The sequence below is a fragment of the Bos mutus genome, chromosome 2 (assembly GCF_027580195.1).
Source record: "Bos mutus isolate GX-2022 chromosome 2, NWIPB_WYAK_1.1, whole genome shotgun sequence".
Classification (NCBI taxonomy): domain Eukaryota; kingdom Metazoa; phylum Chordata; class Mammalia; order Artiodactyla; family Bovidae; genus Bos; species Bos mutus.
This window is the reverse complement of record NC_091618.1, coordinates 52648692-52792870: the sequence shown is the minus strand read 5'-3', so window position 1 is coordinate 52792870 and position 144179 is coordinate 52648692.

Below are 144179 nucleotides of genomic sequence, written 5' to 3'. Positions count from 1 at the left end.
CCATTAGGGTACTAGGATACAAATTATGGTTCTTTATGTTGCATTTATTAGAGCTTTGTGTTGAGTGGATTTTCTAGTGGATCATTCTAGTACATTTAACTGCAAAAAATCCAGACTTTCAATGAGACCATGTCAGAACAGATAAGAATGATAAAGCATATGAGACAAGAAGTTAGGATCCCTCAAAAGGGCTCAGGTTTATCAAATGTCCTATACGTTGGCAAACAAAAGAAACAAGAAATAGTTGTAAATAAGATAAAATAAGGTAAAACAGAGATAAGGAAATGGAACGGAGGAAGCCGAGTCATAAGAAAGCAACATAAGCTAAATCCCTGGATCCTTCATAAGCAGATAAAATTTTTTTAATTTCTTTTTTCTTATTTCATGTTATCCTTAGTGTCCAGGCAAGATTTTTTTCCTAATGCTCCTAAAACAAAAGAAACACACAGGATCCCTGTTGCATTAAGTGGTTAAGTAGAAAAAATTAATTAGGATTTATGTTCTAACAAATTAGTAGTCATTTGAAAAAAAAATTGTGCACAGAATATAAAACAAAATTATGTCATTATAAAATAATCACAGGTCTTCCCAGGTGGTGCTAGAGGTAAAGAATCCACCTGCCAATGCAGGAGACAAAAGTGATGCAGGTTTGATCCCTGGGTTGGAAAGATCCCATGGAGTAGGAAATGGCAAGCCACACCAGTATTCTTGCCTGGAGAATCCCATGGACAAAAGAGCCTGGTGGGCTACTGTCCTTAAGGTCCCAAAAAGTTGACACAACTGAAGTGACAGCACAGCAGAGCAAGTAATCACAATTTAAATTTACTAATAAAATGCATTTTAGAAACTGCTTCAAACCTTTCCCATTTATCTGCACACAGAACCCTGAATACCATGCTGTTTTTAATTCTTCCTTTCTTTTGCTCTATTCACTCACTATTCCTTTCTAAAAGTTCCATCCAGAGACAACACTGTCAGCTTGATAACGTCCATGATAGTGTTGTATAATGTCAGTTCTGATTACACTTTTGCCCAAGTCTAAGGAAGAGCCTTAATAGAATTCTCATGCAAATCTCTGAAAATCCTTACACAGGCATGTAAATAGTAGACCACAATAAAAAAAAAAAAAAAAAGATTAATTCTAAAGGGGAAACCATTGGAACCTACATTGATACATAACAGAAGCTCACAACTCAGATTTTTTGTCATGAATCTACAGATTCCCAGAGATAGTGTCACATAATTTGATACCTAAATGAGTTGAGAATATAGGAGACAAAAGAGCAAGATAAAGAAATATAATGTGACTATAGCATAAGCAGTGAAGTTTGATATGCAATCTGTGTCCTATTACCAAGTGTTTACAAATAACATGCATGATGAGATTGGTGTTATTAAAAGATGGTGGCTCTGAGTGCAGTATGGATTATGGTGTTCCAGCTGGATCTTATTTGCAAAAGTTAGAAAGTCAAATAGACTGACTCAGGAAAAGAAGGAAGTTATTTTTGTATCTGCAAAGCAGTAAACGGACAAAAAGTCTTATGGGTAGCCCTGAATTCTGACAAGAGTAATGAAAGGAGGTCATATGGAGATTGTGTGCATGCGTGTGTGTGTTCAGTTGCATCCAACTCTTTTGTGACCTTACGGACTGTAGTCTGCCAGGCTCCTTTGTCCACAGGATTTTCCCATCAGGTTGCCATTCTTGCTTCCAGGGAATCTTCCCAACCGAGGGATTGAACCAGTGTCTCTGGCGTCTCCTGTACAGCCAGGCATATTCTTTACAAATGAGCCACCTGAAGAGCCCTTAGGAAGACTGCCCTTCAGGGGATCTTCCCAACCCAGCGATCAAACCCAGGTCTGCTGTATTGCAGGCAGATTTTTTACTGTCTGAGCCATCATGGAAACCCATGAATACTGGATTGAGTAGCCTATCCCTTCTCCAGGGGATCTTCCCAACCTAGGAATTAAACTAGGGTCTCCTGCATTCCTTGCAGATTCTTTACCATCTGAGATACCAGGAAAGCACAGATTTTTCTCTAGCATAGTGATTTTCTTCACCCTCATATTTTTTCTTTTAATTTGCTGGATGATTGTTTTTATGCTGTGCCTTTCCTATACTGTCATTTCTTTTTGCATATAGCATTTGATTTTGTTTCATTGCTGTTGTTTTGCCACTAAGTTGTGTCCAACTCTTTTGCAACCCCATGGACTATAGCCCAACAGGCCCCTCTGTCAATGGGATTATACAGGCAAGAATATTGGAGTAGGTTGCCATTTCTATCTCCAGGGTTTCTTCCCAAACCAGGGATCGAATCTGCATCTCCTACCTGGCAGGCAGATCATTTACCACTGAGCCACCTGGTAAGCCATAAGAGCTTATTATTGTTGTTTAGTTTCTCAGTCATGTCTGACTCTTTGCAACTCTGTGAACTGCAGCATGCCAGGCTTCCCTGTACTTCACCACCTCCCAGAGCTTGCTCAAACTCATGTCCACTGAGTCTGTGATGCCATCAAACCATCTCATCCTCTGTTGTCCCCTCCTCCTCCTATCTTCAATCTTTCTGAGCATCAGGGTCTTTTCCAATGAGTCATTTCTTTGCATTAGATGGCCAAAGTAGTGGAGCTTCAGCTTCAGTATCAGTCCTCCCAATGAATATTCAGGGTTGATTTCCTTTAGGAATGATGGTTTGATCTCCTTACAGTCCTAGAGACTCTCAAGAGTTTTCTCCAGTGCCACAATTTGAAAATATCAATTTCTAAGCACCCAGACTTCCTTACGGTTCAACTCTCACATCCATACATGACTGCTAGAAAAACCATAGTTTTGACTATATGGATATTTTTTGGCAAAGTGATATTTCTGCTTTTTAATATGCTGTCTAGGATTGTCATAGCTTTCCTTCTGAGGAGAAAGCATCTTTTAAATTCATGGTTGCAGTCACTGTAGTGGTTTTGAAATCTAAAAAACTAAAATCTATCACTTCTTCCACTTTTCCTCCTTCTATTTGCCATGAAATGATGGGACCGGATGCAAGGATCATTGTTTTTGTTTTTTTAATGTTAAGATTTAAGCCAGCTTTTTTTCACTCCTCTTTCAGGTTCATCAAGGCGTTCTTTAGTTCCTTTTCATTTTCTGCTATTAGAGTAGTATCATCTGCATATCTGAGGTTTTTTATATTTCTCTTGGTAATCTTGATTCCAGCTTATGACTCATACAGTCTAGCATTTCACATGATATAATTTGCATAGAAGTTAAATAAGAAGGGTGACAATATACAGCCTTTACGTACTCCTTTCCCAATTTTGAGCCATTCATTTCTTCCATGTCTGGTTCTAACTGTTGCTTCTTGACTTGTATACAAGCTTCCCAGGAGGCTGATAAGATGGTCTGGTATACCCATCTTCTCAAGAATTTTCCACAGTTCATTGTGATTCACACAGTAAATGCTTTAGCACAGTCCACGAAGCAAAGTAGATGTTTTTCTGGAATTTCTTTGCTTTCTCTATGATCTAGGAAATGTCAGCAGTTTGATCTCTGGTTCCTCTGCCTTTTCTAAACCCAGCTGTTACATCTGAAAGTTCTTGGTTCACATACTGCTGAAGCCTAGCTAGGATTTTGAGCATACCCTTAACAGCATGTGAAATGAGCAGACCTGTATGGTAGTCTGAACATTTTTGCATTGCAGTTCTTTGTGATTGGGATGAAAACTGACCTCTTCCAGTCCTGTGGCCACTGCTGAGTTTTCCAGATTTGCTGGCGTATTGAGTGAAGCACTTTAACAGTATCATCATTTAGGATTTTAAATAGATTTAAATTCCATCAGCTCCACTAGCTTTGTAATAATGTTACCCAAGGCCCACTTAACTTCACACTCCAAGATGTCTGGGTGTAGGTGAGTAACCACACCATCGTGGTCATCCAGGTCATTAAGACCTTTTTTTGAATAGTTCTGTGTATTCTTGCCATCTCTTCTTAATCTCTTCTGTTTCTGTTTGGTCCTTACCATTTCTGTCCTTTATCATGCCAAACATTGTGTGAAATGTTTCCTTAGATATATCCATTATGTTTCCAATTTATATCTTAATATGGGAAACCTAAGTTTTCCTGAGTCTTTTTCTGAGTAGTGACAAATTTATTTTTCATGTGTTGATGTTTAGTCACTAAGTCATATCTGACTATTTTGTGACTTAGTCTGACAGGCTCCTCTGTCTGTGAGATTTCCCACTCAAGAATACTGGAGTGAGTTGCCATTTACTTTTCCAAGGGATCTTCCCAACTCATATGGAACACTTGCCTCCTGCATTGCAGGCAGGTTCTTTACCCCTGAGCCACTGGGCACCCCATTAAATATCAATATTTAGATGTTAATTTCTTAATATATTTCTTAAATATGTTTTGAAAATAGGTCATAGTAATACTGTCCAGCAATAAAATATCTCTTTAATCTTATAATAAAGTATTTTGACTTTTGACATGATATTTTAAAAACAGTCAATTATAGAAGCTAAAGAGAAAGAAATAGCTAACACTCAAGAAGACAGTCTTAAAAAAGAGAAAAGTTTCCAAACACCAGGAAACAATGCTCACTGCCGAGTCTGTGGCAAGCCTTGGAACCACAGAGAGCAACATAACCAGGAGGAAAAATAAATAAATAATTAAAACCCACAGATTACATGCCCAACGGTAACTCCCCCAGTGGAGAAGCAGCACAGACGCCTGCATCCGCCACTAGCAAAAGGGGGCTGGGCAGGGAGGTGCCACCTGCATTGCTTAGAGGGCAATCTGAGGGAACTAATGGGATAGCAAACCAGATTGTGGGATAGCTACCAAGCGAAAAGCCCTAACCTAAGACATCAGCAGGCCTACACACAGGACAAAGAGCTGAGCAGAGCTATCCAGCTGCAGGCCAGCCCACCATCCTCCGGTGACAGGCAGGTGAGGGTAGTCAGAGCCTGAAAGGGGCAATCACAGCCCCAGAGAGGCATTATCTACCAAACTGAAAGCAGGCTTCATGGCTAACCAAGACTTCTTGGGATTCTGGACAGTCAGCATCCACCTGAGAAGGTGCGCCGGTTGTACACCCAGAAAACCGAGCAGCAGGGATGGGGGAGGTGACTGCGCTTGCCAAACACCTGGTCACCTGAGCTGCTCAGACCTGGGAAAGGCACAAAACGCAGGTCCAACCGAGTCTGCACCTCTGAGGACTACCTGAGTACCTGAACCTGAGCAGCTTAGACCTGAGAAGTGCATACAACCCAGGGCTGGCCTCAGACAGTTCTCGGCAGAGCAACCTAGAGCCTAAGCACTGTAGACAGGGAAAGCACACACGCTGTGAGCAGAGGCAAACCCAGTGTGGCTGAAACACTGCGAGCACACACCAGTATTATTTGTTTGCAGCGTCCCTCCCTCCCAACAGCATGACTGAACAAGTGAGCCTAAAATAGTGTCCACCACCGACCCCTTGTGTCAGGGTAGAAATTAGACACTGAAGAGACCAGCAAACAGAAGAAGCTAAACCAGGGGGAACCTCCTTGGAAGTGACAGGAACAATAGATTAAAACCCTGTAGTTAGTACTGACTACATAGGAAGGGGCCTATAGATCTTGAGAAATATAAGCCAGATCAAGGAACTATCTGAAAATGAATGGACCCCACACTGCCCACAACATCACCAGAGAAAGTCCTAGATATATTTTTACTATTTTTACTATCATTCTTTAATTTCTTTCTAATTTTTTTTCTATTTTAAGTCCTCTATTACTCCTTTAATTTTGATTTTTATAACCTACTATTAATTTGCAAAAAAAAAAAAAAAGAGAGAGAGAGACCCCATTTTTTAAAGGAAACTTCATACACATATATTTTATAATTTTTGTGACAATTTTTTTGTTTCTTTCTTTAATATGGTATTTTTGAACATCCAACCTCTACTCTAGATTTTTAGTCTTTGCTTTTTGGTATTTGTTATCACTTTTGTACCTTTAAGAATCCAATCTTCAGTACCCATTTTTCCTTGGGAGCAAGATTACTGGCTTGACTGCTCTCTCCTGCTTTGGACTCTCCTTTTTTCTCCATCAGGTTGCCTCTGTCTCCTCCCTCCCCCTTCTCTTCTCTACCCAACTCTGTGAATCTCTTTGTGTGTTCCAGATGCTGGAGAACACTTAGGGAACTGATAACTGGCTGGATCTGTCTCTCTCCTTTTGACTCCCCCCTTTATCCTCCTGGCCACCTCTGTCTCCTTCCTCCCTCTTCTCTTCTCTGTGTAACTCTGTGAACATCTCTGAACAGTCCAGACTGTGGAGCACACATAAGGAAGCGATTACTGGCTAGCTTGCTCTCTCCTCTCTTTTTTCCCCCTCATCTCATCCTGGTCACCTGTATCTCCCTCCTGCCTCTTCTCCTCTCCATGTAACTCTGTGAACCTCTCCGGGTGTTCCTCACTGTGAAGAAACTTTTCATCTTTAACCTAGATGTTTTATCAACAATGCTGTATAGATGGAGAAGTCTTGAGGCTACTGTAAAAATAAGACTGAAAACCAGAAGCAGGAGGATTAAGTCAAAATCCTGAGAACACCGGAGAACTCCTGACTCCAGGGAACATTAATCGACAGGAGCTTATCAAATGCCTCCATACCTACACTGAAACCAAGCACCACCCAAGGGTAACAAGTTCCAGAGCAAGACATACCATGCAAATTCTCCATCAACACAGAAACATAGCCCTGAGCTTCAATATACAGGCTGCCCAAAGTCACTCCAAAACCATGGACATCTCATAACTCATTACTGAACACTTCATTGTACTCCAGAGAGAAAAAATCCAGCTCCACCCACCAGAACATTGACACAAGCTTCCCTAACCAGGAAACCTTGACAAGCCACGGGTAAAACCCCACCCACAGTGAGGAAACTCCACAATAAAGAGAACTCCACAAACTGCCAAAATACAGAAAGGCCACCCCAAACTCAGCAATATAAACAAGATGAAGAGACAGAGAAATACCCAGCAGGTAAAGGAACAGAATAAATGCCCACCAAATCAAACAAAAGAGGAAGAGATAGGGAATTTACTTGATTCCCTATTCCCTATTCCCTGATAGGGAATCTACCTCTAAAAAAGTCTGAATAATGATAGTGAAAATGATCCAAAATCTTGAAAATAAAATGGAATATCAGATAAATAACCTGGAGACAAGGATTGAGAAGATGCAAGAAAGGTTTAACAAGGACCTAGAAGAAATAAAAAAGAGTCAATATAGAATGATTAATGCAATAAATGAGATCAAAAACACTCTGGAGGGAACAAATAGTAGAATAATGGAGGCAGAAGATAGCATTAGTGAATTGGAAGATAGAATGGTAGAAATAAATGAATCAGAGAGGAAAAAAGAAAAACGAATTAAGAGATTAGGACAATCTCAGAGACCTCTGGGACAATGTTAAACGCCCAAACATTTGAATCATAGGGGTCCCAGAAGAAGAAGACAAAAAGAAAGACCATGAGAAAATACTTGAGGAGATAATAGTTGAAAACTTCCCTAAAATGCGGAAGGAAATAATCACCCAAGTCCAAGAAACCCAGAGAGTCCTAAACAGGATAAACTCAAGGTGAAACACCCCAAGACAAATATTAATCAAATTAACAAAGATCAAACACAAAGAACAAATATTAAAAGCAGCAAGGGAAAAACAACAAATAACACACAAGGGGATTCCCATAAGGATAACAGCTGATCTTTCAATAGAAACTCTTCAAGCCAGGAGGGAATGGCAGGATATACTTAAAGTGATGAAAGAAAAATAATCTACAGCCCAGATTACTGTACCCAGCAAGGATCTCATTCAAATATGAAGGAGAAATCAAAAGCTTTACAGACAAACAAAAGCTGAGAGAATTCAGCACCACCAAACTAACTCTCCAACAAATACTAAAGGATCTTCTCTAGACAGGAAACACAAAAAGGGTGTATAAACTCAAACCAAAAACAATATAGTAAATGGCAATATGATCATACTTAGCAAATGGGTTGAATGCCCCAACCAAAAGACAAAGATCGGCTGAATGGATTAAAAAAAAAAAAAAAACAAGATCCCTATATATGTTGTCTACAAGAGACCCACCTTGAAACAAGGGACACATACAGACTGAAAGTGAAGGGCTGAAAAAAGATATTCCACGCTAATAGATACCAAAAGAAACTAGGAATAGCAATACTCATATCAGATAAAATAGACTTTAAAACAAAGGCTGTGAAAAGAGACAAAGAAAGACACTGCATAATTATCAAAGGATCAGTCCAATAAAAAGATATAACAATTATAAATATATATGTACCCAACATACGAGAACTTCAGTATGTAAGACAAATGCTAACAAGTATGAAAGAGGAAATTAACAATAACACAATAATAGTGGGAGACTTTAATACCCCACTCACACCTATGGATAGATCAACTAAACAGAAAATTAACAAGGAAACACATGCTTTAAATGATGCAACAGACCAGTTAGACCTAATTGATATCTATAGGACATTTCACCCCAAAACAATGAATTTCACCTTTTTCTCAAGCACACAGGGAACCTTCTCCAGGATAGATCACATCCTGGACCATAAATCTAGCCTTGGTAAATTCAAAAAAATTGAAATCATTCCAACTATCTTTTCTGACTGCAATGCAGTAAGATTAGATCTCAATTACAGGAGAAAAACTATTAAAAATGCCAACATATGGAGGCTGAACAACATGCTGCTGAATAATCAACAAATCACAGAAGAAATCAAAAAAGAAATCAAAATATACATAAAAACTAATGAAAATGAAAACACAACAACCCAAAACCTGTGGGACACTGTAAAAGCAGTGCTAAGGGGGAGGTTCATAGCAATACAGGCATACCTCAAGAAACAAGAAAAAAGTCAAATAAATAACCTAACTCTACACCTAAAGCAACTAGAAAAGGAAGAAATGAAGAACCCTAGGGTTAGTAGAAGGAAAGAAATCTTTAAAATTAGGGCAGAAATAAATGCAAAAGAAACAAAAGAGACCATAGCAAAAATCAACAAAGCCAAAAGCTGGTTCTTTGAAAGGATAAATAAAATTGACAAACCATTAGCCAGACTCATCAAGAAACAAAGGGAGAAAAATCAAATCAATAAAATTAGAAATGAAAATGGAGAGATCACAACAGACAACCCAGAAATACAAAGGACCATAAGAGACTACTTTCAGTGATTATATGCCAATAAAATGAACAACATGGAAGAAATGGACAAATTCTTAGAAAAGTATAACTTTCCAAAACTGAACCAGGAAAAAATAGAAAATCTTAACAGACCCATCACAAGCATGGAAATTGAAACTATAATCAGACATATTCCAGCAAACAAAAGCCCAGATCCAGACGGCTTCACAGTTGAATTCTACCAAAAATTTAGAGAAGAGCTAACACCTATCCTACTCAAACTCTTCCAGAAAATTGCAGAGGAAGGCAAACTTCCAAACTCATTATATGAGGCCACCATCACCATAATACCAAAACCTGACAAAGATGCCACAATAAAAGAAAACTACAGGCCCATATCACTGATGAACATAGATGCAAAAATCCTTAACAAAATTCTAGCAGTCAGAATGCAACAACACATTAAAAAGATCATACACCATGACCAAGTGGGCTTTATCTCAGGGATGCAAGGATTCTTCAATATCTGCAAATCAATGAATGTAATACACCACATTAACAAATTGAAAAATAAAAGCCATATGATTATCTCAGTAGATGCAGAGAAAGCCTTTGACAAAATTCAACATCTATTTATGATAAAAACTCTCAGAAAGCAGGAAGAGAAGGAACATGCTGCTGCCAAGTCACTTCAGTCGTGTCCGACTGTGTGTGACCCCATAGACATCAGCCCACCAGGCTCTCCTGCCCCTAGGATTCTCCAGGCAAGAACACTGGAGTGGGTTGCCATTTCCTTCTCCAATGCATGAAAGAGAAAAAGTGAAAGTGAAGTTGCTCAGTCGTGTCCGACTCTTAGCGACCCCGTGGACTGCAGCCTACCAGGCTCCTCCATCCATGGGATTTTCCAGGCAAGAGTACTGGAGTGGGGTGCCATTGCCTTCTCCGAGAAGGAACATACCTCAATATAATATAAGCTATATGTGACAAACCCACAGCAAACATTATCCTCAATGGTGAAAAATTGAAAGCATTTCCCCTAAAGGCAGGAAAAAGACAAGGGTGCCCACTTTCACCACTACTATTCAACACAGTTTTGGAAGTTCTGGCCACAGCAAACAGAGCAGAAAAAGAAATAAAAGGAATCCAAATTGGAAAAGAAGAAATAAAACTCTCACTGTTTGCAGATGACATGATCCTCCACATAGAAAACCCTAAAGACTCCACTAGAAAATTACTAGAGCTAATCAATGAATATAATAAAGTTGCAGGATATAAAATCAACACACAGAAATCCCTTGCATTCCTATACACTAATAATGAGAAAATAGAAACAGAATTTAAGGAAACAATTCCATTCACCATTGCAACGAAAAGAATAAAATACTTAGGAATATATCTACCTAAAGAAACTGAAGACCCATAGTTAGAAAACTATAAAACACTGGTGAAAGAAATCAAAGAGGACACTAATAAATGGAGAAATATACCATGTTCATGGATTGGAAGAATCAATATGCTGAAAATGAGTATACTCCCAAAGCAATCTATAGATTCAATGCAATCCCTATCAAGCTACCAATGGTATTTTTCACAGAGCTAGAACAAATAATTTCACAATTTGTATGGAAATCCAAAAAAAACTCGAATAGCCAAAGCAATCTCGAGAAAGAAGAATGGAACTGGAGGAATCAACCTGCCTGACTTCAGGCTCTACTACAAAGCCACAGTCATCAAGACAGTATGATACTGGCACAAAGACAGAAATATAGATCAATGGAAAAAAATAGAAAGCCCAGAGATAAATCCACACACCTATGGACATCTTATTTTTGACAAAGGAGGCAAGAATATACAATGGAGAAAAGACAATCTCTTCAACAAGTGGTGCTGGGAAAACTGGTCAACCACTCATAAAAGAATGAAACTAGAACAGCACCCCACTTCAGTACTCTTGCCTGGAAAATCCCATGGGCGGAGGAGCCTGGTAGGCTGCAGTCCATGGGGCCGCGAAGAGTCGGACACGCCTGAGCAACTTCCCTTTCACTTTCACTTTCATGCATTGGAGAAGGAAATGGCAACCCACTCCAGTGTTCTTTCCTGGAGAATTCCAGGAATGACAGCGCCTGGTGGGCTGCCATCTATGGGGTCTCCCAGAATCGGACACAAGTGAAGTGACTTAGCAGAACACTTTCTAACACCATACACAAAAATAAACTCAAAATGGATTAAAGATCTAAATATAAGATCAGAAGCTATAAAACTCCTAGAGGAGAACATAGGCAAAACACTCCCCGACATACATCACAGCAGGATCCTCTATGATCCACCTCCCAGAATATTGGAAATAAAAGCAAAAAAAGCCAAATGGGACCTAATTAATATTAAAAGCTTCTGCACAACAAAGGAAACTATAAGCAAAGTGAAAAGACAGACTTCAGAATGGGAGAAAATAATAGCAAATGAAGCAACTGATAAACAACTAATCTCAAAAATATACAAGCAACTCCTGCAGCTCAATTCCAGAAAAATAAACGACCCAATCAAAAAATGGGCCAAGAACTAAACAACATTTCTCCAAAGAAGACAGAAATGGCTAACAAACATCTGAAAAGATGCTCACCATCACTCATTATCAGTACAGTTCAGTCGCTCAGTCGTGTCCGACTCTTTGCGACCCCATGAATCGCAGCACGCCAGGCCTCCCTGTCCAACACCAACTCCCAGAGTTCACTCAGACTCACGTCCATTGAGTCAGTGATGCCATCCAGCCATCTCATCCTCTGTCGTCCCCTTCTCCTCCAGCCACCAATCCCTCCCAGCATCAGAGTCTTTTCCAATGAGTCAATTCTTCCCATGAGGTGTCCAAACTACTGGAGTTTCAGCTTCAGCATCAATCCCTCCAAAGAAATCCCAGGGCTGATCTCCTTCAGAATGGCCTGGTTGGATCTCCTTGCAGTCCAGGGGACTCTCAAGAGTCTTCTCCAACACAACAGTTCAAAGACATCAATTCTTCAGCGCTCAGCTTTCTTCACAGTCCAACTCTCACATCCATACATGACCCCTGGAAAAATCATAGCCTTGACTAGACAGACCTTTGTTGGCAAAGTAATGTCTCTGCTTTTCAATATGCTATCTAGTTTGGTCATAACTTTTCTTCCAAGGAGTAAGCGTCTTTTAATTTCATGGCTGCAGTCACCATTTGCAGTGATTTTGGAGCCCAGAAAAATAAAGTCTGACACAGTTTCCAATGTTTATCCATCTATTTCCCATGAACTGATGGGACCAGATGCCATGATCTTCGTTTTCAGAATGTTGAGCTTTAAGCCAACTTTTTCACTCTCCTCTTTCACTTTCATCAAGAGGCTCTTTCGTTCCTCTTCACTTTCTGCCATAAGGGTGGTGTCGTCTGCATATCTGAGGTTATTGAGATTTCTCCCAGCAATCTTGATTCCAGCTTGTACTTCTTCCAGCCCAGCGTTTCTCATGATGTACTCTGCATAGAAATTAAATAAGCAGGGTGACAACGTACAGCCTTGACGTACTCCTTTTCCTATCTGGAACCAGTCTGTTGTCCCATGTCCAGTTCTAACTGTTGCTTCCTGACCTGCATACAGATTTCTTAAGAGGCAGGTCAGGTGGTCTGGTATTCCCATCTCTTTCAGAATTTTTCACAGTTTATTGTGATCCACACAGTCAAAGGCTTTGGCATAGTCAATAAAGCAGAAATAGATGTTTTTCTGGAACTCTTTTGCTTTTTCCATGATCCAGTGGATGTTGGCAATTTGATCTCTGGTTCGTCTTCTTTTTCCAAAACCAGCTTGAACATCTGGAAGTTCAGAATTCATGTATTGCTGAAGCCTGGCTTGGAGAATTTTGACCATTACTTTACTAGCTTGTGAGATAAGTGCAATTGTGCCATAGTTTGAGCATTTTTTGGCATTGCCTTTCACTGGGATTGCAATGAAAACTGACCTTTTCCAGTCCTATGGCCACTGCTGAGTTTTCCAAATTTGCTGGCATATTGAGTGCAGCACTTTCACAGCATCATCTTTTAGGATTTGAAATACCTCAACTGGAATTTCTTCACCTCCACTAACTTTGTTTATAGTGATGCTTTGTAAGGCCCATTTGACTTCACATTCCAGGATGTCTGGCTCTATGTGAGTGATCAAACCATCATGATTATCTTGGTCATGAAGATCTTTTTTGTACAGTTCTTCTGTGTATTCTTGCCACCTCTTCTTAATATCTTCTGCTTCTGTTAGGTCTATACCATTTCTGTCCTTTATCCAGCCCATCTTTGCATGAAATGTTCCCTTGGTATCTCTAATTTTTTTGAAGAGATCTCTAGTTTTTCACATTCTGCTGTTTTCCTCTATTTCTTTGCATTGATCGCTGAAGAAGGCTTTCTTATCTCTTCTTGCTATTCTTTGGAACTCTGAATTCAGATGCTTATATCTTTCCTTTGCTCCTTTGCTTTTCGCTTCTCTTCTTTTCACAGCTATTTTTAAGGCCTCCTCAGACAGCCATTTTGCTTTTTTGCATTTCTTTTCCATGGGGATGGTCTTGATCCTTGTCTCCTGTACAATGTCACGAACCTCCATCCATAGTTCATCAGGCACTCTATCTATCAGATCTAAGCCCTTAAATCTATTTCTCACTTCCACTGTATAATCATAAGGGATTTGATTTAGGTCATACCTGAATGGTCTAGTGGTTTTCCCTACTTTCTTCAACTCATTATCAGAGAAATGCAAATCAAAACCACAATGAGGTACCATTTCAAGCCAGTCAGAATGGCTGCTATCAAAAGTCTACAAGCAATAAATGCTGGAGAGGGTGTGGAGAAAAGGGAACCCTCTTACACTGCTGGTGGGAATGCAAACTAGTAAGCCACTATGGAGAACAGAGTGGAGATTCCTTAAAAAACTTGAAGTAGAATTGCCATACGACCCAGCAATCTCACTGCTGGGCATACACATTGAGGAAACCAGAATTGAAAGAGATATACGTATCCCAATGTTAATCACAGCACTGTTTATAATAGCCAGGACATGGAAGCAACCTAGATGTCCATCAGCAGACGAATGGATAAGAATGGTGTGATACATATACACAATGGAGTATTACTCAGCCATTAAAAAGAATACATTTGAATCAGTTCTAATGAGGTGGATGACACTGGAGCCTATTATACAGAGTGAAGTAAGCCAGAAAGAAAAACACTAATACAGTATGCTGCTAAGTCACTTCAGTCGTGTCCAACTCTGTGTGACCCCATAGATGGCAGCCCACCAGGCTCCCCCGTCCCTGGGATTCTCCAGGCAAGAACACTGGAGTGGGTTGCCATTTCCTTCTCCAATGCATGAAAGTGTAAAGGGAAAGTGAAGTCACTCAGTCGTATCTGACTCTTCACGACCCCATGGACTGCAGCTAACGCACATATATGGAATTTAGAATGATGGTAACAATAACCCTGTATGCAAGACAGCAAAAGAGACACAGATGTATAGAACCGTCTTTTGGATTCTGTGGGAGAGGGCGAGGGTGGGATGATTTGGGAGAATGTCATTGAAACATGTATAATATCATATGTGAAACAAATCACCAGTCCAGGTTCAATGCATGATACAGGATGCACGGGCTGGTGCACTGGGGTGACCCAGAGGGATGATATGGGGAGGGAGGTGGGAGGAAGGTTCAGGATGGGGAACACGTGTACACCTGTGGTGGATTCATGTTGATGTATAGCAAAACCAGTAAAATATTGTAAAGTAATTAGCCTCCAATTAAAATAAATAAATTTGTATTAAAAAAACTAATTTTAAAAAGTGGACCAATTATATGATAAGTAATTTATAAAAATAAACATAACATAGTCAATAATTAAAAAAAAGAGAGAGAGAGAGAAAGAAATACCAAGTCAGGAAGAAATTTATAATGTAATGGGATTTTACGTTATTGAATTCCAAAATTCTTAATGGTTGTTACATAAAGGACCTTTCTTGAATTACTATTTTGGATGTCTTTTCCCAACTTTTGTTTCTCCCACTTTTCATTACCAATGTTGATTAGAAAAATAAGAACTCTAATATATACTCACTCTTGAAAATAGAAAGGAGAAAGCATTATATCTACTGTTTTGCAAATAAAATATTCTTAATAGACAGCTGAATGTGTCAATGAACCATTGTCGTTCAAACTATCTTTTAAGCCAATACACTTAAAGCAAATGATATAGTTGATAGATAATAAGTGTTTATATTTCAAAACATCTTACTAGGTTAGCTCATATAATCTGTGTAGCTACAAGTTTAATTTAACAATAACATTCTTGTTTTATAAATAACATAAACAGAGGCTTATAGAGAAAAATAACTGTTAAGAAGGATGAACAAGAATTACTCAAGAGAGTACTTCATCAATTATTAAAACTTTTATTTTTGTTCTTTGACATCATACTACTCTTGATCACTGTTTTCCCTCTTTTGGATCAGTTCTCTAATTAGTTTTCCATTTCTGTCTTTTCTTCTATACGATTCACTCTTCCTCCAATAATAAAATGAGAATTTATGATTACCTTGCTTAAAACCTAGTAGTGACTTTCCAGATGGCTCAGTGGTAAAGAATCCTCCTGCCAATGCAAGAGATGAAGGAAATGAGGGTCCGATTCCTGGATCGGGAAGATCCCTTGGAGGAGGAAATGGCAACCGACTCCAGTATTCTTGTCTGGGAAATGCCATGGACAGAGGAAACTGGCAGGCTACAGTCCACGGGGTCGCAAAGAGTAGGACACAACTGAGCCACCTGCACACTGACTTTCCACTGCCTGAGGATGAATTCCAAATCCTTAGTAACACTGACAAGTCTGTGCATCATCTGTATCATGCTGAAATCTACACAGTGGCATTATGTGTTTGCATAGAATCAGATCAGATCAGATCAGTCGCTCAGTCGTGTCCGACTCTTTGCAACCCCATGAATCGCAGCACGCCAGGCCTCCCTGTCCAACACCAACTCCCAGAGTTCACTCAGACTCATGCCCATCGAGTCAGTGATGCCATCCAGCCATCTCATCCTCTGTCATCCCCTTCTCCTCTTGCCCCCAATCCCTCCCAGCATCAGAGTCTTTTCCAATGAGTCAACTCTTCGCATGAAGTGGCCAAAGTACTGGAGTTTCAGCTTTAGCATCATTCCTTCCAAAGAAATCCCAGGGCTGATCTCCTTCAGAATGGACTGGTTAGATTTCCTTGTAGTCCAAGGGACTCTCAAGAGTCTTCTCCAACATCACAGTTCAAAAGTATCAATTCTTCAGCGTTCAGCCTTCTTCACAGTCCAACTCTCACATCCATACATGACCACAGGAAAAACCATAGCCTTGACTAGACGAACTTTTGTTGGCAAAGTAATGTCTCTGCTTTTGAATATACTATCTAGGTTGGTCATAACTTTCCTTCCAAGGAGTAAGCGTCTTTTAATTTCATGGCTGCAGTCACCATTTGCAGTGATTTTGGAGCCCAGAAAAGTAAAGTCTGACACTGTTTCCACTGTTTCCCCATCTACAGATGCTTTTAAAAACTACTGATGTCAGGACCACACCCCAGATCACTTAAATAGAATTTCAGCACAGAGTCCATCCAGGCAATCACTCTGTACAGTCAGTATGAGGACTCTGTCTTTATTGACTTCTTATGAAACACTCTTTACTCTATAAGTTCTATGAGCTCTTCTGTTGAATTAGTTGATTAATATTAATCTCTTTTGTGCATTTACAATTCAATCTACACTAATATCTAATCAATATATCTTACCAACATCCCATCTGATGTAATTTTAGAAGTCATGATACATAACTGGTTTTGTTGTAAGATAACCCAATATGTAGTCTCGTGAAGATAATTTAGAAAGAAAGAAAGAAAGTGAAGTCACTCAGTCGTGTCCGATTCTTGTGACCCCATGGACTGTAGCCTACCAGGCTCCTCCCTCCATGGGATTCTCCAGGCAAGAGTACTGGAGTAGGTTGTAATTTCCTTCTCCACGGGATCTTCCCGACCCAGGGATCGAACGCAGGTGTCCTGCATTCCAGGCAGATGCTTTAACCTCTGAGCCACCAGGGAAGCCCCACTAACCCATCACGAGGGGCTTTCCAGGTGGCACTAGTGGTAAAGAACCCACCTGTCAATGCAGGAGACGTAAGAAATGCGGGTTTGATCCCTGGGTGGGGAAGATCCCCTGGAGGAGAGCTTGGCAACCCACTCCAGTATTCTTGCTTGGAGAATCCAAAGGGCAGAGGGGCCTGGTAGTCTACAGTCCACAGGGTCACAAAGAATCAGACAGGAATGAAGTGACTTAGCAAGCATGCACCTACTATGAAGTTTCTGTCATAAAATTACAAATCATCAGTTTAACTGCAAAACAAAAAGAAAAACAAAAGTATTTTATCAGATTATCTTGTAAATACAGACCATTTTTATTGAAATTAAATATTTTGCATTATTCATATTTATTTAAATGTCCACACATAATATATATCCCTGTTTCATGATTATGAGAATCCATAATTATATTTGTATTATTGACCATATATCAGGGCTCTAAACCAAGAGTTTGGGGGATGTGTAGAGTTCAATCAGATATGAATCTAGGAAGAGGATTATGATTTATTAAAGAAGATAAGCTAGGTATGAACCTAAATGACTATATTCTACAATAGGAAATGATGCAGTATGATTGGTAGAGATAAAATGGTTGTAGGATGAGGAAATACGAGCACATCTCTAAGGTATAAAATGCAAACTGTCTTAAGTCCCCTAAATATTTCAAAATAGTTGTAACAGTATTTCCCCTTTGAGACAATAAAAAGTGCTTCAAGTGCTTCATGTGCTTCTATATTATATGCACATAGGAAACCTTTTACTATTTCCTAGATGATATTTGTGTTATAATCTAGTTTACAATTCTTTTGATATGTTTGGAAATAACTGGGAAAGATAATTGGCAAAATATATTTCTCTCTATAACAGTGGCATAAAATATGTATGCTAATCACCAACAGATTTAAGAAACTACTCCAGAAAAGAATTTGAAACACAAATCTCTCATGCAGCTGGCTGTTATATTGTGTCATCTCCCTATTGAAGAACCATCATAGGTAAATGAAGAAAAATTTTTTTATATTTTAGATTAGCCACAAGAGGGAACTCACAGAGACCTGTTAATGCTAGTGAAATATATTAACAATGATAAAAAAAAAAAATGTTAGTCTGCAGAGTTCAAACAAAGTTCATTCTCTCTTACTAGGTTTTAGTGCTGTGATACTTGAAGATTTGATGAAAACAATTATTTTCCTATAGTTCCTGAACTTGTTTCACAAATTTAAAAGGGTTTTTTATTGCCCTATTATAAGATTTAATTATTTGATTAATTATCTCTTTTTAAGGGAGCCTCAGACGGTAAAGAATCTCCCTACAGTGCAAGAGACACAGGAGCCATGGGTTCAATCCCTTGGTCAGGAAGCTGTCCTGGAGAAGGGAAAAGCAACTAAATTCAGTATTCTTACCTGGAGAATTCCATGGACAGGGAGATCTGACAGGCTTACAGTCCATGGGGTTGCAAAGAGTAGGATATGACTGAGTGACTAACATGAGGCAAGTATTAGAGATCCTTAATAAACATAGTTTTGAACTGACTAAGCTGCTTTCACTGCAGTTTCACTTTAGGATCTTGGAAATCATTTAGTCTTTTTTCACATTATTCTATCTATTTCTTAAATAACGACACAAATTCATTAATATTCACACCTTTGTTTCAAAAAGTGCTTCAATGTCGGTGATATAAATCCAGAAGTAAATAGTAGTAATTGTACTATAGTATTGGCATTTTTAAGTTTCAACCATATTTGGCCCTAAGAAGATCTTAAATCTTATTCTCTCTCTAAAAAAAAAAAAGAAGAAGAAATCCAGAGTAGAAATAAGTTAAACTACAAAACTAGCACATTTTTTGTAGCATTAACCTAATCAGATAATAACCTATTTAAATATTTACCAGAAGCTATAGAAACAAGAAATATCAATAACCTCATATATGCAGATGACACCACCCTTATGGCAGAAAGCGAAGAGGATCTAAAAAGCCTCTTGATGAAAGTGAAAGTGGAGAGTGAAAAAGTTGGCTTAAAGCTCAACATTCTGAAAACTAAGATCATGGCATCTGGTCCCATCACTTCATGGGAAATAGATGAGGAAACAGTGGAAACAGTATCAGTCTTTATTTTGGGGGGCTCCAAAATCACTGCAGATGGTGACTGCAGCCATGAAATTAAGACTCTTACTCCTTGGAAGGAAAGTTATGACCAACCTAGATAGCATATTCAAAAGCAGAGACATTACTTTGCCAACAAAGGTCCATCTAGTCAAGGCTATGGTTTTTCCAGTGGTCATGTATGGATGTGAGAGTTGGACTGTGAAGAAAGATGAGTGCTGAAGAATTGATGCTTTTGAACTGTGGTGTTGGAGAAGACTCTTGAGAGTCCCTTGGACTGCAAGGAGATCCAACCAGTCCATTCTAAAGGAGATCAGTCCTGGATGTTCATTGGAAGGACTGATGTTGAAGCTGAAACTCCGATAATTTGGCCACCTCATGCGAAGAATTGACTCACTGGAAAAGACTCTGATGCTGGGAGGGATTGGGGGCAGGAGAAGAAGGGGACGACAGAGGATGAGATGTATAGATGGCATCACCGACTCTATGGACATGAGTTTGGGTTAACTCTGGAAGTTGGTGATGGACAGGGAGGCCTGGTGTGCTGCGGTTCATGGGGTCACAAAGAGTTGGACACGACTGAGCTACTGAACTGAACTGAACTGAATTGAGGATATAAAAACCATTTTTTACATCTTATATATTTGGTCTAGCCTTTAATAACAGAAAATACCAGTTGGTGATACTGTGACAAGTTTTAAGCAAGTATAAGGACATTGAATTAAAAATAAGCAAGTGAACATACTTTACTTTATTACTCATTTAATGCAAAAAAGATTTCAAGTAATGCATTTCAGTGTATGGTCCTGAAATTGAACACCTTTAGATCTAAGATACTGACATCATAACTAAGTTGATTTAGTGTTAACAGTTGAGAAAGGGGGATATTTAAAGCATAGTTAAATATCTTTATGAAAAAAGTCAAAAAATTAATAAGGATATGAAGTAGTGCCTAGGTTACAAAAATTAGACTAAAACCAATCTCAGCATCTTTGTGGACATGTTTTAAGACCATATTAAATACCAACGCAATTTGTCTTTGAAAAAAAAAAAAAAAGGCCATGCTGTTGAATTTTTAACTCCTGTTACTTTAAAGGTAGGAAAATGTAATAACAAAAATTTAGCATCCTTAAGTAAACAAAATGCTTCTAATATTGTTGTCTCATCATATTTTCAAAGATTCTCCACATCCCAGAAAGTAAAATTTATACAACTTTTAAAGGCAGAAAACAACCTGAATCCTAGGTATCGTGATTAATTCTTGGATTATCTTTGTACTTTTCTTGCAACTATTAAAAGTTCTGTGGGAGGATACATTACAGAATATCTCAGAACAATTGAGACCTTGTTAGCTTTTTTTTTTTTTATTGCAATCTTGGCTGAAATTTTATTATTTGTTGTTTAATCCCTCAGTAGTGTCCACCTCCTTGCAACTCCTTGGACTGCAGCACGCCAGGTTTCCCTGTCCTTCACCTTTTCCTGGAGGTCGTTCTAACTCATATCAATTGAGTCTGTGATACCATCCAACCATCTCATCCTCTGTTGTCCCTGTCTCCTGCATTCAATCTTTCCCAGCATCAGGGTCTTTTACAGCGAGTTGGCACTTCGCATCAGGTGGCCAAAGTATTGAAGCTTCAGCTTCAACATCAGTCCTTCCAATGAATATTCAGGACTGATTTCCTTTAGGATGAACTGGTTGGATCTCCTTGCAGTCCAAGGGACTGACTCTCAAGAGTCTTCTCCAACATCACAGTTCAAAAGCATTAGTTTTTCAGCACTCAGCCTTCTTTATGGTCCAACTCTCACATATATACATGACTGCTGTAAAAAAACCATAGCTTTTAATATATGAACCTTTGTCAACAAAGTAATGTCTCTGCTTTTTAATATGCTGTCTAGGTTGATCATAGCTTTTCTTCCAAGGAGCAAGGATCTTTTAATATCTTGGTTACAGTAACTATCTGCAGTGAGTTTGGAGTCCAAGAAAATAGTCTTTCTCTGTTTCCATTGTTTCCCCATCTATTTGCCATGATGGGATTCTATGCCATGATCTAATTTTTTTAATGTTGAGCTTTAAGTCAGCTTTATCACTCTCCTCTTTCACCTTCATCAAGAGGCTCTTTAATTTCTCTTCACTTTCTACCATAATAGTTGTGTCATCTGCATATATGAGGTTGTTGATATGTCTCTCAGCAATCTTGATTCCAGCTTGTGCTTCATCCAGCCTGGCATTTTACATGATGTGTTCTGCATAAAAGTTAAATAGGCAGGGTGACAACATACAGCCTTGACATACTCCTTTTCCAATTTGGAACCAGTCTTCAATGTCTTCAAATGTCCAATTTGGAACCAATGTTCAATGTCCACTTCTAACTGTTGCTTCTTGACCTGAATACAAGTTTCACAGGAGGAAGATAAAGTGAAAGCTGCTCAGTTTTGTCCTACTCTTTGTGACCCCATGGACTATACAGTCCATGGAATTCTACAGGCCAAAATACTGGAGTGGGTAGCCTTTCACTTCTTCAGGGAATCTTCCCAACCCAGGGATATTCCCAACCCAGAGATCCCAGGTCTCCTACATTTCAGGCTATTTTTTTTTACCAGCTGAGCCATTAGGAAGCCCAAGAAAACTGGCGTGGATAGCCTATCCCTTCTGCACTGGATCTTCCCAACTCAGGAATTGAACCAGGGTCTCCTGCATTGCAGGTGAATTCTTTACCAACTGAGCTGTCAGGGAATCCCAGTTGTTCTGGTATTTCCATCTCTTTAAAAATATTCCACAGTTTGTTGTGATCCACACAGTCAAAGGCTTTAGCCTAGTCAATGAAACAGAAGTAGGTGTTTTCCTGGAATTCTCTTGCTTTTTCTATGATCCAACAGATGTTGGCAATTTGATCTCTGTTTCCTCTCTCTTTTCTAAATCCACTTTGTACATCTTGAGGTTCTCAGTTCACATACTATCAAAGTCTATCTTGGAAGATTTTGAGAAATTACTTTGCTAGCCTGTGAAATGAGTGCAATTGTGAGGTAGTTTGAAACTTCTTTGGCATTGCCCTTCTTTGTATTGGACGAAAACTGACTTTTTCCAGTCCTGTGGCCACTGAGTTTTCCAAATTTGTTGGCATACTGAGTGCAGCAATTTTCTTAGTTCTTCAGACACTCTGTCAACCAGATCTAATCCCTTGAATCTATTTGTCACTTCCACTATATAATTGTAAGGGATCTGATGTAAATTATACCTGAGTGGTTTTCCCTATTTTCTTCAATTTAAGTCTGAATTTTGCAATAAGGAGTTCATGATGGGAGCCACAGTCAGCTTGGTCTTGTTTTTGCTGAATGTATAGAGCTTCTCCATCTTTAGCTGCAAAGAATATAATCAGTCTGATTTCCATATTGACCATATGGTGATGTCCATGTGTAGAGTCATCTCATGTTGCTAGAAGAAGGTGTTAGGTATGGCCAGTGTGTTCGCTTGGTAAATCTCTTTTAGCCTTTGCCCTTCTTCATTTTGTACTCCAAGACCAAACTTGGAGTCTGTTACTCCAGGTATCTCTTGACTTCCCACTTTGCATTCCAACACCCTATGATGAAAAGGACATCTTTTTTGGTGTTAGTTCTAGAAGATCTTGTAGGTCTTCATAGCACCATTTAACTTCAGTTTATTTGGCATTCATAGTCGGGGCATAGACTTGGATTACTATGTTTAATGGTTTGGCTTGGAAATGAACTGAAATCATTCTGTTGTTTTTGAGATTGCACCCAAGTACTGCCTTTTGGATTCTTGTTAATTATGAGTTTTACTCCATTTCTTCTAAGGTATTCTTGCCCAAAGTAATAGATATAATGGTCATCTGAATTAAATTCACCCATCCTGGTCCATTTTAATTCACTGATTCCTAAAACGTCGATGTTCAATCTTGTCATCCCCTATTTGACCACTTCCAATTTACCTTGATTCATCAACCTAACATTCCGACTCCTCTGCAATATTGTTCTTACAGCAGCGAACTTTACTTTCACAACTAGACACATCCACAACTGGGCATTGTTTCTGCTTTGGCTCAGCCTCTTTATTTCTACTGGAAGTATTTTTCTGCTTTTTTCCATTTCCCAAACCACTGAGTCCATCTTTCAGTGTCATATCTATTTGCCTTTTCATACTGTTCATGGGGTTCCCAAGGCAAGAACTTAAGGGACTGTCTGTGGGAAAAACTGGGTTTTGCTCTGGTGGGCAAGTAAATACTTAATCCATGCTCAGTAAATCTTTAATCCAATTTTCTACTGATGGTTGGGGCTGTCTTTCCCTGTAGTTTGACCTGAAGCCTTCAAAAGAACAAAAGGACTTATGCCAGCACATGGTGCCTCCCAGGATTGCTGTGATCAGTGCCCCTGACCCTGCCGCAGGCCGCTGTTGACCTACACCTTGGCCAGAGACTCCTGGACACTCACAGGCAAGTCTGGCTCTGTCTCTTTTGAGGTGACTGCTCTTTTCTCCTGGGTCCTGGTGTGCACAGGTTTTGTTTATGTCCTTCAAGAGGGTACACATAATATTTTTATTAAATACAAATTTATTTGTCCTGCCGTATCATTAAATAATGGGGATGTGTGTTGGTATTTTAAAAATCTATGTCTGATACCATTTTAAAGAAATGTCATGAGATATTTAGTAAGTGGATTTATTAGCCTCTGTAGTTACTATACATTCATCTGTAATGTCTATCTTAGTCTTGATGTGGTAGGCAGAATAATAGCCTTTCATAGATGTCCATGTCCTAATTCCAGAAACCTGCACATTTGTTAGATCATGCAGCAAAGGGGAATTAAGGTTGCAAACAAAATTGTTGTCATTTAGTCACTAAGTCATGTCCAATTCTTTTGTGACCCCATGGAGTCCACCAGTCTCCACCCAGGGATCAAACCGTATCTCCTGCATTGGCCAGTGGGTTTTTTACCATTAAGCCATCTGGGAAGCGCTGCACACAAAATTATGTTTATTTATTTTTTTTTTGAAAGTAACATGACAATTTAATAGCTGAAAACACAATGCAAAATACAAAAATCTCTAGTGTCAGAAAGCAGATCAGTGGTTGCCTCAGAATGTGGCAGAAGGGTTAGGAGGCAGATTAACTCTCCTTAAAATAGGGACATTATATTGGATTACTTAAGTGAATCCAATGCATTTTAATAATCACAAGAGTCCTTAAAAGCGTCTCTGTGAGGCAGAAGAAAAGGATCAGAGGAAGCTGTGCTGATACAAGAATGATCAGAGAAATGCAACATTACTCGCTTTGAAGATGGAGGAAGGGGGTCATGATCCAGTAAATGGAAGTGGATTGCAGAAGCTGGAAGACAAGGAAATGGATTCACTTCCTTTCACTACCCAGAGCCTTCAAAAGGCAATGAAGCCCTGTAAATGCTCTGGATTTAAGCCAGTGAGAACCAAATCAGACTTCTAACCTACAGAAATGCAAGATGATACATCTGTGTTGGTTTAAGCTACTAAGTATTTAGTAAACTGTTACAAGTCTATATAAAAGTATTATAGATTTTGGTACCCAAAAGTGGAGTGCTACTGTGACAAATACCTAAAAATGTGGAAGTGTCTTTGGAAGTAGGAAGAAGCTTAAAGAATTTCAAAGGTCTTGATAAAAAACATCTAGATTTACTTGAACACATGTATACCTGTGGTGGATTCATTTTGATATTTGGCAAAACTAATACAATTATGTAAAGTTTAAAAATAAAATAAAATTAGAAAAAAAAGGTTAAATAAATAAATAAAACATCTAGGTTTGCTTGAATAAACTGGTAGTATTAATATGGGTTTAACAGCTATGCTAGGGAGGAGGCAAAGTTGAAAGTATGATAGAGAAAACATATACTGCCTTAGAGATTACCTAAACCATCTGAATACACTATAGAAATATGAGCACTAAAAGCACTGCTTGTGAAAGTTCAGAAGGAAATGGAAATTGGAAATTTGGGAAAGAGGATTCTTGCTACATGAAAGAAATATTAGCAGGATGATGTCCCATTATTATATGAAAAGCAGAACTTGTAAATGAAGAAAATGGATTTTTATCTGAAAGAATTTCAAGCAAAATGTTAACGGTATGACCAGGTTTCTTCTTACATTCAAAGTAGAATGAGAGAGGAAAGAGCTGGATTAATGGAAGAATTGTTAAACTAAAAAGAAAGTATGAAAATTTCTTCATGACTCAGAAATTTTTTAGCCTTCACTGATAGCAAAGGACTCTACAAAGAGAAAATCCTATGGACAGAGGAGCCTGGTGGGCTACAGTCCGTGGGGTCACAAAGAGTTGGACACATCTGAGTGACTAACACTTTCAATTTCACACTACAATTAAGAGATCCATTCTTCATAGAGAAAATGCTGGGGAATCATATTTGAAGTGGTCAATTAGAAAAACAAGCTAAACTGAAAGTACCAAGCAAGATTTTACTTACTACAAGACTTTGGATGGGTACCAAATTTGATGTTCTGGGAACAGATTTTTCTCATGAAACCTGCCCTGTAATTGTCTATAGTTGGCCCCAGATGATCCCAATAGGATTTTGGCCCAGAGACAAAAATCCTCACAATCATTTTCAAATACAGTGCTTCAGAAAGATCAAAAGGTCAGAATATTTAGTTGAATAAAAAGCAATTGGAAGAGATTAAGGATGAATCGATCCCCTGAGCCATCTCAACAGAAGACAAAAATAGATATGAGGTTATTTAAGAAAAATCTGTGGAGGGATCTCTTGCCTAATGGAGTAATGTCTCTGACATACACTGGAGATCCACAGAATTTTTGAGAATTTTAAGCTAGCAGAAATATTGTATTTTGAACCTGAAAGAACATAGACATAGAGAGTATATGAAATGAAAAAAGGCTATTGAATTCTCAAGTATCTAAAGGTGAGAAAGTCTGATAAAACTACTGAGCTGCAAACATGTGGTCTGTCATGAAAAGAAAAGAATGACTCAAAGAGTGTAGTCATGGGCCTGGAATGCACCACCTATTCACAGACCTTAAAACCTAATGGAATTTACCCAACTTCATTTTGATAATGCTTGCGCTAGTGATTCCTTTTTCCCTTCCATTTTCTCCTTTTTTTGAATAGAAATATATACTACTATTCCTATTTCTTTCTTACAACTGTGTTCTAGGAATAGATAACTTGATTTCTTGTTTCCCAGACCCACAGATGGAAAAGAATTTTGCTCCAGAATTAATTATACACAAAGCCTCACACAAATCTAATTCAGATGATGAAATTTGAGACTTTTTAACTGTGGAGATTTGAGATTTTGCATTTTTTAGTTGATGATATAATGGGTTGAGAGTTTTTGGAGATCTTGATAAGAGGTGAATATTTTTCATATGTGGTGGACATGAACTTTTGTAGCCTACAGGGCATACCATGATAGGTACAATAATATCCCCCCCCCACACACAAAATGTTTGCATACTAATCCATCTAACATATGAACATGTTTCAGTTCAGTCGCTCAGTCATGTCCGACTCTTTGTGACCCCATGGACTACACTACTCCATGCTTCTCTGTCCATCACCAATCCCTAGAGCTTACTCAAACTCAGGTCCACTGAGTCAGTGATGCCATCCAACCATCTCATCCTCTGTCGTCCCAATTTCCTCCTCCCTTCAATCTTTCCCAGCATCAGGGTTTTTCCCAAGGAATCAGTTCTTCGCATCAGGTGGCCAAAGTATTGGATTTTCAGCTCCAGCATCAGTCTTTCCAATGAATAATCAGGAATTTAGGATGGACTGGTTGGATCTCCTTGCAGTCCAAGGGACACTCAAGAGTCTTCTCCAACACCACAGTTCAAAAGCATCAATTCTTCAGCACTCAGCTTTCTTTATACTCCAACTCTCACATCCTTACATGACTACTGGAAAAACCAAAACTTCGACTAGATGGAACTTTGATGACAAAGTAATGTCTCTTCTTTGTAATATACTGTCTACGTTGGTCATAACTTTTCTTCCAAGGAACAAGCGTCTTTTAATTGCATGGCTGCAGTCCGTGCAATTTTAAGTCTCAAAAAATAAAGTCTGTCATTGTTTCCCCATCTATTTGCCATGAAGTGATGGGACCAGATGCCATGATCTTAGTTTTCTGAATGCTGAGTTTTAAGCCAAATTTTTCAGTCTCCTCTTTTACTTTCATCAAGAGGCTCTTTAGTTCTTCTTCACTTTCTGCCATAGGGTGGTGGTGTCTTCTGCATATCTGAGGTTATTGAATAAGATTGAAGATGGATTTAAGGTTGCTAATTGAAAGTGATAGTGTTAGTCATTCAGTCCTATCTGACTCTTTGTGACCCCATGGACTGCAGCCCACCAGGCTCCTCTGTCCATGGAATTCTCCAGGCAAGAAAACTGGAGTAGGTTGCCATTTCCTTCCCCAGGGGAACTTCCCGTCCCAGGGATTGAACTCAGGTCTCCCACACTGCAGGCAGACTCTATCAGGGAAGACTAAGCCACTTATAATTTGAAGGGAAGGCCTTCAAATTGCAGACATTTTCTTGGATTATCTAGAAAGGTCCAATGTAATCAGAGAATGCTTTAAAATTGTAAGATAGAAGCAAAAGTCAGAGGGAATATGACTATAGAAGAACAATCAGAGAGGTGAAAAGTTGCTGGCTTTGAAGATGGTGGCAATGGGGGTCAACTAATTGGGACAATCTCTAGACGATGGAAAATGCAAGGAAATGGATTTATTCCTAGAGTCTCCAGAAAAGAATGCAACTCCACCAGTATTTCTATTTTAGCCCACTGAAATCTGTGTGCAACATCTAACCTTCAGAATTGTAAGACAGTAAATTTCTGTTATTTTCAACTATTGTTTGTAGTGACTTGTTATCGCAGCCTTGGGGGTGGTGGTGGAATTAACACACCTAAGATGGTGAAATCCTTGATTTGTTATTCTTAATTAAATAGTTTGCATTTAGTCAAAAGTGCTGCAACCTAGCATTAACACAAATTTTAATGTGACTTTTTTTTTTAAATCTCAGGAATATATATTCTTAAACATAAAAATCAGCTAATACCTATTTTTTGAATAAAAGTCTAAAATAAATTGAAATAATCATTTGCATTTTTACATTACCAAATAATTTTAAGGATTCTATGTATATATCATTTTTTGTTCTACTTAGTGCCTACAAAACAGCACAGAAAAAAAAATAATACAGATAATGAAATTCAAGATTGAATAAGCCTTTAAAGGTCAAGGATTCTAACAATTCCTTTAATGCTTTTATTCCTTTCTCAGCATCCCTTTCAATTTGATTCTAGACTTTCTTTTGTAATGCACTTTACTTTCTGAAGCATCCTAAGCCATCCCCATATTCATCAAATCAATGCAATTTTTGTTATTTTGTTATCCATACTTTCCATAATGTTGAAGGTGTGGTTAACTGGTAAATCCCAAATGCATTACACCTAAACTGAAGTAGCAGTTTTTTATTTTAATATCAAAGTAGATGAATTTTGGAACATTTTCATTCTCTTGGCCTTCTAAGCAAGGCTTTTGTACGTGATTCTGACACACTGAAAGTTGGCATTTACTACTTTTGTCCATCTGTCAAAATGGAATTTTGCCTATTTTAAAATGTGATGAGGCAACTATACATGAACATGAGACCCAGCAAAATATACACATAATTTTTAATTCTGCATAGCATTTCTAGCATTATCCTTTGGGTGTTATGATATCTGTGGCAGATTTGACTTTCAATGGAAAAAAAGAAAAAAAGATATGTTTTAAACTCCATATCCTGCTGGATTACATCTGATCTTCATGTCAAGTTTTATTTTTATCTCATGCCATGTTCAGCCATAGAAAAAAAAAAAAGAATCACTGTTGTCTTTGTTAAAAAGCTATACTCCATTTAAAGATACTCAAATCAAATATGAGGATAATGTGTGAAAGTGTAAAATACTGCACAGGTATGAAGTGTTATTTTATAACTAAAAGTAGTATTGAGCTTCAATTAACACTATACTAAAATAGTTTCCTTGTATCATGATTTTGAAATAATTGTTTTTTAGTTACTTGGCATAGAAAAAGAGAAATCTTTTGCAGAATAGAACACATTATTTAACACACAAAGATGAAGCTCAGTCTTTGGCACTTCACTTTTCATAAGCAATGTGATTACTACATGGATAAGCCATTTTTTAACAGGTATAGAGCACTGGGTGTTTGCTTCTGAATAAGTCAAAACATGCTTAAAATTTGTTTTTCCCAGTTCTCTAAACTATTAGAAAAATGTCAAATGCTGAGTAAATATTTGTGCTAATGATAAAATTAGATAAAAAATAGGTTAAACATAAGACTCATTAAACATAACTAAGCATGTAGTTCCTATAATATTTTATATGATAAGCACATTTTATATAATATTAATACTTTTCCTTAGTATTTCTGTGCTTTTGAGGCAGTCTGCTACTGCTACTGCTAAGTCTAACATATATTAAAAGGTGAAAATAGATAATTTTCAGTTGAGTATGGTTTTTACTAACAGTCTTAATACTTTAATGTTAAACCAACATAAAGGGGCTTCCCAGGTGGCACTAGTGGTAAAGAATCTGAATGCCAATGCAGGAGATGTAAGAGATACATATTCAATCCCTGGGTTGGGGCAGACCCCATTGAGGAGGGCATGACAATCCACTCCAGTATTCTAGAAAATCCCATGGGCAGAGCCTAGTGGGCTACAGTCCATAGGGTCACAAAAAGTCAGCCATGATTGAAGAAACTTAGCACATATGCACACAAACTAACTTAAAAGGTACTAAATAAAGGATATGAAAAAATATATATAATCTAAAATTATTAACTTTACTCAGTGCTTAAATATTTAAAAAATAATATCTTAGCTGTTAAGATTTTTTAACTATGTGTACATTTTCCTATACCTGTGGCCTCTCTAAAGAATCAGGAAGGATGAAGAAGGAACATTTTACTTGGCTTTCAACATCATTTATTTGTCTTTTGTATTGGCTATATGTCTTTATACGGTCATTGTTCATAATCAAAAGAGTATACAAAATTATGCAATTTTTTTCTCATTCTTGGAAAATTAATTCAGTTTTTTGCTTCAAAAGCAACCAGCAACATCAATTTCTCATGTATTATTCCAAAGTTAATTTTGTCATACTGGAGAACAGTATGCTGCTGCTAAGTCACTTCAGTCGTGTCTGACTCTGTGCAACCCCATGGACTGCAGCCTACAAGGCTCCTCCATCCATGGGATTTTCCAGGCAAGAGTACTGGAGTGGGGTGCCATTGCCTTCTCCTGGAGAACAGTATGGAGGTTCTTTAAAAAAATAAGACTTACCATAGGATCCAGGGACCCACATTTGAGCATATAGCTGGAGAAAACTTATATTCAAAAAGATACACGTACCTCAATGTTCAGAAGAGCACTATTTACACTTGCCAGACTTGGAAGGAAAGTTATGACCAACCTAGATAGCATATTGAAAAGCAGAGACATTACTTTGCCAACAAAGGTCCATCTAGTCAAGGTTATGGTTTTTCCTGTGGTCATGTATGGATGTGAGAGTTGGACTGTGAAGAAAGCTGAGCGCCAAAGAATTGATGCTTTTGAACTGTGGTGTTGGAGAACACTCTTGAGAGTCCCTTGGACTGCAAGGAGATCCAACCAGTCCATTTTGAAGGAGATCAGCCCTGGGATTTCTTTGGAAGGAATGATGCTAAAGCTGAAACTCCAGTACTTTGGCCACCTGATGGGAACAGTTGATTCATTGGAAAAGACTCTAATGCTGGGAGGGGTTGGGGGCAGAAGAAGAAGGGGATGACAGAGGATGAGATGGCTGGATGGCCTCACTGACTCAATGGACGTGAGTCTGAGTGAACTCCAGGAGTTGGTGATGGACAAGGAGGCCTGGCGTGCTGCGATTCATGGGGTTGCAAAGAGTCGGACACGACTGAGCGACTGAACTGAACTGAACTCAACTGAGATATGGCATTTCCAGTAATCATGTATGGATGTGATAAGAGTTGGACTATAAAGGAAGCTGAGCGCTGAAGAACTGATGCTTTTGAACTGCGGGGTTGGAGACTCCTGAGAGTCCCTTGGACTGCAAGGAGATCCAACCACCCATCCTAAAGGAAATCAGTCCTGAATATTCATTGGAAGGACTGAAGCTAAAACTCCAATTTTTTGACTACTTAATGCAAAGAACTGACTCATTTGCAAAGACCCTGATGCTGAGAAAGACTGAAGGTGGGAGAAGAGGGGGATGACAGAGGATGAGTTGGTTGGATAGCATCACTGACTCGATGGACACGAGTTTGAACAAGTTCCAGGAGTTGGTGAAGGACAGGGAAGCCTGGCGTGCTGCAATCCATGGGGTCCCAAAGAGTCAGACACGACTGAGTGACTGAACTGAACTGAACTGAGCTAAAGACATGGAAAATGTCCATGTCCATCAACAGATAAATAGATAAAGAAGATGTGGCATATATACACAATGTAAGATTACTCAGCCATAAAAAGAAAGAAATAGTGCCATGTGAAGCAACATGGATGGACCTCAGTTCAGTTCAGTTGGTCAAACATGTCCGACTCTTTGTGACCCCATGGACAGCAGCATGCCAGGCCTCCATGCCCATCACCAGCTCCTGGAGTTTACCCAAACTCATGTCTATTGAGTCGGTAATGCCATTCAACCATCTCATCCTCTATTGTCCCCTTCTCCTCCCACCTTCAATCTTTCTCAGCTTCAGGTCTTTGCAAATGAGTCCGCTCTTCATATCAGGTGGCCAAAGTATTGGAGTTTCAGTTTCAACATCAGTCCTTTCAATGAAAATTCAGGGCTCATTTCCTTTAGGATGAATTGGTTGGATCTCCTCTCAAGAGTCTTCTCCAAAACCACACTTCAAAAGCATCAGTTCTTCAGTGCTCAGATTTCTTTATAGTCCAATTCTCACATCCACACCTGACTACTGGAAAAAACATAGCCTTGACTAGACGGACCTTTGTTAACAGAGTAATACCTCTGCTTTTTAATATGCTGTCTAGGTTGGTCATAATTTAATGGCTCCAGTCACCATCTGCAGTGATTTTTGAGCCCCCCAAAATAAAGTCTGTCATTGTTTCCCCATCTATTTGCCATGAAGTGATGGGACCAGATGCCATGATCTTCGTTTTCTGAATGTTGAGCTTTAAGCCAACTTTTTCACTCTCTTTTTTCACTTTTGTTAAGAAGCTCTTTAGTTCTTCCTCACTTTCTGCCATAAGGCTGGTGTCATCTGCATATCTGAGGTTATTGATATTTCTCCCAGCAATCTTGATTCCAGCTTGTGCTTACTCCAGCCCAGCGTTTCTCATGATGTACTCTGCATATAAGTTAAATAAGCAGGGTGACAATATACAGACTTGACGTACTCCTTTTTCTATTTGGAACCAGTCTGTTGTCCCGTGTCCAGTTCTAACTTTTGCTTCCTGTCCTGCATACAAATTTCTCAAGTAGGTTAAGTGGTCTGGTATTCACATCGCTTTCAGTTTATTGTGATCCACAAAGTCAAAAGTTTTGGTATAGTCATTAAAGCAGAAATAGATCTTTTTCTGGAACCCTCTCACTTTTTCAACAGTGGAAGTGAGAAATAGATTTAAGGAACTAGATCTGATAGATAGAGTACCTGATGGACTATGGACTAAGGTTCATGACATTGTACAGGAGACAGGGATCAAGACCATCCCCATGGAAAAGAAATTAAAAAAAAAAAAAATGGCTGTCTGGGGAGACCTTACAAATAGCTGTGAAAAGAAGAGAAGCAAAAAGCAAAGGAAAAAAGGAAAGATATAAGCATTTGAATGCAGAGTTCCAAAGAATAGCAAAAGAGATAAGAAAGCCTTCCCCAACGATCAATGCAAAAAAATAGAGGAAATCACAGAATGGGAAAGACTAGAGATCTCTTCAAGAAAATTAGAGATAACAAGGGAACATTTCATGCAAAATGGGCTCGATAAAGAACAGAAATGGTATAGACCTAAGAGAAACAGAAGATATTAAGAAGACGTGGCAAGAATACACAGAAGAACTGTACAAAAAAGATCTTCATGACCCAGATCATCATGACGGTGTGATCACTCACCTAGAGTCAGACATCCTGGAATGTGAAGTCAAGTGGGCTTTAGAAAGCATCACTATGAACAAAGCTAGTGGAGGTGATGGAATTCCAGTTGAGCTATTTCAAATCCTGACAGATGATCGTGTGAAAGTGCTGCACTCAATATGCCAGCAAATTTGGAAAACTCAGCAGTGGCCACAGGACTGGAAAAGGTCAGTTTTCATTCCCATCCCAGGAAAGGCAATGCCAAAGAATGCTCAAATATCACACAATTGCACTCATCTCACACACTGGTAAAGTAATTCTCAAAATTCTCCAAGCCAGGCTTCAGCAATACATGAACCGTGAACTTCCAGATGTTCAAGCTGGATTTAGAAAAGGCAGAGGAACCAGAGATCAAATTGCCAACATCTACGGGATCATCAAAAAAGCAAGAGAGTTCCAGAAAAACATATGTTTCTGCTTTATTGACTATGCCAAAGTCTTTGACTGTGTGGATCACAATAAACTATGGAAAATTCTGAAAGACATGGGAATACCAGACCACCTGACCTGCCTCTTGAGAAACCTATTTGCAGGTCAGGAAGCAACAGTCAGAACTGGACATGGAACAACAGACTGGTTCCAAATAGGAAAAGGAGTACGTCAAGGCTGTATATTGTCACCTTGCCTATTTAACTTCTATGCAGAGTACATCATGAAAAATGCTGGGCTGGAGTGGAGAAAGCACAAGCTGGAATCAAGATTGCTGGGAGAAATATCAATAACCTCAGATATGCAGATGACACCACCCTTATGGCAGAAAGTGAAGAGGAACTCAAAAGCCTCTTGATGAAAGTGAAAGAGGAGAGTGAAAAAGTTGTCTTAAATCTCAAGATTCAGAAAACTAATCTCATGGCATCTGGTCCCATCACTTCATGGGAAATAGATAGGGAAACAGTGGTCATTGCAGCCACAAAATTAAAAGACGCTTACTCCTTGGAAGGAAAATTATGACCAACCTAAACAGTATATTAAAAAGCAGAGACATTACTTTGTCAACAAAGGTCCATCTAGTCAAGGTTATGGTTTTTCCAGTGGTCATGTTTGGTTGTGTGAGTTGGACTGTGAAGAAAGCTGAGTGCCAAGGAATTGATGCTTTTGAAGTGTGGTGTTGGAGAAGACTCTTGAGAAACACTTGGACTCCGAGGAGATCCAACCAGTTCATTCTAAAGGAAATTAGTCCTGGGTGTTCATTGGAAGGACTGATGCTAAAGCTGAAACTTTATTTCTTTGGCCACCTCGTGCGAGTTGACTCATTGGTAAAGACTCTGATGCTGGGAAGGATTGGGGGCAGGAGGTGAAGGGGACAACAGAGGATGAGATGGATGGATGGCATCACTGACTCGATGGACATGAGTTTGAGTGAACTCCAGGAGTTGGTGATGACAGGGAGGCCTGGCATGCTGTGATTCATGGAGTCGCAGACTCGGACACCACTGAGCGACTGAACTGAGCAGATGTTGGCAATTTGATCTCTGGTTCCTCTGCCTTTTCTAAATCCAGCTTCAACTTCTGGTAGTTCATGGTTCATGTATTGTTTAAGCCTGGCTTGGGGAATTTTGAGCACTACTTTACTAGCGTGTGAGATGAGTGCAATTGTGCGGTAGTTTTAGCATTCTTTAGCATTGCCTTTCTTTGGAAAGGGAATGAAAACTGTCCTTTTCCAGTCCTGTTGCCACTGCTGAGTTTTCCAAATTTCCTGGCATATTGAGTGCAGCACTTTCACAGCATCATCTTTCAAGATTTGAAATAGCTCAACTGGAATTCCATCGCATCCACTAACTTTGTTCATTGTGATGCTTCCTAAGGCCTACTTGACTTCACATTCCAGGATGTCTGGCTCTATGTAAGTGATCACTCCATCATGATTATCTGGGTTGTGAGATCATTTTTGTTCAGTTCTGTGTGTTTTTGCCACCTCTTCTTAATATCTTCTGCTTCTGTTGGGTGGATGTACTTAGAGATTATCATACTAAGTGAAGTAAGTCAGACAGAGAAAAACAAATATCACATGGTAAGGCTTATAGGTAGAATTTTTAAAAAATTAAAAATTGAACTTACTTAAAAACAGAAATAGATTCACAGACATAGAAATCAAACTCATATTACCAAATGTGATGGGAGGCAGAAAATTAAGAATTTGCTATTAAACTATATACACTATATATAAAACAGATAACAACAAGAACCTGCTGTATAGCACAGGCCATATACTCAATATCCTGTAGTAATTTATAATGGAAAAAGTCTAAAACAGAAGAAAATATATATGTGTATATATATACATATATATATATGCATAATGAAATTACTCTGCTGTATATTTGAAACTATATAATTTACAACATAGTAAAATCAACTATTTATTCAACAAAAAACTTAAATTTAAGAGAAGTGAGAGCATCAACCTTAGGGCAATCTGGAGAAAGAGTGCTCAAATCTGGAGGAAGAGTATGTTCAAAGTATGCTTGGGGCTAGTGCACTGGGATGACCCAGAGGGATGGTACGGGGAGGAAGGAGGGAGGAGGGTTCAGGATGGGGAACACATGTATACCTGTGGCAGATTAATTTTGATATTTGGCAAAACTAATACAATTATGTAAAGTTTAAAAATAAAATAAAATTTAAAAAAATAAAATATCAAAAAAAAAAGCAATTCAATAACAACAACAACAAAAAAGATCCCCTGAAACACTATAGTTTGGTACTTACTAGCAGATAAGCCAGAATACCTGAAGTATTGATAATAAATTTATGCAAATTACTTTATTTTTGGTGGTTTAGCTTTTTGATTTAAAAATAAAAACTCTAAGTGAATTTCTTCATATGCTTATGTTAAATAATGTATTAAAATCACATAGCATATTGTTTCACATAAAACATTTTCTTTTCTTTGTTCATTATGTTCTCATTTGAACTCTAAATTTGGGGGAAGCTACTAGACTATCATTATTATGGATTTTAGAACATCTTTGATGAGACTGTTCAAAACAATGGAAAGACAAAAGCAATATATAATTATTTTGAAGTTGTTTGAAACAGTTCTTACTCTTTTTTGCACACAATATGGAAATTTAAATAAATGAATAGATGAATAAATGAAACAAGTACACATCAACTACCTCAAATATTCCTGTTAGTAGGAAGTCAAAAAGCAATACACTTTTTAAAATATAAATTTACTTATTTTAATTGGAGGCTAATTATTTACAAAATTGTATTGGTTTTGCCATACATCAACAAGAATCCACCACGAGTATACACGTGTTCCAATCCTATGTTCTCCTCTAGAAGTTTTATAGTTTCTGGTCTTACATTTAGATCTTTAATCTATTTTGAGTTTATTTTTGTGTATGGTGTTAGAAAGTGTTCTAGTTTCATTCTTTATGAGTGGTTGACCAGTTTTCCCAGCATGACTTGTTAAAGAGATTGTCTTTAATCCATTGTATATTCTTGCCTCCTTTGTCAAAAATAAGGTGTCCATAGGCAAGTGGATTTATCTCTGGGCTTTCTATTTAGTTCCATTGATCTATATTTCTGTCTTTGTGCTGGTACCATACTGTCTTGATGACTGTGGCTTTGTAGTAGAGCCTGAAGTCAGGCAGGTTGATTCCTCCAGTTCCATTCTTCTTTCTCAAGATTGCTTTGGCTATTAGAGTTTTTTTTTTTTTTTTTTTGTATTTCCATACAAATTGTGAAATTATTTGTTCTAGCTCTGTGAAAAATACCATTGGTAGCTTGATAGGGATTGCATTGAATCTATAGCTTGCTTTGGGTAGCATAAAATTTTCACTATATTGATTCTTCTGATCCATGAACATGGTATATTTCTCCATCTATTAGTGTCCTCTTTGATTTCTTTCACCAGTGTTTTATAGTTTTCTATATATAGGTCTTTAGTTTATTTAGGTAGATATATTCCTAAGTATTTTATTCTTTTCATTGCAATGGTAAATGGAATTGTTTCCTTAAATTCTCTTTCTGTTTTCTCATTATTAGTGTATAGGAATGCAAGGGATTTCTGTGTGTTGATTTTATATCCTGCAACTGTACTATATTCATTGATTAGCTCTAGTAATTTTCTGGTGGAGTCTTTAGAATTTTCTATGTAGAGGATCATGTCATCTGCAAACAGAGAGTTTTTTTCTTCTTTTCCAATTTGGATTCCTTTTATTTCTTTTTCTGCTTTGATTGCTGTGGCCAAAACTTCCAAAACTATGTTGAATAGTAGTGGTGAAAGTGGGCACCCTTGTCTTGTTCTGACTTTAGGGACAATGTTTTCAATTTTTCACCATTGAGGATAATGTTTGCTATGGGTTTGTCATATATAGCTTTTATTATGTTGAGGTATGTTCCTTCTCTTCCTGCTTTCTGGAGAGTTTTTATCATAAATGGATGTTGAATTTTGTCAAAGGCTTTCTCTGCATCTACTGAGAGAATCATATGGCTTTTATTTTTCAATTTGCTAATGTGGTGTATTACATTGATTGATTTGCAGATATTGAAGAATCCTTGCATCCCTGAGATAAAGCCCACTTGGTCATGGTGTATGATCTTTTTAATGTGTTGTTACATTCTGACTGCTAGAATTTTGTTAAGGATTTTTGCATCTATGTTCATCAGTGATATGGGCCTGTAGTTTTCTTTTATTGTGGCATCTTTGTCAGGTTTTGGTATTATGGTGATGGTGGCCTCATATAATGAGTTTGGAAGTTTACCTTCCTCTGCAATTTTCTGGAAGAGTTTGAGCAGGATAGGTGTTAGCTCTTCCCTAAATTTTTGGTAGAATTCAGCTGTGAAGCTGTCTGGACCTGGGCCTTTGTTTGCTGGAAGATTTCTGATTACAGTTTCAATTTCCATGCTTGTGATGGGTCTGTTAAGATTTTCTATTTCTTCCTGGTTCAGTTTTGGAAAGTTATACTTTTCTAAGAATTTGTCCATTTCTTCCACATTGTCCATTTTATTGGCATATAGTTGCTGATAGTAGTCTCTTATAGTCCTTTGTATTTCTGGGTTGTTTGTTGTGATCTCTCCATTTTCATTTCTAATTTTATTGATTTGATTTTTCTCCCTTTGTTTCTTGATGAGTCTAGCTAATGGTTTGTCAATTTTATTTATCCTTTCAAAGAACCAGCTTTTGACTTTGTTGATTTTTGCTATGGTCTCTTTTGTTTCTTTTGCACTTATTTCTGCCCTAATTTTTAAGATTTCTTTCCTTCTACTAACCCTGGGGTTCTTCATTTCTTCCTTTTCTAGTTGCTTTAGGTGTAGAGTTAGGTTATTTATTTGACTTTTTTCTTGTTTCTTGAGGTATGCCTGTATTGCTATGAACTTTCTCCTTAGCACTGCTTTTACAGTGTTCCACAGGTTTTTGGGTTGTTGTATTTTCTTTTTCATTTGTTTCTATGCATATTTTGATTTGTTTTTTGATTTCTTCTATGATTTGTTGGTTATTCAGCAGTGTGTTGTTCAGCCTCCATATGTTGGCATTTTTAATAGTTTTTCTTCTGTAATTGAGATCTAATCTTACTGCATTGCAGTCATAAAAGATGCTTGGAATGATTTCAATTTTTTTGAATTTACCAAGGCCAGATTTATGGTCCAGGATGTGATCTATCCTGGAGAAGGTTCCGTGTGTGCTTGAGAAAAAGGTGAAATTCATTGTTTTGGGGTGAAATGTCCTATAGACATCAATTAGGTCTAACTGGTCTATTGTATTGTTTAAAGTTTGTGTTTCCTTGTTAATTTTCTGTTTAGTTGATCTAGCCATAGGTGTGAGTAGGGTATTAAAGTTTCCCACTATTATTGTGTTATTGTTATTTTCCCATTTCATACTTATCAGCATTTGTCTTACATATTGTGGTGCTCCTATGTTGGGTGCATATATATTTATAAGTGTTATCTCTTCTTCTTGGATTGATCCTTTGATCATTATGTAGTGTCCTTCTTTGTCTCTTTTCATAGCCTTTGTTTTAAAGTCTATTTTATCTGATATGAGTATTGCTACTTCTGATTTCTTTTGGTCTCTATTTGCTTGGAATATCTTTTTCTGGCTCTTCACTTTCAGTCAGTATGTGTCCCCTGTTTTGAAGTGGGTCCCTTGTAGACAACATATATGGGGTCTTGTTTTTGTATCCATTCAGCCAGTCTTTGTCTTTTGGTTGGGGCATTCTACACATTTAGGTTTAAGGTAATTATTGATAAGTATGATCCCATTGCCATTTGCTTTATTGTTTTTGGTTTGAGTTTATACACCGTTTTTGTGTTTCCTGTCTAGAAAATATCCTTTAGTATTTGTTGGAGAGCTGGTTTGGTGGTGCTGAATTCTCTCAGCTTTTGCCTGTCTGTAAAGCTTTTGATTTCTCCTTCATATTTGAATGAGATCCTTGCTGGGTACAATAATCTGGGCTATAGGTTATTTTCTTTCATCACTTTAAGTGTGTCTTGCCATTCCTTCCTGGCTGGAAGAGTTTCTATTGAAAGATCACCTGTTATCCTTATGGAAATCCCCTTGTGTTTTATTTGTTGTTTTTCCCTTGTTGCTTTTAATATTTGTTCTTTGTGTTTGATCTTTGTTAATTTGATTAATATGTGTCTTGGGGTGTTTCATCTTGGGTTTATCCTGTTTGGGACTCTCTGGGTTTCTTGGACTTGGGTGATTATTTCCTTCCCCATTTTAGAGAAGGTTTAAACTATTATCTCCTCAAGTATTTTCTCATGGTCTTTCTTTTTGTCTTCTTCTTCTGGGACTCATATGATTTGAATGTTGGGGCATTTAACACTGTCCTGGAGGTCTCTGAGATTGTCCAAATTTCTTTTAATTTGTTTTTCTTTTATCCTCTCTGATTCATTTATTTCTACCATTCTATCTTCTACTTCACTAATCCTATCTTCTGCCTCCATTATTCAACTATTTGTTGCATCCAGAGTGTTTTTGATCTCATTTATTGCATTAATCATTCTATATTGACTCTTTTTTATTTCTTCTAGGTCCTTGTTAAACCTTTCTTGCATCTTCTCAATCCTTGTCTCCAGGCTATTTATCTGTGATTCCATTTTGATTTCAAGATTTTGGATCATTTTCACTATCATTATTCAGAATTTTTTATCAGGTAGATTCCCTATCTCTTCCTCTTTTGTTTGATTTGGTGGGCATTTATCCTGGTCCTTTACCTGCTGGGTATTTCTCTGTCTCTTCATGTTGTTTATATTGCTGAGTTTGGGGTGGTCTTTCTGTATTCTGGCAGTTTGTGGAGTTCTCTTTATTGCGGAGTTTCCTCACTGTGCATGGGTTTGTACGGGTGGCTTGTCAAGGTTTCTTGGTTAGGGAAGCTTGTGTCGGTGTTCTGGTGGGTGGAGCTGGATTTCTTCTCTCTGGAGTCCAATGACGTGTCCAGTAATGAGCTATGAGATGTCAGTGGTTTTGGAGTGACTTTGGGCAGCCTGTATATTGGAGCTCAGGGCTGTGTTCCTGTGTTGCTGGAGAATTTGAGGGTATGTCTTGCTCTGGAACTTGTTGGCCCTTGGATGGTGCTTGGTTTCAGTGTAGGTATGGAGGCATTTGATGAGCTCTTGTCGATTAATGTTCCCTGGAGTCAGGAGTTCTCTGGTGTTCTCAGGATTTTGACTTAATCCTCCTGCTTCTGGTTTTCAGTCTTATTTTCACAGTAGTCTCAAGACTTCTCCTTCTATACAGCACCGTTGATAATACATCTCCTTTCGAAGACAATGGACTGCTTTTCTGGGTGCCTGATATCCTCTGCCAGCACTCAGAAGTTGTTTTGTGGAATTTACTCAGCGTTTAAATATTCTTTTGATGAATTTGTGGGGGAGAAAGTGGTCTCCCCATCCTATTCCTCCGCCATCTTAGGACCGCCCTCAAAAAGCAATGCACTTTTTAAAAGCCAGATTTATAAAGATACAAAATGGCAAAGTGAAAGCTTTGTTCACTAAATTCTAATACATTATATGTAGAATTGAGTTCAAATGTTTAAACAGGCTTACATTGCAAAGGGGAATTATTTATAAATCTTATTCTTTTTGCCATCAGGTGATATCATGTAATTATTTATATGATGGTATGTTAAAGGAAAGTAATTCTTCAGTATGATGTTTAGGCTTCATTACTACATTTGAGAGATTTTGTGAATAAATGTGGGTTATTTATTTGAAAATGGATTTATCTTATATTTTATTCCTCACTGATACAGCTAAAAACAAGAGAAGAATGTGTTTTTACGTACTTCTATTTTCCTGTCTTGTATAGCTTGATTGGAAAATGAATTACTTTATACCTGAATGAAGATCAATGCTGTGCCTTCTCTCCATGGTTTCACTGTAATTGTGGAATATTAAAATAATCAGAAATAGAACATGTTCATTTACATGAGGTTGAAGTCAAGCTATTTTCAGTGATGGTTTATAAGTCTCTCTGAACACAACTGGATTCTGTACCTCAGTTCAGGGCTCCCTTTCTCAAAAGATGATGCATTTTCTGAATTCCAGCTTGACATCTAGCAAGAATATAGTGGTTGCATTTCCTGATCACTAAAGGTCCTGTCAAGAATAATTTAGTTTGAAGTTCTTTTAGCCTTTTATAACACAAGAAAGTAGTGGAAACCTTAAAACAAATGAAAAAATACTAAAACATGAGAGCAGTAATATGACATACAGTATTCTCCCAAGCACAATGACATGTGATATCCAGTTCTGTATTCTTTGGAATATAATTTTAACAAAAACTGAAGGCAGTGTTAGGTCCACATGTCTCCATGTGTTCTGTGTGTGTGTGTGTGTGTGTGTGTGTGTGTGTGTGCATGTGTGTGACAAATGTTAGTTAGAAATGGTAATGAGCACTATTTTAATCCAGTTCTTCAGTTGTTGAAATATGAATGATTTTCTCAATTTTGCTCCACTGCTTCAATTAAATGCTGCTTCCCTTTGCTGTGAAAAATCATTCCAAATTTTTATAAGTGCTTTGCAATTATAGAATTTTTTTATACTTTAGAGGCCAGAGCCAACTACAATTGACAAATAGCTTTATAAAGAAGACACTTTTTAAAAAGAGGATAAGTAATATGCCATGCCAATTCAGAACACATCTCAGATGTTATAATTCTCTGCAAATCTATCTCATAATGATAGATTGAATGAAATTTGCTGGAGGTTGTTCACTTTTATGCTTATGAAGTGTTTAAACAATTGATTTCAAAGTTTTGAAATAAGTATAATGATTGATAGAATTGGAATTGCTTGACAAGGTAGAGACAGACATCCTGGAATGTGAAGTCAAGTGGGCCTTAGAAAGCATGACTACAAACAAAGGTAGTGGAGGTGACGGAATTCCAGTTGAGCTATTTCAAATCCTGGAAGATGATGTTGTGAAAGTGCTGCACTCAATATGCCAGCAAATTTGGAAAATGCAGCAGTGGTTGCAGGACTGGAATAGGTCAATTTTCATTGCAATCCCAAAGAAAGGCAATGCCAAAGAATGCTCAAACTACTGCACAATTGCACTCATCTCACATGCTAGTAAAATAATGCTCAAAATTCTCCAGGCCAGGCTTCAGCAATACGTGAACCATGAACTTCCAGATGTTCAAGCTGGTTTTAGAAAAGGTAGAGGAACCAGAGATCAAATTTCCAACATCTGCCAGATCATGGAAAAAGGAAGAGAGTTCCAGAAAAACATCTATTTCTGCTTTCTTGACTATGCCTAAGCCTTTGACTGTGCAGATCACAATAAACTGTGGAAAATTCTGAAAGAGTTGGGAATACCAGACCACCTGACCTGCCTCTTGAGAAATCTGTATGCAGGTCAGGATGCAACAGTTAGAACTGCACATGGAACAGCAGACTGGTTCCAAATAGGAAAAGGAGTACGTCAAAGGCTGTACATTGTCACCCTGCTTATTTAACTTATATGCAGAGTACATTATGAGAAACACTGGGCTGGAAGAAGCACAAGCTGGAATTAAGATTGCCAGGAGAAATATCAATAACCTCGGATATGCAGATGACACCACTCTTATGGCAGAAAGTGATGAAGAACTAAAAAGCCTCTTGATGAAGGTGAAAGAGGAGAGTGAAAAAGTTGCCTTAAAGCTCAACATTCAGAAAACGAAGATCATGGCATCTGGTCCCATCACTTCATGGGAAATAGATGGGGAAACAGTGGAAACAGTATCAGTCTTTATTTGGGGGGGCTCCAAAATCACTGCAGATGGTGATTGCAGCCATGAAATTAAAAGACACTTACTCCTTGGAAGAAAAGTTATTACCAACCTAGATAGCATATTAAAAAGCAGAAACATTACTTTGCCAACAAAGATCCGTCTAGTCAAGGCTATGGTTTTTCCAGTGGTCACATACAGATGTGAGAGTTGGACTGTGAAGAAAGCTGAGTGCCGAAGAATTGATGATTTTGAACTATGGTGTTGGATGAGACTCTTGAGAGTCCCTTGGACTGCAAGGAGATCCAACCAGTCTATCCTAAAAGAGATCAGTCCTGGGTGTCCTTTGCAAGGAATATTGTTAAAGCTGAAACTCCAGTACTTTGGCCACCTCATGTGAAGAGTTGACTTATTGGAAAAGACTCTGATGCTGGGAGCAATTGGGGGCAGGAGGAGAAGGGGATGACAGAGGATGGGATGACTGGATGGCATCACCGACTCAATGGACTCTGGGAGTTGGTGATGGACAGGGAGGTCTGGCTGGCTGCAGTTCATTGGGTCACAAAGAGTTGGACACGACTGAGTGACTGAACTGAACTGGACTGACAAGGTAGAAAGAATTTTATGTTATTTCTCATCTTCCCAAAATTTGTCCAGTGCTTTTCTTGAGAAAAGCAATTTTAATTAATGTAAAAAGGCAGAGAGTAAAGGAGAGAATGAAAGAAGAAAGAAGGGAAATAAAGAAGACCTCAACTTATAATTCTCAGTTTGGTGTAGGCAGAGTCATGACCAAGTCTTTACAAATCTCAGTGAAGACTTTTCAATTTAGAATATAGATAGATCATAAAGTAATAGGTTTATGTCTTATCTGCCCTTCATGTATCAGCCTAATTTTCAGTCTTTCTCTAATTATCAACCTCAGTCTCTATATTTGATTACCAAAGACAAATAAAATAATACATATATATCATTTAAATTGATCTTTTCTTTCATATATAATTCACTGTTGACAGTATATTCACACTTGAAAAATGTCAGAAAAACAATATTTAACAGTTGTGAAATACAAGTGAAATATTCATATAAACTATCATATAAGACACGTAGAAGTCATTCAATAAATGGTCTCTATCTGTTTTATTTATCTGGTGTTCTTTGAGTTGAGAAAAATCACCAGGTTCATAGTGAAGTAAAGACAGTTTTTACTATATATAAGGAAATGAAGTCTACAAAGTCCCTCTGAAATATATTCAATATTTTTTCATTAAATGATCAGTTAGGCATGGCCATAAGAGGGTCCACACGAGAAAGACAGGGAAACAGTGTTTATAATACTCACATGATCCCCTGAGAACACCAAAAAGTGGGCTTCAGAAGCTGTGGGCAAGTGTCTTATCAGAGGTCAGGATAGAGAACACAAGCAAAAGATGTGAGAAGAGTTCATTGGTGCATTTGAATACTAGGTCATAGCCAGATGAGGGCAAGAACAACTTGTGATAGGGGTCAGCCTTATCACACTGTTACACCTGTCACCTGGGCAGAATGCTCACAACTTGTTTGTGGGGATGTTGAGGTAGCAGGAAAATAAGAAATTTTAAGATTTATAATATAAGGCTGTGTGTGTACTCAGTCACTTCAGTCATGTTTGACTCTTTGTAACCTTCTGGACTGTAGCCTGACAAGTTCCTCTGTCCATGGGGTTCTCCAGGAAAGAATACTGAACTGGGTTGCCCTGACCTTGGGGAGGTTGGGGATCTTCCCAACCCTGGGGTTGAAGCTGTGTCTCCTGTGTCTCCTGCATTGCAGGTGGATTCTTTACCCACTGGACCACCTAGGAAGCCTGTAATATAAGGTTATATACTACTATTAGCAATACACCACAGTGGGCAAAGGCAAGCCACCATGCAAGTATTCTTTTGTTACACCACAAGCAAATGCTGAAACTGGGATTTGAACTCAAGGTATTTGATTTTAGACCCCTTAGATTTGATTGCTTCCTGGCATTTCCTTGAAGCTAAATATTATATTTTGTCAGAAGATATTCCTTATAAGCTTATATAATGAAAAAATTAATTCAGAGGGGCCCAGAATGTGAATATATTGTTTAACACAATTGGAGAATTGCCATGGCGCTTCTGGGAAAAGACAATGAGAGAGAGGAGAGAAAGAACCTGGGCAGAGGAGTGAGCAAGTCCTTACTATTTCTTGATCCTTTTAGCACCCCCAGATCATCTAGCAAGTATTTGGCAATCATAAGTGATGAAAGAGAACTCTTGGAGAAATCACTGAAGATTAAAGATCCCTTAGCAACTAGATTTCTGTTAATTAAACATTCGTCTGCACCCTCCCCATTGTCTTTTCAAGGGTAGGAGCTAGGTCATGGTAAGTGCACAGTAGGGATTTTGAACAAGGAATTAGAAGCTCTGGGATCCTCCCCCAGCTCTGTCACTCACTTGAGTGAGTTAAATGATCTAATTTTTGTCTCAGACTTCTAACCCTTCTGGGCCTAAGAGTTTATAATATCATAAGTAGAGTTGTTCTTTAAAGTTTTCTATAAAATACATAAATATATTGTTATGCTTTTTCAAAGAGAATTTCTTCATCACATGATTAATTGGTCATGGATTAAATCATAAATATAAAATAATATTCTATTAATGTAAATATGTCATATATTATGAATAACAAATATTTTGGAAACTTTTTTCCTTGTTTCTCAACTATTTTAGAGTTATTACTAAACATAATTTGGATTATTGTTTAGTTTAAGAGTCCTACAATTAGGACACTTTTGTTTAAATGAGCATGTGTCACTACATAGTGGGTAGAAATAGCCTAAATCTTACTAACTCTAGTGATTGCTCTCATAACCATTTCAATGGAAAAATGTATGTTGCTGCCAAATATTATCCAATAAATTAAGTCTCTTTGGTTTCATAAGAAGATAAACTAATCCTGGAATATAACATATTCCAAAAATCTGGTGGTTCATGAGGTGAGAAATTATGGGCTTGGGTTTTTATAAAATTTGAAAAGTCAAGAGGGTAAGCAGATGGCTAGCTGTAGAATATATTACACATTAAGCAATTGTTTTTATGTGCCAGGCAAAGTTCTGGAAGCTTATGAGATTGTAAAATCCAATGACCCTGCATTAGACTGAGGGTTCAGACTATGATACACATGCAATTTTAGAGACCACATTTATCACTGGTTTATTAGCTGTCAGAAACTCACACGATTCAACACGATTAATACCCTGCACTGTAGTTTTTACTACTGCTCTTTTTTTAACCTTCCCCCCCACCCATCTTGCTATTTTATGCTTCTTTTACAATATTACCAACTTCAGGATAATCAAGTGACAGTTCAGCAATGCTGAATGATTTTCCACTAACTTTTCAGTACTCATAAGTAATAAAATTTTATAAGGGATATAAAGAACTTAGATACTCAAGCCCACATACTGTCTTCAATGTACATGAATAATTTCATTGTCATCAGTTGGAGTTCTGAATAAAAAGAACGGCAGTAATTTTTTTCACAACTATGGAAAATGTCTACAATAAATTATCTACCTTAAAAAATTTTAATCCTAAGAAGGTGATTTGTAATAGGATGGTTGCTAAACCTTTCTCAAATCAAAATAATAAAAAAAAAGCCAAAGGCAAATGACCATTTCAGAGACTTTGAGTTCAGTTCAGTTCAGTTGCTCAGTTGTGTCTGACTCTTTGCGACCCCATGAATCGCAGCATGCCAGGCCTCCCTGTCCATCACCAACTCCCAGAGTTCACTCAGACTCACGTCCATTGAGTCAGTGATGCCATCCAGCCATCTCGTCCTCTGTCGTCCCCTTCTCCTCCTGCTCCCAATCCCTCCCAGCATCAGAGTCTTTTCCAGTGAGTCAACTGTTCCCATCAGGTGGCCAAAGTACTGGAGTTTCAGCTTTAGCATCATTCCTTCCAAAGAAATCCCAGAGCTGCTCTCCTTCAGAATGGACTGGTTGGATCTCCTTGCAGTCCAAGGGACTCTCAAGAGTGTTCTCCAACACCACAGTTCAAAAGCATCAATTCTTCGGTGCTCAGGCTTCTTCACAGTCCAACTCTCACATCCATACATGACCACAGGAAAAACCATAGCCTTGACTAGACGGACTTTTGTTGGCAAAGTAATGTCTCTGCTTTTCAATATGCTATCTAGGTTGGTCATAACTTTCCTTCCCAGGAGTAAGCGTCTTTTAATTCCATGGCTGCAGCCACCATCTCAGAGACTTTAGGAAATGCTTTTCTGGAGGTTGTTTTTAGTATGATACTAATAAAAGTCTACAAGTATGCTATGAAACAGCCTGCCATTGTGCTCCATTTCAAGAGTTTCTCATAGATGATGTCTAATAACTTAATATTTACTCAAAGCCAGCTTTAAAAAATGTACTCTCCCTTCTGAATTTCACTAAATATAGTATTTCTAATTTTTAAGAATGCTATATGAGAAATCACAATGTCATTAAATGTACTATTTAAAATTCAAACGCTTAGCATTCTAAACTTGTGACTGGACTAAATCATAGTTTACTACTATGTTCATTCTAAGTTACTAATTTTAAGTGCATTTAATTTTGTTTAATGGAAGCTCCATATTTAGGGCAAACTTGACTAAGCAGTCTTTAATAAAATATAAAAGACTTTTTAAAATAATCAAATGATAACATTTCTGCTCCACACTTTTTTGTAGAAAATAACAACATAAGTGTCAAGATATCACACCTGAAAGAATGCTTTTAAGATAAAACTTAATTCACTGTCCTCATTTCAGGGTTTATTTAGTGTAGAGGATACTGTTGGTAAAGATTTTCACTCTCTTTCAATTCCCTAGGACACTCACTAAATATAGCTGATATTTAATCTAGTAACTACGTCTATCTTCACACCAAATTAAAATAATTTTAGGAGTTATTTATTTCAAATTTTGGGAGAAATCACTATCATTCAATTACAGGCTATCTTGCCCCATAGACTCTTATTTAAGAAAAGGTTTAAATACATGCTGAACTATTTATCAACGCAGGGACTCCCATCATGTGGGCTTTAAAAAAAATTAATACTAAAAAACAACCTACTGTGGGGATGTAAAGGGTCCGGATGATAAAAGGCAAAAGTATTATATGATCCTGAGAACACTGGGGTATGCTCTTGACAGAAAATGAATCTGTGCAAGATAGTGTACTTCTCTGGGACTAAGTTCAATTTTCTATTTAAAAAAGAAAAAAAAAATTGGACTATAGATCATCTTTAAAGTGGTGCCACAAAAGTATGGTTCTAGTAGGAGGAACCTAAATTTGCTTGGAGACAAACTTAACTGAAGTTTATTTTTTTTATTTATTTATTTTTTATTGAAGGATAATTGCTTTAGAGAATTTTGCTATTTTCTGTCAAACCTCAACCTGAATCAGCATATTTATTTTTAATGTGTATCATCCATATCATCATATCTTCCATGTAGCACTGCTATGGAAATTAAATGAGATAAATTTATCAAGACAAAACTAATACAATTTGTAAAGTTTAAAAATAAAACAAAATTAAAAAAAAAAGAATCTAGTTTAGCATAGGACATGTATGAGATGTTATTTAAAAATATGTATTCCTTCAATGGCTCAGTTGGTAAAGAATCCACCTGCAATGCAGGAGACCCTGGTTCAATCCCTGGGTCAGGAGGATCCCCTGGAGAAGGGATAGGCTACCCACTCCAGTATTCTTGGGCTTCCCTGTGGTTCAGCTGGTAGAGAATCCATTTGTCTTCTCTGGCCCTTTCTTTTCATTCTAAGTTCAAACGATTTACATCAAGATATTTTATTTTATTTTATTTTTTTGGAATTACATGATCAATTTATTTATTTTTTTTTTATTCTTCCAATTTTATTTTATTTTTAAACTTTACATAATTGTATTAGTTTTGCCAAATATCAAAATGAATCCACCACAGGTATACATGTGTTCCCCATCCCGAACCCTCCTCCCTCCTCCCTCCCCATACCATCCCTCTGGGCCGTCCCAGTGCACCAGCCCCAAGCATCCAGCATCATGCATCGAACCTGGACTGGCAACTCGTTTCCTACATGATATTTTACATGTTTCATTGCCATTCTCCCAAATCTTCCCACCCTCTCCCTCTCCCACAGAGTCCATAAGACTGTTCTATACATCAGTGTCTCTTTTGCTGTCTCGTACACCGGGTTATTGTTACCATCTTTCTAAATTCCATATATATGCCTTAGTATACTGTATTTATGTTTTTCCTTCTGGCTTACTTTACTCTGTATAATAGGCTCCAGTTTCATCCACCTCATTAGAACTGATTCAAATGTATTCTTTTTAATGGCTGAGTAATACTCCATTGTGTATATGTACCACAGCTTTCTTATCCATTCATCTGCTGATGGACATCTAGGTTGCTTCCATGTCTTGGCTATTATAAACAGTGCTGCGATGAACATTGGGGTACACGTGTCTCTTTCCCTTCTGGTTTCCTCAGTGTGTATGCCCAGCAGTGGGGTTGCTGGATCATAAGGCAGTTCTATTTCCAGTTTTTTAAGTCCACACTGTTCTCCATAGTGGCTGTACTAGTTTGCATTCCCACCAACAGTGTAAGAGGGTTCCCCTTTCTCCACACCCTCTCCAGCATTTATTATTTGTAGACTTTTGGAAGCCATTCTGACTGGTGTGAAATGGTACCTCATAGTGGTTTTGATTTTCATTTCTCTGACAATGAGTGATGTTGAGCATCTTTTCATGTGTTTGTTAGCCATCTGTATGTCTTTTTGGAGAAATGTCTATTTAGTTCTTTGGCCCATTTTTTTGATTGGGTCATTTATTTTTCTGGAGTTGAGCTGTAGGAGTTGCTTGTATATTTTGAGATTAGTTGTTTGTCGGTTGCTTCATTTGCTATTATTTTCTCCCATTCTGAAGGCTGTCTTTTCACCTTGCTAATAGTTTCCTTTGATGTGCAGAAGCTTTTAAGGTTAATTAGGTTCCATTTGTTTATTTTGCTTTTATTTCCAATATTCTGGGAGGTGGGTCATAGAGGATCCTGCTGTGATGTATGTCGGAGAGTGTTTTGCCTATGTTCTCCTCTAGGAGTTTTATAGTTTCTGGTCTTACGTTTAGATCTTTAATCCATTTTGAGTTTATTTTTGTGTATGGTGTTAGAAAGTGGTCCAGTTTCATTCTTTTACAAGTGGTTGACCAGATTTCCCAGCACCACTTGTTAAAGAGATTGTCTTTAATCCATTGTGTATTCTTGCCTCCTTTGTCGAAGATAAGGTGTCCATATGTGCATGGATTTATCTCTGGGCTTTCTATTTTATTCCATTGATCAATATTTCTGTCTTTGTGCCAGTACCATAACCCCAGGGTTAGTAGAAGGAAAGAAATCTTAAAAATTAGAGCAGAAATAAATGCAAAAGAAACAAAAGAGTCCATAGCAAAAATCAACAAAACCAAAAGCTGGTTCTTTGAAAGGATAAATAAAATTGACAAACCATTAGCCAGACTCATCAAGAAACAAAGGGAGAAAAATCAAATCAACAAAATTAGAAACAAAAAATGGAGAGATCACAACAGACAACACAGAAATACAAAGGATCATAAGAGACTACTATCAACAATTATATGCCAATAAAATGGACAACGTGGAAGAAATGGACAAATTCTTAGAAAAGTACAACTTTCCAAAACTGGACCAGGAAGAAATAGAAAATCTTAACAGACCCATCACAAGCATGGAAATTGAAACTGTAATCAAAAATCTTCCAGCAAACAAAAGCCCCGGTCCAGACGGCTTCACAGCTGAATTCTACCAAAAATTTAGAGAAGAGCTAACACCTATCCTGCTCAAACTCTTCCAGAAAATTGCAGAGGAAGGTAAACTTCCAAACTCATTCTATGAGGCCACCATCACCCTAATACCAAAACCTGACAAAGATCCCACAAAAAAAGAAAACTACAGGCCCATATCACTGATGAACATAGATGCAAAAATCCTTAACAAAATTCCTGCAATCAGAATCCAACAACACATTAAAAAGATCATACACCATGATCAAGTGGGCTTTATCCCAGGGATGCAAGGATTCTTCAATATCCGCAAATCAATCAATGTAATACACCACATTAACAAATTGAAAAATAAAAACCATATGATTATCTCAATAGAGGCAGAGAAAGCCTTTGACAAAATTCAACATCCATTTATGATAAAAACTCTCCAGAAAGCAGGAATAGAAGGAACATACCTCAACATAATAAAAGCTATATATGACAAACCCACTGCAAACATTATCCTCAATGGTGAAAAATTGAAAGCATTTCCTCTAAAGTCAGGAACAAGACAAGGGTGCCCACTTTCACCATTACTATTCAACATAGTTTTGGAAGTTTTGGCCACAGCAATCAGAGCAGAAAAAGAAATAAAAGGAATCCAAATTGGAAAAGAAGAAGTAAAACTCTCACTATTTGCAGATGACATGATCCTCTACATAGAAAACCCTAAAGAGTCCACCAGAAAATTACTAGAAATAATCAATGACTACAGTAAAGTTGCAGGATATAAAATCAACACACAGAAATCCCTTGCATTCCTATACACTAATAATGAGAAAACAGAAAGAGAAATTAAGGAAACAATTCCATTCACCATTGCAACGGAAAGAATAAAATACTTAGGAATATATCTACCTAAAGAAACTAAAGACCTATATATAGAAAAACTATAAAACACTGGTGAAAGAAATCAAAGAGGACACTAATAGATGGAGAAATATACCATGTTCATGGATTGGAAGAATCAATATAGTGAAAATGAGTATACTACCCAAAGCAATTTATAGATTCAACGCAATCCCTATCAAGCTACCAACAGTATTCTTCACAGAGCTAGAACAAATAATTTTTGTATGGAAATACAAAAACCTCGAATAGCCAAAGCGATCTTGAGAAAGAAGAATGGAACTGGAGGAATCAACCTACCTGACTTCAGGCTCTACTACAAAGCCACAGTTATCAAGACAGTATGGTACTGGCACAAAGACATCAAGATATTTTATACCCAGGTCTCCAAAAGTTCTTGAACTCAGATAATTATTGTAGCACAGGAATTCAATTGAGGAGTACGTTCGGCTTCAGATCATATCAATATGGAAAAAAACCCCAAGGTGTAAGGTATCATTGAAAACTTAAGAGAATTCATTCGACTTAAAAGTAAACTGTAGGAAATATTGCCCAGAGATAGGCACAACTCAAATATAAGGAACAATGTTTTCACATTAAACAATATTATGAATTCAGTGAAATTTTATTTTATTTTATTTTTTTGATTTGCTGTTCAGTCACTAAGTCAAGTCTGACTCTGCCACCTCATGGACTGAAGCACGCCAGGCTGCCAGGCTCCTCTGTCCTTCATTATCTCCTGGAATTTGTTCAAATTCGTGTCCATTGAGTTGGTGATGCTATGTAACCATCTCATCCTCTGGTGCCCCTTCTTTTTTACCTTCAGTCTTTCCCAACATCAAGGTCTTTTCCAAAGAGTTTGGTCTTCTCATCAGGTGGACAATGTATTTGAGCTTCAGCTTCAGCATCAGCCCTTCCAATGAATATTCAGGGTTGATTTCTTTTAAGGTTGACTGGTTTGATCTCCTTGCTGTCTAAAGGACTCTCAAGAGTCTTTTCCAGCACCACAATTGGAAAGCATTGATTCTTTGGCACTCAGCCTTCTCTATGGCCCAACTCCCATATCCATACATGACTAACAGAAAAACCATAGTTTTGACTATGCAGACCTTTGTCAGCAAGGTGATGTCTTTGCTTTTTAATAGGCTGTCTAGGTTTGTCATAGCTTTTCTTCCCAGGAGCAGGCTTCTTTTATTTATTTATATTTTTTTTTGATAATCTGTAGAAATATATGCCTCTTGTGTTATTATTGTGTGCTAAGTTGCTTCAGTCATGCCCAACTCTTTGCAACCACATGGACTGTAGTCTGCCAGGATTCTTTGTCCAGGGACTCTCCAGTCAAGAATACTGGAGTGGATTGCCATGGCCTCTTCCAGAGGATCTTCCTGACCCAGGGATGGAACCCACTTCTCTTGTTTCCAGCCTTGGCAGGTGGGTTCTTAACAAAAGCGCCATCTGGTTATTAGTATTATCTTTATAAACTGAGCCACTGTTTGACAAAATCATGTAAGATAGACAAAATTCAAACTGATTAATTTTTAAATGTCTGTAAGAGTTGTATCTAATGAACGGAAAGGAATGCAACAGTATATAAAGTTCAATGTCTTTATCATTGGACAGAATATATTCTTATATTTATTAAGATACCATCTAGGTCAAATGCTGTTTGAATATAAAGAAAAAAAGAAAAAGTATGTATATATCTTAGAATTTCAAATTCCAAAGAATTTCAAATTTCAAAGATTATTTCAAATTTAATAATCAAATTTGGTAGAAGCTTCTGGTTCTACAGGTAGAAAATAATCAAGTAATGTGTATATTCTGAATATCAGGAGTTAAGTTAGATCAGTCTCTCCTCTGTGTTATGGAATAATTAACAAGAAATTCTATATATAGGATTTCATGTGACCCAATGATGTCACCTACACAATTCTGATAAGCATCCCAGTCAATATCCCTGGTTTGTCATAATTTCAGGTATACTGAAAAAGTCACTCCCAAAATTACTTGGGTAGATACAATAGCTTTCTGGATTGATAGTGAAATAAGTTGCTCTTAATGTCTGCAGGTTCAAGTTTCACACAAGGCCAGACTATCTAGTCTTCAGAAACCTTAGATAATAAAGATGGTAAACTAAATATTTTCACACTGAGGAAAATTTAGAGTTCAGTGTAGGGTCTGCTGCTGCTGCTAAGTCGCTTCAGTCCTGTCTGACTCTGTGCGACCCCATAGATGGCAGCCCACCAGGCTCCCCCGTCCCTGGGATTCTCCAGGCAAGAACACTGGAGTGGGTTGCCGTTTCCTTCTCCAATGCATGAAAGTGAAAAGTGAAAGTGAAGTCACTCAGTCGTGTCTGACTCCTAGCGACCCCATGGACTGCAGCCCACCAGGCCCCTCCGTCCATGGGATTTTCCAGGCAAGAGTACTGGAGTTGGGTGCCATCGCCTTTGTTTAAAAATTGGTAACATAACATTAATATTTTGTTTGAGAAGAAATTATTGGCATTTTTTGTGTGTACTATAAATTTTGTCTATTGGAGCAATAACCTTAGAGCTTCAATTTGAAGAGAGTAATTAAGAAATCTGTAATTTTAATTCCAAGCTGAAATATTACAAAATTTGTACAGTATTAGAACATTTAAGAGAATTTTAATTCCTTCATACTGTATTTACATATTTAAGTTATTAAACATTAAAGTCTATTTATCATTCAGAAAACTTTTGTTTGATAAGTGAGATAACTGAAATACTTATGAAGGGAATCAAATATATTCCAATTTAAAATTCAGTTAAAATATTTGAAAATATTTAATTAAGTTTGTAAATGGAATCAGACATTGCTCAAAGCTTACAAAAATTGCTAATACTCTGTAAATGTACAAACAAAATAATAAAATTTGTTTGCTTAACTTAAAGGCTTAAAATGTTTTTGCTATAATTTTAATAGTTTACATCTTAACACTAAAAAAAAAATCTCTGAATAATCATTTTGTATGTATGGTAAGAGTATGAAATGCATTCTCTTGAATTTTTAAGCACAATACAATACTGTTAAACGAAGTACAATGTTGTATAACAGATTTCTAGAATTTATTCACCTTGCTTAACTGAAACTTTATACCCAAAGGATTATTAGCTTCCCTATTTTTCTCTGCCTAGCCCCAGGCAACCACCTTTCTACTCTTTGATTTTGTGAGTTTCACTATCTGAGATACCTTATACAAGGGAAATGATGCAGTATTTGTCTTTCTGTAACTGGCTTTTTTCAATTGGAATAATGTCTTCAAGATTCATCCAGGTAGCACATATTGCAGAATTTGTTATCTTTTAGGGTGAGTAGTATTCCATGGTATGTATATAGCACATTGCCTTTATCCATTTATTTATTGATGAACATTTTTGTTGTTTCAACATTTTGGCTTTCATGAATAGTGTTTCAATTAACATAGCAGTGCTAATATCTCTTTGTGATCACTATTTCAATTATTTTGAACTACCCAGAAGTGAGATTATAGGATTATAGTATAGATCTATTTTTAATTTTGGGGGTAATCTGTGTACTGCTTTCCATAGAGGCTACACCATTTTGAATTCCCATTAATAGCATGCAGAGATTTCAATTTCTCTACATCCTCACCAACACCTGTCAGTTGCTTTTTTTTTTTTTTTTAAATAATAGCCAATTGACAGGTGTGAGGTGGTATCTGATCATACTTTTGATGAATAGTTTTTCAAACATACAAAAATCACCACCATTGAGGGAGTTCCCTGGTGGTCCAGTGGTTAAAACTTGGCACTTTCCCTGCCTTGGCCTGGGATCAATCCCTGTTTGGGGAACTAAGACTCTGAAATCTGTGCTGTGTGGCTGAAAAATAAAAAAACAAAAAACACTCTTGAGAAATCCATAGTTCTTACTGAACTGCAGAGTCCAGTTTTACTACTTTTGTCTTAAAATTTCTAGGATATTAAGAATATAAGTTAATTTTACTCAGCCTTAGAATTTAACCTGGAAAAGGGGGATAAAAGCAACTATTTAATACAATTGCTTTAAGGATTGACACAAACAATATTTATGGAGTGCTGATTAAGTGCTTGGCACCTTTGTGCACAACAACTACTGTTACTATCAAACTCCTTCAGTTCAGTTCAGTCGCTCAGTCGTGTCCGACTCTTTGCGACCCCATGAATCACAGCACGCCAGGCCTCCCTGCCCATCACCAACTCCCGGAGTTCACTCAGACTCACATCCATTGAGTCGGTGATGCCATCCAAACATCTCATCCTCTGTCGTCCCCTTCTCCTCCTGCCCCCAATCCCTCCTAGCATCAGAGTCTTTTCCAATGAGTCAACTCTTTTCATGAGGTGGCCAAAATACTGGAGTTTCAGCTTTAGCATCAGTCCTTCCATAGAAATCCCAGGGCTGATCTCCTTCAGAATGGACTGGTTGGATCTCCTTGCAGTCCAAGGGACTCTCAAGAGTCTTCTCCAACACCACAGTTCAAAAGCATCAATTCTTTGGCGCTCAGCTTCCTTCACAGTCCAACTCTCACATCCATACATGACCACAGGAAAAACCATAGCCTTGACTAGATGGTCCTTTGTTGGCAAAGTAATGTCTCTGCTTTTCAATATGCTATCTAGGTTGGTCATAACTTTCATTTCAAGGAGTAAGCATCTTTTAATTTCATGGGAACTTCTAACACAACTTTATTTTTCTCTTAGTAATTAAAAATGCTTTTTTGAAATACAAATCTGGCCATCTCAATGCCGAAATGTGAAACAGCACTTAATATGATATCTTTTATTGAATACCTCCATTGTAACTAGTCTGTGGAAATGTGTGGAATATTTAGTAAATTAGGCATTCCAAGGCTCTCTAGATATACACATTAGAAGCAGTTTGTCATATTCATATCAAGACTGTGCTTTGCTAAAGAAGTTTTAAAACATATATATTTTTGGCTATAAATTTTTAGTTCAAGTAATTGCAGCTGTTATTCAAACTTTTGCAACTCCTAGGACCATAGCCCACCGGACTCCTCTGTTCATGGGATTTCCCAGGCAGAATACTGGAGGGGTTTGCCACTTCCTTCTCCAGGAGATCTCCCCAACTCAGGGATGTAATCTGTATAGGCAGGCAAAGTCTTTACCGCTGGGCCACCAGGGAAGCCCAATTCTTGCTCTTGTTGTTGTTCAATTGTTTAGTTGTGTCTGGCTCTTTGTGACACCATGAACTGCAACAAGCCAGGATTCCCTGGCCTTCACCATCTTCCTGAGTTTGCTTAAATTCATGCCCACTGAGTTGGGGATGCCAGCCAGCTATCTCGTCCTCTGTCATCCCTTCTTCTGCCCTCAATCTTTCACAATATCAGGGGCTTTTCCAATGAGTCAGCTCTTTGCAACAAGTGACCAAGTATTGGCTTGTCAGCCTCAGCATCAGTCCTAAACAAATATATGCTAGGGTCTGGCACAGATTTTCTTGTTAGCTTTTTAAATCCACTAGGTGACTCATCTAAGAGTACAAGATTACCTTTGGCTTAAACAAAACATACAAATCTTCTCCAACAATAGAAATTGCAATAGTAAAATGTATGTTGTATAAAAAATAAAGAGTGCCATATCTCTACATATCCAGGATAAATCCATGCCTTTAGATCTGTGTCACCAGGAGCTTCCCTGGTGGCTCAGATAGTAAAGAACCTGCCTGCAATGCAGGGGACCAGGGTTTGATCCCTGAGTCAGGAAATCCCCTGGAGAAGGGAATGGCTACCCACTCCAGTATTCTTGCCTGGAGAATTCCATGGACAGAAGCTACAGTTCAATAGGTCACAAAGACTTGGAAACAACTGAACACCAATGATTTCACTATCACTTTCACGAATGTAGCCATCTTTCCTAGCTAAAGAGGTAAAACTTTTAACTACTTCAGAAATATAAAATTGAGAAATCAATGGTTAGAGAATGTTAAGATTTATTAGGTACATGTATTTTTAAGCTTAGGGATTTCCTGCCATACATCAAAAACCAGTAAGTTGATAATACACATTGTGGAATTAAATGCTATTTAAAATTGAGCATGAATGAAATTTAAAGTTTTTTCTGCATTAAAGAAAGAAAATAATCTCAATATAACATTTTATAGAATAATTCCATTGAAAGAGAAATTAAAATTCTTTAAATCATTGTGATATGTGTGAATATCTAGGTAATGAATATACCAACAAATAAGACATTATAATATCTATTTCACATTATGTTATCTATTTCATTGCAATTAAATAATTTTGGGAAAAGAAAGAGTCCATGTAATCAATTTGGGCTTGGTCCATTGTGGTGAAATTATTTCGGTTCAGTTCAGTTCAGTCACTCAGTCATGTCCAACTCTTTGTGACCCCATGAACCTCAGCACTCATGCCTCGATGTCCATCACCAAATCCCAGAGTCCACCCAAACTCATGTCCATTGAGTCGGTGATGCCATCCAACCATCTCATCCTCTGTCATCCCATTCTCTTCCTGCCCTCAATCTTTCTCAGCATCAGGGTCTTTTCAAATGAGTCAGCTCTTCGCATCAGGTGGCCAAAGTATTGGAGTTTCAATTTCAACATCAGTCCTTCCAATCAACAACCAGGACTGATCTCCATTAGGATGGAATGGTTGGATCTCCTCGAAGTCCAAGGGACTCTCAAGAGTCTTCTCCAACACCACACTTCAAAAGCATCAGTTCTTCTGGGCTCAACTTTCTTTATAGTCCAACTCCCACATCCAAACATGACCACTGGTAAAGCCTTGACTAGATGGACCTTTGTTGGCAAAGTAATATCTCTGCTTTTTAATATGCTGTCTATGTTGGTCATAACTTTCCTTCCAAGGAGTATCTTTTAATTTCATGGCTGCAATCACCATCTGCAGTGATTTTGGAGCCCCCAAAAATAAAGTCAGCCACTGTTCCCACTGTTTCCCCATCTATTTGACATGAAATGCTGGGACCAGATGCCATGATCTTAGTTTTCTGAATGTTGAGCTTTAAGCCAACTTTTTCACTTTCCTCTTTCACTTTCATCAAGAGGCTTTTTAGTTCCTCTTCACTTTCTTGCCATTAGGGTGGTGTTATCTGCATATGTGAGGTTATTGATATTTCTCCTGGCAATTTTAATTCCAGCTTGTGCTTCCTCCGGCCCAGCGTTTCTCATGACGTACTCTGCATATAAGTTAAATAAGCAGGGTGACAATATACAGCCTTGACGTACTCCTTTTCCTATTTGGAACCAGTCTGTTGTTCCCTGTCCAGTTCTAACTGTTGCTTCCTGACCTGCATACAGATTCCTCAAGAGGCACATCAGGTGGTCTGGTATTCCCAACTCTTTCAGAATTTTCCATAGTTTATTGTAATCCACACAGTCAAAGGCTTTGGCATAGTCAATAAAGCAAAAATAGATGTTGTTCTGGAACTCTCTTGCTTTTTCCATGATCCAGCAGATGTTGGCAATTAGATCTTTGATTCCTCTGCCTTTTCTAAAACCAGCTTGAACATCTGGAAGTTCACGGTTCACGATTGCTGAAGCCTGACTTGGAGAATTTTGAGCATTACTTTACTAGCGTGTGAGAAGAGTGCAGTTGTGTGGTAGTTTGAGCATTCTTTGACATTGCTTATTTTTCGGATTGGAATGAAAACTGACCTTTTCCAGTCCTGTGGCTACTGCCAAGTGTTCCACATTTGCTGGCATATTGAATGCGGCACTTTCACAGCATTGTCTTTCAGGATTTGAAATAGCTCAATTGGAATTCCATCTCCTCCACTAGCTTTGTTCGTAGTGATGCTTCCTAAAGCCCACTTGACTTTGCATTCCAGGATGTCTGACTCTAGGTCAGTGATCACACCATCATGATTATCTGGGTCGTGAAGATTTTTTTGTACAGTTCTTCTGTGTATTCTTGCCACCTCTTCTTAATATCTTCTGCTTCTGTTAGGTCCATACCATTTCTGTCCTTTATTGAGCCCATCTTTGCATGAAATGGTCCCTTGGTATCCCTAATTTTCTTGAAGAGATCTCTAGTCTTTCCCATTCTATTGTTTTCCTCTATTTCTTTGCATTGATCGCTGAGGAAAGCTTTCTTATCTCTCCTTGGTATTCTTTGGAATTCTGCATTCAGATGCTTATATCTTTCCTTTTCACCTTTGCTTTTCACTTCCCTTCTTTTCACAGCTATTTATTTGTAAGGCCTCCTCAGACAGCCATTTTGCTTTTTTCCATTTATTTTTCTTGGGGATGGTCTTGATTCCTGTCTCCTGTAAAATGTCATGAAGCTCCATCCATAGTTCATCAGGCACTTTGTCTATCAGATCTTTTCCCTTAAATCTATTTCTTACTTCCACTGTATAGTCATAGTGAAAGTGAAGTCACTGAGTCATGTTCGACTCTTTGCAACCCCAGAGACTGAATACCAAGTTCCGTCTGTCCATGGGATTTTCCAGGTAAGGGTACTGGAGTAGGTTGCCATTTCCTTCTCTAGGAGATCTTTTCCACCCAGGGACTTAACCCAGGTCTCCAACAGTTGCAGGCAGATGCTTTACTATCTGAGGCACCAGGGAAGTCAAGGGATTTGGTTTTAGGTCATACCTGAATGGTCTAGTGGTCTTCTCCACTTCCTTCAATTTCAGTCTGAATTTGGCAATAAGGAGTTCATGATCTGAGCCACAGTCAGCTCCCAGGCTCGTTTTTGCTAACTGTATAGAGCTTCTCCACCTTTGGCTGCAAAGAATATAATCAATAAGATTTTGGTGTCGACCATATGGTGATGTCCGTGTATAGAGTCTTCTCTTGTGAAATTACTTATTTTTGTATAAGTAGAACTCCGTAGGTGAGTTTACTGTCAGATAAGTTTAAAGGTAATTATGTGAAGTCTTTTTGCTTATTTAGCAAATATTTATTGAGCAATTACTAAAACCAGGCAGACACTTTTAACACAGCAACAATAGAATTTTAAAAGGCCTTAATTTATAGAATTTATATTACAGTAACAAAATTATAAGATTTTATTTCTCCTCTTTTACTGATTCATGTAACACAGTTATTTTGATTTTAATATTAGTCTTAGAAGTGTTAATTAAATAGCTAGCAAACCATTTTTTTTAAGAGACAAAGACTCAATCTGAAATTAAGCCAAAACACTGACATTATTCTTGTTCATCTGTCCTGGCAATGTTAGGATACAGGCAGATTTCAGTAAACCAAAAAATAAAGGTAAAGAATAAAAGAAGTATCATGTCCTTCCTTTGTCAGTTCCAATATGAGCAAAAAAAAAAACAGAGACTTTATTTTGCAAACAAAGGTCCATATAGTCAAAGCTATGGTTTTTCTAGTAGTCATGTATGAATGTGAGAGTTGGACTATAAAGAAGGCTGAGGCTGAAGAATTAATACTTTTGAACTGTGGTGTTGAAGAAAACTCTTGAGATTCCCTTGGACTGCAAGGAGATCCAACCAGTCCATCCCAAAAGAAATCAGTCCTGAATATTCACTGCAAGGACTGATGCTGAAGCTGAAGCTCCAATATTTTGACCACCTGATGCGAAGAACTGACTCACTGGAAAAAATCCTGATGCTGGAACAGATTGAAGGCAGGAGGAAAAGGGGATGATAGAGGATGAGATGGTTGGATGGCATCACTGACTTGATGGACATGAGTTTGAGTAAGCTCTGGGAATTGGTGATGGACAGGGAAGCCTGGCATGCTACAGTCCAAGGCATCACAAAGAGTCACACAGGACTGAATGACTGAACTGAACTGAAATAAACTGAATACTGTTGAAAGTTTCAAAACATTACCTAGCAACTAAGCAATAGAGAATTGAGCTGATAAAAGGCAAAGGTTTTCATCATGCATTCTTGTTTGTCTCACTGACATAAGAGAAAATTGGTACACTATTCATTTCATAACAGCAACTGGGGTACATTTTTTGACTCTTTGGTTGCAAAATAGTATATCAAATGAATTTATATAAGCATTAGTCTGGTGTTCATGTGTGTGTGTGTATTTTTTTAAGTTGGGCAAAATAATATTTATTTTTTCAATGTTCTGAGAAGTTAGAGTTAGTCATATAGTAGGTTCACTTGCTTAATACTTATTGAATATAATAAAGATAAGAAAATTATAATTTAAATAAAGAATATAATTAGTGTATTGAGTATATTTGCTTTCCTCTAAGCAGATAAATAATTATATATATCTGCTCAGAGGGAAACATAGATAAATTAAATGTAAACACACCTCACACTTGGATTGATACTAAACATGTGCTTGAGATTATATATAAGAAGAAAAGTATGGGTAAAGATGTATTGTTTGGTTTGCTTTATTTCCTTGGTCATTTTTTCATATCCTGCAGGTGTAATTTTCTTTCAAATCATATTTTACACTATTAAAAATTCATTTACATGCATTTATTTTATTAATTATCATTATTATAAAATACTGCAGCTCAATACTTCTCCAGTCCACATGGATATGAACTGGATTTTTTAGACCATGTTCTTTGAAAACCTGATAAAAATAATAACCTCTTGTTTTCTCTCTATATTTGCTTTCAAGGTGTGTTTGCCATTATGATTTACCCAATTAACATTTCATACTGATTTCTCAGACATTCAGAGCAGAGAATTACAGGGCTAAGTTCCTTGAAAGTCAAAGAAAAACTGAGTCACTGGGGATTGCAAGAACTTTTATTTGATTTTTCTCTAAATGTTTAAATAGGTTTTAAAGAAAGCATTGATAAACTAACAGGTATAAAATGTAAACCCTTTAATATGGTTGATGGAGAGCAAAATCTGGCAAATAAAACTTGCAGCATATAGAACTGCCTTAAGCAACCATATAATTTATCATCTAAACTGATCATTATGAAAGTGTACTATTAATAATTACATTAGAAATTTGTGTAACCTGCATCAGTGCTAGGCAAATAGGATTGTGAAAACCCTAGTAGTCAACATACATCATTACAGAGATAACAGGGTAATTATTATGGCTTTTTCTCAAAAGGAAAAAGAAGCAAATGCTTTTTCAAATTTGAATTAAAATTTAAAAACATAATTTAAAAATAGATATTTCACTGGAAAGTTTATATGGTTAACAACTTGTTACTTTTCAAATGGCCATTTCCTTGTATACATATAGAGCTTCTCTGATAAAGAATCCATCTGCAATGAGGACACCCCTGTTGGATTTCTGGGTCAGGCAGATCTGCTGGAGAAGGGATAGGCTACCCAGTACAGTATTCTTGGGCTTCCCTGGTGACTCAGACAGTAAATAATCTGTCTGCAATGCAGGAGACCTGGGTTCAGTTCCTGGGTTGGGAAGATCCCCTGGAGAAGGGAGAGCAAACACTCTCATCTAACAACACAAGGTAAGACTCTACACGTGGACATCACCAGATGGTCAATACTGAAATCAGATTGATTATATTCTTCACAGCCAAAGATGGAAAAGCTCTATACAGTCAACAAAAAAAGGACTTGGAGCTGACTGTAGCTCAGATAATGAACCAATTTATGTCAAATTCAGATTTAAACTGAAGAAAGTAGAGAAAACCACTGGACCATTCAGCTATGACCTAAATCAAATACCTTACGATTATACACTGGAAGTGAGAAATAGATTCAAGGGACTAGATCTGATAGATAGAGTGCCTGAAAAACTATGGATGGAGGTTTATGACTTTGTACAGCAGGCAAGGATCAAGACCATCCCTAAGAAAAAGTAATGCAAAAAAAGCAAAATGTCTGTCTGAGGAGGTCTTACAAATAGCTGTGAAAAGAAGAGAAGGGTAAGACATAGGATAAAAGGAAAGATATACCCATTTGAATGCAGAGTTCCAAAGAATAGCAAGGAGTGATAAGAAAGCCTTCCTCAGTGATCAGTGTGAAGAAATAGAGGAAAACAGTAGAATGGGAAAGATTAGAGATCTCTTTAAGAAAATTAGAGATACCAAGGGAACATTTCATTTAAAGTTGGGAACAATAAAGGACAGAAATGGTATGGACCTAACAGAAGCAGAAGATATTAAGAAGAGGTGGCAAGAATACACAGAAGAACAATACAGAAAAGATCTTGATGACCCAGATGATCAGGATGGAATGATCATTCACCTAGAGCCAGACATCCTGGAATGCAAAGTCAAGTGGGCCTTAGGAAGCATCACTATGAACAAAGCTAGTGTAGGTGATGGGATTCCAGTTGAGCTATTTCAAATCCTGAAAGATGATGCTGTGAAAGTGCTTCACTCAATATGCCAGAAAATTTGGAACACTCAGCAGGGCCACAGGACTGGAAAAGTTCAGTTTTTACTCCAATCCCAAAGAAAGGCAATGCCAAAGAATGCTCAAACTACCACACAGTTGTACTTATCTCACACGCTAGTAAAGTAGTGCTCAAAATTCTCTAACCCAGAGTTCAACAGTATGTGAACAATGAACTTCCAGATATCAAAGCTGGATTTAGAAAGGACAGATGAACCACAAATCAAATTGCTAACATCTGCTGAATCATCAAAAAAGCAAGAGAGTTCCAGAAAAACATCTACTTCTGCCTTATTGACTATGCCTAAGCCTTTGACTGTGTGGACCACAAAAACTCTAGAAAATTCTTAAAGAGAGGGGAATACCAGGCCACCTGACCTGCCTCTTGAAAAATCTGTATGCTGGTCAGGAAGCAACAGTTACAACTGCACACGGAAAAACAGACTTGTTCCAAATAGGGAAAGGAGTACTCAAGGCTGCATATTGTCACCCTGCTTATTTAACTTATATGCAGAGCACATCATGAGAATTGTTGGGCTGGATGAAGCTCAAGCTGGAATCAAGATTGCTGGGAGAAATATCAATAACCTCAGATAGGCAGATAACACCACCCTTATGGCAGAAAGTGAAGAACTAAAGAGACTCTTGATGAAAGTGAAAGGGGAGAGTGAAAAAGTTGGCTTAAAGCTGAACATTCATGAAACTAAGATCATGGCATCCGGTCCCATCACTTCATGGCAAATAGATGGGGAAATAGTGTAAACAGTGAGAGACTTTATTTGGGAGCGGGGTACTTCCAAAATCACTGCCAATGGTTACTGGAGCCATGAAATTAAAAGACGTTTACTCCTTGGAAGAAAAGTTATGACCAACCTATACAACATATTAAAAACAGAGATGTTACTTTGCCAACAAAGGTCCTTCTAGTCAAAGATGTGGCTTTTCCAGTAGTTGTGTATGGATGTGAGAGCTGGACTGTAAAGAAAGCTGAGCATTGAAGAATTGATGCTTTTGAACTGTGGTGTTGGAGAAGATACTTGAGTGTCTCTTGGACTGCAAGGAGATCCAACTGGTCCAACTGCAAGGAGATCCTGACTATTCATTGGAAGGACTGATGCTAAGCTGAAACTCCAGTACTCTGGCCACATGATGTGAAGAATGGACTCATTGGAATAGATCTTGATGCTGGGAAAAATTGAGGGCAGAAGAAGAAGGGGACAACAGAGGATGAGATGGTTGAATGACATCACCAACTCAATGTACACGAGTTTGAGTAAACTCTGTTAGTTGGTGATGGAACAGGATGCCTGGCGTGCTACAATCGTGGGGTTGCAAAGTGTCAGACATGACTGAGCGACTGAACTGAACTGATATGTGGCATCTAATAAAACCAAACTTAAATAAATAAAGAGCAGAATGGCAACTGCCAGAAACTGGGGAGGGGTCTGGGGAGAATGAGGAGATATTGGTCAAAATGTATGTACCTCCAGTTATAAGACAGATAATTTCTGGAGATCTAATGTAGAATATATAGTTAACAGTATTGTATTGAAAGTTGCTAAGGAAATATATCTTAATTGTTCTCACTACACACATAAATAAAATGATAATTATGGAGGTGTTATGGTGGCAATAATTTTCAATATGTAAATATTAATATATTTATTTGTTATGTTGTACATATTAAATTGGATTTCCCTCATAGATCTGTCAGTAAAGAATCTGCCTGCAATGCAGGAGACTGGGGTTCGATTTCTGGGTCAGAAAGATCCCCTGGAGAAAAAAATGGCAACCCACTCCAGTATTCTTGCCTGGAGAATCACATGGACTGAGGAACTTGGCAGACTACAGTCCATGTGGTTGCAAGAGTTTGACATGACTTAGTGACTAAACTACCACCACTACACATTAAACTGACTCATTTTTATATGGTAATTATTTCTCAATAAAGCTGGGAGAAAACTCCTGCTAGTTACTGTGTGGCAACAATTGAGATTTCACTGCCTTGATCAGTAGAGTAAACCTCTTTTCTCAGGAAAGGTCAGTGGCATTGAAATAGGAGGGAAAAGGGCAGGGCACAGCAATTAAAAGAATGACATGGCCATGGAATATGACAAAAACTGGTTGGAACCAACTAGGTCCAAGATGGTAGAAGATTTGACTTCTGAAACTTGAGTCTCATTATAGGTTCATTGCAATATATGAGAATGCTAAATGATATACCACCAGTGCCATGAGAGTTCTGAGGTCAACATAAAAGGTCAAAAAGTGGGCAGTGGCTCAGTTCCTGAAAATCTCCATTCTTTCCCTGAAATAATTGAAAAAATCATCCCATTCATTAGCCTATGAAATTACACAGCCTATAAAAACTAGCTAAACAATAATCCAGGGCCTCTCACCTTCTGAGATGGCCCATGTTCTGTCTGTGGAGTGCGTTTCCCTCTAAATAAATCTATTTCTTACCTTTCACTTGATCTCTCACTGAATTCTTTATATGATGTTACATCATGAACCTGAGATTCATTAAATCCTGAGACCAGGTGTATGATCTCAATTAAAAGATTGTGGGCTCAAGTCCCAAACTGAGGTGCACAGTTTCAGCGTGAGGAACATAAAGTTGTAGAGCAGGCTTCCACATCTTATGTTCTGCTTTTGTTTTCTTGAAATCTTAATAATTTTAACTGTGAACTTCTATTGTGGATGTGAAGTTTGACAGGACATTTGAAGATTCCTGTGAATAGAGTAAACTGTGCAATATGCATGTCTTACACTGTTTCTTGTCACTTCTTTCAAATATAGTATTTGCAATATCCCCTAAGCACTCTCTGGGACATAGTGAAGGATAGGGAAGCCTGGCGTGCTGCAATCCATGCGGTCGCAAAGAGTCGGACATGACTGAGTGACTGAACAACAAAAAATAAGCACAGAATTCCAGTGGCTCCATTATGCATGAGAGTTCAGTGAGATTCAAAGCACATTCAAGGTCATTATGCTGTGTCTACAACTGAGTCAGGGGAAACATTGACAATTTGTCATTGAACCAGAGCATGTTTCAAAAGCAAAAAGAAACCAACAGAGTTATGAGAAACATGAAAGACCAAGAAACCCTGTCATATTCTTTCTCACTCATGTTAATCCATGTATTAGTTATTCATTTACACTGAAAATGACACAGAGAAAGAAAGAAAAGGCAAGTACAGTTCTTTTTTTTCTTTTTTCTTAACTTAATTAGTAAGTCCTTCCTTTCTAATTCTGTACTAAGCCACAGGTCAAAAGTTTTGACAGAATGTGCACATATCAAGAAGTGAAATAAGTTAATTAAATTAGTCTCACACAGTATTTCTATTCTTCTGGTTACAACAAAAATGCATATTCATGTATAAGCTATGAAAAATGAATTGTATACTTTTTACAATTCTGAGTATGAGTTCAATGCTCTTTTAAATTAAATTTGCATTTAAAATTGTCATTGCAAAATAGATGATAAATTGAGAGAGACTTAAAGAAAAGAGAATGTTTTATATTTTAGTACTATTAAAGTTACTCTCCTGTCTTTTGAACATTTTGATTTTGTTCTTGGGCCCACAAATAGGAACTCCCTTTTTCCAATTGAAAAAGGAATAACAGTTAAATTACAATCTCTACCTTGACCAACTTAAGCATACTGAAGAGATATGCAAGCATTTTGAAGCTCTCTCTTTTCATAGCACATTTTTAATGAACTTTGTGAAGGATATAGTAGAAAAGTATGACTAAATTACACAGAAAAATAAGTTCCAACATTCCCAACTCTCTAGTCCTTAAAATCCTTCAACATTTAAAGGAAATTCAGGCATGACAAACTCACTGACTGTGATTCAAGACTTAGATTAACCAATACAACTGACTAATAAACCACTCAATCATAATTAAACCAAAATGTTGAAACCTGAGTTTTGAGTGTGAGACATTCACTAATAAATTCAGTCTAATGAAGCATTATATGCCTTCTCTGGTGGCTCAGATGGTAAAGCATCTGCCCGCTATGCGGGAGACCTGAGTTTGATCCCTGGGTTGGGAAGATCCCCTGGAGAAGGAAATGGCAATCCATTACTGACAAGCTTTATATATTTTTTCCCTGGGCTATTCTTTTTCATACGATTATATCTTCCCAGATTCCTGCTGATGCAAATTAGCCACCCTTTCTCTGTCTAAGCTGACATCTCTCAATGTAGACTGGTACTAGTGTGACTGATTGGAATCACTCCATTCTAGAAAAATGGCAGGTGGGGCTTGGGGACTTATAATACTAAGAATAAAGGCATCTTTTTGTATGGAAAAGTCTAACCACTAAAAGTCTTTTATACAGAGGAAAGCTGAATTCTTCAGTAGGAAGGAAAGCTGATTCTGCCAGATAGTTAGTTACAATAGGATTTATAGGTGTACATTTCTACCTTTGTCTTTTTGTTTGCCTAAATATCCCTATGCCGTGTCTCAGGGTCCACTCCTCCCCACACCTTAGTATAAGAAATCAAGTACCAGTACAGGCTTGTTTCCTGTGTTGCTACTCAACTTTTATAATCAGACCCTGAACTTGATTTTGAAATATCTTCTCTGAAATTCTTCAAGAGGAGAGAGTCTATCAAGGCCAGCATGAGACTTTCTGATTTTATACCAGTGTGCTAAGTTGTGCTTCTCAGGTTCAGTTTGACCTTTTACTTGTATATGCTCACAGTGACCTTCCAAACCAGTCTCCCAAGTCACAAGCTCAGTAATCACCAACAATGATGCCACCTAAGTGCATAGATTATTAGTACACCACCACCCTCTACAGATAAATCACCTGTACTCCTCAAACATGTTAAAAAATGAATCCAAAATTCCATTGTGAAGGTCTGCCCATTGCTAATGCCATGGTTCCAGAGTGATAAAAAAAGCATTATTTGGGACTTCCCTGATGGCTCAATGCTAAAGAATCCACCTGTCAATGTAGGAGACATGAGTTCAATTCCTCATCTGAAAGATCCAATATTGCCATGGGGCAATTAAACCGTTGTGACACAACTATTGAGCCTGTGCTCAAAAGCCCAGGAGCCACAGCTAATGAGCCCACACTCTCCAACTGCTGAGTCAAAGAGCCTGTGCTCTGCAGCAAGAGAGTAGTTCACACTGGCCATAACTAGAAACAAGCCTAAGCAGCAATGAAGACCCAGCACAGCCCAAACTAACCAATTAATTTTTTTAAATAAATTATTCAAAAAAGATAGCATAAATTACACACCCCATTTAAAAGTCAAAATTGTACAAAATTACTATGAAAAAAGCAAGATGATTTCAAACAAGGAGCCATAATAGATTATTTTTCTTTTACAATCTGTACTTTCTTTCTAAATTGTTATACTAAATATTCAATGCAAACTAAAATGTATTGTTGAATTTAGTGTGCTAATATTTTGTTGAGAAGTTTGCAGCTATGTTCACCAAAGATATTGTTCTGTAATATTTTTCTTCTGTCCTTGTCTGGTTTTTGTATCAGGATGTTTGCCTCATAAAATAAATTTGAAAGAGTTGCCTTCTTTTTTTATATTTTTCAAAGAGTTTGAGAAGAATTGGTAATTATTCTTTCTGGAATGGTTTTTACAATCTGCCAGTGAAGTCATCCGGTTCTGGGGGTTTTATTTGTTGGAAGGTTTTCAATTACTGTTTTAATTTTCTTGCTAGTAAACAGTTCGGAGAAGGCAATGGCAACCCACTCCAGTGCTCTTGCCTGGAAAATCCCATGGACGGAGGGGCCTGGTGGGCTGCAGTCCATGGGGTCGCTAGGAGTCGGACATGACTGAGCGACTTCACTTTCACTTTTCACTTTCATGTATTGGAGAAGGAAATGGCAACCCACTCCAGTGTTCTTGCCTGGAGAATCCCAGGGACGGGGGAACCTGGTTGGCTGCCGTCTATGGGGTTGCACGTCGCACAGAATTGGACATGACTGAAGCGACTTAGCTGCAGCAGCAGCAGCAGTAGTAAACAGCTGTTCACATTTTCTATTTCATCATATTTCAGTCTTGGAAGGTTGTATGTTTCTAGGATTTTATCCATTTATTCTAGGTTATCCAATTTGTTGTTGCATAATTCTACATATTAGTCTCTTATGGTCCTTAGTATTTCTGTTACTAGTAATATCAGTTGTTATTTTATTTATGATTTTATTTATTTTGGACTTTTTCTTTTTTTTCTTAGTGAGTGTAGCTAAAAAGCTTCTTAATTTTGTTTATCTTTAAAAAAAAACAACTTAGTTTCATTGAACTTCTGTACTTCTTTTCAGTCTCTTTTATTCACTTCTGTCTATTCTTTGTTATTTCCTTCTTTTTATTAACTTTAGGCTTCGTTTGTTGAGAAAAGTGTTGCTTTTTTTTTAATACATTGGAATATATGCATTCAACATGTATTTTCCAAAGGAACACACTGAAAACAGATATTTCTTAAATACTAATTTGTTTTTAAATTTTATTAATGAAATTTTATTGTAAATATGTTCATCAGGAAACAAAACTTTCTTTGATGAAAATGTAAGCCAATTGTAGAATGCTATAAAGTATGGTAAACATGAGATACAGAAATAGAAGTTTATTTTCTTTTCTAAATTGCCTTATGTATGAAATCTTATTTCTCATCATCATTTAACATAATGCAGAAAAATATAGTATAAGTAAGAAATTAATTATATGTAGTCATTAGACTTCATTGAATGTAGTCCCTGTATTGATTCTTACATTTATCTTAGGATCAAATTGCTCTTTATTTTACTTTGTCTTCTCTCTCTGCATTTGATACCTTTCTTTCTGAGGTGAGATGCATTTATTCTCTACAATTGGAACAGAATTATATAAAGAACTTACAATGGCATAAAACAGTGAAAGGCAAACATTAGCTTGGAAACTAATAGGTTAAACATTCCCACTTTTCTATGTCACTAAATATCCTGCAGCTTGAATTTTTAACCTAGGTTTTAGCATAGATGTTGTGGGGATCACGGTGAAAATATACTCCAGTGAACACTTTATACTTTCCAATCAATGGCTTCCATAATTTGTCACTTGATTGTTGAAAATTCTAGGATTATTGAATGAAAAGACTGTCCATTCTACCTCTATCATCTTTCTCTACTCCTGACTTTTCAATGCACTTGTGTTGAGCACATTTGTCACAATGGTTGTTTTAGTTATTGTGCTAAAACATTTGGCTTAAATCACCCCATTAATTCCTTACAACAACCATGAGAATTAGATATGATTAACATGCCCATTTTACAGAAAAAGAACATAAGAACTTGAAATAGCTTAATAAATCTACCCAAAGTAACAAGAAATAGGAAGAACTGTCAGACAGCAAAGTTCAAGAAAAGATGAGTACAGTTCATTTTCTCATTAAGCTTTTTATCCTTTTTTATGAGAAAAATTATGATTTCACAACTATTTGTACAGCTATGGGCTTACCTGTTCAAAATATTATTCCATTTGGTATTGGTGAGGAAAAAAAAAATCAGGAAATGAGAATGCTGTAATAACCAGTGGGATTTTTATGTAAAGCCTGTCTGACATTCAAAAAGGGCAAAAGTTGCCAACTGCCTTTCCTATCATAATTCATAGTGAGTATACTTATTATTAGTTTCACCCAAAACTGAACTCCAGGGAATTTACAATGATGTAAGAAAATCTGTTCTCTTAATGATTCACATTTCAATTCTAGTAGAAAAAGGGTGATGAGGGAGTTAATGCAAACTATGGTGTCCAGGTTTAGAAAGAAGGCTTAGGCACTACACATAAAATCTGACTTTCTCTATAATTTGGCTGTTATAGCTTTTGTGTTTAGATACTTAATAAAATAATATATATATATATATATATATATATGTGTGTGTGTGTGTGTGTGTGTGTGTGTTTTAAAGCAGGAATTAAAAGGTGCTTACTCCTTGGAAGAAAAGTTATGACCAACCTAGATAGCATATTGAAAAGCAGACACATCAGTTTGCCAACAAAGGTCCATCTAGTCAAGGCTATGGTTTTTCCTGTGGTCATTTATGGATGTGAGAGTTGGACGGTGAAGAAGACTAAGCACTGAAGAATTGATGCTTTTGAACTGTGGTGTTGTAAAAGACTACTGAGAGTCCCTTGGACTGCAAGGAAATCCAACCAGTCCATTCTAAAGGAGATTAGCCCTGGGATTTCTATGGAAGGAATGATGCTAAATCTGAAACTCCAGTACTTTGGCCACCTCATGAGAAGAGTTGACTCATTGGAATAGACTCTGATGCTGGGAAGGACTGGGGGCAGGAGAAGGGGACGATGGAGGATGAGATGGCTGATGGCATCACCGACTCAATGGATATGAGTCTGATTGAACTCCGGGAGTTGGTGATGGACAGGGAGGCCTGGTGTGCTGGGCTTCATGGTGTCGCAAAGAGTTGGACATGACTGAGTGGGTGAATTGAACTGAACTGATAGTAGGAAAGTCATAAGGTGAGTCTGAAACATTCTAATGGACCAGAAAATAAGGAAATGACTGGAGTTGTATCAAAAGGACAATGTAGCCTATTTAAAGTTGGACACACAACCAAAAGGTTAGTTAAGATGAATAGCACATAGCAAAAAGACTATTCTTGATATAAACATATTTCACAGGTAAAAATCCAGTAGTCTATAATAATCTCAAAATAGCAAAAGCAAAATAAGCCTATTTCTACAATTTGAAGTGTGTAACTAAAATGCCAACTACTTACTCTCAAAATTACTTCTTAAAAGGAAGGACTTAGGCTTTAAACCTGTTTTGCAGTAGACTATGTATAGTCATAGTTGATTCAAGAAAGATCATTTTCTTGTTGAGCTAGTTGATAAACAGTATTATATCAGTTTCAGGGGTACAACATAGTGATTCAAAATTATTATAGATTATATTCCATTTATAGTTATTATAAAATATTGGATAAATTCCCTGTACTGTACAATATATTCTTGTAGCTTATTATTTTATACATTGTGGTTTGTACTTCTTAGTCCCTTACCCCTACTTGCCCTTCCCCTAGACAGATCTTTTTAGTAAAAGAATGAAAATAATTAAATTTAGAAAGAGTGATAAAATTAGTAAATCAACATTTTGTAATCCACAGAGTATGTCATGAGAAACGCTGGGCTGGAAGAAGCATAAGCTGGAATCAAGATTTCTGGGAGAAATATCAATAACCTCAGATATGTAGATGACACCACATCTTATGGCAGAAAGTGAAGAGGAACTAAAAAGCCTCTTGATGAAAGTGAAAGAGGAGAGTGAAAAAGTTGGCTTAAAGCTCAACATTCAGAAAACAAAGATCATGGCATCCGGTCCCATCACTTCTTGGGAAATAGATGGGGAAACAGTGTCAGACTTTATTTTGGGGGGCTCCAAAATCACTGCAGATGGTGATTGCAGCCATGAAATTAAAAGACGCTTACTACTTGGAAGAAAGGTTATGACCAATCTAGATAGCATATTCAAAAGCAGAGACATTAATTTGCTAACAAACGTCTGTCTAGTCAAGGCTATGGTTTTTCCAGGGGTCATGTATGGATGTGATAGTTGGACTGAGAAGAAAGCTGAGCACCGAAGAATTGATGCTTTTAAACTGTGGTGTTGGAGAAGACTCTTGAGAGCCCCTTGGACTACAACGAGTTCCAACCAGTCCATTATAAAGGAGATCAGCCCTGGGATTTCTTTGGAGGGAATGATGCTAAGGCTGAAACTCCAGTACTTTGGCCACCTCATGTGAAGATTTGACTCACTGGAAAAGACTCTGATGCTGGGAGGGATTGGGGGCAGGAGGAAAAAGGGACGACAGAGGATGAGATGGCTGGATGGCATCACTGACTCGATGGACGTGAGTCTGAGTGAACTCCGGAAGTTGGTGATGGACAGGGAAGCCTGGCGTGCTGCGATTCATGGGGTCGCAAAGAGTCGGACACGACTGAGTGACTGAACTGTACTGAACTGAATCCCCAATAAAATGACTGATTCAGACAATGATCATCACTGATCCTAAATCTTTATCTAAAACACTTATGAGACATATTTGTGTTATATCAAAGTATCATTCCATACATTATTTGTTCTCAATGACTGAAGCCAACTTTTGTTACTTTATTAATAGTCAGTGATCTGTATTAATCTCACTTAACCACCTGACATCTTCCCATATGAAATTCACAGCATCCCTGCTGAAATGTGTTTGCAAAATATATTTAGCCCAAAATATTCCATCTCCTAGATTCAACTTTCTGGTTACAGTAATTCAGATAATGAATGAAAAACTAAAGTAAAAACATTCAAAAAGTTCAGAAGGTAGGACATTCTGGGAGCTCTTCTACAAGTCAGTACCATCAAGGAAATAAAGGGTTTGTGTGTCCATGAGTGTTTGTTTGTCTAGGTGTTGTCCTTTAGATTAAAGTGAATTAAAAGATATACCAACCAAAAGGAATGATACCTCATTATGGATATTCATTAAATGAAAACAGCATAAAAGATATTTGGTGAACTGGATAAATAAATGTGACTAAAACCAGTTTTTAGATCATGAGGGAGTTATTTATTCTGTTATATCTGAAGATATAATGGTAATGTTACTAACATTATCTTATATGTACAGATGTCAACTGAATTATTTATGTCTGGTATGATATGTTTTAGAATTATAACTTAAAATACTTCAGTGAAAGCAAAACTAGATGGACCAAATGTAGCAAAATATCAACAGTTGCTGAATCTTATTGAAAGGCATTAGGTGGTCTTTGCTTCTCTATATGTTTTAAATATGCATTACAAAAAAATTACAAAAAATGCTTCATAAAACTTATAATCAACTTGGCTGTTACTTATTCCACAATTTAAAATTGAAATTTGATTATTCATTATATATTATGCACACATATAATGTGCTTGGGCTTCCCTGGTGGCTCAGAGGTTAAAGCATCTGCCTGCAATGCAGGAGACCTGGGTTCAATCCCTGGGTCAGGAAGATCCCCTGGAGAAGGAAATGGCAACCCACTCCAGTATTCTTGCCTGGAGAATTCCATGGACAGAGGAGTCACTCAATCGTGTATAAATCTTTATGATCCCATGGACTGTATAGCCCACCAAGATCCTCTGTCCATGGAGATTCTGCAGGTGAGTATACTGGAGTGGGTTGCCATGCTTTCTTCCAAGAGATTTCCCAACCCATGGATCAAATCCAGGTCTCCCACATTTCAGGCTACCATCTGAGCCACCAGGGAAGTCCATGAATACTGGAGTGGGTAGTCTATCCATTTTCCAGGGGATCTTCCTGACCCAGTAATCAAACTGGCATCTCCTGGATTGCAGGTAGATTCTTTACCAGCTGAGCTGCCAGGGAAACTCCACACACATAATATATATATATACAAAAATACACATGTGTATATATATATATATATATGTATATATATATATATATTTATATATATGATAGTGTGACAACAAGATTACCTTAAATTGTACCAATAAAGCCAAATTTGTGGAAATGATTACCGAACGACAAACTAGAAACCTTGTTGATTCTCTTAAGGTACCTCACCCACAGCTTAACTATTAGGAAAAAGCAAATTTCTTGTAAACGTGCATACTCTGGCCACCAGATGCAAAAAGCCAACTCACTGGAAAAAACCCTGGAGTGGGGAAAGATTGAAGGCAGGAGGCGGGGCAGCAGAGGTTGAGATCATTGGATGGGGTCACCAACTCAATGTACATGAGTTTGAGCAAGCTCCGTGAGATGGTGATGGATAGGGAAGCCTGGCATGCTACAGTCCATGGGGTCGCAAAAAGTCAGACGTGACTTAGTGACTGAAAACGACATCCTGTTTCTGAATGCAAGGGTGGAATGTCTCATTTTTTTTTCTAGCTTTCTAAGTTAAAATAGACTGTCATATAATATTTAATATTTTGTCACTGAAGGATCAATACACTAACTGGAAAAATAAGCTTGTGAAATAGAAAACAGTATCCATTACCTGATATATGGAGTATGGACATTAAGCAGAAAAGCTAGAATCCCTGTTCCATTATTGATGCTTTTCTAAGAGTAGCTTTCTAAGGATAGTTTCAGACTTCCTAAGTAGCTCAGATGGTAAAGAATCCACCTGCAATGCAGGACCCAGGTTAGATCTCTGAGTCTGGAAGATCCACTGGAGAAGGGAATGGCAATCCACTAAAGTATTCTTGCCTGGAGAATCCCATGAACAGAGAAGCCTGGTGGACTATAGTCCATGGGGTTGCAGTAAGTCAGACATGACTGAGAGTCTGAGAGTGAAAGTGGAAGTGAAGTCACTCAGTCGTGTCCGACCCTCAGTGACCCCATGGACTGCAGCCTACCCGACTCCTCCATCCATGGGATTTTCCAGGCAAGAGTACTTGAGTGGGGTGCCATTGCCTTCTCCATTCATCTCCATAAGCAACCGCTTTTCCCAAAACTCGAGTCTTTGACTCAGGAGTCAGCGTTTGTTCCAAGATATACATCACATCCTTCCAAGTGAGGTCATAAAGCAGAATAACACCTTTAAAAGCTCTAATATATTTTTCTGGGTCCTCTAAATAGTCTCCCAGATCCTCCTTGACTCTTTGTATTTCTTGATAAGAAAAAGGCTTATTAACTCTCACAGACTGATTATTTCTCCTGGTGGGTGTTTCATAAAGAGGCAACAGCTTGTGTGGCTGTTCCTCAGTCTCTCTGGCTGCTCTGCGCATATGATCCCAGGGATAGATTGGAGAAACCTGTTTTTCTTCTTCTCTTTGTCTCCTGTCCTCCATCTCATCTCTTACTTCTATGGTCTGAGTTTCTACTGAAACCAGAGTAGTCTGAGGTCATACTGAGACAGGAGTTGTTTGAACCTCCACGTGGGCAGTTTGAATCTCAGTTTGGATTTCCACTGAGACCAAGGCAACCCTTCTGAGGGGGGGTTCTCTGGCTTTCAGTTTGCTCAGCTTGGAGCCCCAGGTACGGGGGCAAAGTAGGAGGACAGGAGGGAGCTGAAGTTTTCACGCCCAAATCTATACCCTTAGGACATAAGTCTGGGATATTTCACAGAGAGAAAAAGGGCAACACATATGCTACTTCTACCCATTTCCCTTGTTCCTTACAGAACCGGTCTAATTGTGGAACAGTATCATACTTAAGAGACCCTCCAACTGGCCACCGTTGGCCATCCTCCAGTGGGTATCATGGCCATGCAGTATCACATAAGAAGACCAGGTGTGTCTTCTTTAAGCCCTGGGGATCAAATCTATCCCAGTTTTTCAGGATACAGTTCAAAGGAGTGAGGCTGGAATTGTTAGCTCCCATCTTGTCCTGAAGGATCCTGGATGAGCCCCCAAGATGAAAGGTTGTTGTTGAATCACACGAAGACACCGGGATTCTTGGCCTCCAGAGGAGAAGAATTCAATCCAGGGCCAGAGATGAGGCTTGATTGCTCAGAGCTTTTGTGTAATAAAGTTTTATTAAAGTATAAAGGAGATAGAGAAAGCTTCTGACATAAGCATCAGAAGGGGGCAGAAGCAAACATAAAAGATAGTTGTATCTATAAAGAGGAAAGGATTTATAGGATGCAACAATAAGCATTCCACATTTTGAAATTAAAACACCTGCTTTGGGTCTGTGCCATGGAAAGAATGAAAGAGACTGCCATATGGAAAACTCATGGAAAAACATTTGGTTTAAAGGAGGTAAATAAAAAAAGAAACAAAAGACAAAACAAACAGAAAATCCTGCTGAACCAGCCTTTTGGGTCATAGCAACATACAGTTAAAAATATTTCAGAACATGTTTCCCAAGAATATTTCGTTTGTGAGAGATAACCAAAATATGAAATCCTAGAATTTCTATTGACTATAATTGGCTTTAGTTGTGCCTTAAAGTTACCTGTGTCTGAATATATGTTGCATTTTAAAAAACCTTAATATATATTCAGGGATAAAAAATGAATTTTAAGATGATAGCAATTCTAATATTATCCCTTACAATTATAAGGGGAAGTGACAAAAAGATTTAAGGGATTAGATCTGATGGACAGAGTGCCTGATGAACTATGGATGGGGGTTCATGACATTGTACAGGAGGCAGTGATCAAGATCATCCCCAAGGAAAAGAAATGCAAAAAGGCAAAATGGTTGTCTGAGGAGGCCTTACAGATAGAAGAGAAAAGAAGAGAAGCTAAAGGTGAAGGAGAATAGCAAAGAGAGAGAAGAAAGCCTTCCTCAGGGATCAGTGCAAAGAAATAGAGGAAAACATTAGAATGGGAAAGACTACAGATCTCTTCAAGAAAATTAGAGACATGAAGGGAATATTTCATGCAAACATGGGCACAATAAAGAACAGAAATGGTATGGACCTAACAGAAGCAGAAGATATTAAGAAGAGGTGGCAAGAATAAACAGAAGAGCTGTACAAAAAAGATCTTCATGACTTAGATAACCATGATGGTGTGATCACTCACCTAGAGCCAGACATCCTTGAGTGTGAAGTCAAGTGGGCTTTAGGAAGCATCACTAAAAACAAAGCTAGTGGAGGTGATGGGATTCCAGTTGAGCTATTTCAAATACTGAAAGATAATGCTGTTAAAGTGCTGCACTCAATATGCCAGCAAATTTGGAAAGCTCAGCAGTGGCAACAGGACTGGAAAGGTCAGTTTTCATTCCAATCCCAAAGAAGGGCAATACCAAAGAATGTTCAAATAACTGCACAATTGCTCTCATCTCACATACCAGCAAAGAAAGTAATGCTCAAAATTCTCTAAACCAGGCATCAACAGTACATGAACCATGAACTTTCAGATGCTCAAGCTGGATTTAGAAAAGGCAGAGGAGCAAGATATCAAACTGCCAAAATCCGTTCCATCATCAAACAGAAAGAAAGTCCCAGAAAAACATCTACTCTTGCTTTACTGATTATGCCTAAGCCTTTGACTGAGTCAATCACAATTGTGGAAAATTTTTGAAGAGATGAGAATACCAGACCACCTTACCTGACTCCTGAGAAAACTGTATGCAGGTCAAGAAGCAACAGTTAGAACTGGACATGGAACAACAGACTGGTTACAAATTGGGAAAGGAGTACATCAAGGCTACATATTGTCACCCTGCTTATTTAACTTATATGCAGAGTACATCACGAGAAATGCCTGGATGGATGAAGCACAAGCTGGAATCAAGATTGCTAGGAGAAATATTAGTAACCTCAGATATGCAGATGACACCACTCTTATGGCAGAATGGGAGGAACTAAAGAGCCTCTTGATGAAAGTGAAAGAGGAAAGTGAAAAAGCTGGCTTAAAACTCATTCAAAAAACTAAGATCATGGCTTGGGCTCCCATCACTCCATGGCAGACAGATGGGAAAACAATGGAAACGGTGACAGACTTTATTTGTTTGGGCTCCAAAATCACTGCAGATGGTGACTGCAGCTATGAAATAAAAAGACACTTGCTACTTGGGAAAAAAGTTATGACCATCCTAGATAGCATAGTAAAAAGCCATAGACATTACTTTGCTGACAAAGGTCCATTTAGTCAAAAATATGGCTTTTCCAGCAGTCATGTATGTATGTGAGAGTTGGACTGTAAAGAAAGCTGAACACTGAAGCATTGATGCTTTTGAACTGTGGTGCTGGAGAAGACTCTTGAGAGTCCCTTGGACTGCAAGGAGATCCAACCAGTCCATCCTAAAGGAAGTCAGTCCTGAAGATTCATTGGAAGGACTGATGCTGAAGCTGAAGCTACAATACTTTGGCCACCTGATCCAAAGAACTGATTTATTGGAAGACATCCTAATGCTTGGAAAGACTGAAGGCAGGAGATGGGGACAACAGAAGATGAGATGGTTGGATGGCATCACTGATTCGATGGATGTGAGTTTCAGCAAGCTATGCCAGTTGGTGATGGACCTGGAAGCCTAGTGTGCTACAGTCCGTGGGGTTGCAAAGAGTTGGACACGACTGAGTGACTGAACTGAACAGAAAAAATGAATTCTAACATGATACCAAAACTCGTGGTGATCCAGACTCAGAATTATTCAGTGCAAAGTATTTTTGTCAGGAACATTTGAAGCCTTAGATCAGATCAGATCAGATCAGTCGCTCAGTTGTGTCCGACTCTTTGTGACCCCATGAATCCCAGCACGCCAGGCCTCCCTGTGCATCACCAACTCCCAGAGTTCACTGAGACTCACATCCATTGAGTCAGTGATGCCATCCAGCCATCTCATCCTCTGTCGTCCCCTTCTCCTTTTGCCCCCAATCCCTCCCAGCATCAGAGTCTTTTCCAGTGAGTCAACTCCTCGCATGAGGTGGCCAAAGTACTGGAGTTTCAGCCTCAGCATCATTCCCTCCAAAGAAATCCCAGGGCTGATCTCCTTCAGAATGGACTGTCTGGATCTCGTTGCAGTCCAAGGGACTCTCAAGAGTCTTCTCCAACACCACAGTTCAAAAGCATCAATTCTTGGCACTCAGCCTTCTTTACAGTCCAACTCTTACATCCGTACATGACCACAGGAAAAACCACAGCCTTGACTAGACGGACCTTTGTTGGCAAAGTAATGTCTCTGCTTTTGAATATGCTATCTAGGTTGGTCATAACTTTCCTTCCAAGGAGTAAGCATCTTTTAATTTCATGGCTGCAGTCACCATCTGCAGTGATTTTGGAGCCCAGAAAAATAAAGTCTGACACTGTTTCCACTGTTTCCCCATCTATTTTCCAGGAAGTGATGGGACCAGATGCCATGATCTTTGTTTTCTGAATGTTGAGCTTTAAGCCAACTTTTTCACTCTCCACTTTCACTTTCATCAAGAGGCTTTTTAGTTGCTCTTCACTTTCTGCCATAAGGGTGGTGTCATCTGCATATCTGAGGTTATTGATATTTCTCCCAGCAATCTTGATTCCAGCTTGTGTTTCTTCCAGTCCAGCGTTTCTCATGATGTACTCTGCATATAAGTTAAATAAACAGGGTGACAATGTACAGTTTTGACGAACTCCTTTTCCTATTTGGAACCAGTCTGTTTTTCCGTGTCCAGTTCTAACTGTTGCTTCCTGACCTGCATACAAATTTCTCAAGAGGCAGATCAGGTGGTCTGGTATTCCCATCTCTTTCAATTTGTTTTTAATTATCTAATGCCATTTTCATCCGGTCTGTAATATGCAATACTAGAACTATTCCTCAGAAAATCTGACCATCTTAACAGGTAAATATGCAATTATAACCAGTGTAAAAAGCAGAAGATTTTCTAACTTCTCATAAACTGATTTTTTAATGTCAGAGCTGAGGCACTAGCAGTTCTCTAGAATTTACAGATTTAAGTGTTAAGAGTGTTGACATTTTCAAGAGCATGCCACTATTTTTATTCATTCAGAGTAATTATGGGTTCTTATAAAAATTCACACACATTACTTGCTTGAAAAAGTAAACAATCTTCTCTTATTTCTTATCTTATTGTCAATAATAATAGGTTTTTCCTGGTAATGTTGCTTTTACAAAAGATATATTCATATTTTAGAATTCATTTGTATTAATGAAATTAATCAGTTCTATTTCATATGTTAGAAATCAAACTAATAAAATAAAGCACCCACATATGCAGAAATCTGCTATTTATTTTAATTTTTACCATGAATCTACTGTCCTCAGAACTGAGAGTAACTGCAACTGAGGCAATAAGACTCTTGTGAAGGATTTGAGGGTTAAGACTAACTCTGAGGGTCTCTGAATCAGAGACTTTACCAGGCATTGGAAAAACTTATACAAAGGACCTACATAATAGATTTGAAATTTTAAAAAATTCCAATAGCGAACAAAAGAAATAGTATTACATGAGGGCAATGCTAGTAGAAACAAGACTGGTTAGGAAGCCCTTGCTTTTATATAGGGGAAGAAGGGTGTCAGCATGAAGTAGATATTAATGATGTCAATGAATGTTTCTAAGAGGCTGACTTTAAAGATATGGTGAAAAATAAATGGGAGAAGATGGAGGATGGCATCGAAGGATTTTAGTTAGTTCATTCAGGGAGGAATATTGTTCACGTGACTGAAATATAGCAGTTAGAGAATTATGTTTGTGTTTTATCTAAAGCCTGGGGGGGAAACCCAGTTTATTCTTTTGAATTTAGACAGAGGCATGGGATGTTGATCTTGACTTGAGAAATCTAGAAAACAAGCAAAGGCTTGGCTGCTTCTATAGCAGACATAGGTGCAAGTGAGCACCTGCTCTGCTTCTTAGAGACTGTGAGGTGAAGGAATGGTGAGTGCCGTTGGGAGGAGCTGTGGACCACCAAGAGAGAGTCATAGAGAAGGAGGAGCCTTGGGACACCCAACAGTAAAACCTGTAGTGTGGATAGAGAGGAAGAAGGGCATTGAAGTAGCTCCAGGATAAAGGACAAAAATTGCCAACAAAATCCTTCTGGTCAAGGGTAACAATGCTGGTGATCAGATTGAGAGGAGATCAGGGTTCTCAAACCCTAATCCCTTTTCTGTTAGAAAGCAGCTTGCGGCACTTATAGCTGTTAGTTGCTCAGTTATGTCTGAGTCTTTATGACCCCCATGGACTATAGCCTGCCAGGCTCCTCTATCCATGGAATTCTTCAGGCAAGAATACAGGCATGAGTAGCCATTCCCTTCTCCAGGGGATCTTCCTGAAGCAGGGATTAAACCTGGGTCTCCTGCATTGCAAGCAGATTCTTTATTCATCTAAGTCACCAGGGTTATATGCAGCAGTTATATGCTTTCAGTCAAAAGTAGCCTGAGATTAGGAAAGGGAAACCACTTAGTATTAACTTAAATATTGTGGTTTGAAAAAAGTCTTGTATGCTCTCTAGTAACTAAACTGACATTTTGATTGTGACATAACCTAACACTTAAGAGAGGATGGATACTGGAGTTTTCAGTAAGAGAAAGAGGTTACTCTAAACGGGGAAATTAAAGGGAAAAGAGGGAGAATGACTCAGTTTGAGCTCTGGTATAAGCTTACTCAGTGCTTGTTTAACTTACTTGACACAACTGTGTAGCCCCTAACTCTCCACCCTCACCTTTATGCTTCAGACATATAGGAGGCCACCTCTGCCTTCCTAAAATATATACAATTTTTCTTTCAATAGAGTATTTACACATAGTGTTTCCATGACCAGGAATGTTCTTTCCCTGGTAGCTTGCATGTTGACCCCTTTTGAAAATTCACTATTGGATAAAGTTTGAATCTTTCAAATATCCTTCCCTAGCCACTGTCACATAGATTAATAGAAGAATAAAAAGATGAACAGAGAGAAAGGGAGGTTACTTGTAGCTCCACTCATTTGTATATAGCATATACATATACTCATATAGTATATATGTATATATAGCATATATATAGTATATATAGCATATACATATACATATACTCATATAGTATATACATATACTTATATGGTATATAGCATATGTCACTCATTTGTGGCATTTTTTAATTGTTTCTTTGCCTATTATATATCTTCTCCAGTAGGCTGGAAGTCTCACGAAGGCAGATGTTTTGTTCTTTTCATATACATTGTACACCTAGCACCAAGCTCAGTACATATGGTGACTCAACTCATTAGATATTTATGGAATAAGAGAGAATGAATATACTAGGAAGCACATTGAATCACTGTAGTATTTTAAAAGCATCATTTCCCAACAGTTACAGAAATTGAATAATTTGTAATACATGCATATACTAGAATATTAGAAAGCCACTAAAAATCATGCTTCAAATAATTTCCATGACTAAATGAAATGTTTAACATATAGCAATGAGGAAAAATCCAGGACAGAATACTATGTATACACCAAGACCATGATTTTATATATTAAGCTGCCTTTTATCGAGTCCTATTATAAGTAAAGTGTGCTTTGTGGTATATTAAAAATAGGGTGTTAATTAATACAGTTATGAATTTAGATAATGAATTTTTTTATATTTTATAAAACCCTGGTTTGTTGAGATTAAATAGTAACCCTAATGTCATATTGCTAACAAATAGCAGTGTTGAAAATATGGATGCAGTTATGATTTTAAAACACTCTTTGCCAGTAAGCTACAACTTACATGTTAGCAGTAAGTATCTATGACTGGGAGGTTTTTTTTTTTGTTTGTTTTTTTCCTTAATCTTTAGAGTTTTTCCTAATGGTTAAAAATTACATTTTATTTCAGAAAAATAAATCTTATTTAAAAAACTAAGTTTTTCTTGTTAAGGATACTGTTAGTTCCCAGATTTTTTTTCCTCCTTATAATGGTTGACCTTTTAAAGTCTGATGTACTAACACTTATTTAGCTTTCTTAATGTCATACTTTGTTATTTCAACACCAATTCAAAAATGACTTTAAGCCTTTATAGGATTTACTATTCAAAGTTATCTTTGTTTTATTACTATTTTTAATTTCAGAAGTATTTAGATGTTAAAGAATACTGGGGGGTTATTATAGGTAGCATAGTGTGAATCCAAACTTTTAAGAGTTAACAAATGTGTACTTTTTTCACAAATTTGGAATGTTCACTTTAAATGTCCAAGTTTGTCATTTAAATTTGTATCAATGTACCTAATATAAAATTGTGTGTGCATGCTAAGCCACTTCAGTTGGCTTCAACTCTATGGACTGTAGGACTAGAGTCACCAGGCTCCTCTGTCCATGGGGATTCTCCAGGCAAAAATACTGGAGTCTTCCTAACCCAGGGATGGGATTCGTATCTCTTACAATTTCTGCCTTGGCAGGAGGGTTCTTTACCACTGCTGCTGCTGCTGCTGCTGCTGCTAAGTCGCTTCAGTTGTGTCCGACTCTGGGCGACCCCATAGACAGCAGCCTACCAGGCTCCCCTGTCCCTGGGATTCTCCAAGCAAGAACACTGGAGTGGGTTGCCATTTCCTTTTCCAATGCAGGAAAGTGAAAAGTAAGAGTGAAGTCCACTAGCGCAAGAATTGTAGATGGATATTAATACTAGTAAGTAGGTCTGCATGGTGCAGTGCTTTATGTTAGCAATAGTGAGACTATTTTCTATATATTTTAGACTTTGAGCAAAGGCATGAACATATTGAAGATAGTGGGAGCCATATTTCATATGTTTGGAAAGAGCTGCAAAGAGAGAGAGGAAAGATTAGGATGTATCCTCTGTCATTGGGTTGGAGATTAAGGTATCAGTATGACATCCATCTTTCTATCTCTTTCTCTATCTCCATTTCTATCTCCCCAGTTGACCATTGAACAACTTGGAGGTTAATTTCAGTATATTTTTTAGTTAGTCTTCTGTATCTGAGATTTCTCTGAATCTGTGAATTCAACCAACTATGAATAGAGCAGTATGATAGTATTTACTGTTGAAAAATACCCACGTGTAAGTGGACCTGTGCCTTGTTCGAGTCAATTATGTATTTACATCTATGTATCTGCTTACATATCCACACTCATCTATATATCTACATATGTATCTATATACATATGTATCTATCTATATATATATATACACACACACATATATGAGAGTATGTATATGTATATCCCTCCAAATACATTATAAGTATTTTATGTAATATATATCATCAGTATAATTTTGCTTTATATTAATATATTTTAAAATATTTTATAATACACATTTGTGCATTAAACATTACTATACATATGCTTTGGATATTTCATATGTGCTTATTTCATGTGTTTTATATTTTACAATATGCAATCAATTCTTATTATCCGAGTTCATATTTGTCAATTTACTCACTTACAAAATATATTTTCAATCCCAAAATCAACAGCCACAGTGTTTTTATAGTCATTTGCAGACATGTACAGTGTGGTGAAAAACTGGAATTGCCTGGGGCACCTGTTCTCAGCTTAGGTTGAACAAGGAAACTCTGCTTTCATGTTTCAGTTCTCATGCTGAATACAAGTGTACTGCTCATGGAGTACTTAGTGCCATTTTTTTTCACATTTGTCTGTTCTTCATTGGTGATTTTGCTGTTTAGAATTGCTCCTGTGTGTAGTGCTGCAGTGCACTAGAGTGCATCTAAGCACAAGAAAGCTGCAGTGTACCTTAGAGAGAAAATTTATGTGTTAAATAAGTTTCACTCTGACATAGGTTATAGCGCTGTTGGCTGCAGGTTTAATGTTAATGAACCAACAATGGTGTACATTCAAAAAAAAAAGGAAATCGCCCATCTGCATGTGAAGCAGCTCTGGAAAGTGCTAACGTAAAATAGATAGCAGGTGATGAAGTTATGTAAAAGATATAAAGATGACTGATAAAGCACAGCACAAGGCATTATAGTGAGACTAAGAGTCAAAGAAATCGTTACTCAGGGTTGCATGTGTGTATGTGTATAGTCACACATTTGTGTCTTACTCTTTACAACCTTTTGGGCTGTAGCCCACCAGGCCTGGCTGTCCATGGGATTTTTCAGGCAAGAATGCTGGAATGGGGTGCCATTTCTTTCTTTAGGGGATCTTCCTGATGCAGAGATCGGACCCATGTCTCCTGTCTCTCCTGCATTGCAGGCGATTCTTTACCAATTGAGCCATGGGAGAATCCTCATTACCCAGGAAAACGTTAACCTTTTCATGACTCTTCATTTCTTTATTACAAACAAATACCATATAAAATTAATTATTTGCTACATATAGTGTCTTTAAACATACATACACATTAAGAAGGTTATATATTGATCAGTGGATGGAAGTGCTGTAGCCTGGGGCTTGTAGGAATCTAACTCTGTATTTCTCCTAAGAACAATGACTCAGTATTCACTAAATCAGTGTTTGTGGCCACTTTGTAGGATAAAACCGCTATAAATAAAGAGATTGTCTCTATGGACAGAGAAGTAAATAGGATAGACAGACAGACATAGAGATAGAACTTATTTATATATGTTTCACCTCTATCCATTGATAGTACTTAGGGACAAGGATATACTAGTGGCATTAAATTTGTTGTTCAGTCACTCAGTTGTGTCCGACTCGTTGTGACCCCATGGACTGCAGAACCCCAGGCTTCCCTGTCCTTCACCATCTGCTGGAGCTTGCACAAACTCATGTCCATCGAGGTGGTAATGCCATCCAACCATCTCATCCTCTGTCTTCCCCTTCTCCTCCCGCCTTCAATCTTTCCCAGCATCAGGGTCTCTTCCAACGAGTTGGCTCTTCACATCAGGTGGCCAAAGCATTAGAGCTTCGGCTTCAGCATCAGTCCTTCCAATGAATATTCAGGACTGATTTCCTTTAGGATTGACAGGTTTGAAGTCCTTGCAGTCCAAGGGACTCTCAAGCATCTTCTCCAACACCACAGTTTAAAATAATCAATTCTTCGGTGCTCAGCTTTCTTTATAGTCCAACTCTCACATCCATACATGACTACTGAAAAAACCATAGCTTTGACTAGACAGACCTTTGTCAGCAAAGTAATGTCTGTTTTCTTAATTTATCATCTAGGTTTGTCATTGTTTTTCTTGCAAGGAGCAAGCATCTTTTAATTTCATGGTGGCATTCACCATCTGCAGTGATTCTGGGGCCCAAGAAAATAAAGTCTATACTGTTTCCACTGTTTCCCTATCTATTTGCCATGAAGTGATAGGATCGGATGCCATGATCTTTGTTTCTGGAATGTTGAGTTTTAATCCAGCTTTTTCACTCTCCTCTTTCACTTTCATCAAGAGGCTTTTTAGTTCCTCTTCCCATTCTGCCATAAGAGTGGTGTCATCTGTGTATCTGAGGTTACTGATATTTCTCCCAGCAATCTTGATTCCAGCTGTGCTTCATCCATCCTGGCATTTCTCGTGATGTACTCTGCATATAAGTTAAATAAGAAGGGTGACAATATATAGCCTTGATGTACTCCTTTTCCAATTTGGAACCAGTCTGTTGTTCCATGTCCAGTTCTAACTGTTGCCTCTTGATCTGCATACAGTTTTCTCAGGAGTCAGGTAAGGTGGTCTGGTATTCTCATCTCTTGAAAAATTTTCCACAGTTGTTGTGATTGACACAGTCAAAGCCTTTGTCATAATCAGTAAAGCAGAAGTAAATGTTTTTCTGGTACTCTCTTGCTTTTTTGATGATCCAAAGGATGTTGGCAGTTTCATCGTTCATTCCTCTGCCTTTTCTAAATCCAGCTTGGATGTCGGGAAGTTCTTGGTTCATGTACCACTGAAGCCTAGCTTAAAGAATTTTGAGCATTACTTTGCTAGCATGTAAAATGAGTACAATTGTGTGGTAGTTTGAACATTATTTAGCATTGCCTTTCTTTTGAGCATTACTTTGCTAGCATGTAAAATGAGTACAATTGTGTGGTAGTTTGAACATTATTTAGCATTGCCTTTCTTTGATATTGGAATCAAAACTGACCTTTTCCAGTCCTGGACTACTGCTGAGTTTTGCACATTTACTGGCATATCAAGTGCAGCACTTTGACAGCACCATCTTTTAGGATTTGAAATAGCTCAACTGGAATTCTATCACCTCAACTAACTCTGTTTGTAGTGATGCTTCTTAAGGCCCACTTGACTTCATACTCCAGGATGTCGGCTCTAGGTGGATGATCACACCATCATGGTTATCTGTGTCATTCAGATCTTCTTTGTATGGTTCTTCTGTATATTTTTTCTACCTCTTCTTAATATCTTCTGCTTCTGTTAGGTCCATACTGTTTTTGTCCTTTATTGTACCCATCTTTGCATGAAATAGCTGAATTAAATACACCTGTAAAAAAATTCACAAATAAAAGTAACCAGGGTTCATGGATAATTACTCAGCTGAGTACAAGAAATTACAAGATGAGCCTAGTGCATTTTATTGAGCCAGGAAGTTAGGAGAGGCTTAAAGAATCTTGGAGATATGTGAAATGGACAATAAAAGTAATGAAAGGTGCATGCACTGGTCAAATCTAGGACTTTACTTGAGCATTAAAACCAATCATGATAATAATGGATTAAAACTCATTGAATAAAATAAGAATTCATTTTAACGTTGACATTAATGAATGAAATAATGTCATTTGCAGCAACAAAGATGGATCTAGATATTGTCATTCTGAGTGAAGTAAGTCAGAGAAGTAGAAATATCATATGATATTCATTATATATGAAATTTAAGAAGAAATGATATCAAAAACTTACAAAACAGAAACAGACTCACAGAGTTAGATAATATGGTTGCCAGGGAGAAGGATAGGGGTGAGGGGTAGTTAAGGAGTTGACATGTACACACTGCTATATTTAAAATGGACCATCAACAAAGACATTCTGTATAGTACATGGAACTCTGTTCAATGGTATATAGCAGTGGGAGATGAGCTTGGAGGAAAATGGATACATGTGTATGTATGGCTGAGTGCCTTCACAGGTCATCTGAAGCCATCACAGCATTGTTTATTAATTGGCTACGGTAGTAGTGATTTAGTTGCTAAGTCATGCCTGACTATAGCAATCCCATGGACTATAGACTACCAGGCATCTCTGTACATAATATTTCCCAGGCAAGAATACTAGAGTGGGTTTCTCCCATACAAAATAAAAAATGTTTAATAAAAAGGAAAGTTCTTCCTTAGAACACAATAAATGTGTGATTGATGGACTAAAGCTAGTCAGTAAGCCTTGTGGTAAGGAACAGGATAAATGCATAGTCTCAAAGTATCTCCTAACAAAATATTTATTGAAAAAAAAAAAAAAAAAAAAAGAAAACACAGTGACTTTACAATGGTGAAAACTACAGGATACTTAGACCATCTGAATTATCTAAGCTAACATCATTAACATTGGGACAAACCTGCATCAAGCCCCTCCTGAGAAGATTCACTGAGGACAGTTTCATTTCAGTGATATTTTTGCCAAAAATATATGACCTAATTATAATCATGAAGAAATAATGGAATAACCCAATACTGCTTTGTAAAATAATTGACCTATTCAAAAATTCATATTAAAGAAATACAAAGAAAGAATACTAAGAGACTATCTCTGATTAAAGTAGACTAAAGTGTTATGACAACTCAATAAAAAGTATGATTCTGGTTTGGATAATGAACTGCAAATCTTGATGAAATTTGCATGTGGACTTTGGATTGGAAAGTAGTTTTATATCAGTGTTATCAATAAATTGTTTTATTTTCATAACTATGCTGTAATTAGGTAACAGAAGGTCCTGTTACTTGGAAAATATACACTGAAAAATTTAAAGCTAAAGGGATATATTTTACCCTTTCTCTCAAAAAATTCAGAAAAAAAGTATTTTTATACATGTGTACAGTATATACATTATGCAATATACATGTGTATATACATAGAGAGAGAGAGAGACGGTCAGACACAACTTAGTCAACTGAATAACAATGTATTATATATATGTGTGTGTTGTGCAAGTATATGTGTGTATATAAAACTCTAAAGCATATGAAGCAAAATGTAAATAATTGTTGACTCTGGATAAAGGGTATATGGAATTCCTTGTACTATTTTGAAAATTTTTCTGTATGTTTCAAATTCCATCAAATAAAAAGTTATAAAATAATAAAGATGAAATTTTATAAATCACTCCAAATGATAGTAGTGCAAAATTTTCTCTTTTTAAAGAAAACAGAACAGTTTATACACATCATATAGGCTGAGCAATTTTTTGAAAAATCTTGCTATGATGATATTTTTTTAAGATAGTAGTTACCTAAAACAAACAAGCAAACCCTGTTATTCTGCTTTAGAATCTAGTCAGAGTAAATAAAAATTTTAAAAAAATTAGAATTCTTTATAAATATTTCTGGACTTCCTTTGTGGCTCAGGTGGTAATCAGCCTGCAATGTGGGAGACCTGGGTTCGATCCCTGGGTTGGGAAGATTCCCTGGAGAAGGGAAAGACTACCCACTCCAGTATTCTGGCCTGGAGAATTCCATGGACTGTCTAGTCTATGAAGGATCTAGTTCAGTGGCAATAGGACTTATTGTTAACAATGGACTCTCATAAGAAAATAATCTGAAATGTCCATTTTAAATCCATTTATCCCAACTCAATTCATGTTAATATATAACACTGCTTAAACTTAAAGCTTTTGGTATTCAACACAGTAAAAAGTACCACATGTCTTTTTCTCTGATTTGAGCCATGCAATATTCAAAATATAAAATATATATTTGATGAGACAGTTGGTAATTTTAAATGTGGTGAATAAAACTGATCATTTTAAAACAATATAGTGACAAGAATATTATAGGTATGTGCTAATTACCATTTCTTTAAAGATGGCCTGTTATTTTAGGGTTATCATGGAATGTGTGATAAGAACATTGTCTTTGAAGCCAGATTGTGATAGAAAATTCTGGCATAAATGCTTACAAGTTGCGTGCTTCCTGGCATTCTTAGTTAACTTGTCAAGACATTAGTTTCCTTACTGTATAAATAATAGTGGTATCTAATAATAAGATATGAATAATAATGGCATCTACTTCATGGGATGGTTGTGATGAATGTACAAGTTGAAATTTGAGCTATTATATATGAAGCATATAAACACTGTCTATTCTGTAAGTTAACATTAAGTTCTGGCAATTGTTATTCTCAAAATTAAAGAAAATAAATTAACAATCAAGTTAGTAGCATAAAAACAACACCATGTTAATACTGAAAATATTTCCTTGAATCCATGTTTAATTGAGAATTATTGAAAGCAAAGAAGTTCCTCCAGGTAATGCATGCAAAATCAATGAATAATTGTCACACATCTTATTTTTAGTGCACAATTGTCCTTGCACTCTACATAGCTGTAGTTGTAGTGTTAGTCATCTCCAACTCTTTGCGATCCCATGGACTGTAGCCCACCAGGTTCCTCTGTCCATGGGATTCTCCTGGCAAGAATACTGGAGTGAGTTGCCATTCCCTTCTCCAATGTTGCACATTATTGCCACCTATTCTTATTTCTAATTTAAACTTTTTAGTATACTTCATGCTTTTATTTCTCTTGTCTTCACCAAGTTGTCTATCTCATTCAATATTTTTAACTTTCATATCTTTTGTTTACTTGGTCATTCTTTTACTTTCTTTCACTGAGTGTCTTTTCCACTCACTTTTCTAAAATATTTCCTGGTCTGTGCTGTCACTAATCTATCTTCTGCTGAAGTTTGGTTTCTTCTGTTTTGTGCAGACTGTCCCTCACAGTTGAAACATCTTTGGAGGCAGGTGCTGCAGTGCTAGTATGTGAGGGCTTCACTCCTTAGATTTTGCTCTGTAGTTAACAATTACTACTTCCCAGTGGGAGTGGAGGCAAAGGCTAAGGGTTTAAAGGCCTGAGTCCACACATGGCCTGTTGCAGACAAACTTCATGTATATTAGGTGGGAAGAATCTCAGTGCCAAACTGCCCTTCTAGGCTGCCAGTTAAGAGCTACTGTGCAGACAACTCAATCCTCCATTCATGTATCCTACCACTTCTTACCAAGTTAATAATTTCTTGTGAGTGCCACATCCCTTCATATCACATCTCTTAGGAAATATGTATTTGAGGAAATACATGCTTATTTACAACTTACATGAATAGAGATACTACTGACAGTTATGCTGAAAAATCATAAAAACATTTGTCTCTTCAGAATGACTGGCTGAAAATTTTCCTCAAAAACTCAGGAAAAAAAAGCATATATCATCACATTGCTCCAGGCATGCTTTTTAAAAAGCAGAAAAATGTTAAAAGGATCAAATCAGATTTGTAAACTTGTTTGTCTGTGTAGTTGTATCAACTCACTTACCAACTAGCACTAAATCATGTACAAATTATTTTCAACATTAGTCAAAAGTAACATACAAACTCATAAGAAATACCTTCATTAGGTTATATGTAAATATACATTTTAAAATAAGTATTAAATTTATTGCATGAGTGTTTTAACATTAGTAGATGTGACTTTAAACATCTTGGATATTCCCTTAAGAAACCAGCTATTTAGAAGATAGATTTCTAAATGATATATTCACCTATCACTGATTCCATTGGTATTTTTTGTTTAATAAAGTTTGGAAATTATTTGATTACAGTTAACAAAGCATAAGTTATAAGGTGTAAGTTATAAGTATATGAAGTGATAAAGTTTTATTATGAGATAAAATGAGTTACCTGACATACTCTCTTAAAAACACCTGTGATACTTCTCTGGATTTGATTCTACACTAATCAATTTTTGATAAAGTGATCTCTTTTTATTTTCATTTTTAAATCATGATTTGGTTTTTAGCTTGTGAAGTTTCAGCAAACAGGAATCTTATATGTTAGAAATGCCAAAATTTATTAAAGAAATAGTAGGAAAAATTGATATCACATTTTCCAAAGACTTTCATTTGCTATTTGTATTGCTTTTTCTCTGTGATCTATGAAACAGCATTCTTACAAAATGAATCCTCCCAAAGAAAGCTGAGTGTCAAAGAACTGAGGCTGTTGGACTGCAGTGTTGGAGAAGACTCTTGAGCATCCCTTGGACTGCAAAGAGAGTCCATCTTAAAGGAAATCAGTCCTGAATATTCATTGGAAGGACTGATACTGAAACTGAAACTCTGATACTTTGGCCACCTGATGCAAAGAACTGACACTTTCAAAGAGACCCTGATGCTGGGAATGACTGAAGGCTGGAGGAGAAGGGGACAACAGAAGGTGAGATGGATGGATGGCATCACTAACGCCAGGAGTTGGTGATGGACAGGGAAGCCTGGTGTACTGCAGTCCATGGGGTCGCAAAGAGTCAGACATCAATCTAATAAGATATTCCCTTTCTGGTATTTTAACTATGGTTTGAATAGACATTCGCATAACTGCAACAGACTTCTGTGTAGTCAGGCATAGAAGAATCCATTTTTAGAACTTACAATAATTAATCTCTATGTTTAAGTGTGCAGGAAACTGCTATGAAGGATTGTGAATGTGCATGTGAATCATAAATTTTGAATGTGTATTTCAGAGTCCTATGTTAATTGATGATGACATATATTCCAATTTAATTATTCAAGAAGAAAAATTATTTTTAAACTCTATTCATACACAAACTAGCTATGCCATACCAAAACCACTACAAATTTTTAAAATTAATTAATTTATTTTAATTGGAGGCTAATTACTTTACAATATTGTAGTGGGTTTTGCCATACATTGACATGAATCAGCCATGGGTGTACATGTGTTCTCCATCCTGAGCCCCCCTCCCAACTTCCTCCCCATCCCATCCCTCAAGGTCATCCCAATGCACCAGCCCCGAGCACCCTGTCTCATGCATTGAACCTGGGCTGGCGATCTGTTACACATACGATAATATACATATTTCATTGATATTCTCTCAAATCATCCCACCCTCGCCTTATCCCACAGAGTCCAAAAGACTTCTTTACATCTGTGTCTCTTTTGATGTCTCACATATAGGGTCATCGTTATCATCTTTCTAAATTCCATATGTGTGCGTTAGTATACTGTATTGGTGTTTTTCTGACTTACTTCCCTCTGTATAATAGGCTCCAGTTTCATCCACCTTATTTGAACTGATTCAAATGCATTCTTTTTAATGGTTGAGTAACATTACATTGTGTGTATATATACCACAGCTTTCTTATCCATTCATCTGCCGTTGGACATCTAGGCTGCTTCCATGTCCTGGCTATTGTAAACAGTGCTGTGATGAACACTGGGGTACACATTACAAATTGACTAACATAAAGGTAAATTTGAAAACACAAAAACACTAAGTTGGAAGAGAAAAGTCAATCTTGCATTTCCCTATTTTAGCATAAGTTGAACAAGTACAAAAGGATAAGATGACATCTTTCTTACTGTCTGTAAACACAGGACTATTTCTCTATTTAAACCTGTTTGAGAAGGAGTTAAGAAAATAACTGAGTGGGAAAATAAATGAAGCTTGAGACAGCAAATTACTGAAGAAGAAAGTAATGTGTATTTCTTCAACAAACGAGATAAATATCTGTCATCTCTACTAAAGAGGTGTTCTGAAAGAAAAAAAAAAACTGAATTATAATTGAAGTAATTCACTCTCAGAAGTTGTAAACAGGTAATTCCTGTCTGTACCTATAGCAGCAGGGAACAACTCTCCAGACACTGGGATTTTACAGTACAGGGAATATAAATATATTATTATTATATTTTTGTTATTGCTATCATCATTACTATAATTTCAAGGGATGTGGGGATTGGCAGAAATGAACAGTTTGAAATTTCCTGAGTTCTGTCTGAGTGAATTAAATTTAAATTCAGCAGAAGGTACTCAGTAGTCCTAGGTGTTTTGACACCTTATCTTTTCCCTGTTTATTCCATTCTTAGACAAATTAATTTGTATTAGTATGAAAGCAAAGTATTCTATTCCATAGTGTCTTCCAGCATGTGGATTAAAGAGAAGTCAAATTATTGGTTACAACTGAAGTGCAAGTGAGGCTGACATGGCTTCTTGGAAATTTTTACTTCATTTAATATTTCAGTAGCAGTCCCACCTCCAAGAGTGATCCCTAAGTACTTGAAGGTCAGGTTTGCGTGTCTTAGCACCAATTCCAAGCTTGTAGCTTCTAAGTTTCTGTTCTTGTACTTGTTCTGCTTTCAGTTCAGTTTAGTCACTCAGTCGTGTCCGACTCTTTGTGACCCCATGGATCGCAGCACCCAGGCCTCCCTGTCCATCACCAACTCCCGGAGTTCACTCAAACTCACATCCATCGAGTCGGTGATGCCATCCAGCCATCTCATCCTCTGTCGTCCCCTTCTCCTCCTACCCTCAATCCCTCCCAGCATCAGAGTCTTTTCCAATGAGTCAACTCTTCGCATGAGGTGGCCAAAGTACTGGAGTTTCAGCTTTAGCATCATTCCTTCCAAAGAACACCCAGGACTGATCTCATTTAGGATGGACTGGTTGAATCTTCTTGCAGGCCAAGGGACTCTCAAGAGTCTTCTCCAATACCACAGTTCAAAAGCATCAATTCTTTGGTGCTCAGCTTTCTTCACAGTCCAACTCTCACATCCATACATGACCACAGGAAAAACCATAGCCTTGACTAGACGAACCTTTGTTGGCAAAGTAATGTCTCTGCCTTTCAATATGCCATCTAGGTTGGTCATAACTTTTTTCTTCCAAGAAGTAAGCATATTTTAATTTCATGGCTGCAGTCACCATCTGCAGTGATTTTGGAGGCCCCCCAAAATAAAGTCTGATACTGTTTCCACTGTTTCCCCATTTATTTCCCATGAAGTGATGGGACCAGATGCCATGATCTTCGTTTTCTGAATGTTGAGCTTTAAGCCAACTTTTTCACTCTCCTCTTTCACTTTCATCAAGAGGCTTTTTAGTTCCTCTTCACTTTCTGCCACAAGGGTGGTGTCATCTACATATCTGAGGTTATTCCATGAATATTTGGGGGGGAATTTGAATTTTAGAAAACTAGAGATTTAGAACTCAAGTCACAAAGATACATGTGCAAAGATAATTTCAGAACTCCTCACAGATTTTTTAAATGGAACTGTTTTAGAAAGTTTTAAATGTATTGTTTAGTTATAAAGTTTTGCATAATTTTAAGTAGAAGCATGCTTAACTAGAAAAGAATTCTGAGCTCTTGCTACTGATCTTTGGGCCTATTTAAGAGAACAGAAGCTGGATTTACAGAGGAAACAGGTTTGATGCTGTTGAGGAGGCAGTGTTCCCTGAGATTAGAGTAGCAATGACCATGCATATCCCTGAGATAAATTTCATCCCTCATCCTCTGCCAATGCCTAGGCACACACTTGAGAAGAGATTGCTAATAGATATTGGGTAAAAAGAGATTAAATATGAGGGATAGTAACAATTTCTACCACCCAAATATTTCTCTAGCTCATCTTCTCTTCTAGTTTCCAAATCCTGTATTTTATTTCTGCCCTTTATTCTTTCTGTTCTCTGTTATAAGATTTCCTAAAATGTTACCCTATTTCTTCTTTTTCTGATCTTCCATCAATTTTTAAAAAATGTTTTAGGCCACATCATGTGGCATGTGGGTTCTTAGTTCCCCAGCCAGGAATCAGACCCGTGCCTCCTGCATTGGGACTACAGAGTCTTAACCACTGGACAGCCAGAGACGTCCCCATCATTCATCTTTATATTAGGTACAAATTATTTTTACAAAAAAACAAAATGTGATAAACCTCTTCAAAACATTTTGATAAATGAGCAAACTGTGGTTAAATAAGAAACCCAAACACACACACAAATCTACCTTTATATGTTTCTACTACCATATACCAACAGTAAAGAATCTAGAGGAAACTCTTGCCAATCAAGAAGATAGCTTTTATTCCCCCACTGATTTTGGAGACTAAAAAAAGAACACACTTTCCTTGACTCTGTTTTTTAACAAAGCAGACCCTATATTCTACAGCAACTTATTCTATTTTATTTTCTTTGTTGCAGTCAAAAGTATTTGGATATATGTTTATCTCTACATATAATTTAGACCTTTTATTGGTCATCTATCTCTTCTCTATATCTATCTACATTATTCATAGTACATTAAGTAGATTAAATAGATACATAGACAGATATATAGACAGATAAAAAGGAAGGAAAGAAAGAGAAAGACAGAAGGAAAGAAAAGCTATCATTTATTAGGTGTCCTATTCATTATCAGTTTCCCTCTTCTGTATTTACACTGTTTAAGAGAAGAAAGTATTTCCTTCATTGCTGTCTAAAACATTATTTAGCAAACAATTCTTATTGAATAAATTGATGATTACCAAATGCTTTCTGGCTGTGGTATAGGGAAATGGTTAAACTCACTGATATACCACTAAAGGGAATGAATTAGTACTTCTTCTAAAAATCATTTTGTTTGGATGTCTACAGTTGATTAGAAACATGTATTTACTTGATCCAGTAACTACTACTTTGAGAATCTATGCAAATAAGACTCATTTTCACAAGGAAAATGAAACCACATTTGTTTTTAAACTTACGAACTTACCACATTGGCATACATATTTTCTTTTCTCTTTCTTGTTATGATAACAAAGATATTTCTACTCATTTCTAAGGTTAATCATTCAACTTGTATAAAATTGCCTTCTATAAGACACACAATAAAGCTGTTCTATTATTCTACTGATTTATGGATTTTCCACAGTCTTCTAAACTCTCCTTCATTTTAACTCATCTGTCTTTAAAGAAGTAAAAAAAAAAAAGCAAACAAGGAAAAAAACCCTTCGAGATCTACAACCAGTGATGGGTAATCTTTTCTACTCTATTTTGAAGTCATTTTTAATAAAAGTTTTTATATAATAATTACCCTCATTCCCCTCAGTAGCTACTGTCGCTCAGTTGTTAAGAAAATCAATGACTTCTTCAGTCTATTATATAGAAATCATCATTGTCCTACATGTTTCCAAAACAATAATAACAAAACAGTACTAATAGTAACAACCAGCGCTTGTACTCATATTGCTCAGGTGGTGTAATATGTATTTAATGTACAAATTTACATTTAATCTTCTTAGTAGTCCTAGGAAATAGGTTCTATTGATGACCCTATAACTGGCACAGTTGATAAATCTATGAATTAACAAAGTTAAAAGATTAGTCTAGATTCACAGAGTAAGTTATTGGCCAAGCTGGGACTTCAATTAAATCATATCTGACACCATTGTTTATGGTCCTCACAACTCTGTTGCACTATTTCCACAATTCTTTAGAATATTTAACAGTTATCTATATTTTTTAGGGGTTTTTGTGTTATAATCTAAATTTTAGTGTTGTTTTACTGGCCAGAAAGGGCCTATTCACCACAATTATATCGATTAATTTAAATATCAGATTTTATATTTTTTAATTTTTATCAGCTGACTAAATGAGAAAATGCGAAATGAATATATTATTTACTTAAGACAGAAGTCATTTTTAGTATACTGTCAACATCCAAATTAATAACACATATAGTGAACACGACTGAGTGACTAAACAACAATAGTGGAATAATTTCTAAGGTAATTTTGATGGTTTGTATTTAACTTTAAAATTTTATCCACCTGAACAGTCAGAAAATTAAGCATTTTTTTATTATAAAACTCTACAAGTGGATAAGAGAAAGGACTGTGTATTGAATGTAATGTGTTAGTCACTCAGTCATGTCCAACTCTTTGAGATCCAATGGACTGTAACCCGCCAGGCTCCTCTGTCCATGGAATTCTCCAGGCAAGAATACTGGAGTGGGTAGCCATTCCCTTCTCCTGGGGATCTTCCTGAACCAGAGATTGAAGTTGAGTTTCCTGCATTGCAAGCAGATTATTTACCATCTGACCCACCAGGGAAGCCCACTGAACTGTAAACGTATTTATTGAATGTAAAGACAAGTAGAAAATAATTAAAATGATAGTAACTCCCTAGTGGCTCAGATGTTAAAAGGAGACCTGGGTTTGATCCCTGGGTTGGGAAGATTCCCTTGAGGAGGGCATGACAATTCACTCCAGTATTCTTACCTGGAAAATCCCCATGGATAGAGGAGCCTGGGGGACTTCAGTCCATAGGGTTGCAAGAGTTGGGCATGACTGAATGACTAAACACATAAGCACAATTACCCACTACTCCATCTCCCTCTTCCCAACCACATAATAGAAGATTCTTGAGTTTCTGAGACTCTTATCCCTCTTAATATATAACTTGCTAACTTGTTAGATATTTTTATGACTTTTGATCTTGGCTCTGTTACTTAGCTTTATTTCTGTAGTTTCAGAGAAAGAAAAAGAAACATAGAGAGAAGTTATCATTGTATTGAATATAAATTAGACCAGTCACAACATGTGCTTATGGGACATGTCTTCCTAGTGGCTCAGTTAGTGAAGAATCAGCTTGCAATGTGGGAGACCTGGGTTTGATCCCTGGGTTGGAAAGATCTCCTGGAGAAGGGAACGGCTACCCATTCCTGTATTCTGGCCTATGGAATTCCATGGAGTGTATAGTTCAAGGGGTCACAAAGAGTCAAAGATGACTGAGTGAATTTCACTTTCAAAGCACACTTCTCTGGACACCCTGCCTACAGTAATGTCCTTCAGAGTGAGAAGAGAGGAAAAGCTCTATCTCTTATTACCTAATAATGAATGGTTCAGTGGCTGTATAGTTTGTCAACTTTAATAAATCTGTGCATTCCTCTAGCAGGTAGATGAATTTTTGCTCTCCCCGCCTTGTTTTGCTTGCAGATTCAAACCCCTTCTCAGTTTGTGGGAAACCACAGTTGTGAAGCAAGCAGTTTTGAAGGTATGACACTGTTTTCAAATTTGAAGCCAAGGGTTTGCACATTAGAATTGCATGCAGTTGTTAATTTAGATGAGCAAAAATTTGAGAAATGTATGTTGCTATCAATTCTGAAAGAGCCTTATCTAAAGAGGAATAAAGCTTTTAATCAGTGTTGCTTCCACACACATGTACTTGCCAGAAATCTTGAATTCAGTATTTAAGAAATTCTAATAAAATTAGAATTCTAATAATTCTAATCATAATATGGATGGTATCACCTACTTGATGGACATGAATTTGAGCAAGCTTCAGGAGTTGGTGATGGACAGGGAAGCCTGGTGTGCTGCAGTCCATGGGGTTGGAAAGAGTTGGATGCAACTGAGCAACTGAACTGAACTGGGGCTGAATCACCTGGGGCTTCCCTGGTGATTCAATGGTAAAGAATCCACCTGTCAATGCAGGTTTGATCCTTGAGTTGGGAAGATCCTCTAGAGGAGGAAATGGCAACCCACTCCAGTATTCTTGCCTGGGAAATCCCATGGACAGAGGAGCCTGGTGGATTAGAGCCCATAGAGTTTACAAAGAGTCAGATAGGACTAGGCAACCGAACAATAATATTTCCTACTAGTTGACTGCTGCTAAGTCACTTCAGTTGTGTCCGACTCTGTGTGACCCCATAAACGGCAGCCCACCAGGCTCCCCCGTCCCTGGGATTCTCCAGGCAAGACTAAAAATATTCAAAAAAATTTCATGATAGCAGGAATTGAAGGATTAGACACATCACTCAAGATTTTGGTAGAGACTGGATAGGGTATTGAGGAGGTTTTAATAGTTACTATTTACTAAGCTGAAGGCCAAATGCAGCAAACCACAAAGGAGGATGCTATCCCTTTTCATGAAGCTTAATTTATAAAGAGAGACAGATACAAAAAGAATATGCTAATGAGTTCTATGAAGAAAAATAACATGTGAAAACAGGATGGCATTTTGTGGAATAAGAAGTGATAGTTTATATAAGATAGTGAAGGAGTACCTCTCTGAAAAAGGAGTAAATGGCATATATATTTGAAGGAAATGCCTTAGTGGTAGAAGTATTTACAGAGCATAGGCTTGGAGGTGCCAGTATTCTTGGAATATTTAATAAATAGCAAGACATGCAAGTGGCTTGTCTTCAAGGATAAATGAAAGTAATACTATCCTGTACATGCAAAATGTTTGTATAAGTTTTTTTTTTTTTTTTTATCTGAATCTCAATCCCAAATTCTTTTTTCAAGACAATTGAATTTGTTCAACCTTAGTTATTTGACCATAGTTATTTGGCATTACAATCTACTCTGCTAGGTTAGGATGAGTCAGTTTAAACATTGCTGGTAGTGTTCGCCAAAGAGAAGGGGGATGGCTTGTTATTTGTGAAAAGTATGCCAAGATTGTCTCCTATGGGTATAAGAAGACTGAGCTCTCTAGGTCAAAATCTTCAGAATATTGGGTAGGGACCCGGACCTAGCTTATGTGACATCATTTAGAGGAAGCTGAGTATAAGGAAAATATCATAGGCTTATATAATACTTGGGTTAGAAATGAATTAAATATTTTATGTCCAGTCACTATATCAAAAGTGAAGTCAGAAAGTTTCAGAGGGGTTAAATTACTTTTTCCCCCCAAGGTTAGGATCACACAGCTAATTAGTGACAGTCCAAGGATCAGAACACATATCTTGATTCCTTATAATTGTTGACCTAGAAAATAATCTGACTTAGTCCTGAAGAAGCATACTTTTCTAGAAGAGTCTCTGAGAATACTTCCGAACACAATTAATTAAAATGGAACTGATGGCAATGTTAAAAGAAATCTGAAAACAGCACTAAAAACAGAATAAATTTAATGTACATCAAAGTGTGTCATCATGGGAATGGCTCTTGAACCAAACCCTGAAGGAGAATAATGTGGCCTCAGATCATTTCAGAGCCTAAGGCATAAATCTTCTATGAAAAATGCTGTTTGTCTGAAATCTTAAAGTAAAAATATGGGCTTTCATTAAAAGAAAATTTCATAAGGAGAAAGAGAAACCCACCCAAAATGTTTGTGCAAAATTTCCTTACTGTGTTAATACAGCTATGAAAAATATCAAGAAGTGTGAGTTTAAACTTTCAAGTCCAAGTTATCCTTATTTTACTCTTTTCTTGGTCACATATTAAATATACAAGAGAGGGCAAGTGATTCAATATTTCTGACTTGCAACTTTTCCTCACTAAATGGAGTTTCCTCATTTATTTAAAAAATAAAACAAAGCAAAATGATCAAGCTGGATTCCACTTAATGTTGCCAGCAACATTTTGAGGATTATTACATTTGGCATGCAAAATATCATACACACTTGTTGACATGTTTTATGTGTGTAAAGTGATTTTAGAATAGCCAGAGACATCATTTGACACAAAGTATTTCCAAACAAATAACTTTGTGTTATTGATCTAGAGAAATTTTCTTCTATCTTATTCATTATTCTCAGTTTCCTAACTAATATATCAGATGTAGTTATTGGAAGTGAAATATAGTAAAAACAGTTGTTGTTTCAACTAATGGGCAATACTAGACTTCTTGAGGCATGCAAAGACTAACAGTCTAATAAAGACAATACCAAGTATTTGACAAAAAAAGGTTAAATTAGAGAATCAGAAATTTTGAGCTCAGGGAGAAGGCTCAAAAATTCAATGACCTATTTAATAAATCAAAGGAAATGACAAACGATTGATTGGTCTTGATGTTTTAAATAAAATAAAAACCATGGATGTCATGGGGGTAACAGAAAGGACTAAATGGTTTACTAAGAAAGAATGAATTAGGACAGTCTTTTGGACTCTGTGGGAGAGGGAGAAGGTGGGATGATTTGGGAGAATGGCATTGAAACATGTATAATATCATATATGAAATGAGTCGCCAGTCCAGATTCGATGCATGATACTGGATGCTTGGGGCTGGTGCACTGGAACGACCCAGAGGGATGGTACAGGGAGGGAGAAGGGAGGAGGGTTCAGGATGGGGAACACGTGTATACCTGTGGTGGATTCATGTTGATATATGGCAAAACCAATACAATATTGTAAAGTTAAATAATTAAAATAAAATAAAAAGAAATCTTATTAAAAAAAAAAAAAGAGTTCTTTGAAATTAAAAAGTTTCCCATGGCATTTCCTTAATCTATGTAAACAAATTTGTGTTACCAGTAGCAATTCAGAAAGTCTGTAGAGCCGCTCCAGGCCTATGTTCTGGGCTGCCTGCATCAGCAGCTCCTTGAAGCGGGTTCTGTGCATCCCAGCAGTCCCCCTGACTTTGCTGTGAAATGACGTGGCTCTGCACTCGCTTGGATAACTGTGTGACCTTCAGAACAAGGTCAGGAGGGGCGGCTGTGAGGAGATACCCCTCGTCCAAGGTAAGGAGCAGAGGCTGCACTTTGCTGGAGCAGCGTGAAGAGATACTCCACGTCCAAGGTAAGAGAAACCCAAGTAAGACGGTAAATGTTGCGAGAGGCATCAGAGTGCAGACACACAAACCATAATCACAGAAAACTAGTCAATCTAATCACATGGACCACAGCCTTGTCTAACTCAATGAAATTAAGCCATGCCATGTGGGGCCACCCAAGACAGGCGGGTCATGGTGGAGAGGTCTGATACAGTGTGGTCCACTGGAGAAGGGAATGGCAAACCACTTCAGTATTCTTGCCTTGAGAACCCCATGAACAGAATGAAAAGGCAAAATGATAGAATACTAAAAGAGGAACTCCGAGATCAGTGGAGAAATAACTCCAAGAAAGAATGAAGGGATGGAGCCAAAATCACAGTTGTGGATGTGACTGGTGATAGAACCAAGGTCTGATGCTGTAAAGAGCAATATTGCATAGGAACCTGGAATGTTAGGTCTATGAATGAAGGCAAATTGGAAGTGGTCAAACAGGAGATGGCAAGAGTGAACATCAACATTCTAGGAATCAGGGAACTAAAATGGACTGGAATGGGTGAGTTTAACTCAGATGACCATTATATCTACTACTGCGGGCAGGAATCCCTTGGAAGAAATGGAGTAGCCATCATGGTCAACAAAAGAGTCCAATACTTGGATGCAATCTCAAAAACAACAGAATGATCTCTATTCGTTTCCAAGGCAAACAATTCAATATCACAGTAATCCAAGTCCATGTCCCAAACAGTAATGCTGAAGAAGCTGAAGTTGAACGGTTCTATGAAGACCTACAAGACCTTTTAGAACTAACACCCAAAAAAGATGTCCTTTTCATTATAGGGTATTGGAATGCAAAAGTAGGAAGTCAAGAAACACCTGGAGTAACAGGCAAATTTGGCCTTGGAATATGGAATGAAGAAGGACAAAGGCTAATAGAGTTTTGCCAAGAGAAGGCATTGGTCATAAAAAACACCCTCTTCCAACAACACAAGAGAAGACTCTATACATGTACATCACCAGATGGTCAACAATTGATTATATTCTTTGCAGGCAAAGATGGAGAAGCTCTATACAGTCAGCAAAAAAAAGACTGGGAGCTGACTGTGGCTCAGATCATGAACACCTTATTGCAAAAGTCAGACTTAAATTGAAGAAAATAGGGAAAACCACTAGACCATTCAGGTATGACCTAAGTCAAATCCCTTATGATTATACAGTGGAAGTGAGAAATAGATTTAAGGGCCTAGATCTGATAGATAGAGTGCCTGATGAACTATGGAATGAGGTTCGTGACATTGTACAGGTGACCAGGATCAAGACCATCCCCATGGAAAAGAAATGCAAAAAAGCAAAATGGCTGTCTGGGCAGGCCTTACAAATAGCTGCAAAAAGAAGAGAAGCAAAAAGCAAAGGAGAAAAGGAAAGATATAAGCATCTGAATGCAGAGTTCCAAAGAATAGCAAGGAGAGATAAGAAAGCTTTCTTCAGTGATCAATGCAAAGAAATAAAGGAAAACAACAGAATGGGAAAGACTAGAGATCTCTTCAAGAAAATTAGAGATACCAAGGGAACATTTCATGCAAAGTTGGGCTCAATAAAGGACAGAAATGGTATGGACCTAACAGAAGCAGAAGATATTAAGAAGAGGTGGCAAGAATACACAGAACTGTACAAAAAAGATCTTCATGACCCAGATAATCACAATGGTGTGATCACTCACCTAGAGCCAGACATCCTGGAATGTGAAGTCAAGTGGGCCTTAGAAAGCATCTCTATGAACAAAGCTAGTGGAGGTGATTGGATTCTAGTTGAGCTCTTTCAAATCCTGAAAGATGATGCTGTGAAAGTGCTGCACTCAATATGCCAGCAAATTTGGAAAACTGAGCAGTGGCCACAGGACTGGAAAGGTCAGTTTTCATTCCAATCCCAAAGAAAGGCAATGCCAAAGAACGCTCAAACTACCGCACAATTGCATTCATCTCACACGCTAGTAAAGTAATGTTCAAAATTCTCCAAGCCAGGCTTCAGCAATATGTGAACCATGAACTTCCAGATGTTCAAGCTGGTTTTAGAAAAGGTAGAGGAACCAGAGATCAAATTACCAACATCCGTTGGATCATGGAAAAAGTAAGAGAGTTCCAGAAAAACATCTATTTCTGCTTTATTGACTATGCCAAAGCCTTTGACTGTGTGGATCACAATAAACTGTGAAAATTCTGAAAGATATGGGAATACCAGATCACCTGACTTGCCTCTTGAGAAACCTATATGCAGGTCAAGTAGCAACAGTTAGAATTGGACATGGAACAACAGACTGGTTCCAAGTAAGAAAAGGAGTATGTCAAGGCTGTATATTGTCACCCTGCTTATTTAACTTATATGCAGAGTACATCATGAGAAACGCTGGGCTAGAAGAAGCACAAGATGGAATCAAGATTGCCAGGAGAAATCTCAATAACCTCAGATATGCAGATGACACCACCCTTATGGCAGAAAGTGAAGAGGAACTAAAAAGCCTCTTGATGAAAGTGAAAAGAGCAGAGTGAAAAAGTTGGCTTAAAGCTCAACATTCAGAAAATGAAGATCATGGCATCTGGTCCCCTCACTTCATGGGAAATAAATGGGGAAACAGTGGAAACAGTGTCAGACTTTATTTTTTGGGTCTCCAAAATCATTGCAGATGGTGTCTGCAGCCATGAAATTAAAAGCCACTTACTCCTGGGAAGGAAAGTTATGCCCAACCTAGATAGCATATTCAAAAGCAGAGACATTGTTTTGCCAACAAAGGTCCGTCTAGTCAATGCTATAGTTTTTCCAGTGGTCATGTTTGGATGTGAGAGTTGGACTATAAAGAAAGCTGAGTGCCAAAGAATTGATGCTTTGAATTGTGGTGTTGGAGAAGACTCTTGAGAGTCCATTGGCCTGCAAGGAGATCCAACCTGTCCATCCTAAAGGAAATCAGTCCTGAATATTCATTGGAAGGACTGATGCTGAAGCTGAAACTCCAATCCTTTGGCAACCTGATACAAAGAACTGACTCATTCGAAAAAAACCCTGATTCTGGGAAAGATTGAAGGTGGGAGAAGGGGATGACAGAGGATGAGATGGTTGGATGGCATTACTGACTCGATGGAAATGAGTTTGATTAATCTGTGGGAGTTGGGGATGGACAGCGACGCCTGGCATGCTGCAATCCATGGGTTTGCAATGAGTCAGACACAAGTGAGCAATTGAACTGAACTTAACTGCTAATAATATTACTAATAGTGCACTGTTCTGCCTTTAATTTCCTGTTTGTATCATACCTTGCCTCATAGTATTCCCTCAACTTAAAATATCTTGCCCACCCTCTTTCTAACCCATACAAAGACTTCTCTTCTACTAGAAAGAACATCTGAGTAGATTATCAAATTGTATGACAGCAATGTATCAGAATCATGTTTTTCATGTTAAACCTAACAGTCTGATTTGTGTGTCTGTTTCTTTTTTCTTTTTTTTTTCTGTTTATGTCCTACTTTTATGCAGTGCTTCATTTATTCTGATTTAATCTCTCAGTTCAGTTCTGTCGCACTGTCATGTCAGACTCTTTGTGACGCCACAGACTGCAGCACTCCAGGCTTCCCAGTCCATCACCAACTCCCAAAGCTTGCTGAAATTCATGTCCATTGAGTTGGTGATGCCATCCAACCATCTCACCCTCTCTCATTCCCCTCTCCTTCTGCCTTCAATTTTTCCAGGGTCTTTTCCAATAAGTCGGCTCTTCGCATCAGGTGGCCAAAGCATCGTCATATTATCTTTACATTTTATACTGTATCCTTCACGCCCAGATTTTTATAATTAGAGCACAACAGTGACATCATATTCATTGTTTTACTTGCAGGTTCACACAGTGTTTTTTATTAGAAGGTGCTTAATAAATGCTCATTAAACAAAAGGAAAATAAACAGAGTGTGTACCTTTCAGACATGTCCACATACAAGCATATACTTGGAATACTTATTTGAGGCATCACATTCTTTTTTTGACATACACTTCAATCAGATCCAATGTACTTTTTCAGAAAACAGACAAAATTCTAATTCCTCACCAGAGAGCAGCTGATGGGAGAAGTGGGAAGAATCAATCATCAATCTCTTTCATTCACTTTTCTCTCTCTCTCTCCTACAAACTACAGCATTATTGTTAATGATGTTTTGTGCATATAAAAGGTACTTTGGGAAGAAACAGATCTTCCTGATGTTGAATATAAATTAATTGTAAAACATGATCTGCTTCTTTTTTTCCAAGCGGATACAATATACGCATGATTCTGAAGCTCTAAAAGGCTATTCTGAAACTATCTGCAGACAAGGTTGCTATGGAAACCATCTTTTTTGGAATAGTACAATAAATAGTCATCTAAAAGAACACTGAACACAGTGTACCTTGCTCTAGTAATTATAGGTGGTCTAGAATTGAAATATCTATATGTTTTGCCTTCAGGAGTGCCACCAGAGCATTTCTATTACCACAGCAGAATATTTTTGTAAAGAAGTGAGGTGAAAAATGTTTACTCTCAGCAATAACTTGAGTAATGGAGGAAAAAGGACAAAGATTTTTACTTCAAAGTCCCCAAGACTCCCTCCACCGCCACCTTACCTACACATGCACTTCACATATAAACTGAAGAGAATAGGCTGGAGACAATAAATTGGAAGATTCATTAGAGATCTAGCAACATGGAAAACAAACGTATTTAAAGAGATGTACATGCCACAAATAGTTCTAAATCCTCTTTCCTCATACCTCCCAATTTCTTACTGAGAGACTTGAGACCAAAATGGACACAAAGAAGGAGAGAGTAGAATTTGAAGATATATTATAGAAAGAATACGATGGCAGGCTTTCTGTGTCTTCTCCCTAGGGGATTGGGGTGTGAAAGGCTGCCAAGAAGCTAGGGGATGGTGTCTGAACACAAGGACTAGTCTTGCTTCTCAGGAAAACTTCTGCTGGCAACATCTACAGAAGTATTGATACTTAGAGCTTTCTGAGTTGAGAGGACTGCCTTTTCTGAGTTGAGAGGACTGCCTTGAGTAGTGACACAACCCAATGTGAACTTGTCCATCTAGGGGACTTAATTTTTTAGGTGAGTCCTAGGCTAACCATGGGCTCAAGCAATCACCCAGAGGTATAAACAGTGTAATATATTTGCTAGACATAAGGATTAGGGGAAGAGGGACTGTCTCCATACCTCACAAATGCACAGAAGCAGAAGAGATGCATAATTATCCCACACAACAGAGTCAATATTTGTCACTCTCCTTGGTGAGAGAGAAGGAGAGAGTTCAAAGAATAAGCTTTGAGCTGGACAGGGGCAAAATTTTTTTTTAAAGTCTGTATACAGTGAAAATAAAGGAAAAAAATCTCTATCAAGAGACTAATCATTTTAAGAAATTTTCTTATAATCATTTTTTCTTTTAAAAATACATTTTGTCAAATAAGATAAATGATGTGAGATGTGCATGTGTACAAAACCATAGAAGTAGATACAGAAAAAAGAGAAAGAGAGCTCTAAAAAGTGGATCATCACTAACTCAGAGAACACATTTTTCTGTTTTAAAAATGCCTTTGCTATTAAAAAGAAAAAGTGCCTCAGGCTGTCCATGGTCTCCAGTTATACATTTTAAAAGAGGCATCATCTCATGCCTATCAGAATGGCCATCATCAAAAAGTCTACAAACAATAAATGCTAAAGAGGGTGTGGAGAAAAGGGAACCTTCATACACTCTTGTTGGAAATGCAAACTGGTGCAGCCACTATGAAGAACAGTGTGGAGATTCCTTTAAAAACTGGTAATAGAACTGCCATATGACCCAGCAATCCCACTGATGGGCATACACCCCAAGGAAACCAGAATTGAAAAAGAGACACGTGTACCCTAATGTTCACTGCAGCACTATTTACAATAGCTAGGACATGGAAGCCACCTAGAGGTCCATTGGCAAAAGAATGGATAATGATGTTGTGATACATATACCACAGTGGAATATCACTCAGTTATAAAAAGGAATGTATTTGAGTCAATTCTGATGAGCTGGATGAACATGGAGCCTATTATATGGAGTGAATTAAGTCAGAAAAAGAAAGACAAATACTGTATATTAATGCATATATATGGAATTTAGAACCATGGTACCAATGATCCTACTTTCAGGGCAGCAAAGGAGACACAGATGTAAAGAACAGACTTTCAGACTCAGTGGGAGAAGACGAGGGTGGGATGATTTGATAGAACAGCACTGCCACATATACGTTACCATGTATAAAATAGATGGCCAGTGCAAATTCAATGCATGAAGCAGGGCACCAAAGTCAGTGCTCTGGGACAACCCAGAGGGATAGTGTGGGGAGAGAGTTGGGGGAGAGCTTCAGGATGAAGGGGACACATCTATACCTGTGGTTAATTCATGCTGATGTGTGGCAAAAGTCTTCACAATATTGTAAAGTAATTATCCTCCAGTTAAATAAAAAATAAATTCTTAAAGCTACGTTTAAGACAAATAATGTTCTTCCTATTTATATGTGTCACTCTCTCCTGAAATTCACGCTTTATCTTAGAGAAAAGAACACTTCATCAGGGACATCCCCTTGCTGCTATTAGAAGGAGCCAGGGAAAGGCAGACACAAACAGGCAAACTGTGTAAACCTCCTATAGACATGGTGTGGTGAGACTGATCAGGAAAGAAATTGACACTTGAGCTGATATCCATTCACCACAAGTTTCCCCAAGTAGCTAGTTTTCAGCAACACCTAAGAGACAGCAAAGTATGGAGACAACTTCTAAATTAGATATTTTTAATCTGTCCCAAAAATGAATTGAAATGATTAGGAAAACAAAACAGAACTTTTTGGTATAGTTAAGTTCATGATTATATACTGAAGTGAACAGTTAAAAGAAAGCTTTATTAAAAATTTGTTGACCTTATTTCAATGCATTTAAGTCCAACATAAAAATACATAGCCTTACTACTGCTATTTTTTCAATATATATAATAAGCAGTAGTAAGGCTATGTATTTTTATGGTACATATACACAATGGAGTATTACTCAGCCATTAAAAATAATACATTTGAATCAGTTCTAATGAGGTGGATGAAACTGGAACCTATTATACAGAGTGAAGTAAGCCAGAAAGAAAAACACCAATACAGTATACTAACGCACATATATGGAATTTAGAAAGATGGTAACAATAACGCTGTATATAAGACAGCAAAAGAGACACTGATGTATAGAACAGTCTTTTGGACTCTGTGGGAGAGGGAGAGGGTGGGATGATTTTGGAGAATGGCATTGAAACATGTATAGTATCATATATGAAATGAGTCGCCAGTTCAGGTTCGATGTATGATACTGGATGCTTGGGACAACCCAGAGGGATGGTATGGGGAGGGAGGAGGGAGGAGGGTTCAGGATGGGGAACACATGTATACCTGTGGCAGGTTCATTTTGATATATGGCAAAACCAATACAATATTGTAAAGTTAAAAAATAAAATTTTTAAAAATAAAATAAAAATAAAAAGTAAATAGTAATATCAATTTTAAAGTAATATATTTAAATAAATCTGAATTTTTAGTATTAAAAATTAATATAATTACAATTATTGACTTATAATTGCTTCCTGTTACAAAAACTACATAATTGTTTGATACTTTAGTTATCTGTTGTTTCATAATAACCAGTCTTAAAGCAACAATGAATTATGTTGTTTTAGAGCCTTAAAGCAATAATACATTATTATCTTTGATGACACTATGGGTTGCCTTGGCTCAACTAAGCGGGTCTTATTTAAAAGGTCAGCTAGTCAGTGAAACACTGACTAACACTTCAGTCAATGAAATTCTCATTTGGGTTGACTATTGATTATGACTTTTGAATTTATTTCCACTTTTGATTTCCATCACAAATCTACACAGATTTTTTATTATAGTTAAAACTGAATAATCATTATAATTTGAACACTTCCTAGGCAAACTCATTCTTTTCTTTATATCATCTCTGGAACATTCTTTTTATACCTCAGCCATTTAGAATAGCAATTTACACACAGCAAAGTCTCAATAACTATGTGTTACATTAGATGGAGTTGCTTAGATTATTACTATACTCATACATTTGATTATTACTTTTGCACAGAAGCATCTGCATAGTGTAAGAATTACATGAGATTAAAAATCCTGAAGTTTAGGAGTTCACAATTTATTGAGATTTCTGCCCAGAAAGCTTTCTTATGCTTTTATATTATTTACTTTGGAAGAAAGAAATAATAAATTAGTAAGAACAATAAATGGCATGGAGGTTTCCCTAAAATTAAAAAAAAAGGACTACCATATGATTCAGCAAGGACCTGATACCAGTTTTTACTCCAGATTTGATATTCTTGACTACAGGCTTGGACTTCCCCAGTGGCACAGGGGGTAAAGAAATGGCCTGCAATGCAAGAGATGCAAGTTTTATCTCTGGGTCAAGAAGATCCCATGGAGGAGGAAATGGCAACCCACTCCAGTATTCTTGCCTTTTTGGAAGCTTACAGCACTCCTCAAAGAAACTGTCTAGAAGCAAATATTAATAATTACACATTTATGCATTAGGAAACACAATATGGTCCAATGGAATACTTAAAAAGGCCATACTTCCAAATAACCACCAGTTTGGAACTATTAGACTGAATCATGTGAAATTAGAATCATGCAGGTTATAAAATTTTGATATTGACAATTTTATTTGAATCAAACTAATATTAAGAGTATAAATTAAGCAATATGTGTAACATTGGAAGATTCTAATTACTTTTTCTGTTTTAACACCTTTACACACAAAAAAAGGATAAATAAACCAGTTTTAGGCCAGAAAGTTTCCAATGTCATAATAAATATAACAGTGTCAGATATATTAAGAAGAATGGTCTTGTGAATGATATCAAAACATCATCATAAAGTAAGAAACTTAAGCCTGCTTGATTGTGTTTTTGTAACAAGTGATAACAAGTGATCTAGAAGCTGAACTTATTCCTTTATTGATATAAATCTATTTTCACAAAATTGCTATGAAGTAAAGAATTTTTCTGAAATTTAATTTCTGCAATGAACAACAAATCCTTAAAGTGAGCATTTTTTAAATGCATATGTGCTTGTGTGTGCATGCACACAGGAGAGTGTATGTGTATTCTGTATAATTACATTGATAAAAATGAACCAGGAAAAAATGATTGATAAACATGTAAGAAAAAGTCAGTCAGTTAGGGAAGGTCAGCTTGCTAACTGGCTGTCAAGAGTTCTTTCCAGTTGGCATTTGCTTTCATATGTTTGTCTCACTGCAGTATCTGGCACTCAATTTTGCAGGCTTAGAGACTTGAATTTATGAGTGTCTCAAAGTTGACAGGGCATGCTAATATTGATGCAAAACCACAAACATTATAAGAAAATGTATTCTTTTTTTAGCATATCTATTTAGTAATTTATAGATAGACATATATGCCTACTAAATCAGACCAGCACATCACTTTTCAATATATTTTCTTCCAGTAGATAATCTACATGGGACACACATTATAATCAGAAGTTTGCAGGGAAAGAATGGAGTATAAGTGAAAAGAACCAGTTTTAAAATTCACAGGCTTGATGGCGTAAGATTAGAGAGGACTGAGTCAGAGTTCCAATATACATGAATTGTTCTTGCCTTTCCATGCAGACAGACAGGATTTTTTGGCTACAGAACACTCTTCCCTGGACAGAGCTTGAATGGAAACTGAAGTGGAAAGGTTGATCTTTGTCCATATGCCTTTGTAAGTTTTAAGGACACATGCCTTGGCAACTCCTGTTACCAAGATGTTATGTCTCTGTTTCTACAACTGGCCTCAGATATTTTGGACTAATAGTAAGCATTTGATCCCAAACAACTGACCGCCAGGCTGGCCAACCATCTCTGACCACACTGTGTCCTGAATGATGAATTAGTCAGTTTCCTTTCTCAGGATTTTAAATGGGAATGGCAATAAAATCATTACTTTGAAGTTATAAGAAACTATAAGGAAACTGAAATAGTATATCTGCCAATGTAAGCAGAAAGGATAAAGAGTAAAAGGTGTGTCAATAGAGTAAGGACAGTGAAGTCATTCTATAAAGAGAATTAAAGAGAATGTATACTCATTGCTAAGTATTTTAAGCAAAATTATTTCCTCCATGCTATTTAAGTAACTTTGCTTTTATAACTCATATCCCAGTTAAAGAAGCAGCACTGAAATATCCTCTATGAATTTTGTTTTTCTATTGCTTATGTTTATGAAGGAACATTTTTAATGTTTTCATTGTGATATAAAACATATATTTTTTGAAAAATTTTAGTTTGTATTGCAGTATAGCCAATTAACACTGTTGGATACTTTCAGGTGAACAGCAGAATAAAGACTCAGCAAAACATGTGCATGTATCTGTTCTTCCCCAAACTCCCCTCCCATCCAGACTGCTAAATAATATTGAGCAAAGTTCCATGTGCTATACAATAGGTCCTTGCTGGTTATCCATTTTAGATATATTAGTATGTACGTGTCCATCCCAAATTCCTTAACTACCCCTTCCCATCATCCTCTGGAAACCATAAGTTCTGAAACATACTATCTTAACCATATTTAACTGTACAGTTCAGTGGCTCTAAGTAAATTCGCACTGTTGTGCAACTCTCACCATCATCCGTCTCCCAAATCTTTCACTTTAGTAAACTAAAACTATGTCCCCATTAAACACTAAGCCCTCATTCTCCTCCTCATTCCCTCCCCTGGTCCCAGGCATCTAACAGTATACTTTCTGACCCTATGAATTTGACTATTATAAGTACCTTGTTTAAGTTGAATCAAATTATTTGTCTGCACCAAATAGGAAAAGGAGTACGTCAAGGCTGTATATTGTCACCCTGCTTATTTAACTTATATGCAGAGTACATCATGAGAAACGCTGGGCTGGAAGAAACACAAGCTGGATTCAAGATTGCCGGGAGAAATATCAATAACCTCAGATATGTAGATGACACCACCCTTATGGCAGAAAGTGAAGAGGAACTAAAAAGCCTCTTGATGAAAGTGAAAGAGGAAAGTGAAAAAGTTGGCTTAAAGCTCAACATTCAGAAATGAAGATCATGGCATCCGGTTCCATCACTTCATGGGAAATAGACGGGAAAACAGTGGAAACAGTGTCAGACTTTATTTTTAGGGGCTCCAAAATCGTTGCAGTTGGTGACTGCAGCCATGAAATTAAAAGACGCTTACTCCTTGGAAGAAAAGTTATGACCAACCTAGATAGCATACTCAAAAGCAGAGACATTACTTTGCCAACAAAGGTCCGTCTAGTCAAGGCTATGGTTTTTCTTGTGGTCGTGTATGGATGTGAGAGTTGAACTGTGAAGAAAGCTGAGCACCAAAGAATTGATGCTTTTGAACTGTGGTATTGGAGAAGACTCTTGAGAGTCCCTTGGACTGCAAGGAGATTCAACCAGTCCATTCTGAAGGAGATCAGCCCTGGGATTTCTTTGGAAGGAATGATGCTAAAGGTGAAACTCCAGGACTATGGCCAACTCATGCAAAGAGTTGACTCACTGGAAAAGACTCTGATGCTGGGAGGGATTGGAGGCAGGAGGAGAAGGGAACGACAGAGGATGAGATGGCTGGATGGCATCACTGACTCGATGGACGTGAGTCTGATTGAACTCCGGGAGTTGATGATGGACAGGGAGGCCTGGCGTGCTGCAAATCATGGGGTCACAAAGAGTTGGACACGACTGAGCGACTGAACTGAACTGAACTGAAGGTATATTGGAATCGAATGTCCCTTTTTGATCAACATATTATTTGTACATTTTAGTATCAACTTTTTCCCACTTTAGTTACTCTTTCTCTTCCAAGATGGGATGGTTTTATCACAGATTATTTTATGAGTTAACTCAAAGGGAAACCCAATTTATCTTATTTTCAACTTAAGTGACTGCATTTCATGGTCTCATAATGTTTATGGTATTAATAAAGTAATAAATGTAATTTCAATATAACAATATTTATCCTCTGTAACTTGGTATTTAGTTTAAGTCTAGTTTGTTAAATAATTAACTTTAGTAATGCATTTCCTTAAAAAAAAACAAAAACAGATCAGGCATGAGAAATGTATCATTGAGATGTCTGAGGAACCAAGTAGCAGAGTTTAAATAATATATTATTTTAATAATTTTATCTATATTATACCTCTCATATTATTATAAATAATTTATTCTTAAGTAATTTTAAATATTTTATATGAACTTTTAAACTTTTTAACAAATATTCCAATATTCAATATGTTATGAAACCTGAAGTTTAAAAAATTCAAGTGTATCCATGACAGCTTATTAAATGTAAGTGTAGGTACTTAAAAGTGTCATGAATGCTTCCTCTATTATAATCTAGTTTGTTTGGCCCCAAAAAACTATTTTATCATATTTAAGACTCATGGAAGTATAACAACATAGATTTGACACAATATGGTTTTAGTTATTTCTACAGTGAATAGTATGAATTCAAGAATAGATTTCACTAGTTTTAAAAAATAAGTCTACATTTTTCATCTACATTTTCAAGTCTACAAGTCTACATTTTCAAGTCATCTTTACCTGTCTTATTCCCTTTGAATGCATGCTTTTATGTTCCCTAAGAACATACTGATGCATTTTCATTGCGTGAATTTGATTCAAGGATGCAGCATTGTGTGAAGATAAGCTACTATCTCAAATTCTCAAATCAACATGGAAATCTCAATGACTTTTATTATTGTTGGTGGTTGAGCTCAATCTGAATTATATACCAAATCTGAAGCAGCAATCCAATCTATCACAAAAATACAGTATCTTAGTCCATGGTCTTAGTGAAGACTAACAGGGAAATCTCAGATCTTATTTTCTAGATGTTAAACTATTTATTTAAATGATTTATTTTTATGTAATTAATAACTAAGTTTTAATTTCCAGAATATAATTAAAACTCTTAACAGAGTAATGTGTATATCATTTTGAAACTATTGTTACTCTTACCTAGTTCTTCTCCACCTCTGAAGGTGAGAAGAGATATTGTTTATTAATGTGCATGGGTAGTTATCTATTCAAAATTTACTTAGGCTAATTATATGTTTACCTCTCTTCTACCACACCTACTGTTCAACACAATAATAATTTTGATCCAAAAGAATGACTGAGCCTCATTGTCACTATATATTTAATTATAAGCTATCATGGTTTATTTCTTAAAATGATAACTAAAAGGCACATTTATATACAATATTGAAGAAGGGAATGGAGACCCCACTCCAGTATTCTTGCCTGGAGAATTCCATGGATGAAGGAGAAGAGTTAGACAAGAGTTAAGTATCTAACATACATACATATACAAAATATACATCTGTTTCTCATCTTCTTTTTACCTAGACAGACTTCATTAATTCTTTGATAGTTTCCATTGACTCTTCAGTTTACTTTTTTGTTACTTTTGGACTCTAAAATAATATTATTGTGTAGTCCAATTATGATTCATAACTTTTGTCAATGATAATTTTTATATCAAAAGACATTCCTTCTTATCTACCCATATGATGATTTTCACTTTAATAATTGTCTCATGAAATAACTGTAATTTTGAAATTTCTTTTCAACTAGGCTTTCCTTGGAGAAGGAAATGGCAACCAACTCCAGTGTTCTTGCCTGGAGAATCCCAGGGACGGGGGAGCCTGGTGGGCTGCCATCTATGGGGTCGCACAGAGTTGAACATGACTGAAGTGACTTAGCAGCAGCAGCAGCAGGTATTCCTAAAGTAAACAAAGTTTTGTTCCTCCTAATTATTTTACAACTGTATTTCTCAGCATGTAAAATATGAGGTGATACTGGGTTACAGCAACTGTTTGATGTCCATTCCCATGTTTCTAAGTGATCACTTCCTGTACATAGCAACAATAAGAACAAGCATCAAAAATATCTTTGAAGGTACAAGTTAGGTTTCACAAATAAGCTCCAAAGAGCACCTGGTTCCAATAAATGCTAATAAACAATCTATGAAAAAAAAAAGATACCTTAATAGAAAGTTGAAGTTTCTCAAAATTTCCCAGAAAAATCAATATTGAATTATCCCCTTCCACACACACACACAGAGTACATCATGAGAAACGCTGGGCTGGAGGAAGCACAAGCTGGAATCAAGATGGCTGGGAGAAATATCAGTAACCTCAGATATGCAGATGACACCACCCTTATGGCAGAAAGTGAAGAAGAACTAAAGAGCTTCTTGATGAAAGTGAAAGAGAAGAGTGAAAAAGTTGGCTTAAAGCTCAACATTCTGAAAACTAAGATCATGGCATCTGGTCCCATCACTTCATGGGAAATAAATGGGGAAACAGTGGAAACAGTGGCTGACTTTATTTTTCTGGGCTCCAAAATCACTGCACATGGTGATTGCAGCCATGAAATTAAAAGACGCTTACTCCTTGTAAAGAAAGTTATGCCCAACCTAGACAGCATATTAAAAAGCAGAGACATTACTTTGCCAACAAAGGTCCGTTTAGTCAAAGCTATGGTTTTTCCTGTGGTCATGTATGGATGTTTGAGTTGGACTATAAAGACAGCTGAATGCAGAAGAATTGATGTTTTTGAAGTGTGGTGTTGGAGAAGACTCTTGAGAGTCCCTTGGACTGCAAGGAGATCTAACCAGTCCATCCTAAAGGAGATTGGTCCTGGGTGTTAACTCTAAGGACTGATGTTGAAGCTGAAACTCCATACTTTGGCCACCTGATGCAAAGAGCTGACTTATTTGAAAAGATCCTGATGCTGGGAAAGATTGAGGGCAGGATAAAAAGGGGACGACAGATAAGATGGTTGGATGGCATCACTGACTCAGTGGACATGGGTTTGGGTGGACTCCAAGAGTTGGTGATGGACAGGGAGGCCTGGTGTGCTGCGATTCATGGGGTCACAAAGAGTCGGACATGACTGAGCGACTGAACTGAACCAACACACACACACAAAATACATTTAGTTTAGGAGTCATAAATATTAAAAAACTATGCTCAAGACATCAAGTGTTAGTAAGAGAATTTGAGGCTATTCTCTGAAAACATCAAGAAGTGAAAATTGTTTCTGCATTGTTAGAAGTTCCTGCCTGAGCGTATATACAATACTGTATATGAGTGTATATAATATGTAGTAGATATAGACCATGTATTATATATGTTATGCTATTTTGTTTTAGTCACTAAGTCATGTCTGACTCTTGTAACCACATAACTGTAGCCCTCCAGGCTCCTCTGTCCATGGGATTTTCCAGGCAAGAATATTAGAGTAGTTTGCCATTTCCTTCTCCAGGGGATCTTCCCAACGTAGGGATCAAACCCTAGTCTTCTGAACTGACAGGTGGATTCTTTACCAGTGAGTCACCAGGAAAGTCCTTATATGTTATATATAATATATGAAATAACCTTAAAGGCTCTGAAAAAATACATCCATTTAATTTTGTTTATCCTCATTTTTCTCAAATTTTGTTTATCTTGGAATATTGTTTCTACATGAGACATTTTAAATTTTATTGTAAGAACTCCAAGAACACAGTTGAAACATTACTGTATATACTAATCTATCACTCTGATAAACTCAAAATATCCCATACCTGGAAAAAACGATTTAAAAAAAAATTAAGATATATTTCAAGCATGAACCATACATGCATTTTAAACAACTTTGTATTTTTTATAAATATGCAACATTTTGATCAAGAGTAAATACTAATTTTGATATGACCTGATGAGCCAGACTGAATAGAACATGACTTTATGACTCAAGCATGTTTAAAGGCAAGTCCTGACTTTCCTATTGCTAAAATGAAAGTAAATACTATGGGCAATAAAGCATTTCAGTAGGATCTACCAAACAATGCTAGTATAATTCTAAACTCTAAAGTGAAACGTGCACTTTTAAAATAAGTTGAGGATTTCTCAAGGACTAAACGAAGCATTTTCTTAAATTAATGCATTTATCTCTTAAGACCGTTTCAGTGACCCTGTTAAACATTTCAGGAAGGCAGTTCCCATTCTGTGGTTTATTGTCCATAAGAACACCATTTAAGTCATGGGAAATAAACAGTTTCCAATAAACAGACTAATTCTTCAGAAAATTCAATTTAAGCTAGTTATTTCATACTCAGAATTGTAGTTTCCTTTGGAAGCAATGCTGGCACTAGCTAGGGGACATAATATATCACATCTTTAACTAGGCCACTTCATCACCTTTCATAAAATGGTTTTCTATTATAACAGTTAAGCAACAATGACAATAAAACTGGCTTTCTCACTTTCTATTATGAATTGTTGTATAATCAAGTTAAAATGTTTTGAGCAGGCATTCTACTTGTTTGGTAAAGAAGTCCTATATCCTGCTGCTATTGCTAAGTTGCTTCAGTCATGTCCAACTCCTTGTGACCCTATGGATTGTAGCCCGCCAGTCTCCTCTGTCCATGGGATTCTCCAGGCAAGAATACTGGAGCAGGTTGCCATGCCATCCTTCAAGGGATCTTCCCAACCCAAGGATCACACATGCGTCTCTTATGTCTCCTGCATTGGCAGGCAGGTTCTTTACAACTAGTGCCACCTGAGAAGCCCCCTATCTCCTGAGTTAATATGAAATAAATTTCTGTTGATTGAACTCTACAAAACTATGCTGGCTTGAGTATGAAAATTATACCAATAAATCTTAAATTAGTTTTTCAAATATGCTCATGTAGTTATAAATATCATCTCAGTGTTTTTTAATTTGCTGTGGTCCATATATCCATTGAAAAGGTTATTGATGTCTATAGATCATTTTCCTAGAAAAATAAAAATTGAAGTTCCAAAAGGGTTACATTTAGGCAGTTCATAGGTGCTGAAAACTGACTCATGATCTCCAGTGTTAGTGTGATTTTCACCAAAATTGGAAGGTATTCTCTTGAAAACTGAAAGTGTCAGTCTCTCAGTTGTGTCCAACTCTTTGTTACCCTGTAGACTATAGCCCACCAGGCTCCTCTGTTCATGGAATTCTCTGGACAAGAATACTGGAGTGGGTTGCCATTCCCTTCTCCATGGGATCTTCCTCCAGAGACAGAACTCATGTCTCCCGTGTCTCCTGCATTGGTAGGCAATTTTTTACCCTCTGAGCCATCAGGGAAGCCTTTAGGGGTCATTCTTTTAAAACATTGGAATTGGAAATTGCTTCTGCATATTTAAAAGTTCTTGACTGATAGCTCAGTTGGTAAAGAATCCGCATGCAATGCAGGAGACCCTGGTTTGATTTCTGGGTTGGGAAGATCTACTAGAGAAGGGATAGGCTACCCATTCCAGTATTCTTGGGCTTCCCTTGTAGCTCAGCTGGTAAAGAATCCACCTGCAATGTGGGATACCTAGTGCGGGAGACCTGGGTTCAATCCTTGGGTTGGGAAGATCCCCTGGCTAAGGGAAAGGCTACCTACTCCAGTATTCTGGCCTGGAGAATTCCATGAACTGTATAGTCCATGGGGTCACAAAGAGTTGGACACAACTGAGCCTGAATATAATTTTCTAATAGATGCTTATAACTACAACTATGTTTCCATGTTTTAGAAAGGCAGAGGAACAAGAGATCAAATTGCCAACATCCACTGGATCATCAAAAAAGCAAGAGAGTTCCAGAAAAACATCTATTTCTGCTTTATTAACTATGCCATAAGCCTTTGACTGTGTGGATCACAATAAAATGTGGAAAATTCTTAAAGACATGGGAATACCAGACCATCTGACCTGCCTCTTGAGAAACCTATATGCAGGTCAAGAAGCAACAGTTAGAACTGGACATGAAACAAAAGACTGGTTCCAAGTAGGAAAAGGAGTCAAGGCTGTATATTGTCACCCCACTTATTTAACTTATATGCAGAGTACATCATGAGAAACACTGGACTGGAAGAAACACAAGCTGGAATCAAGATTGCCGGGAGAAATATCAATAACCTCAGATATGCAGATGACACCACCCTTATGACAGAAAGTGAAGAAGAACTAAAGAGCCTTTTGATGAAAGAGAAAGAGAAGAGTGAAAAAGTTGGCTTAAAGCTCAACATTCAGAAAACTAAGATCATGGCATCTGGTCCCATCACTTCATGGCAAATAGATGGGTAAACAATGGAAACAGTGGCTGACTTTATTTTTCTGGGCTGCAAAATCACTGCAGATGGTGATTGCAGCCATGAAATTAAAAGACACTTACTCCTTGGAAGGAAAGTTATGCCCAACCTAGATAACATATTCAAAAGCAGAGACATTACTTTGCCAACAAAGGTCTGTCTAGTCAAGGCTATGGTTTTTCCAGTGGTCATGTATGGATGTGAGAGTTGGACTGTGAAGAAAGCTGAGCACTGAAGAATTGATGCTTTTGAATTGTGGTGTTGGAGAAGACTCTTGAGAGTCCCTTGGACTGCAAGGAGATCCAACCAATCCATTCTAAAGGAGATCAGTCCTGGGTGTTCTTTGGAAGGAATGATGCTAAAGCTGAAACTCCAGTACTTTGGCCACCTCATGCGAAGAGTTGATTCATTGGAAAAGACCCTGATGCTGGGAGGGATTCGGGGTAGGAGGAGAAGGGGACGACAGAGGATGAGATGGCTGGATGGCATCACTGACTCGATGGACATGAGTTTGCTTGAACTCCCGGAGTTGGTGATGGACAGGGAGGCCTGGCGTGCTGCGATTCATGGGGTCGCAAAGAGTCGGACACGACTGAGCAATTGAACTGAACTGAACTGATGTTTCCATGTAACAATCAAACAGCACACACACACACATGCACACACACATACACACATAAAATTTGGTATAATATTTGAAAATCTGTTAATGCTTAATGCAGAGAGATGAAACACTTGCTTGGATATATAATAAAGTCTGATAGACTTATTTATAGATTAGTTGCTATAAGACACTAAGGATATGAAGGAAGTTATAGAAAGAAACATCCCTGTACAAGTGATATATGTTTAAATCTTGTGACTTAACAAAAGATATTCCCTGTCTTTTTCTATTATTCTTTTTCCAGAAGCTCCATCCAAGGCACATAATGTGCTGCTGCTGCTCCTGCTAAGTCGCTTCAGTCGTGTCCAACTCTGTGTGACCCCATAGATGGCAGCCCACCAGGCTCCTCCATCCCTGGGATTCTCTAGGCAAGATCACTGGAGTGGGTTGCCATTTCCTTCTCCAATGCATGAAACTAAAAAGTGAAAGTGAAGTCACTCAGTCGTGTCCAACCCTCAGCAACCCCATGGACTGCAGCCCACCAGGCTCCTCCATCCATGGGGTTTTCCAGGCAAGAGTACTGGACTGGGGTGCAATCGCCTTCTCCAGGCACATAATGTAGGTAGTTTGAATTCAGATGAGACTGAAATCTGACTGAAGACTGAATTGTAGGGCATAGAGGATGGTGATTCCTTATGGCCTATATGAGTCTTCATTAGAAATAGACACCCTTGTGTAAGGACTGAAGAGTAACTTTGAGGGTTTTCCATTTGATATTTTGACATAATAAGAAAAATAGGGGCTCCCAGGTTATTGAAATCAAATTAATCTTTTAAGTTAGAAACCTAAAGTCCTTAAATACTGTGCCAAGCCCTTGACAAAAATGAAGTCAAATTTTCTTATTAAGAAAGCATGTTATTAGCTTTTGAGCAATGTTCATTATCTCACACAGAGATCCCATTAGTGAACTGGGCTTCATCATCAACATCTGCCCAGATGAGCTGGAACTGTATCCTGATGTCAATTTATGTAGGAATAGAGAGCACAGGAATGATGATTTAAGCTTTTTGATCATAAATGCTATTCCCACACAATTCCATCCCTTTGAACTGGCATTTAATTTTATGTAATGCTTAATTTTACATATAAATGGAAAGAAAAGCCAACAATTTAATTTGTCTAATTATTTTCACAGATGCAAGTAATAATCTCTTAATTCAAGGAGATAAATTTTTAAGTATCCATTTCTGCTCAGGTAACCAAGTTTAACTGTTAGATTCAGATTATTTAAAAAATTAATTATGTAATCTTCCATGATAAAAATGCTCAGCATTCTTTTATGAATTAATATGGAATCCATATCACACACAAAGGATGAATTTATTTATAGAGAACCTGACATGACTAAATTGTTCCCTTTTGCAGGTCTTTTCCTATTTATTTATAAGATATGTAAAATTAAATGCAACTTTAGCACATAAATATTCATAGACCTTATGTATCTGAATATTTATATAGCACCTGCCAACTAGTTTGACAGGCATGATAGGTTAGAATGCATATTATGAGGAATGGAAAGCATATTTATTTGGCGTTAAGTTTTAGGTCACTTTTAAAACAAATGTGGTTTAAATTCATACAGGCACAAGCAAGAAAAATACAACATTGCTTAGAAATGGACAGATCATGGTAGGTTTCATTGCTATAACCCTTATAAATATTGAGTTAATATAATCTTTATATGGTGAAATTTAATAGTCCATTTTAATTTTGTTAGTTTTGCAGATGAAAAGTCTTTTCTTGGAAAAAAAATTGATTTGGGCCTTTAAATATCCAGGCATGCCACCTACATGAAGACATGAGATGATCCTTTCAATAAGTACATAGAGTAAGAGACTTAGTTTTCATAATAACATTTCAATATAACTACCCTTTCTTTGGTTTCTAAAACTCTTAGAACTGCCTTAATGAGCAGGCTTACAATTCTGCTGGCTCCTTCTACATAAGGCAAGCTTATTGCTTTATTCATAACTCCCATGAAAAACTTGACATAGAGAAAAATGTAGAGGAGTTAACCCAAGAAACATGCTATTTATACAATACTTAAACCTAAGAATTTAATGAAGAGTTCCTTGTTAAATTTGAGTACTGGAAGACTACATATTTTGAGCACAAAATACTTGCCCTTTGCATTTGCAAGAATTGATTTTAGTGCTACATCTTCAGCATATATCAGAAGTCACAACATATCCTTTCCACTTCCAATCATTTTCATTAGTGTTCTGCAGACTTCTGCTCAAGGTCCCTCTCTAGAATGTGAAGTAGGACTATATGTTCCAGTGCCAGAATGACTTGATTTGACTTTCAGGTCTGACATTTTATAAGCAGTGTGAACTTGAGAAACTTACTAAATTGCTCTGTAAAACAGCATTATAGTAGACCTCATAGGATTGCTATGAGTATCAAGAATTAAAGTGAAACATTTAGACCTATGCCTCAAACAGTAAACTTCTCTGAGATTTTGGAATCACTGTGTAAACTCCATTCTTCTCACTGAGAAATAGTTCCTTGAGGAATCAACACCCACTTCCTTTGGCTGACATTGCTATTTATTGGCTGATGATCACACAATTATTAACCATTTAGCTCTATTGGCCTACTTAGAGATTTTTACTGAACTGCTCTTTGAGAAAAAAAAAATCTCTTTGTCCCACTTTAAGAGAATTAGAATCTTGGCTGCCTCCAGAACAGTCACTGCATTCTACTCTCTGATATTTTGCTTCATTTTATGTGTTAGATGGAGACACTAATTTTGATCTAGTAACAACCAAACACTCCACTTTTCTATCATCATCTCTAAGAATGTAGCCCCATGTGCATATCCATTTCCTTTTTACACTCATCTACCTTGCCCTGGAGATCTCACTTTCTCATTCATAGCTCTCTACTTTGTCTAAGATTTAAATTCTCTGCATAGGAAAATTCTTCCTTTCTCTAATGGTTATTTCTGATATTTAACACTAAAGTATTTTTCCCAAGAAACTTTAGTTCCTCTTTGATTTTCTGAATAGATATAATCCCCACAGACAGATTATTCAAGACACAGGACTATACATTGTCCTTCTTCGCCTTTGGATTTGCAGTAATCTAGGAATTTAATTTTTGTGTTCCTCTAACAAAATTTATGAAAATGGAATACATTTAAAAAAAATGAAATAGGCTTTTATTTCTATTAAAAAATTATCTACCATTCTGTATATGAAGCTCTTATATGAAAACTCATAATCATGGCTTCTAAAATTCCCAAATCCAGAGTCAACTTTTCATCATATAGATAAGGCTATCCTAATCAACCCCAAAGAAATTTGAAACGTTAATAGGAGCGAAATTTTACTGCTAATCTAGTACAACTTACTTATATTTCGAACTAACAGTTTACTGCCAGAATATCCTTATTTTGCCATAGATCACATGTAACTCAGCTGTTTTTGAATTTTTAAAGATGTAGCTTCCTAAGCTGGCTGAGCATCACAGTGCAAACAGGAAATACTATTATTAAAATACTTTCATTTCAGTGTGATTTCCCAGGATCCAAAAGTCTCTCTTAAGGTTACCCCACCCCTGTCTCTCTCTCATTTGAAATTTTAAGAAAATGCACATGGTTTAAGGTCTGCTGTTGCAGCCCACACAGTGAGGCTCCTATGACTGTGTTTACCAAGGTTTCCATGGAAGCCATTTGCCTGTTCCCCCAAGCCTATTATTTTCTAATTTTTCTGTAGCCAGTGACTGCTAAAACTAATATAAGGCATAATGACATCCTGAAGCAAAATGTCCATTATGGTTGTATTTACTCAAGTTTGAGGCCTAAAACCACAATAGCCTATAAATGGGTAGCATCAATTTAAAGAAAAACAAAGAAGTGTGGGACCACTAACATTCTTGCCACATCCTCTGTGTCTCCAAGACCTCTGATCATAAGAGATTATTTTTAGTTCCTAGAGCACACTGAGTACCTGTCTCTAAGCTCTGCATGGCCAACATTTACTTGTCCTCAGGATTTATCACTTTCTCCTGGATATTTTTCTTAACCCTCCTCATTAAATTAGCTGCCTGTGTTTATGTGTATTATATTTCTCATAGCAGACCACTTAGCATATTTTATGGTTTGTTTGTCTCTTTCATTATATTTAAATTATATTGATACAAGGATTTTAAAGAGAGACAAAGGAGATCCACATGGACCACTAGATCTATGTGAACCGTGTGAATGAGTCCTGACAATCTATGGGGATTAGGTACATAAAATTTTCTACTAGAAGAGAACACTGTTCTGCTTATCTCTATATTCCTGTCACATGGTGGAATTCTTGACTTATGGTAGGAATGCACTGAATGTATAGAGTATGTAACAAAGCTCTATAAGCATCCCCTTTCATTTCACTTTGAAACTGTTCAGTATGTTGCCTAAGACCTATTTTTTATAATAATTCTTTCCATATCTGATGTGAAGGGCTTCCCTTGTGGCTCAGCTGGTAAAGAATTGGACTGCAACATAGGAGACCTGGGTTTGATCCCTGAATTGGGAAGATCTCCTGGAGAAGGGAACAGCTACCCACTCCAGTATTCTGTCCTGGAGAATTCCAGAGACGGTATAGTCCATGGGGTTGCAAAGAGTCCGAAACTAGTGATGTTTACTTCACTTCACTTCTATATGGTTTGAAGAATATATTGGATTCCCCTTGGAAATTAATAACAAACTGAGCTTACCTTTTTCATTTATTAGACAGAAGTTTTAGATCATCTTGTACTCTCAATCCTTCTAGAGTTTGCTTTAATCTCATAGTGGTAGATAGACTGACAAAAAAAAAAAAGAAAGAAAAGAAAAATTGCTATGAGTTCTTCCCTGATTGTATCCATGCCAGGTAGCAATAGTTTTTTCAGGTTTTCCAATAGGTAGAGGAATCTATTTCTCCACCCCATAAATCTGAGCTAGACTTGTGACTTGCTTAAACCAACAAAATGCAGTGAGAATTATGTGTCAGCTCCAAGCTTGCATTTCAGGAGGCTTCACATACATTTTCTCATACCTTTGAAACTCTTCCAATCTAGCAAGTGAACAGTCCTGAGTTAGGTTTCCAAGTAATATACCCAAGGTCGAGCCATTTACGTAAACCCAGTCAATAGCCTGAAAAATTCCAGATACGTGAGAGAGTCCATTCTCAATCAAGCAGTCAAGCCAACCCACCATGTGAGTGTAGATGCATGACTGGATCTAGCCAATATCAGCTGAATGAGGTCTTTACCTGTAAAACTACCTGGTTTTACCCAACTCTCATTTTAAGCTACTAACCTTTGAAGTGGTTTGTTAAGTAATTGTTTCTTACTCAGACTTTACTAAATGACCTTATTTTAAAATAGCAACTTCTCTCCCCAAGTTTTACTCCAGCATTCCCTGTCCTTTCCCCATATTTCCATGTGCTTCTTCAGCAATATACATTTATATATCTGTCTGGGGAGTGTAATTTCCTCAGTTCTGTCTTGCCACAGCAAAAAATTTGAAGTGATGGATAGACCAGTGTTACAGCTCTGTTACAGTTCAGTTTTATTTGGTAAGCAAAGGAAAATACATCCTCGAGGTAGGCTGACCCAAAAGAAGTGAAGAGAAGAGAAGAGAAAGCTCAGCTTTGGCTCCTCTTTTTATATGTTTTTTTTTTTTTCCTCCCCCTGAGCCTGCCTTTTGTAAATTGGGCTAGCCAAGGAGGGCTGTTTGCTTCACCTGAGGTTCTTTCTCACTCAGGTCCTTTGACCTTCCTTTGTTCTATTTTTGTGCACTTTTCCTTTCTTTGTCTTTTAGCCAGTACCATTCTGGACTCCTTTTCCTATTCTAACTACCTAGTTGAGTTCAGTTCAGTTCAGTCACTTAGTCGTGTCCAACTCTTTGCGACCCCTTGAATCATAGCACGCCAGGCCTCCCTGTCCATCACCAACTCCTGGAGTTCACCCAGACTCACGTCCATCGAGTCAAACATATCTATATTTTATTTATTTATATGGTTTCTCCCAATCCCAAATCAGAATGGAAACTCTATGTGCACAAGGATCTTATTTTATTCTGTTTTCTGCTATATCTCCAACAGCTAAAATTGCCTTGGACAGAATGAAAATGGAATTAAGTTTTTATAATTAATCAATTAATTAATCTTGCCCATTTTATTCATTCATATATATGGATTATTTTGTTTCTTTCATCTAAAATCCTCATCTACCTTGCCCCTCACTTGACTAATTCTGTTGCACCTGTCAGATTTGCTACCCAGCATATTCATTATATTAAACAGAACAAACTGAATGGATGCATAGGTCACTGCAAGAATGCATGAAAACCTGTTCTAATATATAAAAATGACAACTCTTCCCAGTGAGATTCAGCCATAACACTTATTTAGAAAAATAAAATCCCTGAGTTTATTTCAACTTCTTATTTAAGAAACCAATAAACTTAAGAACTTTACAGAGTATAGGTAGTTGATTACTTGTTTTCAAGAAATCTCTTCCTGTTATTAATGATTCACCATCTCCAAAAAACACAGGAATATATTGATGTTTCTAGGAAAACAAGAATGGTTACTTCTACCCTGTATCTCATTCCCTTCAAGTAAGCAAGCACACAGATTAGGAATATGCAGTTTGTTGATGAACATAAAACTAGCCTTAGGATGAAACTAATTCTAGAAGGCAATTGATAGTACCTTCCCTGGTGGCTCAGATGGTAAAGAATCTACTTGCAGTGCAAGAGACTCAGGTTTGATCCCTGGGTCAGGAAGATCCCCTGTAGAAGGGAGTGGCTACCCACTCCAGTATTCTTGTTTGGAGAATTCCATGAACTGAAGAAACCTGGCAGTCTATGGGGTCACAAGGACATGACTGAGTGACTATTTCTTTTTCCTCTAAGTAGATTAGTATCACATTGTATTGTATATGCTATTTAAGATGCAAGAATTTTAAGTTATCATCTAAAATAAACTGGATATATAACAACCTAAAAAATGACTCAATTTAATACAAAAATTATTAAATGAGAAAGCATTAATCCACACAAAGTACACTTATGGAGTTGAAAAAATAAAAGGTCATCAAGAGTTCAGTTGTGTTACTTTTATTATTCTATATAGATTTTATTCTAATATTCAAAGCTCATTTCAAAATGAAAGTACTTTTAAGTCTTTTTCTCAAGAGTTAAACATGAAAATTCTGTTTAACAATTTTAGAAGAGTTGTAAAAAAACTGAGAATATTTCAGATTTCTTGATGATAAAGCAAAGCATAATTTTTCAAGTCATAGTGATTATGCTGGCTATTACCCCATTACTGATATCATGTGAAGCTAATAAGCCAAGTAATTAGTATGCTCTAGGTCAGAATCTTCACCTTAGTGACTGGAGGGTAAATGAAGACAAAGCAGGGTAATATTAAACATACAAGCAAAAGAGTAGTAATATATTATAATAAAAGTCTGAAACAAGTTAAGTAGTATATTTTCATTTGTGCATTGAAGAAAAATATAAGCAATTGATTTAATCTTTATGCTTAGATAAAGTTAAGACATTCATTTGTGTTACTAATGGGCGTTATTAAATATACAAATGCTTAAGTGGAATGGGCATGCATTAGATAAGGCTTACCTGGTAGCTCAGTCAGTAAAGAATCTATCTGTATTGCAGGAGACCTGGGTTCAATCCCTGGGTCAGAAAGCTTCCCTGGAGAAGGAAATGGTAACCCACTCCAGTATGCTTGCCTGGAAAATCCTATGTACAGAGGAGCCTGGCAGGCTACAGTCCATGGGGTCACAAAAGTCAGACAGGACTTAGCAATTAAATCACCATGATTAAATCAATACGCAGATCTTAATTAGCTACTGCACTTTCTTAACTGTAATTAGTTTTTGTTGTTGTTTTTGTTGTCTTGAAGAAAAACAGATAAAATTTAAACTTGCATCTTAGAGTTGGTGCACTCATAAAAAGAGAAAAAAGTCAAATGTAATCAGATGTTGAGAGGAGTTTTCCTATTGTCTAATTACTGGGGCTAACCACAATCTGAAGCCAAAAGAGCACATGACTCCCCACTTCTATGCTCAGTATAATACTAGAGATAAGAAACAGCTTCCACTATGTAAAACTTCTTAAGACATACAGAACTGGTACTGAATACACCAGCCCTTACTCCACCCCAGAGAGAGGTTTATTTATTTCTGGGAAGTACAGTGCTCTAAATAGAAGTTATTCCCTTCCCTTAAGAGTGGGGGAGTCTTTGCCATCTTCCTCGGGTCAAGGTTCATATATGGAAGGATACATATAAGGTAGAAGGATACATATAAGGGAGCACCCTTGAGACCAACACCTGTGAAAGTGAGGGCAAGGAACTAAGGATGAGTTGAGATAGAAGTTGAGTTATGATACAATGAAGTTAAGATGAAGGACTCAGTCTGCTCTTTAGAGAGTTCTGGAGTTGATGGCTCTTCAGTGGAAAAGTCACAACTGTGGGCTAGGCATTTAACCTAGCCCTTTTAAGTTAAATGGGCTAATTTAGCCCATTGGGTTAAACCTAGGAATTTAACCTAAAATTCGTAAGAAAACTGAGGACTATGGGTCATTTTATAGCAACACTCTCAGAGCTGCAGGAATAATCTCTTTTCTTGAGAGTAATTTGGGAAGCATGATGGCATTCATTTTGCTGAACTTTTAAATCTTGGCAAGAGATACAATGGAAAACTTACACATAGAAAAGGGGCAGAATTGCCACCACTGATCCTATCACCTCTCAAGGTCCAAGTGATAAAAATGATCATTACTAGAGTTCAATAACTTACTGAAGAGAGTAGATGAGATTAAGGACATGCACCTTGTACAAAAAAAATTAGTATGAGTGTGTGGAGTTGTACAAAGCTATTGTGGGCATAGTGATGGGTGTGGGTTGTCAGCTAAAAGTGGTTGCCAGATATCACAAGAGAAGACCAATTTCTAGGGGGTTTGTACAATAACTGGTCATTTTGTGTCCATACTTAGCTGGAGACATGGGTCAACCACAGAGGAGATCACAACACTGTTTAATTAAATGGCTTTTTCTTTGTTCTTTTCTCTGTTCCATACCAGAGAGGAGGGTGAAGAAAGGAGAGAGGGGAGAGTGAACAAAACATCATACTTAATCCCCCCTACTCCAAACTATTAAAGCCACACACAAATCATAGATTACTCTCAGTCCATAGGGTTTCAAAGAGTCAGACATGACTGAAGCGACTTGTCAGTTCAGTTCCACCGCTCAGTCATGTCTGACTCTTTGCGACCCCATGGACTACAGCACGCCAGGCCTTTGTGTCCATCACCATCTCCCAGAGTTTACTCAGACTAGTGTCCATTGAGTGGATGATGCCATCCTCTGCCGTCCCTTTGTCCTCTCGCTTTCAAACTTTCCCAGCACCCGGGTCTTTTCAAATGAGTCACCTCTACGCTTGAGGTGGCCAAAGTATTGGAGTTTCAGCTTCAGCATCAGTCCTTCCAATGAACACCCAGGAGCGATCTCCTTTAGGATGGACTAGCTGGATCTCTTTGCAGTCCAAGGGACTCTCAATAGTCTTCTCTAACACCACAGTTCAAAAGCATCAATTTGTCAGCACTCAGCTTTCTTTATGGTCCAACTCTCACATCCATACAACTCTCTCACATACATGAATACTGGAAAAGCAATAGCCTTGACTGGATGGACCTTTGTTGGCAAAGTAATGTCTCTGCTTTTCAATATGCTGTCTAGGTTGGTCATAACTTTTTTTTCAAGGAGTAAGCATCTTTTTATTTCATGGGTGCAGTCACCATCTGCAGTGATTTTGGAGCCCAAAAAAATAAAGTCAGCCACTGTTTCCACTGTTTCCCCATCTATTTCCCATGAAGTGATAGGACTGGATGCCATGATCTTTGTTTTCTGAATGTTGAGCTTTAAGCCAACTTTTTCACTCTCCTCTTTCGATTTCATCAAGAGGCTCTTTAGTTCCTCTTCACTTTCTGCCATAAGGGTGGTGTCATCTGCATATCTGAGGTTATTGAGATTTCTCCCAGCAATCTTGATTCCAGCTTGTGCTTCTTCCAGCCCAGCATTTCTCAAGATGTACTCTGCATATGAGTTAAATAAGCAGGGTGACAACATACAGCCTTGACATATTCCTTTTCCTATTTGGAACTTAGCACACATCATATCTATTCTGGGGGCTTCCCTGGTGGCTCATCGGTAAAGAATCTGCCTGCAATGCAAGAGCCATAGGAGACAAAGTTTCCTTCCCAGGATCGGGAAGATCCCCTGGAGGAGGAAATGGAAACCCATTGCAGTATTCTTGCCTGGAGAATCCCATGGACAGAGGAGCCTGGCGGACTATAGTCCATAGGGTTGCAAAGAGTCCAACAGGACTGAAGTGACTTAGCACACACATTATGCACAATACAGAAGTATTGGGGCCACAGTTGACTTTTAAGGAATTGAAGATAAGGGTTTAAAGCCTCTACATTTGTCCTTCAGAGCAGAATATTCTAAAATGTATTATAAGACTCCTTATAATCACCTAAAGGAAATCAGCATGCATGTGTGTGCTCAGGCATGTCTGACTATTTGAGAACCCATGGACTTCTAGGCTCCTTTGTCCACGGGGTTTTCCCAGGCAAAAATATGGGAGTGGGCTTGCATTTCCTACTCCAGGGGAACTTCCTGATCCAACCTATGTCTGCTGTGTCCCCTGCATGGGCAGGCAGATTCTTTACCACTGAGACACCTGGGAAACTGAAAGGAAATCAGCACCAGTGGCTTCTAGAGTATCCAACTTAATAAATTTTCTTGCATTTTCCTTCTTTGCTCTCTTGTTTCACTCTCCTCCTCTTCTTTAATTTCCTTTCAGGGGTCTTTGTATTGAAAGTATAATTTTGTTCCTCATTGAACTTGATCAAGGAGACTTGATTGTATGTTTTCTCCCCATATCATAGATCTTTGTCAGATTTATATTGCTGTTTTAGAAATGTGATAGTCTTAGAAATATTTCTACTTAAATTCTCAAGCACCAGAAAACTGTAAAAATAATGTATTACAACCTTGGGTTGGACTTGTATTTAAATAATCACAGAGACTATTCTAGGCTCTCTTTTTGAGAAACTACAGTTGTAGGACTATCAAAGTCACACTGAAATATTCATGTTATAACTTATATATAATATCAGACCTTCTAATAGCACACACTTTCCCTTCCACTTTATGGTTTCTGCAATTTTTTTTCCTCTCAGGAAAATGAATACACCTTGGACATTTATATAAATCATCACTAGAGAAATATTTGTACCTATCAAGCTGAACAAATGTTCTACACCCCTTTCATTGCCATGAATCTACCAACTGACTGCTGGTTTATTCATTCTGCTTACATGTTTGATTTATAAAGGAACAAAGAAAATCCAAATGATTGGATACATTCAGCATTACATCATTTTTAATAGTGAATCAATGAATAGCTTTGGTAGGTTTGAAGGAATTTTCAATTAAAATAAATGCTGAGGATATAAACTTTAAATTAAAAGAAATTTGATCTGAAATAAACATATATTGAACCATCATATGCAAAAAAAAAAGTCAAGATAAAGCATTTATTTAAAGCATATTTTCTTGAAACTGAAAGTAAAGGAGATATTTTATATGAAAAAGCTGCCAAATATAGGAGAGGGGCGGAAAGCATGTATAACCACTATGCTTACTCAAAATGCTTCTGAAAATATGGATGTTGTGGTGTGACTGTATATGTTAACATAATGTGTTACGATTCATTTGGAATCCATTATATTTGTCATAGTTCAATTTTTTTTCTCTTTTTTTTAAATAAGAAATTTCTTTTATCAGAAATAACATTGGTATTTGGTTAGTGGTTCTTGAAAGGTTGTTGTTGAATCACACGAAGACACCCGGATTCTTGGCCCCTGGAGGAGAAGAATTCAAACTGGGGCCAGAGACGAGGCCTGACCGCTCAGAGCTTTTGTGTAATAAAGTTTTATTGAAGTATAAAGGAGATAGAGAAAGCTTCTGACATAGGCATCAGAAGGGGGCAGAAAGAGTACCCCCTTGCTAATTAGCAATGAAGTTATATACTTTCCAATGAATCCAAAGAATGTCTGGAGGTTGTAAAGACCTCACCAGCAGACCTACTCCCATAATTTACATTTTAAGATAACAGAATTAGCCAGAAGGTTTAATCCAGAGACTGTCCTCAGACAGGATACATTATTGTTATATAATCCTAAGGAATGTAGAGAAAGAAAAAAAAGTTTGTCCTTTCTTCCTCCTTGAGAATTCCAGACCCCTCTCTCCTTGCGGACCCCTAGACTCCTTATCAACCTGCCTAGGAAATGATTCTCATTCCCCCATTTTCTTTTAGGAGAATTATGTTGCCTAAGGAAAAGGGGTGTCATTCTCGTTCCATAACTGCTTCCGAGCTGACAAGGGGAGTTGTCCCTAAATTGGTGAGGCAACATATTCTCCTAATCCTCATATTGACGATATCTGATCCAGGGGCCCCAAATAGTAGTTGGAGGAAGCTGCAGCAGTAGCAGGAATTTGAGCAACCATCTGTAACTTAAAAGCTTTCATGAGGCTAGAAACAAATCCAGTTATACAGTTACAGATGCAGGGAGCAAACAGCAAAAACAAAACAATCAGAATCAAAATTAAAAGTCACATTATGTCCATAGTTAAAGTGCAACGTGTTGCACCAGTCCATTTTAGGGTTGGTAGATGTCATCAGATGAAGAAGAGGCATCGCATGTGATTGTTGTCGAAGGTATTCACAGACTTGGAGAAAGTCTTTTCCTTGAAGTGGATATGTCCACCTCCAGAAGCCTTCCACTGATGAAGAGGGGAATGCTCCACAGACCCAGCAGTTAGACTGATTGTAGAATGCAGCGTAGGAGTGCGCCCAGGACCAGGACAGGAAGGCATTGTCTTGAGGATCAAACGGCAAACTCAGGATTTTTGGAGTCAGCAGAAGTAAACTCACATAGATTATCAGGCCCATCTGCTGCCCTTTGCTTAACTCTAGAGCTCGGTCAGAGCCACAAGCTCTGCTAACTGAGCACTGGTTCCCTGGGGGAAAGATTTTGCTTCCAAAACCTGTTCAGCAGTCACCACGGCGTAACCTGCTTTACACTTTCCATCCCGAACAAAAGAACTGCCATCTGTAAATATTTCCATGTCAGGATTGTCTAATGGGGTATCCTTTAGATTCTCCCAAGCTGCATTGTTTAAAGTTAGGAATTGAGAACAATCGTGATCAGGTGTTTCATTTTCCTTCTCAGGAAGGAAAGTGGCAGGATTTAAATTTCCACAAACTTTAAGCTTAGTTACCGGTCCTTCTAACAACAATGACTGATACTTAAGAAGCCTACTGTCTGTCATCCAAATATTAACCTTAGAATTTAATATTCCACTCACATCATGAGAAGTAAGTAAGGTAAGGTTTCATCCATTAATTATTATTTTTTTTTGCCACTGATTCAATGTTTATTTAAAAATGAAATTAAATTATATGGTAATGAATTTCCCAAGCACATGTGGATCTCTGTATTAGTGCTAACATATCAAGTCTTTTATTTTTTCTTTTAATTTTATTTTATTTTTAAACTTTACAATATTGTATTAGTTTTGCCAAATATCAAAATGAATCCGCCACAGGTATACATGTGTTTCCCATCCTGAACCCTTCTCCCTCCTCCCTCCCCATACCATCCCTCTGGGTTGTCCCAGTGCACCAGCCCCAGGCATCCAGTATCGTGGATCGAACCTGGACTGGCGAATCGTTTCACACATGATATTATTTATTTTTAAAGCTTCAGGTGCTAATAAAGCCGCTGCCCCAATTACTCTTAGGCAGTGGGGCCACCCACGTGAAACTACATATAATTCTCTGCTTAGATAAGCAATAGGTTGCTGGTGAGACCCTCGGGGTTGTATCGAAACTCCCAATGCCACACCTTTTCTTTCAGTGACAAACAAATTAAATTCTGACCCTGTGGGCAAGCTCAGAGCTGGAGCTTGTAGGAGAGCAGTCTGAAGAACCTTAAAAGCCTTTTGAGTTTCTGGAGACCAAACCAGTTTGTCAGTTTGGGCCTGCTGAGTTTCAGCTATAAGTTTATATAAAGGCCGGGCAAGTTCCCCATAACCCGGAATCCAAATGCGACAGTAACCTGTGATTCCCAAAAATCCTCTCAATTGTCTTAAAGTCATAGGTAGGGGGTGATTTAGTATAGGTTTAATTCTCTCAGGGCCTGTGGCCCTAGTCCCTTCTGATATGATTAGGCTCGGATATCTAACTGATTGTTATCAAAGCTGAGCCTTTCTCTTGATTCCTTGTAACCACAGCCTTCCAGAAAGTTTAAGAAATCTTCTGAGGTTCGCGAACAAGCTTCCTCTGTCTCAGCACAGAGTAAAATGTCATCTACATATTGTAACACCACCGCTTCAGAGCTATTAAAGTTTTGTAGATCCCGTGACAAACTTTGTCCAAATAAATGAGGACTGTCACGAAATCCCTGGGGCAAAACTGTCCAGGTTAACTGAGAAGCTGCTGTGTAGGGTCTTCAGAGGCAAATAGAGACTGACTTTCTTCCGCCAAAGACACTGAATAGAAGACATCCTTTAAATCAATTACTGAGAAATATTTGGCCCGTCCAGGAATTTCAGACAATAGAGTATAAGGATTAGGCACCACGGGGTGTAAAGGAACTACAGCCTCATTTATTATTCGTAAATCTTGAACTAGTCTCCATTTACCATTTGATTTCTTTATACCCAAAATAGGAGTGTTGCAAAGACTGTTACAGGGAATTAATAGTCCCTGCTCCTTTAAATTTTCAATGATGGGTTTTAACCCTTCCTTAACTTCAGGTTTCAATGGATACTGCTTCTTATGTGGAAATACGTGTGGGTCTTTGAGCTTAACAACTACAGGAATAGCATTTTGTGCTCTACCCACAGATTCTCCATCAGCCCATACTCTACAATTTACATTTTGTTCAACTAAAGGGAGAGAAAGGAAGGGCTCCATATTCATGAAAACAGAGGCATGGACCTTGCTCAGTATATCCCTTCCCAAAAAGGGTGAGGGAGATTTTGGCACAATCAGAAACTTGTGTGAAAACAGCACAGAATCCCAGTTGCAAGATAAAGAATAACTGAAATAACACCTTTTGGCTCGTCCAGACAGTCCCATTATGGAAGCGGATCGGGAAGAAAGTGGGCCAGGGGCTTCAGTAAGCACAGAATAAGTTGCTCCAGTATCTAAAGGAAATCGACGTATTGGCCCCCCACAATTATTAATACCTGGGGTTCCTCAGGTGTAATTAGGATGGGAGCTTGCGTGGGGACCCCTGGGCACCTTCAGTCCTGATTGTCTTGAGAGTCTGACCCTGGAGACCTACGCCTCTGGGGGCAGTCTCTCTTCCAGTGTGGTCCTTTGCAGACCGGACATGGAGCCTGGGGCAGCTTAGATGCCTGAGGGCAATCCCGCTTGAGGTGCCCCTCCTTTCCACAGTAATAGCAAGCCCATCCCTTTGCACTCTGGGCATTTTTCTCAGGCTGTTTAAGAACGTTTTTCATAGCCATGGCGAAGGCTTCTGCCTTTCCCTTTTTTTTTTCCCCCTTTCTTTCTTTTCCTCATATTCCCTACCATAATAGACTGTCTGAGCCAGTTGTAACAGAGTATCTAAAGACTGATTTGGTCCATACGCCTGTTTTAATAGCTTACGGCAGATATCTGGAGCCGACTGAGTGAGAAATCTATCCTTTAAGATCACTTTTCCCTCTTCACTTTCGGGATCAATCTCAGTGAATCTGCGAAGGCCTTCTCTCAGTCTATCTAGGAATTTACCAGGAGCTTCCTTCTCCTCCTGTTCTATGTCTGCCAATTTGCCATAGTTTGAAGGCTTAGAATGCGCCTGCCTAAGTCCTTCAAGAATACATCTAACAAAATGGCTCTGATCCCATCTTCTTTTAGCTGTGTTGTAGTCCCAGTCTGGTTCTATAGTTGGGACCGCCTGATTCCCAGTGGGGAGGGCCGCTATCTTGTTCTCCCTCTTCCCTACTGATTCATTACCAAGCCATTCATCTCCATAAGCAACCGCTTTTCCCAAAACTCGAGTCTTTGACTCGGGAGTCAGCGTTTGTTCCAAGATATACATCACATCCTTCCAAGTGAGGTCATAAAGCAGAGTAACACCTTTAAAAGCTCTAATATATTTTTCTGGGTCCTCTAAATAGTCTCCCAGATCCTCCTTGATTCTTTGTATTTCTTGATAAGAGAAAGGCTTATTAACTCTCACAGACTGATTATTTCTCCCAGTGGGTGTTTCATAAAGAGGCAACAGCTTGTGTGGCTGTTCCTCAGTCTCTCTGGCTGCTCTGCACATATGATCCCAGGATAAATTGGAGAAACCTGTTTTTCTTCTTCTCTTTGTCTCCTGTCCTCCATCTCATCGCTTACTTCTATGGTCTGAGTTTCTACTGAAACCAGAGTAGTCTGAGGTCGTACTGAGACAGGAGTTGTTTGGACCTCCAGGTGGGCAGTTTGAATCTCAGTTTGGATTTCCACTGAGACCAAGGCAACCCTTCTGAGGGGGGTTCTCTGGCTTTCAGTTTGCTCAGCTTGGAGCCCCAGGTACGGGGGCCCTGACAGGGCAGGAGGGAGCTGAAGGTTTCACACCCAAATCTATACCCTTAGGATATAAGTCTGGCCTATTTCGCAGAGAGAAAAAGGGCAACACATATGCTACTTCTACCCATTTCCCTTGTTCCTTACAGAACCGGTCTAATTGTGGAACAGTATTATACTTAAGAGACCCTCCAACTGGCCACCGTTTGCCATCCTCCAATGGATACCGTGGCCATGCAGTATCACATAGGAAGACCAGGTGTGTCTTCTTTAAGCCCTGGGGATCAAATCTATCCCAGTTTTTCAGGATACAGTTCAAAGGAATGAGGCTGGAATTGTTAGCTCCCATCTGTAAGAGAGAAAAAAAGCGACCAGGGCCATTTTTCTACCAGAGGCATCCCTCCCTGCTCTAGATGGGGGTGTAGACAGACATTATACCAAAAGCTTTTCCTTCCCGGTCGGACTTAGTCTGTCCCTTACCAACGCAGGTGCAGTCCACATCCCTCCTGGTTCTACCACCAAGATGGGGTGGGGATGTACCAGGGGTAGACTTGATAGCATCCCTACTTGACGTCCAGCTCTTCACCTTTAACCTTGCTTGCCTCTGATGTCACCCGGGGTGAATCAGAGTAACCTTCTGGATTGCCTCTCAAGCTGAGACTGCTGGGGAAAACATTTATCACCTGAGTGCCTGTGCACGACCCTGAGTATTTCCTGACCACAATAAGACCGACGCGAGCATAAAACTGAGATGTTCTTTCCAAGCATCACCACACCAGTATAACAGCCTTCTCTGATCCACTAAGAGCTGGCGTTACCAAAGGAAAAAACCCATTGCAGTCCCAATCTGAGTAACCTTTAACCTCAGAAATGTTCTTGGAGCTAGAGCTCCATCTAGCTTCCAAACTTTCGATTCCTAGCGAGGCTAGGCGCTTTCTTGAATACCAATCCAAGTTTGGGACCTAAGCCAAAGTACACAGTAATAGTATAGATCACAAGCCCCTTTAAAGTCTATGATCCGATAGATTAAGTTAGTACTTCTAATTTCCAAGGAGTTATGAAATGGTCAAAGACACCAAAAAGTTTGACCGAGAAAGGAGAGTTCAGTCCACACGCTTTGCCCATTTCTGGTCAGTTCCTGAAGGAGACATTGGGTGCCTCTTGGCATTGGCAGGTTGATATAACCCCCTGACAGGTTTCTGCCATAAGCTGTATGAGATCACCGTGGAACCGCAGAGCAGGGCTCCTTACTTGCTTCACGCAGGACATGCCATTCATTCACACGAGCACACCGTAGAGTTAATAAAGCACAGCAGAAAACGTGTTTGCTAAGAGAACAAAGAACTAAAGCTCCAAGCATCCTTACCTTGTCCTGAAGGATACCAACAAGCCCCCAGGATGAAAGGTTGTTGTTGAATCACACGAAGACACCGGGATTCTTGGCCCCTGGAGGAGAAGAATTCAATCCGGGGCCAGAGACGAGGCTTGATCGCTCAGAGCTTTTGTGTAATAAAGTTTTATTAAAGTACAAAGGAGATAGAGAAAGCTTCTGACATAGGCATCAGAAGGGGGCAGAAAGAGTACCCCCTTGATAGTATTAGCAATGAAGTTATATACTCTCCAATGAATCCAAAGAATGTCTGGAGGTTGTAAAGACCTTACCAGATCTACTCCCATAATTTACATTTTAAGATAGCAGAATTAGCCAGAAGGTTTAATCCAGAGACTGTCCTCAGGCAGGATACATTATTGTTATATAATCCTAAGGAATGTAGAGAAAGAAAAAAGTTTGTCCTTTCTTCCTCCTTGAGAATTCCAGACCCCTCTCTCCTTGCGGACCCCTAGACTCCTTATCAACCTGCCTAGGAAATGGCTCTCTCATTCTGACTGACTGATTATATTCTTTGGAGCCAAAGATGGAGAAGCTCTACACAGTCAGTAAAAACAAGACCGGGAACTGACTAGCTCAGATCATGAAACTCTTATTGCAAAATTTAGACCAAAATTGAAGAAAGAAGGGAAAACCACTAGGGGATTCAGGTATGACCTAAATCAAATCTCTTACTATTTTACAGTGGAAGTGACAAATAGATTCAAGGGATTAGATCTGATAAAGTGTTGAAGAACTAGGGATGAAGGTTTGTAACATTGTACAGAAGGCAGTGACCAAAACTATCCACAAGAAAAAGAAATGCTAAAGGCATTTGGTTGTCTGAGGAGGCAAAATGGTTGTCTGAGGAGGCCTTACAAAGAGCTGAGAAAAGAAGAGACATGAAAGGCAAAGGAGAAAAGAAAAGATATATCCATCTGATTGCAGATTTCCAAAGAATAGCAAGGAGAGATAATAAAGCCTTCCTAAGTGAACAATGCAAAGAAATAGAGGAAAACAATAGAATGGGAAAGACTAGATCTCTTCAAGAAAAGTAGATATACGAAGAGAACGATTCATGCAAAGATGGGCACAATAAAGGACAGAAATGGTATGGACCTAACAGAAGCAGAAGATATTAAGAAGAAGTGGAAGGATACACAGAAGAGCTATTGAAAAAAAGATCTTCATGACCCAGATAACCACGATGGTATGATCACCCACCTAGAGCCAGACATCCTGGAATGCAAAGTCAAATGGGCCTTAGGATGCATCACTATGAGAAAAGCTAGTGGGGATGATGGAATTCCAGCTGAGCTGTTTCAAATCCTAAAGGATGATGCTGTTAAAGTGTTGCACTCCACGTACCAGCAAATTTGGAAAACTCAGAAGTGGCCACAGGACTGGAAAAGTCAGTTTTCACCATAACAGTGGTTCCTGTATAATACTGCCTCTTTCCAGAATATACCTTAATATCAAGAGTAAAAGTTTGGCTGTTCTGTTTTTCCTCTTCTCTTTACCCTAGTACTGACTAACTTCTCCCTTCATCTTGCTCTTAATTGTATATGAGAGTTAAAACAGAAATGTTATTGTAAGATATTTAACAGTACTTATCAAAAGCAGACCGAATTCAGAGTTCTGTATTCAAATTTCTCAACCAAGCTCTACAAGAAAAAAGTTGAGGCTACTCCTTAATTTCCCACTCATTTGTTTTGGCTACATGTGAAGAAAAGATCATTTTATGAAGTGAGATTTAATCTCCTATCCATATTTCAGAAATCAGGTCCAGCTCCTGAGAGACACAAATATAAAATCCATGTAATCAACAATTTAAAAAAAAAAAAAAAAGGAGAGGCAAAAATGAAGCCAAGTCCTAAAGAAAAGACATCTTCCTTATGAAGCACAAAGAAACACATGGATGTAGTATAGACTGGGAAGGAGTATGTCTGGAACTGACCTCTATGTATTCTATATGTGTTTACGTAAGAAGAGGTACATGAAAAGCCATTTGTGTTATGACAGTAAGTGGGAAAATAACAAATAAGCAGGAATAAATCTCTAATATATTTTTTAAACTGGAGGACAATTGCTTTACAATGTCATGTTAGTTTCTGCTGTACAAACATGTGAATCAGCTGTAAGTAAGCAAACATCCCCTCCCTCTTAAGTCTCCCTCCCACTGCTCCCCCTCCATCCCACCCTTCTGGACCATCATAGAACACTGAGCTGAGATCCCTGTGCTATACAGCAGCTACCTCCTAGCTAACTATTTTACTCATGGTGGCATACAGATGTCAAGGCTACTATCTCAGTTCATTCCACCCTCTCCTCCCCCAGCTGTGTCCACAAGTCTATTCCCTATGTCTGCATCTCTCTTCCTGCCCTGCAAATTGATTCATCAGTACCATTTTTCTAGATTCCATATCTATGCATTAATATATTTGTTTTTCTCTCTCTGACTTACTTCATTCTGTATGACAGACTCTAAATTCATCAACATCACTAAAATGACCCAATTTTGTTCCTTTATATGGCTGAGTAATATTCCATTTTATACATGTACCAAAACTTCTTTATCCATTCATGGACATCTAGGTTGCTTCCATGTCCTGGCTATTGTGTAAATAAGTAGTGCTGCCATGAACCCTGGGGTTCATGTGTCATTTTGAATTATGATTTTCTCAAGGTATATGCCCATCAGTGGGATGGCTGGGTTCATATGGAGATTTATCCCTAGTCT